The 112,515-nt window shown below is 51.4% G+C and overlaps 4 protein-coding genes across 8 annotated transcripts; 3 read left to right on the top strand and 1 right to left on the bottom strand.

Annotated features, from left to right (window-relative positions):
• Positions 1-2,237: 2,237 nt before the first annotated feature.
• Positions 2,238-49,824, top strand: AKT2 (AKT serine/threonine kinase 2). Of its 4 annotated transcripts, none has more exons than XM_012774586.2 (14): positions 2,238-2,409; positions 21,332-21,461; positions 29,012-29,140; positions 30,744-30,855; positions 37,953-38,106; positions 38,604-38,735; positions 40,653-40,718; positions 42,082-42,150; positions 42,876-42,998; positions 44,008-44,136; positions 44,241-44,455; positions 45,004-45,091; positions 45,212-45,314; positions 46,491-49,824. In XM_012774586.2, exons 2-14 carry the CDS (start codon positions 21,416-21,418, stop codon positions 46,568-46,570), a joined length of 1,446 nt encoding a protein of 481 aa, XP_012630040.1. In that variant the 5' UTR covers positions 2,238-2,409; positions 21,332-21,415; the 3' UTR covers positions 46,571-49,824. The 4 variants fall into 4 exon arrangements, with proteins under 4 accessions (XP_012630040.1, XP_012630041.1, XP_012630043.1 ...); XM_012774587.3 differs by lacking the exon at positions 2,238-2,409 and adding an exon at positions 18,182-18,368; XM_012774589.2 differs by lacking the exon at positions 2,238-2,409 and adding an exon at positions 20,331-20,517.
• Positions 49,825-54,970: 5,146 nt separating this feature from the next.
• CCNP (cyclin P) lies at positions 54,971-58,707 on the top strand. The gene is given in 7 exon segments (XM_020283280.2): positions 54,971-55,017; positions 55,019-55,253; positions 56,554-56,643; positions 56,719-56,874; positions 57,444-57,602; positions 57,671-57,822; positions 58,495-58,707. Coding segments are annotated over 7 exon segments (1,005 nt in total). The 3' UTR covers positions 58,661-58,707.
• Positions 58,708-61,166: 2,459 nt separating this feature from the next.
• TTC9B (tetratricopeptide repeat domain 9B) lies at positions 61,167-63,822 on the top strand. The gene is made up of 3 exons (XM_012774603.3): positions 61,167-61,590; positions 62,171-62,353; positions 63,613-63,822. Exons 1-3 carry the CDS (start codon positions 61,170-61,172, stop codon positions 63,714-63,716), a joined length of 708 nt encoding a protein of 235 aa, XP_012630057.1. The 5' UTR covers positions 61,167-61,169; the 3' UTR covers positions 63,717-63,822.
• Positions 63,823-63,961: 139 nt separating this feature from the next.
• On the bottom strand, positions 63,962-79,752 carry MAP3K10 (mitogen-activated protein kinase kinase kinase 10). 2 transcript variants are annotated; one of them, XM_012774602.3, is made up of 10 exons: positions 78,467-79,752; positions 74,738-74,918; positions 71,658-71,806; positions 71,017-71,192; positions 70,202-70,448; positions 68,626-68,742; positions 66,480-66,654; positions 66,296-66,408; positions 65,252-65,953; positions 63,962-64,565 (listed from the first exon to the last, which is right to left on the bottom strand). In XM_012774602.3, exons 1-10 carry the CDS (start codon positions 79,149-79,151, stop codon positions 64,243-64,245), a joined length of 2,868 nt encoding a protein of 955 aa, XP_012630056.2. In that variant the 5' UTR covers positions 79,152-79,752; the 3' UTR covers positions 63,962-64,242. The 2 variants fall into 2 exon arrangements, with proteins under 2 accessions (XP_012630056.2, XP_012630055.2); XM_012774601.2 differs by having other exon boundaries at positions 66,296-66,411; positions 78,467-79,750.
• Positions 79,753-112,515: the final 32,763 nt, after the last annotated feature.

The raw sequence follows: 112,515 nt of genomic DNA, 5'->3' as shown, positions 1-112,515 counted from the left end.
CGGCTAAGTTTTTTCTTTTTTCTGTTAGAGATAGGGTCTATGTTGCCTAGCCTGGTCTCAAACGCCTGGCCTCAAGCAATCCTCCCGCCTCAGCCTCCTGAGCTCCCTCAACTACCCTTGATGTTGAAATCGAGAGACTGAGGCTTCCAAAAGATAACAAGGCCGTTTGCCAAAGCAACAGAGAGCATAGAAGAAGTAGGGCCAATACTTTTCCATTTTCCAGCATGAAATGAGTTAAAAGCACACCCCTAACTTTTCCTGGGAACTTAAGCCCTTTAATGTACTGTTATACTTCCAAGATTATTGTGTAGATAGCAACAGCAGAGCATTGGTAGGAGTATGTTAAGCACAGAAATTGGCCTGTAACAATTGCTAAATAAATTCTATTAATACTGTTTTAATAGAATAAGGAAAGGCAGGCTCTGAGAAGTAAAGTTATTTTGACAAGGACACAGGAAAGGTGTGATTAGAACCTGGGTTTACCCATCTCCAAAGCCAGTGAGTGTTGTTTACCCCCTAGACCAGTGTTTTTCAAACTGCAAGGCACAGCCCATTTCTGGGTCAGAAGATGAGTTTAGCAGGGTTTCAGAATTGAAATAAAAAGAACGTTAAATATCAGAGTGCATCATGCATAACGGTAACTAGCATTTGCTGATAGTTTTATTTCACTGTACTTTACGTATACATATATGTGTAGTAAGTCTTACTACAGCCAGTTTGACAGCCATCAGCCCTACCACTGCCCCAAGGAGCATATAGGAGGTTCAGTGAGATCTAAGAGTGTTGTAATTCATCATGTGCCCTAGGAGGGGCAGGGATGCAAGGTAGCTCAGAGAGACCTTGGAAGTAGGGGGAACAGGCTGTGAGCTGTTCAGCAGAGACAGGAGTGAAGAGGGTAGATCACAGTAACCTTGAGTCTAGATTACAACAGAAGGGCTAATTCTTGAAACAAATATTCCCTGAGAGCCCAATCTGTGTTGGAACCTTTGCTGGGCAGTGTTGGGTACACAGTGACAACTGGGACAGTCTTGGTCTCTTCCCTTATGAGGCCTGTTATGGTGGGCGAGACAGACATGTAACCAGACAGTAATGGACTAAAATGATCAGGGCTGTGACGGGGAGGCATTGGTCAGTTATCAACAATGACTGATGGGGGAAGGCTGTGAAATAGGAATGCAAATAGATGAGTTCCAAGCTGGAAACCAATTAAATAAGGGCGAGTTCCAGCACTAGGTTTACCTCTGAGGAAAGTAAGGTCCAGCCCTCAGCAGGACTTGCCTGAAACACTTTCACAGACTGACATTTCTGGATTCAACTCCCCGCCAGGCATTTTTCTCACCCATGCATACTTGCCAAGCTATGTGGCATACTGGAACCCACATTCAGAAGGCAGCAATCCCCTCCCAACCAATCAGAGAGAGAAAGGACTAGGAGCCAGAAGTCTCAACAGCTGTCTTGTACACTAGCTAATATACCAGCCAGGATCTGTGCAAACCTCTTTTCTTGCAGGGCGATTTTAAGACCTTTATGAGTCCACGTTGCATCATAAAAAATTTATATCCCATATTCATTTGAATATACATGATGAGCAAGTGGCATTAATATCTTGAAATCACAGACTAATTGATAAAAACCGTTCCGTTTACATAAAATAGTCCAACAGCCCAGTGACGCAGCTATGAGTGTTTCCATTTTGCAGATGTGGACACAGAGGCAGAGAAAAGGGTCAAGCCTTCTGCCCACAGTCACCAGCAAGGAGGAAATTCAAACCTGGGGTTGTGTGGCTTCAGAACCTGAGCTCAACCGTGACGGACACATTGCTAAGGGAAACCCCTCCTAACTCCCGCTCCTGGGTCTTTAAGAGCCTTGGAACCGGGAGTAAAGGCTCGAGCGGAGTAAAACCAGATAAAAGCATTTGTAAATAAGAACCTGGGGCTGCTGGGAAACAATGACTGCGGCGAGCCTCTGGGGAAAGCAGGCGGCGGAGTCCACTGCGCCTGCGCAATCCTATTTTTCCGTCCCGCGCCAGAGCAAGGCCTGACGTCGGCCCTAAATTGCCTAATGTGCGCAGGCGCCCCGCTGTGAGCCCGCCTCCTAAGCTGCCCTGCGCTTGCGCTCTCGAGCTCTCCGAGTCCACCACTCGCTCTCTATACGTCAGTTCCTGTTTGTGGCAGGAGAAGGCGGTATTTCCGGCCAGAGGGTGGGAGGGGGCGGTGAGCGGGGGCTGGGGGGAGGGGGCGGGGGGGCCGCGCCGCGCGAGCCGTTGGGCCTGGCTTTGGGAAGGCGTCGCTGCCGCCGCGGCCGCCGCCGTAGCTGCCGCGAGGAGACACAAGGAGCGAGAGCGAGCGCAGCGTGGCAATGGGTGGGGGTAGAGCCCCGCCGGAGAGGCTGGGCGGCCGCCGGTGACAGGTGAGTGCGCCAGCGCGTGTCCCCGAACGCTCCCCCCCCGCGATGGTCGCGTCCGGGCCCCCCGCAGTGCCGCGATGGGCCGTACCACCGGTGTCCGCCGGGTGGGGACGGCGGACCTCGAGCCCCCCCTTCCGGAACTGAGTGGGGGTGGCTGAGCGGGGGCGGTGGGACCAGCCCTGAGGGGCCGGGGGCGGGGGCGGCGGGCCGTACCACTGAAGTGGCGGGGGGAGCATATCAAGTGTGCGAGGACCGAACCGCTGAGCACAGGCTCGAGCGTGTGCGAGCTGGGGGCTGAGCCGGAGGGGTTTGGGGACAGTCGTGCCTGGTGTGCGGGGGCTAAACCACTGAAGGGCCGCGCCGTATGAAGTGTAAAGGGCCGTACCTTTCTGGCGCTGTGTGGGCCGTTCCTATGGTGTATTTAGAGGGGTAGGGGCTTCTGGAGAGGGGGCTGTACCAAGTGTGGCTGGGGTAGGCTCTCTGGGTTATACCACCAAGGCGCTGGGGGGAGCCATCCTTACAGCGTAGAGGAGCGCTGTATCGGGAGGGCTGTGATGTTTGTTATCTTTGACGGACTGGGAGGGGGCGGGACAGCTTCCATGGGTGGTTAGGGGCGTATTTTGGGAATACTGTGATACCCAGTGATGAGGAGGGGCTTCTGCTTCCTGATCTGATGTATAGAGGTTTATGTTGAGCTCACCCTTTATTGAAACTTTAATGACTTGGTGCGTGTGGGGGGTGTCCCTGGGGTCTTTGAACCATGGGATTGCCTGTTTTTGACTCCAAAACCCTCCCTCTCTGATTATTTCGCCTTATTTTAAGGTGTGTACGGCACACTCTGAGAGAAAGGGTGCCTTAGAAGTCACTGAAGTTCTCTGAGCTTTATGCTCCATATTTGGAGGGGAAGAGGGTATTGGGCTTGGATTTGAGGAGCTGTGCTCCTGGACCAGCTTGACCAGGGTTGGGAGGAAGGAGTGTTTGCAGTGACCCCTCTTCCTTTGGGGCAAGGTGGGTGGGGACATCTTGAGCCTTAGGATTCTGAGGACCCCTTCCTCTCATTTGGAGACTTCTTGGGGCTCAGCAAGAGTCCTAGGCTGGAGTAATTAGGGCCTTCAGTGGGCTGCTTTTCCACCTTGTCCACTCTTTCCCTCTCAGAGAAGCAGCAGGAGTTCAGTCTGGACCTGACCTTGGCTGGCAGTGGGAATGAAGGGGCCAGGAACCAACACAGACCACTGCAGGCTCCTCCATCCCTGGCCACGAGGCTGTTTGTGTCTCCCGGTTACCAGCTCAGCCACACATCGTGTTTACACTCCCCACCAGGCAGTGACAGTTGGCCTCCCAGTGAAGCTGAGGGCTGTTTTCCCAGCTGTTCCTCTTTGCATAGGCCAAGGGGACTTGGAGCGGGGTACCTCTGGCCGAGCCCAGCCTGGGGAGGAAGGCTACGTTGAAGGGCTTGGGACAGTCATATCCTCCATGGATCTGGTTTCTCATTGTGGTTGCTGTACTGGTGCTTGGAGTAACCCCCCAGGTGTGTGTGGCCAGTGCCTCTGCTCCCTGAGCCAGATTGTGACCTTGGCTTGCCTTGTAGCCTTTGCCCTGGGTCTGGAGTTCCCGGAGGGCTGGCTGCAGTCCCTGATTGACCCAGCTGACCTGGGCTGGTGATGTGGTCAGAGGGGGCAGTGGTTGCCTCCCATCTGCAGCAGTGGCTTCCAAGCTCACTGGCTTCCATGGGTCATGTCTCCTGGAGAGAAAGGTCTCTGAGTCTGTGCGAGGCAGTGGTGGCTCTGTAGGGTTTTCCTCCCCTAGGGGGTTGGTCCTCTGGTCCTTTCCTTCTGCCAGGTTTTAGAGGGTTTGCCTGAGGGGGTTAACAACAGCAATAAAAACAATAATCACAAAAGTGATGGCTGACGTTCATTGAGTGCATTCTGTGGGCCATACACTGTTCAGAGTGCTTCACATAGATAAACTTGCCGCCTACTTGAGTTCTAGAGTGGTAGGTACTGTTGTTACCATCTCCTTTTTAGACGAGAAACCTGTGGTGCAGAGAGGCAAACTGTTTCCAGAGCTAGTGGATACCCAGTGCTTACTAAGCATTCACCAGGCATGTGACAGACCTTTTGTGTGCGTGACCTCCTAAGTCTCAAAATATACCTGTGGTTAGTCCTATTTTGTAGAGTCCTATGAGCTAGTTAGAAGTATGATACGGGTTTTACAAATGAGAAGACTGAGATACTTGCTGTCAATTGAAATGTTTTCCCCAAGGTCTCATAGCTGTAAGTGGTGGAGCTGTGATATGAGCCCTTGGCCTATCCTGGCCTCAGAGTGACCCTCTTGTCGACGAGTAACTGGAGCAGTGGCTTTTGTCTGTGAGCGTATACTCTGTGCCCAGCCCTGGGCTTGGGCCTTTATATGGGGTTTGTGTCCTTTTTGCAGAGTCAGAAATTGAGGCTCAGAGGAAGACCTGCTTTCCTTATCCCAGGTATTATCAGACCCTAGGGGACCAGGGTGGGGTTTGAACCTAGGTTAGTGAGCCCCTAGTGCCATGCAATCTTTGCTCACTAGGTCCCAGGGTAGAGTGGGTTTCTGTCACCTCTGCCCCATGCCCTGGGCATTTCCTTCCCTTCACCTTCGAGCCTGGGGCTGCCATGAGCACCTCTTCCTGCAGCCAGTCGCCTTTTCTTGGTCACTCCTCAGAGTTGAGCCAGGGCATCTGTTAACCCTGGGCAGGTGTGTGCTGGGAGCAGAAGACAGCAAGAGATCATGCGGGGAGTGATACAGCTACCAGGGACCCATGTCAGAGGCAGGATGGTGAAGTGGGTTCTGGTGCTTTCATGTTCTGGCTGTGTGACCTTGGGCCACCATGTTCACCTCTGTACAATGGTGTCAGAAGGGCACCCACCTCCAGCTATTGTGGGGATTGAAGGAATTAATCCAAGGGAAGCTCCTAGAATGGTGCCTGAGGCTGTGTAAGTCTCAGTTGATGGTCATGGTTATGTCATGGGACCAAGATATTCAGCCTCCCTCACCCCTGTCCTCTCATGAGTCCTCTCATGATCCAGCCCCTCTGCTGGGATCCAGGACTTCGATGTACTGATTTCCAGCCTCTGTAAAGAGCCACACTGAAGTAATTCAGAGCACAGGGTTCAAATCCAGCCCTGCCACCCTATGGTTGTGTGACCTTGAGCAGGCCCCTCAACCCTTCTGAGCTCGTTTTGTCATCTGTCACGGGGGTGATAATTCTCATTTGATAGGGCTGTTGTGACGGTTAGGTGGGCTGATTTGTGGAAAGCATTCACCACTGTGTGGCATAATAGGAGGCCTACTAAAAACATCTGGCTATTTAAGAAGAGTGTGGGACACATGGGGAGCCCTCCATATATCTTAGGAATTTGTAATTCTTTTAAAAATTTGTTTAATTTTTATTTTTTTAGAGACAGAGTCTCCCTCTGTTGCCCAGGCTGGAGTGCAGTGGTGTCAGCCTAGCTCACTGCAGCCTTGAACTCCTGGGCTCAAGCAATCCTCCTGAGTAGCTGGGACCACAGGTGTGTGCCACCACATGGCTAATTTTTTTCTTTTAATTTTTTATGTAGAGGTGGGGTCTCACTGTGTTGCCCATCCTGGTCTCAGATTGCTGGCCTCACGGCATCCTCCTGCCTCCCAGGTGCTGGGATTATAGGTGTGAACCATTGCGCCAGGTCTGGAATTCTTATTTCCGCTAGGACTTTGAAGGCCCTTGCCTTGCCGGTTTATAGAACCTTGTCAGAGAATGCCAGGAAGAGGGCAGGGCAGAAATGAGCATCTTCATTTTCCAGATGCAGAAACAGAGGAGGAAGACACACAACCAAGGAAAAACTGACCAGTGCGGCTCCCAGGCCCCCTCCTTCTCTCTGAGCCCCTCTAAGGTAGACATTCAAGATCCTTTTCGGATGTCAGGCTTTAAGCTTTATTTATTCTTCTGTGCATTTATTGCATCTCCACCATAACCCTGGGAGGGGAATGGCGGGAATGGTGGGTGTGGGTGGGGGAGTCGGCAGGAGCCGCACCGCGCAGGGCCAGGTAGGCCTGGGTGAGAGGTGTGGGTTGATCCTGAGGACATTGAGGAGCTGAGGATAGAGTTTCATTCCTCCACTGCCATTTATTGAGCACCTACTGTATGCCTGCCATTGCATCAGGTGCTGGGGATAGGACAGTGTACTCGTCAGAGTCCCCGCCTCGTGTAGCTAAGGGAGTCCCACCCGAAACATGGGCAGTGAATCCAGTCAGGTGACTGGCCGGGTGCTGCTTTAGAGGTGGCTGCGCGGAAGACCTCTGAGCTGATCCCGGTTTGGCAGGGTAAGGCAGTCATGTGGGATGTGATGAGAAGGAGCAGCCTCCCAGGTGGGGGGACCACGGTGCAAAGGTCCAGAGGGGGGCGCAGCTTGCTAGGTGCAGGGCGGGCTGCACAGAGGCCTGCGGGGTGAGGTCAGCGGCTGGGTCCTTCAGGGCCTGTAGACGGCAAGCGTGGCCTGGTCAGATTTAGGGTGTTGGAAGGTGACTACTTGCCGTGAGACATTCTCAGCCCTCTGCCTGGGGGTGGATAGATTGGGGTGCGCCGAGCAGGGAGTTTCACATGCCTCCCACTTCCCCTCGAGTAGAATCACTGCCTTACAACCAGCAAAGGCCCAGCGGTGGCCTCCCTTTTCTGTGGTTTTCGCGCCGTGTTCCCCAGAGCCTGTGGCTGTTACTTTTAGGGAGAGAGGCAGGGAGGCTCGATGGGCTGATTTTTCTGCCCACCCCTCCCCAGAGCAACCAGCTGGGCCAATGTCAAATGGCAATGCAGACCAGCAATCTTACCAGTAATACCTGGTAAAAACAGTACTTGCCGATTTTGCCTTCCACTCCACTTGTAGGTCTGAAGGCCTGTGACATTCCTGGCACTGCTTTAGAATTTGAAAGTCCAGACCTATGACAGGTGTCCAGCAAACAGACCTATGACAGGACGTCAGATTGTAGTTTGCCTTTTACAAAGGCAAAACTGAGGTCAGGGGAAAGAGTGTGGGGATGTTATTATATTTTATAATAGCTGGACAATCAGAGAGGGCCTCCCTGAGGAGGTGACATGTGAGCAGAGACTGGAGTGCCATGAAGGAGCCATGGGAGGACCTGGGTGCAGACTCTTCAGACCCGGGAGTCGTCTCGAGTCCCACTTTACGGTGGTGAGGACTGAGGCCCTGGAGAGCCTCTAACCGCTGCCAGGTCTCCCAGCCAGGAAGAGTAAGGGCTGCGCTCCGAATTGGGGCAGCCTGGTGCTGCTCAGAGTTCCCCCGAGCACCTTCGTGTTCGGCAGCCCCTGGTGAGGGTGACTTCCAGTCTCACCACAAGCCTCACCGCTAAGGCTCAGTGTAGTAACAGGAGCCCTGGCATCAGTTTTTCCGAGGCTTGTTCTGGGGCGTCTTCCTAGAAGGAGCAGAACCTCTCAGAGCAAACTTCCCGGGATCTCCAGAAGTCCCCCGAGATGGAGGGGATGGAAAGGAGTGTCTTTCAAAGTTGATCTCCAAGCCTCTGGAGGACCCAGGGACACCCCTCCCTGGGCCTCTCTTCCTCTTCCCAGAGCTCCGAGCTGAGGCCCTCGACCGCCAGGCCTCTGGGCTGCACGGTGGGGTGGTTCCGTGGCAGGCTCTTTTGGACAGCCAGCCAAGCGGCGAGAGGCCCAGCCGGGGGAGACAGCCTGGGAGCAGGACCAGGAGGGAGGGAGCGGGCGTGGGAGGGGCGCTGGGTGGGATCTTAGCCTGGCCCCCCTGGGGCAGGACCCACTGCTAACTCGGCACCCACGGCAAGGCTTGGGTGCTCTGGGTGCACCCAGCAAGGGACAGCAAGCCAGAGCTGGCCAAGAGGAGACTACATGTCAGAGGTCCCCACAGGAAGTTCCTCGAGCTCAGCCGTCCCGCCTGAGAAGCTCATCCGCAGATGTTGTTTCTAAGGGTGAGGCCAGAAATCCTAGCCTGTCTTGGTTTGCCACCTCGCGGGCCCTTTCCGCATGGACTAGGGGGGCTGCCGCTCCCTTGTTTCCCCCCCCCCCCAGCCTGGTTCCAAGTACATCGCCTGGTGGGGCATCGGTTTGCCTCATCCAGCCTGGACTGCTTGGTGACCCGGCGGTGGGGGACAGCCGACACGGTGAGAACCCTGCTCGTGGTGCTTCTCTTGGTCATGTGGAACCCTGGGGGCCTTATTTCCTCTCTCTGAGGTACAGTTTGCCCAGCTGAGAGTGGGAACGTTCCTGCTGAGTGGGTCAGTGGGGACGATTTGGGGAGCTGCTGTGTTAGAAAGCACAGGCCTCCTGAGAGCGTGTGACAGATTTGAGCCGGTGCTGCTGGAGATCGCCAGGCTGGGGTTGCCGGTCGGTCGCGGAGAGCAGAGAAGGGCTCTAGGGAGCTCGAGGGCCTGGGCTTGTGGGTTGGCAGAGTGGGTTCGAAGCTTGGGGCCTCGGGAGAGCGTGGTGGGGCCCGGCTGCCAGGAATGAGGATCGCACTCCCCGCTGAGTGCATATGACTCCTGTAAACCCGCATGGCATCCTGGGAGGCGGGCAGTGTTATCACCCTCACGTTGTAGGTAGGAAACTGAGGCATAGAAAGCTGCAGAGGGCGTCTTTATTGTGAGTGGCTGACAGAGCGGGCTCTGTGCCGGAATCTGCTCCAGAGTGTGAGGTGTCTGCTCGCGTTAGTCCTTGCCACAGCCTGGGAGCCGGTGTGGCTGTCGTCCCCATTGCACAGGTGGGGAAACAAAGGCACAGGGAGGTTATTGCATTTGCCCAAGTCAGTTACAGACATGAAATTTGAACCCAGCTCTATCTGGGGTTGGGTCTGTCTTTTTAAGACTGGCTCCTCTTCTGACTGCTACCGGGGTCGTTACTGTTGTCATAATGATTTCTTTCTTGCTTTCTCTCCTACACAGAGCTGGCACAAAGTAGGCCTCAGCCGTCCAGAGATGACTGCATTCAGTGCCTGCTCAGGAGTGGGGTGCGGCTGCCTCTCTCCACCTCTTGACACGGTGGCCTTGGCTCTTCCTTCCCCAGAGGTGGGAGGGTGGGGGACACTCCCCTCCCCACTGCCTTGGGTCCAGCCCTTAGCTGTTTTTGGTCATTTGTGTATTCCATTCTGTCACCAAATATTTATTGAATCACTACTGTGTGCCATGTTCTGGATGCCAGGGAAGGGCATCCAGTATATGGGAGGCAACAGTGAAATAGCGTTTGCCATGTGAGTGCTTGAGGGAGGGAACAGATCTAGCTGCCATGCGAGGCTGGGCAGGGCTACAGCACAAGTCAGGGCCTTGAGCTGGGAGAGACCTGGATGTGGTGGTGACAGAACAGGCCAGTGTCGCTGTAGTGTGGGGTGTGGGGTGGCAGGACCCAAGACCTGGGCTGTGGGGAGGAGCCAAGACTTTATCGTGGAGAGGAGGCCACAGGGGAGTTGGGGAGTCGGGGGCTTTAGAGGAGGGAGCTGGCTAGATTCAGGTGGCGGCAGGAGATGGAGAAGGGCAAGGAGCAGGCCAAATCCTGCTTTGGGGACAGGGTCCCCTGGAGCCCAGCTTCTCAAAGCTGGTGTTCTGAGGCCTTGAGGGTGAGAGGGGGTGTCCTTGGATTGTCTGGTTTTTTAGTTGTGTGTTTTCCTTTAGATGATATTTCTGGATGGTTCTTTTACAACCAAGGTTTCGGATGGCCCTTGGTTAGAGTTCGCCTTGTGTAATTGCTGCGTGTTTTCCCCAGCACTGGCCCTGTCTCCAGCTGTGCACAGAGCACATCTCATTGGGTTCCCGTGACAACCCAAAATGATCTTTCTAGACAACACGAGCATATGCTTGGCCAGATTGGTGTTAAGATCCCGTTTTACAGACAGAGAAGCTGAGGTTCAGAGAAGTGACTTGTGAAGCCTGGAAGGAATAGGGTCAGGATTTGAATTGACTCAAGGTGTGAATTTGGGCCTAGGAATTCTGCTCCGGCTCTGCGGGGTGAGCTGGGTTGGGGTGTGGGAGGGATGGTCGTAGCTGGGACCTTCTCCCAGCCAGGTTGGGGTGATCTGGCCCCTCTTGAGCTTGAGAGTCACCCTCTCCACTCCTGCCTTTAGACTCCTGGTGCTTACTTAGCAGGAGTTCCATAGAACCGTGCTCCAGTATGGTAGCTGCTGGCCACGTGTGGCTATTTAATTTCATTAAAATGAAAGTTGAGTCCTTCATTTGCACTAACCACAGTTCAGATGTTCAGTAACCACATTCCCATCTTTATGGAAAGTTCTGTGGGGTAGTTCTGCTCTAGATGTGGCTTACCTTCTGCACCCACTCACTGTGTGACCATGTGCATGCGACTTTCTCTGGGCCTCAGTTTCCTCATCTGAAGAATGGGGGTAGTAATTGCATCTACCTCATAGGATTGCTGTGAAGATTAACATGAATCTGCGCCTGGTACTTTGTGAGCTGCCACTAAGTATGAGCCGTGGTTGGACCCGCCTGTTTGCTTGTCGGTGCCCTAGGGATGAGGCGGGGACTCATGCCACTGGGCGCTGCCTCCCAGCTCCTGGTGCGGGAGGCATGAGGGAGGTGCCCTTCAGCCAGGCTGGAGGGGCCCTGCTCGGTGTGGCGTGCGTGTTGGGAAGGTAAGAGAGGCCCGTGGGGGTGGGAGGAGGAACTCAGGAGAAGCTGGCTGTTTTCCCTCTCGGGAGCAGAGGCAGAGGGAAGTGGAAGGGACTCAGGATGGTTGGAGTCCAGGCTCGGCTGTGTCCTAGCTGTCTGGCTGTGGGTATTCGCTGAATCCTTCCTCTCCTCAGTTTCCTTATCTGTCACATGCGGGTCTTTGTGATCCCCAAGTGAGACACATGGCGAGAGTGTCAAGCCAGAGTTCAGGACTTATTCTGGGGCCACCTCCTGGAGAAGAAGGCTGTGACACTCCCTCTCTCTTGCCTCATGCTCGCTGCACCCTGGCCCTGCTCTTCTCTGCCTGGGACGTTCCCCCCCAGGTCTCCACGGGGCTCGCTTGTCTGTTTCATGCTTTTGCTCGAATGCCACCACCTCAGTGAGCCTCTCTCTGACCGTCCTGTATGAAATCAGAAACCCTTGCTCCCCTTCCCATATACCAAATCCTCCATATGTTGACTTTCTCCATAACATCATTAACTTTGGATATACTGCATAATTTGCTTATTTATTTATTTTTATGTATTTATTTTTTTGAGACAGAGTTTCACTTTGTTGCCTAGGCTCTAGTGCCATGGCATCAGTCTAGCTCACAGCAACCTCAAACTCCTGGGCTGAAGCGATCCTCTTGCCTCAGCCTCCCGAGTAGCTGGGGCCACAGGCATGCACCACCATGCCTGGCCAATTTTTTCTATATATTTTTAGTTGTTCTGCTAATTTCTTTGTATTTTTAGTGGAGACGGGGTCTTGCTCTTGCTCAGGCTGGTCTCGAACTCCTGACCTTAAGTGATCCACCCACCTCAGCCTCCCAGAGTGCTAGGATTACAGGCATGAGCCACCGTGCCTGGCCATAATTTGCTTATTTATCTTGCTGCTGTCTCCCCGCGTCCCCCCATAAATTCCCCGACGGCAGGGAGTTCTGTTTTGGTTACTCCTGCATCCCTGGTGACTGGAGCAGTGCTGACACAGAGCCGGTGCCATATTTGTGGGACAAACGAATGGAGGATTTTTGGTTTCACCTTCACTTGGCGAAACGCTGAGCACAGATGTGGTGGCGCTCTTCACCACCCCCACCTGCGATTAATTAAAGCTCTGGGCCTGGCCTTTGCGGGGAGGAGTGGGAACATGGGTCTCCGACAGACTCTGTCCCTGCCTTGAGGAGCTCCCAGTCCAGTAGGAGAGGCAACATACCCAGATAGTGGTGTAGGTGGCCAGGCACAGTAGAGGTTAGTGAGGGCAAGGGAAGGCAAGGCTGAGCTCTGAGGGTCTGCCACTCCTGGGAGAGGGGACAGCTAGGGAGGCTTCCCTAAGGAATGGAGGATTTGGCAAGTAGTGGGTGAACAGTGCGCTAGCCAGGGGGAACAGCATGTGCAAAGGTCCTGGGGTGAGAGAGCAAGGAGTCATCAAGGGACCAGGAGAAGGGGAATTGTGTGTGTTGGTGAGCTGACCAATGAGGCAGGGGAGGGGCCAAGGCAGATGGGCCCTGGCAGCGTCCGTGAGGGCCTTGGACGTGATCCATGGGCACTGGGGAGGAGGTCCTGAGCAGGGGCGGGATGGGCTGAGAGGCGTGCTTGGAGAATCCTGCTGGCCGCAGCATGGAGCTCGTGGCGTGTCTGGAGGCCAAGGCCAGGCAGGTTAGACTATTTGATGTGATTTCATGGGTCCTGTGAGGGCCTGGGTGGCGTGAGGGAGAAGGTATGTTTCGGGGGTGGCAGGGAAGAGAAGGAAATCTGTTCTGGTGTTTATTCTTGTCCCAGTTTCTTTTGCAGCTTGCCCACGTCTTCATCCTGCCTCCAGTCCTACCTGCTCCAAGTAGACAGATGGGGCAAGTGAGGGGAGTGTGTGGTGTTTAAGGGGAAAAAAAAGTCTCTGTAATGCCAGCTTCTCACCAAGGAGGCGGAATAGGTAAAAATTCACAGATTCAGAAATACACAGTGTAGGAAGTGAAGTTCCCCATATCTCTACCCCTCCCCCCGGGAAACAATAACAACAACAATAATAATACCCAGTATGTGTTGAGCGGCTGATGTTTCAGGCTCTCTTCGAAGGACTTTGTGTGGATTAACTCATCAGATCCTCCCAACAGCCTTGGATGATGAGGAAACTGAGGAGAATAAAGGGAGAGTGACTTGCCCAGGGTCCCACAGTGAGTGGCAGAGCCAGGGTTGAAACTCTGGCATTTGGTCTACGACCTTACCACCCCGGACTCACACAGACTTGTCTGAGCTTGGCAGCTAAGTGGGATCGGGCCCGATGAGCACTCGGATGGGAAACTCTGGGTGTGGTTCCCGAGGCCACCTTGACTCCCACACTCATTCTTCTGCCTCCGTTAGCTCCTTGGCACATTTCCTTCTGATTTTTGTTTGCTCTATGCATGTGACATTTAAACACATACCTCCTCATGTCCTGAAGTCTAAGACACTGTGCTCTGTAAGATCTATTATTGGTCCCATAACTGCTTTTCTGAAAAGAATGCTCTAGATGAGTTTTATACATGGATCGTGAGGTGCATGTCAGTCTTACCATGTCAGCATGTGAAAAAATAAGCATATCCTAGAGTTGAGGTGATGCATGTACATGTTTGTGTTTCAGAAGAGGGATGACACTGCGAGCTCTGCTGTGCAGTGAGCGCTTGTCACTGAGTGCTGATGGTCTCGGCGTGGGCACAGCGAGGTGGTTTTTGTGCTCAGGATGGCTGCGTCGTGTTTTGTTATTTACTTATTTATGTTTTTTTGAGACAGAGTCTCACTCCGTTGCCCGGCTAGAGTGTCATGGCGTCAGCCTAGCTCACAGCAACCTCAAACTCCAGGGCTCACGCGATCCTCCTGCCTCAGCCTCCCGAGTAGCTGGGACTACAGGCATGCACCATCATGCTCGGCTAATTTTTTCTATATATTTTTAGTTGGCCAATTAATTTCCTTCTATTTTTAGTAGAGACGGGGTCTTGGTCTTGCTCAGGCTGGTTTTGAACTCTTGACCTTGAGCGATCCTCCCACCTCCACCTCCCAGAGTGCTAGGGTTACAGGCGTGAACCACCGTGCCCGGCCGTGTTTTGTTGTTAATAAGCACTGGACCCTCTCCACGGGCTGGGTGCTGTGCTAAGCCCTTCCCAGAATAGGCCTGTGATGGAAACACTGCTGTTGTTCCCATTGCACAGAGCAGCAAACTGAGGCTGGGAGGGAGGCTAGAAAGTGGGGGAGCAGGGACCAAACCCAGGTCTGCTTAACACAAAGGCCGTGTACAGTGTGTTGGTGTGGCCAGGCTGCCTGGGGCCGTGTCCCAGCTTTGTACTTGCTGAGTGAGTGATATGGGCAAGTCTTTCACTTCTGTGGCTCAGTGTCCTGATTAAAATAGAGATAGTAAAAGTGCCTACCCCAGAGGGTTGTGTGAGGGTTAAATTTGTATGTACAAAGCCCCTAAATGTACCTGGCGTTGCTTTGTGAGCACTGTTCTTTTTGATAGAGTCGTCATATTAACCATTATTACAGTACCAGACCCCTGTCATGGGCATTTAGGTTCCCTCATTACAGCAATAATACACTTGGAACATTGGTTCTTAACTGGGGATGGTCCCCCCCCCATTTGGTGACTCTTGAAGACATTTTTGATTGTCACAACGTGGGGAGGATGTTCTGTTGGCCTTAGTGAGTGGAGACCAGGATGCTGCTAAACCTCTTACAGGGCACAGAACGGTCCCCACAACAGGGATCATCCAGCCTAAATGTCACCAGTGCTGAGGCTGAGAATCCCCGCCTTAGAATCTCTGTGCCCTGACACCAGCATTTTCTGCAGAAGAAATTCCTCCAAGTGCATGTACGTTTTCCACTTTGTCGGCTTTACCAGAATGCCCTCCCACCACACCAGTGCACAGAGTGGTCAGTAGGAGGGGTGTTCCCTCCGCTCTGGCCCCGGTGCCTTTCCCTCCCAATTCCCACAGACAGACGCACTTGTCATCTTTGAGTTCATCTTCGGAGCAGGTCCTCCTCTGGGTGCTGTGCTAGGCCTGGATCAGAGGGCAGGTGACAGAGGCTCCTGAGGGGGTCGCTGTCACCACCTCAGCGATTCCCAGCAGTGCCAGGAAGGAGCCCCTACCCACTGTCTCCAGCTCCGGAAGACGCAGATCCCTGCCTTCCCACCTGCCACCCTTGTCCCATCTGTGCCGTCTGGCAGCGAAACCAGGTCAGTGAGAGGGGGCGAGAGAAAAAGGACTTAGCAAGTGGTGAGGAAAGGAATTCAGCTTATTTTGGGCCTGTTCTGGGCACGGGGCTTCACCCAATATGCATTCATTGTACAGATGACTTATTAAGTGCCTGCTGTATGCCCAGCATTGCATAAGGCTCTGGGGATACAGTAGTGACCAAGACAACCAAGAGTCACTGCCCTCACCGTGCTGACATTCAAGTGGGAGAGGTAGATAATAAATGGATATAGTAAACAAATGGTAGATGATAATATGGTAGATAATAATAAATAATATTAATAAATAAGAAATAATAATAAAATAGATAATAGATAATAAATGGTAGATAATAAACAAGCAAATATATACAATAATGGTGGTGGTGGTTAGTGCTTATAGAGAACAGTGATGGACATGGGGAGGTAGAGAGCGTGTGCTTTGTCTAGGAGGTTAGGAAGGCTTCTCAAAGAAAGTGACATGTGAGCAGAGGCTGAAGACAGTGGGGCAGGGCCGAGTGTCCACCTGAAGGAGCAGCGTGTACAAGGGCCCTGAGGTGGGGTGTCCTGGTGCCCGTCCAGGGAGCCGCCTGCGGCAGGCACCCCTGAAACAAAGTGCCTTTGGAGAATCAAAGGGGTCCGACGCAGGCCTCACAGGGGCCTGAGCCTGCTGTGACTCGGCTTTAAAAGGACTTCGGCTTTTACTCTGGGTGAGGGGACCCAGGAGGGTTTGAGCAGAGGAGGAATGGGATCTGACTCAGGTGGCCAGAGGGTCCCAGACTGGAGGGAGGGGCGTGGACCATACAACCCTCTCAAGTGGCAGGAACCTCACAGATGAGCAGCTTGAGGTTTGGAAGGACACGGCCCCTTCCCAAGGCTGTGCAGCTGGGACGAGGCAGTCACCTGAGCACCTCTCTCTGCTCCCTTCCCTGAGTGGCCAGTGCATGTAGATCAGCTCTCGTGGATCTGACACCAGCCCTGTAAGGTGAAGTTTCTCAGGGGCCTCTGTTTGGAAAACATTGAGAAATGAGACCCATGAGGCAGACAGATGGAAATAAAAATGTTTCAAAGAAATTTTAAAGTAATTTATTGTGGCGTGTTTGAGACATAAAGATAGCATTAGTCAATGATGTCCTTGTACTCAGCAGCTATTTAAGAAAACAAAACCTCACCAGTGTAGTCAGAGCTGCCCTGGGGACCCTGTTCCAGTCATGTCCCCTCCCAGCTGACCACTGAGTGTGGTGATCTTCATTCCCATTCAGCTTTCTTCCCTACCAGTTAGACACTCCCCAAAACTCCAGCCCCGCCCAGGCTGCAGGGCTGGAAGTGTGCCACCCTGCTCCCTCCTGGGATTCAGATCCCTCCTCTAGTGGGGTCACTGTGCAGATGGGAGTACTGAGGATGTCACTTGTTTGTGGGCACAAGATCAAAAAACAGAGCCTGGGGTCGATTAGATCCCCTGGACTCAAGATTCTTCCTGTTTACTTAGGTTGATGACCAGGCCTTCTTGGAGGGGAAATTGAGGCAGACTGGCCTTCCTGTGGAGGCAGGGGAGAGCCCTGCTTTGGGAGCCAGGAGGTCCAATTTTGGCTCCCTTGTGTCATCTGGACTTCCAAAGCCTGATTTTTTTTGTCATAAAATACAGAAAAATACATTAAACACATTTTATGTTGTACAGTGTAACAAATAACTGTCAGGCCAAAGCCCTGTGTAACCGCAGAAGAACATTGTCAGCTCCCAGGAGTCCTCCCCCCTCTGTTACTCCTAAGTGTAACCACTCTCCTGCCTTTGGGATATGTTTGCCTTGATTTTCTGCATAGCTTTACAACGAGAAAGGCACCCCAAACAAGTATCATAGTGTTGCCTGTTTCTAATTTGCTGTGCATGGACTCGTCCTTGGAGTATCGTGTGTGGCTTCTTTCACTCAGGATCACACTCTTACACTTCGTTCCTGTCGTTCTCTTGTGGGGGACGCCTGGTCTATTCCCATTTTGGGGGTTGCTGTGAATATTACCTGTGTGAATATTCTAGTAAATGTCTTTTTTGTTTTATTTCAAGGTATTATGGGGTACAAACGTTTTGGTTGCATAAATTGCTTTTGTAGTACATGTCTTTTCGTAAACAAATACACAACCTTCTCTTGGTAGACTGAGAGTCGCTGGGCCATAGTATAGGCATCTGTTGAGCTTTCATTCTTACTGCCAGTTTTCCACAGTGGTTGAGCTGTTTTGCACTCTCATCTGTAGGGAATACGAGTTCTGATTCCTTTATATCAGGCGTCCTCAAACTACGGCCCACGAGCCAAATGCGGCCTGCCGAGGACATTTATCTGGCCCGCCGGGTGTTTTTGCCACCCGCCGCTGCCTGTCCTGCTTAGCAGCCGACTCGTCCCGGGCCTACAGTGCGCGTGTGTGGAATGTGCGCCGCACTCTCCAACGGTCTCAGGGACAGTGAACTGGCCCCATTTAAAAAGTTTGAGGACCCCTGCTCTATATCCTTGTCGACACTTGGCGTTGTCAGTTTTTTAAATTTGAGCCACCCCGGTCGTTGGCTTTAATTCGCATTTTCCCACAGCCAGTGAGATTGAGCGTGTCCCTTGGTTGTTTGGGTGTCCTTTCCTGAGAGGCGCCCTCACTCTTCTCACCTCGCCTCCCGGGTGGCTCGCTCTGGTCAGCAGCTGCAGGTCTGGCCCCAGCCTTCAGGAGGTTCGGGCCCGGACACCTCAGGGAGCCGTGCGTGGTGGGGACGGGGCCCTGCAGGGACTCCCCCGTGGGTGTGCTGCCTGCAGGCAACTGCTGCCTGGGTTCGGGAGGCAGGTCTCTGTCCTCCTGCCGGGTGTCCTGTGTCGGCAGCTCCGCAGTGAGCAGGCCACCCTCTTGGCTGCAGTGCCCGGTATTTCATCACCGCTGGGCTGCGTCACAGACACCTCAGCTGAGGCGCCACCCTCAGTGGGAGGACGGGGCAGGATCCGGGCAGGACACAGGGGATCTTCCCGTTCCTCCCCCTGCTCTCGTCCAAGCCGCCTCGGACTTCTTAGTCGCTGGAAAGAGAATGTAAAAAGTGGCTCTGTTGTTCCTGGCAGTGGCCAGGGCCTCCACTACTTCTTGCCTGGGAGACCCCAGGTAAATGACTTCCCTTCTCTGAGTTTCTGTCCTCTCCTGGGCATGGTTGTGGACCCGCCGGTGGGGTGGCGGGAAGCATTCTGGAGAAACTCCACGGGGGCGCTGGCACCCTGCCCAAGGCCACCCAGCTGGTGAGGGCTCTCGGACTCTGGAACCCTGACCACTCTCGGCTACACCTGGCTGCCTTTGGTGTTTGCTAGGAGCCGGGCAGGAGGCCGGGCCCTCTGCCACGGTGAGTGCTTTAGTGCTGCCTGAGTCTGACCTGCTGCTGCTGAATCACAGGGGCTCTGACAGGTGAAGCCACTAGCCAGTGATGGCCGGGGGGGCTGAGATTGGGCCCTTGTGACTTTCCTTCCACATCCGCCCTTCCTTTGGACTCAGAGTTCTCCATCCCAGCCCTGTGGGAAGTATTCCGAACTGAGCTTGCGTTAGGGGAAAGTGTGGTATTGGGGGAGCAAGGGCTTCTCTAACCCCAGCTACACCCTGGAAGGCCTGAGTGTGCTCCCTGCCCACCCATCTCCTGGCTTCCCGTTCACCAAACTCCTTCCTGCCTCAGGGTCCTTGCATCCTCTGTTCCTCTGCTGGCAGTGCTATTCCTCGTGTGTCTACAAGGGTCACTCCCTTGGTTAATTCAGGTGTCTGCTCACATGTCCCCCCACCATATGGCTAACATGTCACCCCATCCCTGCTGTTCTCCCCCCCTTTGCTTTTCTTCTCCTTGCCTCTCTTCCACCTGACATTGATATGCATATCTCTGTGCTCTTCTGCCTCAGCTGCTGGATTGTGAGCTTCACAAAGGCAGGGGCAGTGTCTTTTGACGCTGTGTCACTAGCACTGTCTAGATCTTAGCATGTACCCAAAAAAGTTGATTGGTGGCAAGAATAGAGTCTGGAAGTGTTTGTGTGGCTGCGTCTGGTCCCGGGGTGGGGGTCTGTTGGGAACGCTGGTTTCGTTCGTTGCGTGCTTAGTAGATGGCCGACGCCGTGCTGGTCCGCTGATCAGTGTGGGTTGCGTGGGGAGGGTTGCCCTGGCGGTGCGCAGAGGGCACCCAGCGTAGCCTCTGAGGTCTGGAAGGCTTCCTGGAGGAAGAGGGAGAAGAATGCACAGCAGGTATAGGGCTGGAGGCCAGCGGGAAGGGCCTGGGCGACAAGCATGACACAGAGCCGGGTGGCGGGGGAGGAGGCTGGAGAGGTGCAGCAGTCAATGTCATGGTCATTAGCCTTTACTGAGGGCCCTCTAGGTGCGCCTCTTGGCTCGTGCAGGGCCTCCTCGGTGGCGGAAAGGACTTTGTTCTGTGTTCTGAGTGCACTGGGGAGCCATGGAAGGGTTTTGAGTGGGAGGGACAGGGTCAGGCTTGGATGGAGTGTGGGGGTTGAGAGCAGAGGCTGGGAGTCCAGGGAGGAGGCGGGACTGGAGGAGGTGGGAGAGGCACAGGAGCCGGCTGTGGGGACCGCGGGGCTGTGCAGGGTGGGTGAGCAGGAGGCAGAAGACGGGGTAAGGGGTCGTGTCCTGACAGGCCTTCGATGCCAAGCGAGGAGTTTGGCTTTTCTGCTGTGATAGTGGGGAGCCGTGACGGCGTTTTGAGGAGGGGAAGGACAGGGCCAGATCCGAGGGTCTAGCTGGTGAAAGGGGCTGGTGGGGTGGGAGAGTGGAGGGTAGGAGCCCAGGGAAGGGGTGCGGCAGGAGGGGGAGACACAGATGGTGGGGTATTGAAGGTCGAGGGCCTGGCAGTCAGTGTGTTCAGGGCGTGGGGTGCCGGTCACGCCTGCTGGTGGGAGCCCGTGTTGCTGCCCGCGGCCCCGCATCAGTGTCTTTGTGGTGCGTAGACCAGGTTGTGATTTCCCCGCCTCCTGTTTACTTCCCCATCCCTGTCCATCTTGTCTTTCCTCCCGCTTCCTCCCACTTACCTCCCTTCCTTCTGCCTGGGGCCTGGGCAGTCTGCCACTGTCACATGCCAGGCAGTAGTGTGTCCGGCCCAGCAGCTCCCCTGGGGCACGAGAGAAAGCTGATGCCCGTGGTGTCCCCAGAGCCAGCTGCCACTTCTCTGGGGCCACCGTAGCTCCTGACCTGCTGTCCGCAAATAACCCCGGGCTGGAAAGGCAAAAGGCGCCTTAGGCTCCGTGGCCCCTGGCCAGGCCCCAGGCTCCAGGTAAGGGCCCAGCTGGCGGCTGCCTCGTCCCTCCTCCCCTCTGCTCTGGGAACCTGAGACGGAAGCAGCGGCCTCGGCGTCTGTCAGTCTATCAGCTGTTGGTCCCTAAGGACAGAAGCGGAGGTCCCCGGAGGTCCTGGGGACGGGACCAGGCCCTTAAGAGAGCCCCCAGGACTGGCTCTAGGCTTCAGACGAGTGCATGCACAGTAGGTCTCTTTCTTGTTCAAGATCTTGGAGTATGAGACTTGTCTTTCCGCAGTCACTTGGTGGGGTAGGGGCAAGGAGGAAGCTGAGGCTGGGGGAGTAACATGGGATGGCATCACGGGGCGGGGTATGCTTGGTGTACTGAAGGTAGCAGGTTGGTGGCTCCCTGGTTTGGAAAGGAGACAGTGTGCGTATTTGTGTTGGGGGGGATAGGCAGATGCTGGTGGCTTTGAGCGCTCACTCAGGTGCCCAGGGCTGTCTGGTTCATCCTGGGTTACCTGGGAGTGACGCAGGGGGCAGGGCTTGCAGCCACCTTGGTGCCTGTCTAGTCTGGAGTGAAGGTGGGTGAAGGGGCTGCCTCTGCCCAGCATGGGTGCCCCAAGCGCAAGCCTGCCCTGCACATAGGCCAGGGAGTTCTGCCCCCCCAGATTGGGGTCCCTGGGGACGTGGCCACATCTCTCCCTGCAGACTGGGCCCCTGGGGCAGGGCTCTCCCCTACCCTGGGCAGAGCAGGTGAAGCTGCTGGAGGGCCTCAAAGCCTGGGTGTCCTCATGGAAGGGCTGGTATGGCATCCCCTCCCACTCTGACCAGGTCCTCTCTTGTCTTGCAGACTGTGCTCTGTCCACGGTGCCTCCTGCATGTCCTGCTGCCCTGAGCTGTCTCGAGTTAGGTGACAGCGTGTCACGCTGCCACCATGAATGAAGTGTCTGTCATCAAAGAAGGCTGGCTCCACAAGCGTGGTAAGGGGCCACTTTTGCCCACCAGATTGTGTGTTTCACCCTCCCACCCTGGCTCTGTCCCCGCCAGCTGGTGCCCTGAGCGACAGAGGTGCAGGGTTTTGCCAGCCTGCGGAGCCAGCATTCCGCAGCCCCCAGACTGGGAACTACTCACACGCCCATCTCATGGAACCCTCCAGCAGTAGCCTGGGCAGGGAGCTGGGGCTGAGCCTCCAGTCCCTGCTCGTCATCGTGAATTAGCCCACAGGCCAGGCCTGTGCTCTGCCCTACATTAGTGATCTCACTCGTAGCCCATTTTATAAATGCAGACACCGAGGCTCAGAGAGGGGAAGCCACTTATCTGAAGTAAGACAATGAGGCAATATTCAACATTCATTCATTCAGCAAACTTTCACTGTGTGTGGTGTGCCAGGGTGTCCCAGGCTCTGGGACACAGTGGTGCCCTCCTGGAGTTTACATTCTGGTGAGGAGTGGGGACAAACAATAAATAAGTGGACATATACTGTCAGGTGGTGATGTGAGACCCACTGGTGTTGGGCTTTAGGCCACGGAAATGGCCTTGGTTTTAACTCTCCAGGCCACAGCAAGCCCCAGGATATTGTGAGCCAGGCTGTGACCTGTCCCAGACAGCTGCCACAGGACGTAGGGAAAGGATGGGCGCGAGGCAGGGAGGGAGCCATCATAAATGGGGTGGCCAGGGAGGGCTTCACTGAGAAGGGGGTGTCTGAATAGAGACCTAAAGGAAGCAAAGGAGTGAGCCCCACGGTTGGCTGGGACAGTGAGTGACAGTTGTCTGAGGGGAAAGCGGGCCCGCTAGAAGAGGAGTAGGAGGCTGATGCGGCTGCCCTGCAGGGGTCAGGGCACGTGCCATTCATCCTGCCCTGTCCCCACCCACAGACACAGCGCGGTGATGAGGGACGGGGACCACTCCCCAGGACCAGGCCTTTCCATCAAACTGAGCAGAGGGACATGTTTCCTACTGTCCTTTTCAGGCAGGGGTGGCATTCAGGGCACCTCAGATTAGCCCCCAGACCGAGCTCTGAGTTGGGGGCTGCTGAGCGAGCTTTCTGAACCTTGGCAGATGTTAGACTTCTAACTCTGTCTCTGCTGCTTCTCTTGGCGTGACTGTAAGCAAGCTGTGTCACCTCACTTGAGCCTTGGCTTCACTGCTGCAAAAGTGGGTTAACTACCCAGACCTCTGGTGTTGCCAGCTCCACGAGGCATTTTCATGTGGCTTCTTCTCTGTGGTATCACCAGCATGTCGAAAACTTGTTGGCGTACAGTGGTCACTCAGCAAACGATTGTTGAGTGAATGATTGGGTAGTGTGTGCGTGTGTGCACGTACTAGGGTATGTCAGGGTCGTGGCCTCCTGTCCCTCAACCCGAGTTTGCCGAGGCTATAGCTCACTAGGCTGGGGTTCGAGGGTCCCTGGCTTGGGTGTAGAACTGTTGGAGGTGTGGGAGTTTTTCTCTGCTCTCTGCTCAGCTAATGGCATTGAATCGGTCTTGGCCCCGCTTAGGGTTTCAGTGTCTCCATTCAGACTCAAGGGGTCAGATGAGCTGGCCACAGGCCTGCTCCTGTCTGCAGGGGTGGCCTGGCAGGACACACCTGCCCCAGGTTTGCACCACACACACACACACACACACACACACACACGTGCACTCCTGGGCTTTCCCACTGCGTGTCATTCTCAGTAGTGGCTGGCAGAGATGGGCAAGGCAAGGTGGGCCCTGCTGACTGCCACTATTTTGGTACCTGCTGGTATAGTAGAATAACTGAGATTGGGTAATTTATAATGAACAGAAATTTCTCACAGTTCTGGAGGCAGGGAAGTGCAAGATCCAGGGGCCAGCATCTGGCGAGGGGCTCCTCGCTGCTTCATCTCATGGTGGAAGGGCAAGGGATGACTTGGGTGAAAGGGAAGAGGCCTTAAGGGGTGACTGAGCTTGTCCTTTTATAAGGAACTCTTTGCCACAATGATAGCTTTAATCCATTCATGAGAGTGGCACCTCCATGACCCAAACATCTCCCGTTAGGCCCCACTTCCCAACACTCTGCATTGGGGATCAAGTTTTTAACATACGAACTTTGGGGGACATATTCAAGCCGTAGTACCCCTTCCTCCTAGCATCTGACAACACCAGTTTACTTTCTATATGGATTTACCTGCTCTGGACATGTTGTGTAAATGGAATCATATAACATATGGCCTTTATGATTGGCTTTTTACTTTTAGAATACGTTTTTTTTTTTTTTTTTTTTGAGACAGAGTCTCGCTTTGTTGTCCAGGCTAGAGTGAGTGCCGTGGCGTCAGCCTAGCTCACAGCAACCTCAAACTCCTGGGCTCGAGTGATCCTTCCGCCTCAGCCTCCCGAGTAGCTAGGACTACAGGCATGCGCCACTATGCCCGGCTAATTTTTTATATATATATCAGTTGGCCAATTAATTTCTTTCTATTTATAGTAGAGACGGGGTCTCGCTCTTGCTCAGGCTGGTTTTGAACTCCTGACCTTGAGCAATCCGCCCGCCTCGGCCTCCCAAGAGCTAGGATTACAGGCGTGAGCCACAGCGCCCGGCCTAGAATACGTTTTTGTTTTTGTTTTTGAGACAGAGTCTTGCTTGCTTTGTTGCCCAGGCTAGAGTGAGTGCCGTGGCGTCAGCCTAGCTCACAGCAACCTCAAACTCCTGGGCTCAAGCGATCCTTCTGCCTCAGCCTCCCGAGTAGCTGGGACTACAGGCATGCGCCACCATGCCCGGCTAATTTTTTCTGTATATATTCATTGGCCAATTAATTTCTTTCTATTTATAGTAGAGATAGAGTCTCGCTCTTGCTCAGGCTGGTTTCCAACTCCTGACCTCGAGCAGTCCACCCGCCTTGGCTTCCCAGAGTGCTAGGATTACAGGCGTGAGCCATCGCGGCTGGCCTAGCATATGTTTTTGAGGTTCATTTATGTTGTAGCATGTGTCAGTACTTCATTCCTTTTTATGGATAAATAATTTGTGTGTAGATTCATCACATTTTGTTTATCTGTTCATCTGTTGGTGGACATTGGGGTTATTTCTACCTTTTGACTATTGTGAATAACTGTTACAAACAAAATGCACAATATGTTTGAGTACTTGCTTTCACTACTTTTGGGTATATGCCTGGGAATGGAATTGCTGAGTCATTATAGTCCAGCAGTCCCCAACCTTTTTGGCACCAGGGTCTGGTTCCATGGAAGACAATTTTCCACAGACCCCGGGGGTGGGGGGAGGGAAGGTTTCTAGATGATTCAAGTGCATTACGTTTATTGTGCAGTCAAACCTCTCTGCTAATGATCATCTGTATTTGCAGCCGCTCCCCAGCGCTGGCATCACCGCCTCAGCTCCACCTCAGATCACCAGGTATTAGAGTCTCATAAGGAATGCACAACCTAGGTTCCTCACACGCGCAGTTTACAGTAGGGGTCGCACTCCTAAAAGAATCTAGCCCTGCCACTGATTTGGCGGGAGGCAGAGCTTATGCAGTGACGTGAGCCAGGGGGAGCGGCTGTAAATGCACACGAAGCTTTGCTGGCTCGCCCACCGCTCACCTCCTCCTGTGCCGTTCAAAACAGGCCACAGACCGGTTCCAGTCTGTGGCCCGGGGGTTGGGGACTGCAGATATAGTCCATATTTATAACCTATATTTATAAGCTACAATATATTTAACTTTTTGAGGAAGCAGCTGTACCATTTTACATTCCCACCAGGAATATATGAAGGTTTTGATTTCTTCATATCCGTGCCAATGTGTTATTTTTCATTTCATTACAGCCATTCTCTGTGTGTGAAGTCATACCTCATTGTGGTTTATGATATGTACTTGCCTAATGACAAATGATTGTCTTTTCATGTGCTCATTGACTATTTGTATCTCTTTGGAGAAATCAGGCTGTTTGTCATTTTGTTGAGTTGTAAGAGTTCTGTATATATTCTGGATACAGGACTCCTGTCAGATATATGATTTGTATTTTCACCTATTCTGTATGCTCTTTTTTTTTTAAATTTTCTTGATAACATCCTTTTATGGACAAAGGTTCTTAATTTTGAATCCACTTTTTTTCTTTTGTTGCTTGCACTTTGGTGTCATCTAAGAATCTATTGCCCAATCCAGGAGAATGAAGATTTACTCCTATGTATTCTTCTAAGTTTTTTTTATAGTTTTAGCTCTTATGTTTAAGTCAATCTATTTTGAGTTAATAGCTATAGATAGTGGTATATACTGTGAAGTAGGGGGTCCAATTGCATTCTTTTTTTGAGACAGGGTCTTGCTCTGTTGCCCAGTCTGGAGTACAGTGGCCTGATCATAACTCAGTGTAATTTGAACTTCTGGGCTCAAGCGATCCTCCTTCCTCAGTCTCCCGAGTAGCTGGAGCTTCCACCACCGTGCTTGGCTAATTTTTTCTATTTTTAGTAGAGACAAGTTCTTGCTGTTGCTCAGGCTGGTCTCAAACTCCTGGCTCAAGTGATCCTCCTGCCTCAGCCTCCTGAGTAGGTGGGACTACAGGTACACACACTCGTGCCTGGCTAACTTTTAATTTTTTGTAGAGATAGGGTCTTGCTATGTTGCTCTGACCAGTCTCGAACTCCTGGCCTCAAGTTATCCTCCTTCCACGGCCTCCCAAAGCACTGAGATTATAGGGGTGAACTACTACACCTGGCCAAACTCCATTCTTTTGCATGTGGTTATCCAGCTGTCTCAGGGCCATTTGTTGAAGATATTATTCTTTCCCCCATTGAATGATCTTTGGCGCTTAGATTGTTGAAAATCAACTGGCCGTAGATGTTTGGGTTTATTCTTTGACTTTGAATTCTATCCCATTGGTCTCTATGTCTATCCTTTTATACCATACTGTTTTGATTACTGTAGCTTTGTAGTACGTTTTGGTATCAGAAAGTGTGAGTCTTTTAATTTTATTCTTCTTTTTCAATCTTGTTTTGGCTATCTGGGGCTCTTTGCAGTTCCATGTGAATCTGAGGATTAGCTTTTTTAGTTCTGAATAAAAGACTGCTGAAGTTTTGATAGGGATTGCATTAAATCTGTAGATTACTTTGGGTGGTATTGCCATCTTAACAGTTTTCCAGTTTTTGAATGTAGGGTGTCTTTGCATTTATTTAGGTCTTTAATTTCTTTCAGTAATGTTTTGTAATATACAAGCATTTCACCTCCTTGGTTAAATTTATTCCTAGGTATTTTATTCTTTTGGAGGCTATTATAAATGGAATTGTTTTCTTAATTTCCCTTTTGAATTGTTCATTGCTGGTGTATAGAAGGACAACCGATTTTTATGAGTTGATCTTGCTAAATTTATTATCTCTAGTAATTATTTTGTGGATTTAGTAATTACTAAATTACTAAATTTTTGTGATTTTCTAAATTTCTAAAGGGTTTTTTCTAAGTTCTTTGTGATCTTCTGAATACAGGATCATGTTATCTGAAAATAAGTAGTTTTACCCCTTTTTAACTTGGATGCCTATTCCAGTGTTAAATCACAGTGGTGAAAACACGCATCTTTGATTTTTAGGGGGAATGCTTTTGGTCTTTTACTATTGAGTATGATGTTAGTGAGGACTTTTCATCAATGCCCTTTATCATTTTGAGAAAGAAAACGTCTACTTTTAGTTTATTGTGCATTTTTATCATGAAAGAGAGTTGGATTTTGTTAAATGCTTTTTCTGCATCACTGAGATGATCATGTTGTGGTTTTTTTTTTGTTTGTTTTGTTTTTTAGTTCTATTAATGTACATTGATTGGTTTTTATATATTGAACCACCCTTGCATTCCTGGCATAAATTTTACTTGGTCGTGGTGTGTAATCCTTTCAGTATGCCGTGATTTTGGGGTTTTGCTAGTTTTTGAACCTTATATAAATGGAATCATTTAGTACTACCTTTGAAAACATTTAATAAGTCAAAACCTATAAGATACTTAAGATAGTGCCAGGCACAAAGTGCACTGTAGTGTCATCATCTTCTTTGTCATCATGAATTTACAAATATCCCTCTGAGAGGAAATACTCAGAGAAGTGAAGTGATTTATTGGAGGATGTGTTTCCCACACAAGAAAAGCAGCTCAGAGCCCACCTCCCTGCCATTTTGAGGCAAGGGCCTGGTGCACTCTTTGTTTGCACACTGGGTTAATGATAAAGACCATTTGTTAAGTGCCTGTGGTGTGCTAGCCCCTAAGCTTATGATTGCCATCTCTTTTCTTAACAGCCTTATTGAGGTATGTTATATACCATACGATTCAGCCATTTCAAGTGTACAATTCAATGGCTTTTAGTGTATTCAGAGTTAATGCAACCATCACCACAACCAATTTTAGGACATTTTTACTACCCTAAAAAAGAAACCCTGCTCTGGGTGTAGTCGCTCACACCTGTAATCCTAGCACTCTGGGAGGCCGAGGCAGGAGGATTGCTTGAGCTCAGGGGTTCAAGACCAGTCTGAGCAAAAGTGAGATCCCGTCTCTACTAAAAATAGAAAAAATTAGCTGGGCCCTGTAGTCCCAGCTACTCAGGAGGCTGAGGCAGGAGGATCACTTGAGCCCAGGAGTTTGATGTTGCTGTGAGCTAGGCCGCCATAGCACTCTAGCCTGGGTGATAGAGCCTGTCCCTCTTGGCCATCACCCTCTGGTTCCCTCATTCAGACCGACCCCTCCCCAGCCCTAGGCAACTACTCCTGGAAATTTTATATAAATTGAGTCATATATATTTCGAGGTCCTTTATGATTGGCTTCTTTCACTTAGTGTAAGTTTTGGTTCATCCACATTGTAGTTTGTATCAGTACTCCATTTCTTTTTGTGACTGATTAGTATTCCATTGTATGGATATGCCATGTTTTCTTTATCCATTCATTAGTTGATGGACATTGGGGTTGTTTCTACTTTTTGGCTATTGTGAATAATACTGCTATGGACATCTGTGTATAGATTTTTGTGTGAGTATGTTTCACCATCTCTGTTTAATTGTTAGCAGGTCTCTGAAGAGTGGGTTCTGTGTGTGTGTTTATGTGTAGAGTGCTTGGCTGTTCGTGGTCAGAACAATCGGAAGGGGTCAAGGGGTGCTCCGAGGGTGTGATAGCAGCTCCACCTTGCCTGGCACAGAACTGTTTTGACATTCGATCCACCTGCACAGTTGTATTGGTGAATACCAGCCTGTGGGATTTGGCCTTACAGGGCCACAGGACATGTGTGTTTGGAAGCCTGGGCCTCCCCTGGGACTAGGCCACGAGTTGGCAGGGATGGCTTGCTGCTGGCCACACGCTGAGGCAGCTGGTGCCCCAGGCACTGCCGCAGGCGCCTTCCTGCCAGCAATGACCTGTGGATCACTGGGGCTCAGCCCAGGACCCTAGCCTGCGTCAGCAAGGGCCACCTCAAGCGCTCCTCTGGGACTGGCATTCTCGTCCACCCTCCTCCCACTGTGGTGCCCCCTGTGAGTCACTGTTGTGCTCGGCTGCCTGCCTGCCGCCTGCCTGGGATACCACTCAACCTTGCCCTGACCTCTCTCCGTCCCCGCCTGCTTTTAGGTGAATACATCAAGACCTGGAGGCCCCGGTACTTCCTGCTGAAGAGTGACGGCTCCTTCATTGGGTATAAGGAGAGGCCCGAGGCCCCTGACCAGACCTTACCCCCCTTAAACAACTTTTCCGTAGCAGGTATGTCTTAGGGTGCGCACACTGGGGTTCCGGTGCTCCTACAATGGTGGGCAGGTCTCGGGCACGTGGGACTCGGTTATTGTTGCGCTTTGGGCCTGCTGCGGCACTGTTTACCCTCAGATGTGTTTTCTGCCCTTCCTGTGCTCGCCCTCCCTGTTAGCTGGGCCAGGCAGGGCTGTCCTGGTGGAGATAGAGGCGGGAGGGAGGGAGAGGCAGGGCATTTCCCCACTCCCCTGCTGGGCAGCTCTGTGGTTCCAGCTTGTGCCAAGAGCCTCCTCCCTCTGTCCTCTAACCTAGAGGTGTCATGGCTTCAGGCGGTGGCGCGGCTAGTCTCATGTCCTCTGTTCCCTCTATGATACCCGAAGTGATGCCTTCCAGCTGGACCCTAATCAATGAAAATTTCACAAGCCCAAAGCTCTTACGGGGGACTTGCAGAACACAGTCCTGCCCCCATCCCCTGCCCCTCTGCCACCTTCCTTCCTGCAGACCTGATCACTCACCATGTCCTTGTTCCTCCTGCCAAGAACATTGCAGAGGCATCCCTGTCTCCAGCGCCTTAGCCCAGACCACGTCCTCTCCCTTGCTTCTCTCGAATCCAGCCCCAGCCCCACTCTGCTCTGTGTAAAGCCTTTTCCCAGTTGCTCTCCTGTGTGCTGGTGACCCCAGCACACCTGTTACCAGCCCCACCTTCTCACCTGAGTTCCCAGCCTGTCCCCCGCAGCTCCTTGGACCTTTTCCCCTGGGTATCCTCTAGGTCTCTCATACCTGCTTAGTCCCAGACTGACCTTCAGGTTTCTCCTCCCTTCTCCCAACTTTCTATTCCCTGTCTCTGTCATAGGGGTGGCCCTGTCAACCCCCTAGTCCTTGGACCAGAGCCCTGGGCCTTGTCCTAGATGCCCTCCTCCCCACCGTGGCTTGTCTGCCTGCCCTTTCCTCCCCTCTCTGTGGCTTCACTCTGGTGTAGCCCCATCCTCTCTAGCTGGGTCCCTGCCTCCCTGGGCCTCCAGCTTCTAGTCTTACCCTCTACATGGCAGCCAGAGGGATGGTCTCAATCTGTCCATGTTCCTTCCTTATTTAAAAGCCTTCCATGGCTCCCTGCTGTCCTGAGGACAAAGTCCAGATTCCTCCTCTGCCTGTAGCTGGCACCAGCTCGCCTCTCCAGGCTTGTCTCTTACCGCTTCTCTCCTTGTGCTTGGAGCATAATTGCCCATCCCCTGGGCCCTCTCACCTCTGGGCTTCTGTACATGATGTATTCTCTGAGCTCCATTTTCCTTCAGGGCTTGGTTCAGGGTTGCTGCTTCCTCTGGGAAGCCCTCCCCGACCCCTGCGCTGGGTCAGGTGCTGGCCTCTGAGTTTCTGCACGCCTCTGGCCTCCCCCTCTGCAGCCTCGACTACTGAGTCATCACTGTCTGGTGGTCCAGCCCTTCCCCACACACACTGGACCTTAAGCCACGTGAGGGCAGGGCCAGGATTGTCTCAGTCCTAGAGTGCCCCAACACCATCCGGCATGGGGCTGAGCATGGAGGAGGGGGCTTGGGGAATGTGGGCTGCACCAGGCAGGGCTGCCCCTCACCCCCATGCTCTCCCCGGCCTCTATCTGCAGAATGCCAGCTCATGAAGACCGAGAGGCCGCGGCCCAACACCTTTGTCATACGCTGCCTGCAGTGGACTACAGTCATAGAGAGGACCTTCCATGTAGACTCTCCGGACGAGAGGTGAGTCTGGGCCTCTGTGTGGCTGCCCTTGGAGAGTGACCAGGGCTGGTGTGAGCAGAAGAGGTGGAGATGGACAGATGTCCTCACCTATGGGACCTCCATAGGAGTTTCTAGTCTGTAGCTGTTCTGTAGCCGGTCTCCCTTCAGCTGGAGCTGAGAAGAGCTGTGGTTCTTCATCTGAAGACCCTACTCTGTGTCCTTGGACTTGAGGGTCCACGGGGATCATGGGGCAGAGCTGTGTGACGATAACAGACTGCTGGGCCTGGCTCCAGGGCCTTGTGTTGCCCGGACATCTGCAGAGGGTCAGGTAGCTAGCCATGTTCTTAACAAGCACCTCTAGTGATTTTGAAGAAGGTGGTGCAGAGATTCAACTTGAAAAGATCAATTTCATCATCAGAAGAGATGAGCTAGACGCATCCATTAAAAAAAGTCAGCATAAGGAAGTGTCTAGTTAGAGGTTCACTCCTGCTTCTGCCTTATCCATCCGGCTCCCCGCACCCCAGTGTTCTTATGTGTCCTTGAAGAGCAGAGGTCTTTATGTCCTCTAGCCTTTTTTTTTTTCTTCCTTTTACACAAAAGATAGCATTGTACACACTATTCTGGACTTGGTTTTTTTGCTTGAGTGTATCTGGGGGAATCTTTCTGCCTTAGTATATGGAGAGCTGCTGCTGCTGCTTTGTTTTGCTTTTATTTACTTTTTTAAAAAGCTGGACATGTGTGTGTGTCCCAAAGTTTTAAGTTTGTTTATTTAGCAGTTTTTAATTCATGGTGACTTGGGTTGTGTGGCCTTGTGTTTTCAAACATTTGAGTTTTTACCAGTCTGAGCAGTGGTGGGAAATCACACCTCACGGTAGTGTTAACTGTTTTTCCTTTCTCTATGGATGTGTTTGATCCTCAAGAGCCATGCGAGTTTCCTTTTCCAAACACTCTGTTCATATCATTTGTCTATTTTTTCTATTGAGTAGTTGGTCTTTTTCTAATTTGTATTTGAAAGCTCTTTATATATTAGGAGCTTAGTTCCCCCGGTCCCCTTTTGTGGAGAGAGTCTCGCTCACTTGACCCAGCCTAGAGTGCAGTGGTGTCATCATAGCTCACTGCAGCCTCAAACTCCTGGGCTCAAGCGATCCTTTTGTCTCAGCCTCCCAAGTAGCTGGGACTACAATGCGCACCACCATGCCTGGCGAATTTTTCTGTTTTTGTAGAGATGAGGTCTCACTGTTGCTGAGGCTGGTCTCAAACTCCTGAGCTCAAGTGATCCTTCCGCCTCGGAAGCATCCTTCCACCTGTACTATAATTCTTATTGCATATCTTCCCATGGTTAAAAATGTACTTGCCCCACCAGAAGGAACAGAATTACCATGTCAAGCCTGCTGAGGTGTTACTCAGTTGAAAACTATGGACCAAAACATAGACTGCCAGAAAAAACACTCAAGACCAGTCGTTGCATAGGTCCTGCATGTTGGCGTGCTGGGTTTTGAAGAATGGATAGGAGTTGGCCATGGAGATAGGAAGGAGAAACGGTGAGGAAAAGGGACCAGCATTTGCAAAGGCCTGGAGGTGAAACAGCTTGTGCATTCCAGGGCCACAGAGGGTTCTGGGTCATCAGAAAATCAAGGGGTAAGGAGTGTCGGAAAGCGGGGAAGTAGAGGCACTTGAAGATGGAGACCTCAGCCAGGGCCTTGGACTCCAGATGGAGATTCTCATGGGGCCTGGCAGGTGCTTGATAAGTCGGGGTTTGTGGCAGGGTTGTTACAAGATTCAGGAGGATGATAGCAGGAAGCCCTTGACTCAGCAGTACCTGGCGCATGGTTGGCAAGCCCAGAAAAGGTGCATTGCGGAGCCAGGAAGGTGTTTGAGTGGGCAGGAGAGATGATCTAGTTTCTATTTTTGCAAGATAAGGTGCCCTTGAGTGGAGGGAAGAATCCTGTTACTGAGACTGTGGGGACTGGAGAGCCCCTACCTTCTTCCTTTTCTGAGCATCTGCTTCTGCAGCAGGAGAGAAGACTGCTGGGACTACTCTGAGAGACCAGATCCCACATTCCTGACCTTAACCCTGGAGGGGGTCATGAGCCAGAAACACAGCAAGCGGGAGGTATCCTCTGCTCTGCTCGTGGCTGATCCACGCTATCCTCACTGCCCCAGCCTACGTAGGCCTCGCATTGGTTGGTCACTCCTGAGCCTCGGAGGGACAAAAGGGTCGCAGGGCAGACGGGCGCCATGCTGGTGACTGGTCATTGTCTAGGTGCCACAAGCCCCCCTCACTAGGCTCCTGGTTGCCTCTCCTGCCTTCTCTAGGGCAGCCAGGGACCCTCCCTTCGCCATCTAGTCCACTGCCAGCGTGTTGATTCAAATGTAGAAAAGTTTAAAGAAGTATAATGAATGAACATCCAGGCACCCTGTACCAAAATTCAGCAGTCCAGCATTTGGCACGTTTGCTTCATCTGGCTATATTTTATGCTGACTCTTGACCATCTGTTCATACTTCATGGCACTTTACCCCTTAATGCAGCAGGCACCTCCTATGAACGAGGACTTGCTCCTGCAGAGTCGTGATATCCTTACCACACTGGAGATGATTATGTACTTACTAATATCTTCTCCACATCAAGGCCATACTTGAATTTCTCTGGATATCTTCAAAATGTTTTCAAACCAGTATTAATTCAAGGTACATGTTGTCTCTTTGGCCTGTTTTAATCTAGTTTAGCCCTTTGTTTCCACTCCATCCCAGACGTTGATTTTTTTTTTTGTATAAGCCAGGCTAGTTGTCTTACAGAACGTCCCGCATTCTGGCCTGTCATATTATTGCCTTTTGGCATTGTTTCCTTTGTTCTCCTGTGCCTGTATTTCCTTTAAAATGGAAGTGAGGTCTGGAGCAGGGTTGGCAAACTATAGCCCTACCTTCTGTTTTTATATTTATTGGAACATGACCATGTTCATTTATTTATGTGTTGTCTGTGGCTATAGGTGAGTAGTTGTGACAGAGACTGTGGCCCTAAAACCTAAAAAATTTACTGTGTGGCCCTTATACAGAAAAAGTTTATAGACCCTTGGTCTAGGCAAGCAGGAATGGTTAGTAGTGGCATCAGATTAGTATAATCCTTTTGATGTAAATCTTTCTCTGCTCAGAGCTCTGAGTGGCTTTTAGTCCCACTTGGAGTAAACTGCTATGCCATATCCTCAAGTCATTTCCCACTGCTGGTGCCCCCTGTCTGCGTCAGCCCACTGAGGCACAGGAAGGTCACATGACCTGCCTGGTGTTGCTTGCAGGAAGGGGTGGAGCCAGGATTCGTGCCCAGGCCATCGGTTCCAGAGTCCGTCCTCTCAGCCACCGTGTGGTCCCCAGTTGATGCGGGAGGCAGACGGGCTGGGGAGGTCGGGCCGCTGAGGCACCCACAGCTGCTATGCCCTGGAGCTGAGGCCCGGGCCTCGGGCTCTGGCCCTGAGCCTGTGCCCTGCCCTGTGCCCTACGTGGGTGAACATGGCTCCCTCACAAGTCCATCCCCTGGCCCTGGAGCCCAGGTGAGGAGGAGATGGTTCCCTCATGTTATTTTTCTGGTCACGTCTCTTGGTGGAGGGACGTGTTCTTGGGCGAGGCTGGAATGCCTGGGTTCATGTCCCTGGCCTCTGCGTGCTGGCTGCGTAAATGGGCAGATAGCAGCCTCTCTGTGCGTCAGTCTCCTCATTTACAGAATGAAGTCAATCGCAGCACCTCCTGCAGAGGGTTGTTGGGGGGATGGAAGGAGCTACTTCACAGGACGCACCATGGTGGCCGCCTCTGTTAATGGAAGGCGTTAGTGTTACTGCTGTTTAGTGGCAGGTCCCTATCCGATAGGTGGCCCAGGTCACAGCTCCTGAGGAGAGGCGTTCCTTACTTTGCTCCTGGGCTCGCTGACGTGGTGTTCATTAGTCCATGAAGCTTCCTGAGAGTGTCACTCCTTGATCCTCCTGGGTCTTGTCTGGGAATCCCGGCTGTGGCCTTCAGCAGCCTCTCTTGAGTCTGAGACAGGGAAAGGCGGCGTGGTGCCAAGGAGGAGTGGGCTGTGCGTGGGCGGGAGTCCCAGTTCCTCCCTGGCCCTGCTGTGTGACCGCCATAGGTGACTCCCCCGGAAATGCTGCCTCCCCGTCCACCGCTCTTGAGAATTACACGAGTTGGTGTCTGTGGAGCCGGCTGTTCAGTGCTGTTATTTTTCTAGTCATTTCTCTCAGCAGGGAAGGAGGCTGGTTTCCCCCTGGGCTCTCCTCTTGGAGGGTGGAAGGTACTTGAGCCCCAGCTCCCCTTTGCTCCAGACTCCATGCTGTGAACCCCTGAGGAGTACCCTGGGCACCCTGGACAGAGGCCCTTGCTTTTTCTCTGGAATTCTCAGTGCTGCAACCTCGCAACTTCAGTCTAGTTGGAACAGAACTGGAGGCTTTTCAGGCGGCTGTGGAGCCCCAGTTTCCCCTGGTCAACCTCCTGCATTGCCTGGGTTCCCACAGCTCCCTGCAGGGTGGGCGGCTTGAGCCAGGGTAGGCCCAGGCCCCTCCCCCTCCTGTCTTTAGCGCCTTCCATGAGTTGAGTCTCTCTGTGCCACCTGTGTGCATGTTCTGCATGGAGCCGCTCGCCGGCGTCTCAGCAGCCCTAGTCCACCAAGAAGGGGAGTAGGCCCAGAGGGCGAGGAGGCAGCGGAGTCCAGAGCCCGAGACCCGATCCGCATGCGGGGCAGTGCCTCAAGGCTGCTCTTGGCGCACGCAGTGTGGATGCACCATAGCTTGTGTGTTCTGGCTACTGTGTCCTCTCCACTTTCTTTGTAAACAAAGATGATACCACCCCATACATCTTAGTCTGCAACCTGCTTTCTACATATGACGGTCTCTCGAGGTCTTTATATATGAGAGATGTATATGGATTTTAATCACTGTATCTGTGATTCCCTCCCCCCCCCAATCTACCATCTTATGCTCAGATTGAACATTTTAAAATTCCTAAGAGGACAACTATGTCTGATAAAGCATGTCATGGGATGTGTTCCTACTCCATTTCTTGGGGTTTTTTTTGAAAACAGGAATATTAACGTAGGGATTGGGATTTAGGCTATAACTTGTTCCAAAGGGGTTATGGGTTAAAGCAAGTTGAGAAATGCTGGCCTGAGATGTTGGGTCATGAGGGGAAGAAGCCAGTACCGCTCTGCCTGGGCGTGCACCCGGCCTCGCCGTACACTGGCCCTGAGGCCACTCGGACTTGGGCTGCCTTACTTGTCATTACCCAAAAACCTGCCGAGTACCCACCAGGAGTACTGGGGCACACCATATTCAAAGCTTTCATGGGACAGACCCCAGACCCTGGACAGGAAGGAGCAGCGTCCCAGCACTTGATGTTAAGCATCTGTCTTACAAAGCATGATCTCCTCCTGTGAGTGAGGCCAGTTAGAGAAGCCAGAGCCTCCCCTGTGTTTACTGTGATCTCTGAGCTTCGTTGCTGCTTGGTTCAGCCAGCCACCGAGCTAAGCAAGAGCTGCCCTGACCATTGGCCCTGGGGAACACCACAGGCTTTTTATAATTCCAGCTACCAGGCTTGGAGCAACTGCTGTGTTTTTCTTGAGTTAGGTTTCTTTTTTTTGAGACAGAGTCTCGCTTTGTTGCCCAGGCTAGAGTGAGTGCCGTGGAGTCAGCCTAGCTCACAGCAACCTCAAACTCCTGGGCTCAAGCAATCCTTCTGCCTCAGCCTCCCGAATAGCTGGGACTATAGGCATGCGCCACCATGCCCAGCTAATTTTTTTTGTATATATATTAGTTGACCAATTGATTTCTTTCTATTTATAATAGAGATGGAGTCTCGCTCTTGCGCAGGCTGGTTTCGAACTCCTGACCTTGAGCAATCCACCCGCCTTGGCCTCCCAGAGTGCTAGGATTACAGGCGTGAGCCACCGAGCCAGGCCAGGTTTCTTAATCTGTGCCTCAGTTTCCTCCTTTGTAATGCAGGAGAAGGGGGTGGTTAATAATAGTGAGTGCCTGTTTTTAGCTCCCGTCTAAGCTGGCTGCACTTACTGTGGCTTATTTAAATCACTGGGATTTGGGGGGTTGCTGCTCACACTCTTTGGATTTTCTCATTCTTACTGAACATTTTCTTTTTCCCACTGGTCACTTGGCTGTTTTCTAGGCATAAGCCAGATACACAGGTGGTTAAAGCAATATACTGGTTCACAGTATATTGGGTTGAACTACCTGATTGCTGTATGGTGGGTCAAAAATGGGGAGATATGGATAATTTAGTGTCATTCAGCCTAATATTTTTCTTTCTGGTCTCTGATCATTTTCACTTACTAGAATAGTTTGCAAGTATCAAAAGAAGATTCTTTCCCAGCAAGTTTTAAATCATGAGCAGCAGAACTAGTTTATCCTTAAACTGGGCTCCCTTTTGCTGAGATCTGCTTCCTGCTCACCACCTTCTCTCTTCCACGTCCGTGGGCTGCCAGGACCTCTGGCCCTGCCATGCCCTCCCAGGAGACTGTCCCCTCTAGGGAGTCATGTCATTCAGCTCTTGCCTTGTAAGATCTTCAGCTGCTTTGGCTATTGAATGCTTACTTTTACTCTTGGTTTTGCTTTACAAGACATTGGTGACTTGTGAACTTGAGCTTTTCATTTGTTTTGGAGGAAATTCAGAGGGGCCTCCTTCACTGGAGGCTCAGGGTGGTGGCTTGTTTTCAAGAAGAAAGTGGTCTCCCCACATTGATCATTTCACTGCTGCCCGGTTTCAAGTGGCCCTCAGGCCAGTCCACTGCTAAGAAATCAATGCTCTCTCTTTGCATTCCACTCTTGCCCTCTCCTACCCATCACAACCAGAGGCCTGTGAAATTTCTTTCAGGTCCTGTCAGCTTTCCCTGTCTCAGACAGGACTCGCCAAAATGCCCGAAGGTCAAAATGCCCGAAGGTATTTGGTAGTTTGCTCAGGCATTGGAGGGGGCGGGGCTGTGGCTGGGCTGGGAGGAGGCACTCAGCCTTTCTAGCCCTGAGGCCCAGGACCCGTGGCTCCCCAGGACCCATGGCTCCCCAGGACTCATGGCTCCCCAGGACTCATGGCTCCTCAGGACTCATGGCTCATGTGTGCCGCCACACAGGGAGGAGTGGATGCGGGCCATCCAGATGGTCGCCAACAGCCTCAAGCAGCGGGGCCCGGGTGAGGACCCCATGGACTACAAGTGTGGCTCCCCTAGTGACTCTTCAACGGCAGAGGAGATGGAAGTGGCAGTCAGCAAGGCCCGGGCCAAAGTGGTAGGTGCTGGAGAAAGGGATGGCGGCTGTTAGTCCGATAGTCTCACCCCCTCCCCCGCCACCCCAACGCTGGCCCTGCCCCCCTTGGTTTCCATATAAAGTGCACAGGAATCCAGCTGAGAGATGTCTGCCCTGCGTGCTGGGGAGATTTCAGGGTGTTGATGCCCCAGGGGCTGCTCTGTGCCCATGGGGTGAGGGGCAGCCCTGGGGGTCCTGCTGCAGCTTCACCCTGGGAAGTCTCAAAGACCTGTGACCCCCATGTCAGGGCCCTGGGCTCAGCCCACCCAAGGCCCTGTGCCTGGGAGAGCCGCGGGGTGGGAGAGCCTTGGCCTGAAGGCCGCTTCAGAACAAACAGCCGCTGCCCAGAGCCTCCCTTCCTGCTCTAGCTGAGGCCATTTGGCAACAGTGTCTTTTGGTTTTCCTCTTTCTTTGTTAAAATTTCCTCCCATGGGCCACGTGCCAGGCGCTGACAGCCCCCCTGTTCCCGTGCCCCACAGACCATGAATGACTTCGACTATCTCAAACTCCTTGGCAAGGGAACCTTTGGCAAAGTCATCCTGGTGCGAGAGAAAGCCACTGGCCGCTACTACGCCATGAAGATCCTGCGGAAGGAGGTCATCATTGCCAAGGTGGGCGCTCCGAGGACTGCTGCTCGCCGGCGTCTTGGGGGGCCGTGGTCTGGAGCCGGACTGTGGTTAGCGGCTCTGGAGGGCTGGGACACTGACCCAGCCTTCTGCTGTAGTCTCACTCCCTGCCACAAATCCCATTCCCTTGCACTCAGTCCTGTAATTCCCTGGGCAGAAGGGGAGCCTTAGGCCCAGAGAGGAGTGGGCTGCCTGCTGAGCCCCCCACCCCACCCTCTGGGGGGTCTGGAGATACCCAAGGACAGAGTCTGCCTCGGGGCCTCCCCCACCCCCTCAGGCACTGTCAAGGCCTGAAAGGGGAGAGGTCCCTGTGGGAAGGCTGGGCCAAGAATGGAATTTTATTTTTTGCCCTTATTTAAAGTTTTTATAATGGAGGCTTCCAAACATACCAAATTTTGAAAAGAAAAATAAATGTAATGGGCTCCCATGAAGCCGTCATCTAGTTTCAGCAGTTACCAGCATGTAGCCAATCTTCATTAGATCTGCTCTCCCCTCCCTTTTTTGTTCTGGAGTTGTTTTATTTTATTAAGAGACTGTGTCTCTCACTCTGTCACCCAGGCTAGAGTGCCGTGGTGTCATCATAGCTCACAGCAACCTCAAACTCCTGGGTTTAAGTGATCCTTCTGCCTCAGCCTCCTGAGTACCTGGGCTAGAGGCATGTGCTGCCATGCCTGGTTAATTTTTTCTTTTTTGTAGAGGCAGAGTCTCACTCTTGTTCAGGCTGGTCTTGAACTCTTTTTTTTTTTTTTTTTTTTTGAGACAGAGTCTTGCTTTGTTGCCCAGGCTAGAGTGAGTGCTATATATATTAGTTGGCCAATTAACTTCTTTCTATTTATAGAAAGAAGAGAGATGGGGTCTAGAAAGAGATGGGGTCTTGCTCTTTCTCTGGCTGGTTTCGAACTCCTGACCTCGAGCAATCCGCTGCCTTGGCCTCCCAGAGGGTTAGGATTACAGGCCTTGGTCTTGAATTCTTGAGCTCAAGGGATCTTCTTGCCTCAGCCTCCTACAGTGCTTTAGGAGCGGACCACTGTGCCTGGCCTTAAATATGCATCTTAAAAACAGATGAAGATTTTAAAGAATATAATCAGATGGTGCTGTGATCAAACCCAACAAAATTAACTGTTAATTCCTGATGTTACTGATCCAAGGCAGGGTTTCTCAGCTCCGTAGTATCGACATCTTGTGCCAGGTCAATCTTTGTTGTGGGGACTGTCCTGTGCGCTGTAAGATGTTTAGCAGCATCCTTGGCTTCTGCCCACGAAAGCCAGTAGCAACCCCCCAGTTGTGACGATCAAAAGTAACATTATAGATTCTCAAATGTCCCCTGGGGCAAGTTTATCCCCAGGGGCCAGCGTCCACGCTGCGCTGCGGCAGGGTTTTTGGCTGCTCTCCTGGTGGTTCTGCCGTTCAGTCGGATATCAAACCTGAACCTGTGTTAGTGTCATCCGGAGGGCTAGTGAGACAGTGCTGGGCCCTCCCTGAGTTTCTGACTCAGTGGCTCTCGGGTGGGGCCCAAGAATTTGCATTTCTGCAAGTTCGCAGGCGGTGCTGATGCTGCAGTGTGGGGCCGCACCCCAGAACCGCTGCCGTCGGCCTAGAGCCTGGCTTAGTCCAGTTCCTTCTTTGGGCAAGGACATTTGACAAGGTGGTGTTTCCCATGTCCTGTGGCAGCACCTCAGGGGTCTCATAATGTGTGCTCGTCCCCGAGTTAGCCATGTGGGTTCAGGTGGTAGCAGCCTGACCCCCACATTGTGAGGTCCCATTGCCTTTGTGCCTTACCGTTTCGAGAGCGCCACTGAATGGGATCACGTTTCACCAAGACCTCGCTCCCCATCCCTCGGGTCGGCTGGAGTGGGCAGGCCTAGTGCTGCCCACCAGCCCCTCACCGTGCTCTGTCTGCAGGATGAAGTCGCCCACACGGTCACCGAGAGCCGAGTCCTCCAGAACACCAGGCACCCGTTCCTCACTGTGAGTCACACTCCCCTGCTCAGGCAGTCTGGGCCCTTTAGGCCAGCGCCTTGGACAGAGCTCAGGGAAAGAGCCTGAAACTGCTACCACAAAGCACAGGCTTGGCGTGGGCCAGGTGGGCAGGGCGCGGTGTTGCTGCGCCCCCACCTCTGCTGAACCAAGGCACTTCGGCTGGGGGCTGGCACCTTCTTCATAGATGGTGGATTCGTGTAAGCAGAGTGAAGATACACATTATCAGGTGGCCCTAGGGAAGTGTGGCTGCTCTCTGTGTGATTTAGGAGCACTTAGCCCAGGTGGTCCAAATGGGAACATTATTTGTTCTGCTTTTTTTTTTTTGAGACAGAGTCTCACTCTCTTGCCCGGGCTAGAGCGCCATGGCATCAGCCTAGCTCACAGCAACCTCAAACTCCTCGGCTCAAGCAATCCTTCTCCCTCACCCTCCTGAGTAGCTGGGACTACAGGCATGCGCCACCATGCCTGGCTAATTTTTTCTACGTATTTTTAGTTAGCCAATTAATTATTCTATTTTTAGTAGAGACAGGGTCTCAGTCTTGCTCAGGCAGGTTTTGAACTCCTGACCTTGAGCGATCGGCCCGCCTCGGCCTCCCAGAATGCAGGGATTATAGGCATGAACCACCACGCCTGGCCTGTTCTGTTTTAAGTTATAAAAGCAGAGGTGTTACCATTGCGTTGCTGATCAACTCAGGCTGAGTAGGTACCTCTCTGGGCTACGGTCTTCATCAGGGCCAGTGGTCAGCAGTTAAATGGAGTAGCTTTAGGCTGGCAGATGTGTCATTTGTGTAGCTCAGTTGCTGTCCAGGTGTCCTATTAAGTAACAGCACTTGTTCAGATCAAATCATACGAGGTACCTCAATGCGGAAGACAGAATAGTAGAGTTGTGAGCAGAGGGGTCACCCAAGGGGTCTCTGCGGAGCTCTCTGTAGGGCTCCATGATATGCAGTTTCATAACCGTTCATTGGCTGTGGCTCGCCCATCCTGTGTTTGGAGTTGGCTCCCAAGCCATTTCCTCTCCAGCCACAGCATACATCACTTGTATGCGTGTGCGAGTTTAACACATTTTACTATTAAAATGAGGTGGGGGGAAGTGAAACAGCTCTGGTTGCCCAGAACATACTTTCTCCCCTGGCTGTGCCTGGCGAAGGTAGAGGACAAGATGGTTCGGCACAGTGTCCCCTTTTCTGCCCTCAGAGCCAGGAGTCTGCTCACCTGCTCTCCGTCTGCCCGACTCCCTCGGGCCCAGGCCGGGCTGGGAGGGAAATGCAGAATTAGCAGCACCTCTGCCTCGGAGACTCGCAGAGCCCCCCTCCCTCCCACCCCTACCCTGGCCGCCTTCCTCCCGCAGGCTCTGAAGTATGCCTTCCAGACCCACGACCGCCTGTGCTTCGTGATGGAGTACGCCAACGGTGGCGAGGTGAGCCGCAGGGCATCCGGCCGTGCTTTCTAGGTGTGTCCTTCAGAGTGGGGGGCAAGGCAGAGAGGAGCTGGGGGGGTGGTGGGAGGCTTACTGTCACCTTGCCCTCCACCTGCCACCTCCGTGAGACAGGGACATCATCTCCATTTTGCAGCGGGGTAAGTGAGGCTCTGCGAGGCTAAGGGCTTGCGCAGGCGACACGGCTAGTGAGATGGGGCAGGGAGGTGTGGAGAGTGCTGTGGACGTGCTTGGCTGACGGTGCTTTGAAGGACGTTCTCAGAGGCTCCAGAGAAAGCATCTGAGTGTTGAAATCCACCAGCCCTCTTTCCCTGTTTCTCCCTGAAGCAGATAACTGATCTCAGCCACTCCCTGCGCTGAGTTCACACTCTGTCACCCGCTCGTCTCTGGCGCCCTTGTGCGCGCAGGCAGATGCAGCTGCCTGGATCGAGATCAGTTGTTTGCTTCATCTGTCCGATTTGGGCTCACCTGAGGCTTCCTGTCACTTGCTCAGGACTCGTGTTCCTCTTTGCTCCCTGTCTGGCCTGTCCGAGGCTGTCCCTCCATCATGCTGTTACTGGCACCGACTGGCGGGTCCTTGCCCTTCTCTACTCAGCGTCCCTCACTTGGTCCCTCCTGCTGGCACTTGCCGGTTCGTGGAGTAAGTGTCACTGCCTTCTCTCCTTCGGGCTGGGGGTCTGACTCCTCTCCCCACCCCTTTCTCGCAGCTGTTCTTCCACCTGTCCCGGGAGCGTGTCTTCACGGAGGAGCGGGCCCGGTTTTACGGCGCGGAGATCGTCTCAGCGCTGGAGTACTTGCACTCACGGGATGTGGTGTACCGCGACATCAAGGTTGGCGTGTGGCTGGGGCGAGGGGGACAGCAAACACAGAGGTTCCAGGCTGGCCCATGACACACACACGGGACCCGCACCAGGGAGGTCGGGATCGGGCCTCTGCCCTCATGTGCCGAGCTCCCCGCCTGCTCTCAGGGCCTCTGCGCCTCCCATGAGCACGCCCAAGCTGCTGGGGGGGGGAGCGTGTAAATTGGCACAAGCTCTAATTTGGAAGGTAATTTGACGATGTCCACCAAAGCTGAGTGCACAACAGAAACGGGGACATGTGTGCCCCTCACAGAGCGTATGCACAGGCTCAGAGGAGCACGTTCACGCTGGCCCAAACTGGAAGCAGCCCAGGGAGTGGGTGTGTTCACACGGGGGCTCCCGTGCAGCAGCTAGAGGACAAACTGCAGCTACACACATAGGTAGTATGGAGGGCAAAGCCAGAACAGACGAGGAACCCGGCTGTGCGTACATGTGGGTGGTGCAGTCCGTAAAGAAAAACGCGGGAGGAGTAGTGACTTCTCCGCGGGGAGCAGGCAGTAGCTGGGCGGGGCACATAGGGCTTCTGTGGTTACTGATGTTGTGTCTCGACCTGGTGGAGGTTTCACAAAGGCCCCCCTGAATTGCTCATTTATGTTTTATATTCTTATGCTCTTTCCTGGTGTATGTTTCACAATTAAAAGACAAAAAGCTTAGGAAAAACAGAGAAGAAAGCTAGTGCCCCTCACACCTGAATACAAGAAACTACAGCCCACAGTGAGGGTGGCAGGTGGGCGGGCCTGGCCCCGTCTCTCCCTGCCTGGTCGTTTTCCGGCTGGCCTAGGGCGTGGCTGGGCCGGGAGGTGTTGGGTTTGGCTCCCTGCAGACCTCAGAGGGTGAGGCCTTAGCGCTGCCCCGTGAGCGCCGTGCCCAGTCTGGCATGGGGAAATTGGTGTCCTGGATCCCCTGGCCTGCGGCTGCCACCCTGGGCCACAACCTTCTTGAGGGAGGCGTGCCCCTGATGTGTTGTCTTTTCCAACAGCTGGAAAACCTCATGCTGGACAAAGATGGCCACATCAAGATCACTGACTTTGGCCTGTGCAAAGAGGGCATCAGTGACGGGGCCACCATGAAAACCTTCTGTGGGACCCCGGAGTACCTGGCGCCTGAGGTGCTGGGGCTGGGGGTGCAGGAGCATGTGAGGCCACGGTGGAGGGGACCCTCCGAGGGCAGGACTGTGATTCCGCCTGGCCCCTCACTGCCCTCCTTCCGCAGGTGCTGGAGGACAACGACTACGGCCGGGCCGTGGACTGGTGGGGGCTGGGCGTGGTCATGTACGAGATGATGTGCGGCCGCCTGCCCTTCTACAACCAGGACCACGAGCGCCTCTTCGAGCTCATCCTCATGGAGGAGATCCGCTTCCCCCGCACGCTCAGCCCTGAGGCCAAGTCCCTGCTTGCCGGGCTGCTTAAGAAGGACCCTAAGCAGAGGTGAGGGCTGGTGTCTGCCCTGCCCTGCCCAGCACCGCAGCCTGGAGGGGTCAGCATCCTCCGGTGCACTCACTCGTGGGTTCCCGTCACGGTGTGTGTGTCCCCCACGCAGCCCCTGAAAATGCCCACGGCCGGCACTCAGCAGTCCTCGGGAGCCAGGCCCGTCCTCAGCACTCTCCCTGCACCACCTTGTTTCATGGGGACACTGAGGCCCAGGGCAGCCCTGTGCCTGGCCTGGGATCACCGACTGTACGTGGCAGAGCCGGGATGTGAACAGGCCTGCCGCCCAGCCTGCCCTCCCAACTCCCTTTCTGGTCTTGGGGTGCGGGCAGGCTGTGAGCCCCCAGGAGGTTGCAGTCTCCCCGGCCCTGACGCAGGCGCGAGGCTCAGGGTGTCCTTCTCTGTGAAGCAGTGGTTTGCGACCAAGACAGAATCGTTATAGGCCTCTCAGGGCCCACACGTCGCAGGCTAGGCCTGCCTGTGCCCAAAGCCTGCCCCCAGAACCTGGCTGCTCTGGGAGGTGGGTGCTGACAGCCGTCTCTGCCCAGGCTTGGCGGGGGGCCCAGCGATGCCAAGGAGGTCATGGAGCACAGGTTCTTCCTCAGCATCAACTGGCAGGACGTGGTACAGAAGAAGGTGAGCCCCCTGCCCCACTGCCTGCCCCCGACAGGGGCCTCCAAGGGCCTGCTCATGGGTGACCTTGGTCGAGGCCTCCTGTCCCTAGAGTCCCTGAGTCTGGGCTCCTCTCCTCCGTAGCTCCTGCCACCCTTCAAACCTCAGGTCACATCCGAGGTCGACACAAGGTACTTTGATGATGAATTCACTGCCCAGTCTATCACAATCACACCCCCGGACCGCTGTGAGTATCCAGGGCCCCCTTGCCTGGTGCGTGTGGCGGGTGGTAAAGGGCTGGGGTCTGCACTTGACCCAGTTCTCTAGGAGGAACCTTGAAGGCCACCCCTCTCCGTGTCTGGGCAGTTTGTCCTAAGATCTCCTTGCAGGGCCTTTTGCTGTGGGTCCTTGGACCCGGTGAGGCTCGCCAGGAGCCATTGGCTACAGTATACTCCAGAGCTCGGGGGGACTCTGGGCACCAGATGGCCTGGATCCCAGGGCTGGGTTGGTTCATTGACTTTACAGTCGTTTGAGTTCTTGCTCTGAACCTAGCCAAGGGCTGGGCTGTGCTGGAGACATAGCAGTGATGATGCCAGTCCTGGGCCCCGCCCTTGGGGAGCTCCCAGTCCAGGTGGGATGACTGACAGCCCGGAGCAGTCAGGGCTAGGATGTAGGAGCCCGGGACTAGGGAAGCCCAGAGGAAATGCCTGACCTGGCCTGCAGGTAGGGAGGGCTTCCTGGAGGAGGAAACGGACATGTCCACTGAGATGCATTCCTGGCAGAAGGAATGGCATGTGGGGTACCAGAAATGGGCGAGAGCATTGCACAGTCAAGGAACAGGCAGCAGTCAGGGGAGATGGGGGCGGGAAGAGGAAAGAGCATGATGGAGCCAGAGTGGGAGGGTTTTGGGGGCCCCTGGGAGGAGCGGGGACTTTTTGCATGGGGACCCATAGAAGCGTTTTGTGCAGAGAGAGACAGGGTTGCATCGGCTCTAGAAAGTCCCCCTGGCTGCATGTGGAAGGTGGATTGGAGGGGGTGAGGGTAGAGGCCAGGGCAGGGACTGGGCTGGAAGAGTCATGGCTAGGCCATGGCGGTGGCGTGGGCAGGGGAGCGAGGGGGTGAAGGTGGGATGCTCAGAAGGCCAAGTGACCGAGCTATGGGCCAGGGGGCAGAACGCAGGTAGCTTCACAGACAGGGCTGCCCAGGGCTCCGGCCCGAGGAGCGGGGCTTGGCTGAGAGGCCAGTCAGGAGGGAAGGGGAAGCTGCCTTCCCTGCCCCGACCTCGTGGGCAGCCCCCTTGGCTGGGGGTTCGTCCTGTGGTCCCACTGCAGTTCCTCCCGTGGCCGGTTCCCCAGGGAGTCTGGGCAGGGTGCCTGGTCCTCTGCAGGCCGGTCCTCCCCAATCTGCCTCCACCAACCCGCAGATGACAGCCTGGGCTCACTGGAGCTGGACCAGCGGACCCACTTCCCCCAGTTCTCCTACTCGGCCAGCATCCGCGAGTGAGCAGCCCTGCCGCCGCCACAGGACGCACGCATGGCTGCCATCCGCCACCGGGTGGCTTTTTTTTAACTTTTCATTTTGCGTTATTGGTTTGTGTCCCCATCCCTCGCCTCCTCACCCCCATTTCCAGTCTCTCTTCAGTCCTCTCCCAGCAGCCCTTGCCTCCAGCCTCACCTTTGTGCCCAGACTAGTGTGGGGAGACTCCCCACCTCCTGCCCCAGGACCGGGCTGTCGGGTGGACGGAGAGATTCAGGTTTTTAATCAACACAAGCCCCAGCGAGGGGCAGAGCATGCAGTGTGGAGCCCCGGGCCGCCTGCACTCTGGCCGGAGCACCACGCGGGCGGCCTGCCCACACGCCGCTGCTTCTGCACGGAGCCGCCCGACGCCTTTCGACGCCCAGCGGACAGTGGTGCTGCCTTCCGTGCCCTGTCGCCTCGGCTCGGAGCGGTGCAACCCCCCGGCCCCCTGTGGGGGCAGAAAAGCAATAATGTCCAGGGACGGGCAGGGGCCTTGGAAGCCATGGGATCAGGGGGCAGGGCTCCCTTGTGAATGGAGCCAGGTCCTTGGATCTGCATCGTGGGGACCCAGGAGGGACCCGGGGGGTGGGCACTGCCCCAAGCTGCTCTCCTGACCCCATGGATGAGGCAGGAGGGAGGCTGGCCTGCCCACCCTTCAGCCCGTGCCTTACCAGGGCTTCCAGCTGGCCTCACCTCCCGCTGGACCTGGGCCTGGCCCAGCCCCACCGGAGCATGCGGGCTGGGGTCGTCCCCTCCTCTGCCTGGGGGCGGAGGGGCACCAGCCCTGGCTGTTACACATCTCTCACCGAGACAGTATTGGGCCCACGGACTGGGGTGGGGGTGGGCGTCTCCGGTACGTGTTGAGTGGGCCTCCGAGAAGGGAGGCTCCTAGGCCAGCTCACCCCCTCCTCCCTCCAGGGCCCCACATTCTGCAGCCTTAAGGTGAACATGAGCGAGAGTCCGTGTCCGTGCAGTGGATACATACGTGTACATGCCTCGGACTGTGTGTCAGTGGGACACAGAGGCACGTGGTGTGTGTGTGAGTTGGGTGTGTGTGCGTGAGGGCAGCGTGTCCTCCAAGTGTGCATGGTGTGTGTGGGCTTGGGCCCCACCCTTGCCAGAGCACTTCATCCCATGGGGGGAGGGGTGCGGGCCTGGTGGGAGGGGCCCCACCTGGGAGCCCCTCGCTGCCCTCCCCCTCCCCCAGCATCTCTGGGTGTCTGGAATTTAGTTTCTGTGGTGTTGATCTCCCCACCCCACCTCCTGAACTAGGCAGTTCACAGAAAGGCATCATGGGGTGGGGTGGGGCTTGGTGTGGGCGGGTGGGGGGGTCTTTTTTCCTTTGTGTGTGTATGTTGTTTACCTGACAACTCTCCCCCGTCCCCACTGGCCTTTCCTTGTCCTTCGTATTTGTACGGTACAAGCAATAAAGACACTCGTTTCAGACCAGGGCCCAGCCTGCACTCGTGCCGGCCCGCCACCCTGGGCACCAGCTCCTCCCTGCTGCTGTGCTTCCCTTCACAGGTCCCCGGCCAGCCAGGAGGTGGGGACACGGTGGGGGCTGAGCAGGAGCACGGAGGTGGGAATGAGCTCAGGACTTGGGCCGCTGGGGGTGGGCGTGTGCGTGTGCAGGAGCCCAGGCTGCAGGGGCAGGAGGGTGGAGCTGGGCGCGAGGTGGGGGCAGCTGTGGGGCTGGGGAGGCTCCCGGCGCCTGGGGTCGGGTATGGCGGGCAAAGACCTTTCTGGGCCTTCAGATGCTACCTAGGCTAAAAGAGGCGGGGTGAAAGGACAGGGGTGGGAGGTCTGAGTGGCTCAGAACAAGGAGGGTGCGTGTGGTGTTGCTGAGTCCTGGAGCTGAGTGTGAGGAGGGGCGCATGTCGCGTGGACACCACGCCCTGGAGGGGCATTGCCCTTCTCTCTGTTTGCGCTGTAACTGGGAAGGCTCCTCGATTCCAGGACAAAGTCGCTGTGTTGGTGGTGTCAGCTGGGAGCACCTGGGCCCGCTCTCGGCTCTGGGAACTGACCCTCTGACAACAGTTCCCCCTTTTCCCTGGCTGTGCGCTGGGCCCTGCCGGCCGGGCGGTGGCTGAGCGGGAGCCCTCCCGTGCCCAGACCCAGGCGTCGGAGCTGCGCCCTGCTGCGCAGAGGGCCTGGCACAGGTGAAGTTCATTTCAGATTTTGCCAGAAGATATTAGGGCTTCACAACAATTGAGTCTTTGAGATTTTAAGTGAGTCAGATCTAACTTAGAAAAATCAGAGTTAGCTATGGCTAAGACTCCTGGTGTTTTTGTTGTTTGTTTCTTTCTAAGTTCACATGGACTTTATTATTAATTTAAGTACAAAAGTCTGCCCCAGTGGTCATAAAATAAACAGAGAAGCCTTTACTTTTCCCTCTAGTCCCAGCCTTCTTGATGTGCCCAACGAGAAGGTCCTTCTCACATGGCAGCAACCCGGATCCCCCAGGGTGGGGACATTCCTGCTACCTCATTCTCTCAGGGGCCGTCCAGCATTCCACGGGGGTGGGGGCCCACGATTCCGTCGGCTGCCCCTCTTCATTGAACACACGAGGGCTGTCTGGAAAGCGTCTGGCCAGTGCCGATGCATTTTCGTGTTACGTGGCTGGACGCTCTCTGGACAGCCCTCGTGTGTCCTTAGATGTGTTGGTGCTTGCTTCTGTCGAAGTTTTCCCAAAGAGGGAGTTTTAATAAAATTTTACCAATTAAATTTTGAGTGGATAATCACTTCTGCAATGTGCATTTTAAAAATGTCACAAGTTTGCGTGAAGAATGATATGTACATACTGTGCCATTTAAAAGAAACACAAAACAGAAAGAGTACAAGAAAGTTAAGTCAGAATCACTCCAGATTCCAGGGTGCTCATTTTGGTACCCGCGTTACCTCTCTGTGCAAATGGACACAGTGTCGTAAACAGGTTGTTCCCCTGCTCTTCTTTTCCCCTGCATGACCGTTTCCTCCTAGGTAATGCCAGCCCTGGGGTCTGTCCTGCCACGCTACTCCCATGCGCTGCCAACACACGTGTGTTAGTAGGACGTGTTGGGTGGCTGGTCAAGGCTCTCTTTCGGCTGCTCTGCATTTGGGCAGCACGTGCTTTCCAGTTGCTTCCCGGGGTTCCTCAGGGTGGATGCCCCTCAGCCGCCAGCTGCTCCCTGTTGACAGGAATTTCCTTGGTTTCATTGTTTTGCTGCATCCAACATGCTGTAATAAACCTTAATGACCCTCGAGACTGTCTTGTGCTTTTATATTTGTGGCCTACATCCCAGGATTTTTATACATGTCAGGTAGCTTTCCAGAAAAGAGTGGTGATTCCCATGTTTTAAATTTTGAGGCCCAGCGTGGTGGTCATGCCTGTAATCCTAGCATTCTGGGAGGCTGAGGCAGGAGGATCATTTGAGCTTAGGAGTTCAAGACCAGCAAGAGTGAGAGCCTATCTCTACTGAAAATAAAAAAAATTAGCCAGGTGTAATGGAGAGCACATGTAGTCCCAGCTACTTGGGAGGCTGAGAAGGGAGGATAGCTTGAGCCCAGGAATTTGAGGTTGCTATGAGCTAGGCTGACACCATGGCACTCTAGCCTGGGCAATAAGAGTGAGACTCTGTCTCTAAATAAATAACTACATATGTAAATAAATATGTAAATATATATAATAAATATAGATAAAATTGGAATAACGCAGGCTTGCAGAAAACTATCAAACTTTCAGAAATAGTATTGTACTAAGATTATTCTAGGGCTAGGGCAGGAAATATACACATGAACCTGGAGCATCTTGTAGTGCCTAAAAGTAAGGACTTGCTTTTAAAAAACACCCAGAACCTTCCATGGATGGTGTTATGTCCAAGGGACATAGGAGCCAATGGAAAAAGCTCCCAGTGGCCAAAGCTGGAAATAATTTGCACAATGAAAAAGCATAGCCTGGGTGTGGGTCTCATGCCTGTAATCCTAGCACTTTAGGAGGCTGAGGCAGGATGATTATTTGAGGCCAGGAGTTTGAGACCAACCTGGGCGACATATCAATACCCCATCTCTTAAAAACTAGCATTTACTCAAGTATGAAATAAATGAGTCAAGTGACAATTGGGAATAATAAATGTCCTAGACAAAATTATAAATAATTTCTGTAGACAGCCTTCAAGAAAGGAGCACATAACCCCTTACTCCTTAGGTGTGAGTAGCGACTCCAAAGAGCACAGTATGGGGAGGGGGAGAAAGTAATTTCAGGAGAGACCTGATGAACATGATGTCATCCATGTGATCAAGGTCAATGTCAACAATCGCGTCCACAGTGTGTACCTTTAATGCGATGTGACTAGAATGGTAGTAATTTACCTCTGGTTTGCCTCCCCAAAACACAACCCTCATCTAAGAGAAGACAGACATTAGACAAATCTCAGTTGAAGGGATGTCCTGTAAAACTGCCGTTCCCAACCCCGGGCTGAGGACTGGTACCGGTCCATGGCCTGGTGGGAGCCGGGCCACGCAGCAGGAGGTGAGCGGTGGGCGAGTGAGTGAAGCTTCCTCTGCACATCTGCTCCCCGTCGCTCCATCACCGCCTGGGCTCCACCTGCCGTCACATCAGCTGGGGCATTCGATTCCCATAGGAGCGCGAACCCTACTGTGAACTGCACAGGTGGGGGATCTAGGTCGTGCGCTCCTTAAGAGAATCTAATGCCTGATGATCTGAGGCGCTGATGCCAACACTGGGGAGCAGCTGCAAATACAGATTATCATTAGTGGAGAGGTTTGCACAGTAAATGTAATGCATCTGAATCATCCAGAAACCATCCTCTCCTCCATCCCTTGCCCCCAGGTCTGTGGAAGAAGTGTCTTCCATGAAACCCGTCCCTAGTGCCAAAAAGGCCAGGGACTGCTGCAAAATACCTGACGAGTAGTCATTAAAACTGTCAAAGTTATCAAAAGTAACAGTCTGAGAAAGTGGTACAGCCAAGAGAAGCCTAAGGAGACATAATGAATAAATGTAATGGGGTGTCCTGGAACAGAAAAAGGATATGAGGGGGAAAGTTGGGAAATCTGAATAAAGTATGGACTTCAGTTAATATATTGGGTCACCAAATGTACCGGGAAACGGAGCGGTGGGGTAGGTGGGAACTGTTTGTACTATCTTTGTGACTTTCTGTAAATCTACTCAAGAATAAAAAATTTCATGTAAAAGAATTACATAAAATACACACTTCACCTAGGCTCCTCGTAGCATTTTTTTAAATCGACAAAAATAGTATTTCAGCATTTTACTGTGTTTATCCCCTTTGTCGCTGCCACCTCTGAGTTTATGTATCAACTCTAAATTTAGCAGAAACATTCTCTTATATAACTGATAGAGTTATCAAAGGCAGGAAGTTGACGTTGAAGCAATGCTCTTCTCTATGGACGTTAATAAAATTTTAATAATGGTCATGCTTACTGTCCTTTATATATATATAAAAAAATTCCCAGCTCACAACTCAGTCCAGGCTGAGTCCGTTGGATTCAGTTGTCAGATTTGAAACTTACAGGGCAGTTATTTTGCAGAATGTCTCTTGACCGAGGTTGGTTGCCTCGTGTTTCCTTGGGATTATATTCAAGCTATTTCTGGCAGGAATTCCCAGAAGTGATGTGCCCTTCTCTGGGCGTCCTATCAGAAGGCACATGAGGATGATCTGTCCCATAACTGCTGATGACTTGGATCCCTTGGTTAAGGTGACGTCTGTCAAGCTTTCTCTACTATGAAGTTACTACTTTCCCTTTGTACTTTAGTTAATAAGCATTTTATGTTGAGACACTTTGTAAATACCCAGATTCTCACCAAATGTTCACCCACTAGTTTTAACATATGTTGATGTTTTTCGGACCAAATGATGCTGTCATGGTTGCCAATTATTTTCCACCATTCTTTCTACATTTATTGGTTAACGTTCCAAAGGTAAGAGCTTTTTCCTTCCCACCACCCCGGTTATATCACAATGAAATTTGTATTCTAGTTTTATTCAATCCTTTGTGACCACGACTGCCATCTTGATGCTCAGATTTTCCTAGATTTGGCCAATGGCTTCTGTGTCTGACTTGCCCTGCCATTGGAACACCTCCTTACTTTCTGCCACACAAAGATGTTTCAGATTTTGTACCTTCTTTTTTTTTTTTTAAATTTAACCTTGTTTTCTTTTATTGTTCTTGTTTTAAAATATGCGGTACAATATAATCTCTGTAGTCTAGGATATTAACTAGCAATTCAGTAGTCTGGATGTACAAATACATATCAAATTAAAATATCTCCCTATATAATATAGATATAAAATAAAATTTCAAACAAGATAATATATGGTTTCAATTAAAGTTTTGTTACTTGGCTTGATGAATGTTAGAAATCCTGAGGAAGGAGTCCTAACTCTGGCGCGGGTACAGATTAAGTTACCAGCTTCCATGATTGGTTCGTGCAAACTTGGGGACAAAAAACAAACGGGGAGGGATAGAGCTGATTCTTCTAGAATTCTGATTCAGAGTTACAACTTTCAAGTTTTTTTTTAATTTTTTTTTATTTTTTTACAGATTTTGTACCTTCTCTTGTATGACTGACCATGAAAGCCATTTTCTCTAAGTAGCCTTCATTCCTTTTGGTGAAGAATGGTCTGTAGAAGCCAAGGCCAGCGTGCCAGGTGTACTTGTCGCTCTTGGGGCGTCACTGCTCTCAGGCACTCTCAGTGGACTAAGCTAGGAAATAACAAGGATTGCATACACAGTGCTAATTCCTGTATATTCACCATGAGTTCACACAACTGTATCTCCAGTTCCATTGCAACACCACAAACTCCATTCTAACCCCCTGCCTGTGTTTGTACATCTATTCTCATGACAGTGCAAAACTTCACTTCCCTTGACTGCAATGTGTTTACTTATTTGCACATTCCTAGACTAGCTCAAATATTGCTGACTCACACCACTGTGAAACAAGAGTCTCCTAACTAGAATTCAGTATTTGTTTAAGGTTTTTTTTTTTTTTGCCTTTAGTTGATAGTGTGCAGTCAAAATACTGTGCTCCACAGTGACTTTGGTCAGTGCCTGCCTCCCCCACCCTTCCCACTGTGGTTGTGTTGTGTATTTGGAACATTTAGGCTCATTTCACATCTTGAAATGCAAAACTTTTTTTCCTATGGCAGTTTCCAACCCTCACAGTATAATGAACTTCCACATGTTGAAGCAGATTCCACATGAGGTCCCATGAGGCTGGTCTTTTCCAGGTGCCTACCAAAGTCCATGGGATATCTGCTGGTCCCCAAGGCAGGGACCACCTCCTCCCTCTCTCGTTTGCAGAGCAGGAACTGAGGCAAGGAGGGGCGGATAGAGGGCGATGCCAGCGGGGCTTCTCCAAGCCCGGGATCCGACCGAGCCCTCCCTTTTGGCCTTCAGGGTGGCTTAAGTAAGAACAGGACCAAAACCCTTCACTCACTCAGTCATTCAATTAACTCTGGTGTTTGCTCTGCGCCTGCCATGGGGATTCAAGGATGAATCAAGCCAGACCTTCCCTGGGGTAGTATAGGCCCAATAACCCTGTAGGGTATAGACCCAAATAACCCTGCTTGCATTCATTGGACAAATGTACTGAACACCCACTGTGAGCCAGGCACTGTCTGGACGCTAAGCTCACACCACAGACAAGACGCGCTGAACCCAGCCCTGCCCTTGGGAGAGGACACATACTATATTGAACGTATGCTGCATCTCTAACCAGGAAAAGGAGACTTGGGAGGGAAATTTGATCTCTGGGGGAAGAGCATTTCAGGTCCTCTGGCTTCATGTGGTGACAGACTGTAGGGGACAGAAAGGGGGGAGCGGTCAGGAGGCAGCTGCACTAGTCCGAGCTGATTGCTGATGGCCTGTTGGATCCCTGTGGCCGCGCTCGAGGGTGGCCTTGGTAAAGGCAGGAACCACAGGTGACTTGCTCACCCCCGAATACCCAGTGCACAGAACAGGGGTCTTCCTTAAATGTTGGTTAAATGAATTATAACTACCACGTCTTGAGCTTTTACTGTATCAGGCCCTGTGCTGGACACTTAAACAGAACCTTCGAAAATCCTCAGGACGACCCTGTTGGCTAAATTTTGAAATACTTCCCATTTTATGGTTGAGGAAAGTGAGGCTCAGAAGGGCTACTCCTGGGCAGCGGGATGAGGATCTGACCCCAGCTGCCCGGCCTCAGAGGGCTTGAAGAGGGCAGCGTGAGCCTGCCTCGCCTTCGCCTTCGCCTCTGCACCTGCCCGAGCGAGGCGAGCGCAGTGCGCATGCGCCCGGGCGCATTTAAAGCGCCGCCGCAGGCGCCCCTCTCCACCTGACAGTGGTTGGTGCTTGGCTTCGCCGGCGACGCCAGCCTGCAGGATGCCGGTGAGAGGCGGGAGCCAGGGGCCCACCTCTCGGCTCGGCCCCTCTCCGGCGCTGACCCCCGGGGCCCTCTCCCTTGCAGAGCCCCGCCGCCTCTCCCGATGCAGAGCCTCCGGGCGCCCCAGTCCCCGACGGCGTCCCTGCGGCCTCGAGTGTCTCCCCGGGACGCCTGGAGAGGCCCCCGGGGCCGTGCGCGCCCACAGGGCTGGCCGAGGCGCTGAGCGCGCTGGGGCTGGAGGGAGAGCGCGAGTACGCTGGGGACATCTTCGCCGAAGTCATGGTGAGCCGACCCGCCGGCCGCTGGCAACATCGCCCCCACCCCTGGAGGGCAGCCGGGGGTTCGAGCCTCGGGTGGCTCACCCGCCCTGCACCCGCCCGGCGGGCACCTCCCGACTCCCAGCTCGCCAGCAGCCTGTCCCCTCTCTCCTCGCTGGACGGTCAGCGCCCCCACCCCACCTTCTACGCTTTTTGGGGGGTTGTTTCTCAGTTACCCGCAGTTCCTACCGCTCGGAATACCCGTCCCCGCCGTCCCCAGGTGGTTTGCACCTTCCTCTGGTGTTTCATAGTCCCTCGTGCTCGGTCCTCACTTAGCGGTTGGTTCCATGTTTCCGAGCGCGCTCTCGGCCCCGCAGGCGCCGGGTCCCCGTTCCGCGGAGACAGACGGGCGAGTCCCGCCGTCATTACAGAAGGGCCACAAAGGACCCAAACGCAGGCCACGCTCGTCGTCAGACACCTGCAGAGACAGGTTCTGCCGGGGAGACCCTGACGGGAGGAGTTTATTTAACAAACCGTCTTGCGAGTGTGTCTCCTGGGCCAGGGTCTCTGTGGGAACAGAGAGACACCTGTGGCCTGGGCGGAAGTCCCCGGCCTTCTGGCACTGGCAGCCCGGAGGCCACACAGACGACATGGCCAGGGAAACGCCAGGCATCTTGGGAGTGGAAGGGCTGTGGGCGAAATGCAGGACCGGGAGAGAGGGATGGGGTGGAGGAAGGAAAGATAGGACAGTCAGGGAAGTTTTAGCCGAGACTTGAGTGACAAAGCAATTCGAGAAGCTGGGGAAGGACCGCTTCAGGTAGAGGGGACAGTAAGTGCAAAGGGCCTGGGGCAGGCATGGGCTTGGCGAGGCTGGGGGCCGGAGGAAGGCTGACGTGGCTGGAGTGCAGGTTGTGGGGGAAGCGGGCTGTTGGAGCAGGTGCGGGGACTTGGAGGCAATTAGGATTTTCTCCTAAGGGTCCTGGGAGCTGGGTGGATGGTTTAAGCTGGGGACTTCCTTGGTCAGATTGTTTTTTTTGCAAAGGCCCTTCTAGGCGCTCTGAGGGGCATGGGTTGAGAGTTGGTGGCCACGAGTGGAGTCTGGGAACCGAGGCTGGAGATGCCCAGGAGGCCAACGGCCGCGGGGGCTATAGACTGGACAGTGGGTAGGGAGGTGTCCAGAGCAAAGGCCAGGGTTCCAGATGGCGACGTGGAGGAAGAGCCCATTTGGAGGCCAGTTTGGTTGCGGCACCTGCGTCGCCGGGAGGGAGGCTGCTGCACCCCGAGGCACAGGTGTGGAGAGTGAGGCCATCCCTGCCCACCCCCAGGTGTGCCGCGCTCTGCCCCAGCGGGCCCTGCCCCGCACTGTGACCCCGGAGATGCGCGCGCTGGTGGTCGACTGGCTGGTCCAGGTGCATGTACGTACCGGGAGCCTGCGGGCGGGCGGGGCGGCCCCATCGCTGGCCCTGGTGGTCACCCGTGCCCTTCCCCAGGAGTACCTGGGCCTGGCGGGGGACACGCTCTATCTGGCAGTGCACCTGCTCGATTCCTACCTAAGGGCGGGCCGGGCGCGCCTCCGCCGCCTGCAGCTGCTGGGCGTGGCTTGCCTGTTCCTAGCGTGCAAAGTGGAGGAGTGCGTGCTTCCCGAGGTGCGTCTGCGGTGGCGTTCGGGAGGGTGGAGACCTTTCCCCCGGCGCTGAGTAAATGCCTGTAGCGTGCTGAGCACCGTGCCGAGCGCTCTACTGACTTGGGGAATCCCGGCCTGTCTGTGTGAGGGAGGGGCTGCCCACGTGTCCCTTTAACAGAGGGGACTGAGGCCCAGAGAGAGGGAGACATTTGCCCCAAATCAAGCAGTTGGGACTTGGACTGAGTCTTGAATAGTTATAGTTAATGTGCACGAACTCGGTGCCTTGACAACTGCCTGGTGAAGGGAGTAGTGTCTCGGTTTTAGGGGGGAGGGGGAAACTGAGGCAGAGAGCTTCAGTGAATGTCCCATGTCACACAGTGAGTAAATGGTGGAGCCTGAACTGGAACCAGGTCTTTCTGACTCTGAAGCCTGTGCTCTCCACGCCTTCCAGACACAAGTAAATGGCCCCATTTTACAGACCAGGAAACTGAGGTCCGAACTTGGACTGAACTGATGGCAGGCGTTCCAGGGCAGGGAGTAAAGAGCCAGGATCCAAGGCTCCTCCACCGCCCCTCCACCCCCCATCTGCAGCCCTCCGCCCTCTGCCTCCTGAGCGCCGGCTCCTTTTCTCGGGCCGAGCTGCTGCGTGCCGAGCGCCGCATCCTGAGCCGCTTGGACTTCCGGCTGCACCATCCCGGCCCCCTGCTGTGCCTGCGGCTGCTGGCCGCGCTGGCGGGGAGCGGCCCCCAGGTACGCGAGGGTGGGCGTGGCCGGCGGGGCGGGGGCGTGGCCTGGCGTTCACCACGCCCCCTCGGCAGGTGGTGATACTCGCCACCTACTTCCTGGAGCTGTCCTTGCTGGAGGCCGAGGCTGCGGGATGGGAGCCGGGGCGTCGCGCAGCTGCGGCTCTGAGCCTGGCGCAGCGCGTGCTCTTCGGCGCGGGATCCAGGCCCCTGCCGGCCTTTTACAGGTGTGGCTTGGGTGGAGGGCTTGTCATAGGGTCTCCGGGGCCCTCCCCTTCTCGTCACCGTCTCGGAGAACGAGCGGCAATTACCTGGGGAGGAGGCGGCACTCAGCCTTGACTTTTCAGGGGGTGGGAGAGAATGGGGTGTCTGCCTAGCCCGGAGGACCCCACTTGCTTTTCTCTGCGGGGTGTTCGAGAGAATGGAGGTGCTTTTCCAGGTTTGGGGACCCTTAACCTTGCCTCAGGGCGGGAGATGCTCTGCCTTCCAGGCTTGAGATAAAGGGTCTCCCACTCTCTGAGTCTGTCCGCTCTGTATCTGGGCGCGGATGCGGTGGCCCTTTAGCCGCCAGCGTCGTCAGCCGTGCCGCGGGGTGGCAGGGTGAGTCGGTTTTCCTCCCAGCCTGTGCCCCCAGGGCAGGGTGGACGCCCGCCCATCCTCAGTCCCACTCCTCCTTCCTCTCGGGTGCCGGCCCCACTCTAGCGCAGCTCTGCGCGGAGACTCGGGCGTCTCCCCTCCTCGGTGTCCCCATTCACTCTAGTTGAGGGTGGCACCACGTGTTCGACCTCCAGAGGGCACCTGGGCAGCCCCCAGGACCTACAGCGACGCGTCCACGCAGCCTCAACCCAGGATAGGTCATCTGCACCCCCTGCCTCAGTTTCCCCACCTCCCCGCTGCAGCCCCGAGGAGCTGCGCCCCCTCGAGCCGTGCATGGCCCGCGCCGCGCTCCGAGGCCCCGCGCCCGGCCGCGCCGCCGTCTTCCTCAAGTACGCGCGGCCCCCGCGCCACCGCGCCAGCCTCGCCGCCGCCCGCCTGCTCCGCCGCCCCCGGCCTGCGCCTCGGTGACGGCCGCGACCCGGCCACGCGCGCAAAACACAACCGCCCTCAGTGTCTGTCCGTCTCTCACCTCAATAAAAGAGTTTCTTTTATTCTGAGCGCTCTCGGCCCTTATTGGTCTCATTCTCTCTCCCTCTCGCTTTCCATTGGTTGTTCCTAGGTCTCTCTTCCTTCTGATTGGATATTCTCACCGCGTCCCTTAACGGTTGCTGGGGGATGAAGTGCAAATTCTAAACTCCTCCACGAGGGGGCACCAGCGGACTTTCCCAAGCGCCGCTCAGCTGCGTTCAACTGGGATCCCCTCGTGGCTGGGAAGAAACTGCAAAAGGAGGGGGATCGTGGGGAACTGAGAATGTCCGCTCCGCTCGTGAACAATGCTACCTCGATGGTCGACTGACTTTCAGATTTTACTCAAGCAAAGCTGATGAAAACCTGCAATTCCATAAACACCTCTGTTTAAGTCAACTAATTCAATTTCTTTGTGGTTGTACAAGTCCACATCACATATGCTGGCTTGTGACAGTCATCGGTTAGTAATAGTACAAGTCCTTGATAGTAAGGGCTCGGTCAATGGGGTCTGATTTACATAACCTCTGAAGTGCCCCAGTGTTGAGGGGGATAATTAGTAGATAGTGATAGTACTGACCTCATAGTGGTGTGGTGAGGATGTGAGTTACAATATACATAAAACTTGAGGACAATGCCTGGCACCTAGTAGATGTTGCAAACGTGCATCCTAGTTGGACTGTGAATTAGGTACCCTTGTCCTCTGCTTCTGTGCCCCAGGACCTAGCCATTTACTTGGTCAGAAAACATTTGTTACGAATCAAAGGATTTCCATGTTTTGAATGAAAAACACACATCTGAAGTGGAGTAAGGTGCATACACTGCTCAAGAATTCAAGGTCAGGAATTTTAGACTCCTAATTGAGACTGGATTTGGGGGCACAGAGAGGAAGCTGTTTCCACTCCTGAGGTTGGAGCCCAGGGATCGGGGAGAAACTCATTCAGCAAAAACATTTTACAGCGAAGTACAATAAGAGATGGAGGCAGATGCTGCTGTTTGTTGGATTGGAAAGTGCTGAGTTCAGGCTCCGTTCAGCCTGTTGGATGGGACCTCTGGGGGGAGCATGTGCGGGGGTTGGGGAGATAGAGATACAGGTGCTTGGGGATGGGGCCCAAGCTAGTGTCTTGAGGGAGGGGGAAGGAATGATCGTACATAAGGCTATTCGCTAATTTATTCAATGGCTATTTATGCATGCTGACTCCGAGCCAGGCATTTGTGAAGCACATAACCCAGAGTCTAATGGAAGATGAGAAACACCAGTTGTTAATTTCCCATTACTGTAGAGACCCTGTGCTAAGTGCTTTACCTGCATAATATTATTCAGTCCCTACAACCACTCTGAGCTGAACGTGCCTGTCATCCTCATGCCACACGGAGGAAGTCAAAGTGGAGGAAGATCGAGGAATTGGCCAAGGTCCCATAGCTATGTAGGCGGCTAAAGAGGATTGAAAGGCAATCACCTCAATCGCCCTGTCTTCTCTGGAAAACCTCCCCCAGGCTTCCTCTCTTGAACACTTTAATTATTGTGCTGCTTGCCTTGGGCTGTCGCTGACTGGGGACCTGTCTGCCTTCTTGCTGGGTTTCCCTCTAGATGGTGAGTTGGATGAGGGCAAGAAGCAGATCTCTCTGGTTCATAGAGGGTATCTGCTCCAGGAGGCTTTGTCGCTTCAGCCCAGGACAGGCACCTTCTCTGGGCCCTCACAGCCTGTTGTACCCCCTCATCCTGGCCGACCCCTTTGCACGTCCCTGGCCCATCCCAGTCCTGTCCCTTCTGCCCGAGCTCCCCAGGCTAGCCCACTCAGGGCTGTCACTGTCTGGACCAGGGACCCAGTGCGGGTAGGGTCTGAAGGGCTCTCGTCACCCAGCTCATGTCCCAGCATCACCCAGCACAGAGATGCACAGAAAAGACATCAGTGAATATCTATTGCATAAATAAACAAATGAATCCCAACGTTGATATTATCGTTCCCCGTTAGCGATGAGGAGACAGAGTTCTTGGTGATATAAGTGAGCTGGTCAAGTCACACAACTAGTGAGAAAATAAGCAGGGATTTGAATCTGGGCAGCTTGAGTCTAGATCCGTGTTCTTACCCAATACGCCAACTGGCTAGTGGGCTGAAAGCCAACTTGCTGCGAGGTTGGCATCTTCCTGCTTTTTTTTCCCCCGGGCTCATCCTTTCCTTCTAGAAATCCTTGGGAGCTCTGGGTTTGGGGAAGAGAGCAGGCAGGAGGGAGGGGAGGGTGAACGGAACGGGCAGGAGAGAAGCCGACTGAAGAAGGGGCACTTGGGCTCATTTGAAGGGGAGCGCGGGGAAAGTCTTGAGGGGTTTCTCTAGACCCATAGGGGGCAGCGGAGTCGGCTGCCGGAGGTGCGGGGGCGGAGAAAGGGTGGGGACCGGCCCCGCGGGGGGCGATGCGGTAGCTGCGGCGGCGGCGGCAGGAGTTTCCCACAATGCAGCGCGGCGCGCTGTCCCCGGTGCTGATGCTCAGCGCTGCCCCGGAGCCTCCGCCGCGCCCGCCTCCCGCCCTCTCCCCGCCGGGCCCGGGCCCGAGCCCCCGCCATGGCTCCGCTCGCCCGGGGCCGGCGCCAGAGCCGTCGGGGGGCCTGGGCGCGGCGCTCGACAGCAGCCTGCGGGCTGCCGTGGCGTTCAAGGCGGAGGGCCAGCGCTGCTACCGGGAGAAGAAGTTCCGGGAAGCCATCGGCAAGTACCACCGCGCGCTGCTGCAGCTGAAGGCGGCGCAGGGGGCCCGCCCTGGCGGCCTGCCCGCCCCCGCCCCCGGGCCCCCCAGCAGCCCCGGGCCGGCGCGCCTCAGCGAGGAGCAGCGGCGCCTGGTGGAGAGCACGGAGGTGGAGTGTTACGACTCGCTCACGGGTATGCAGCCGTCGGGGGCGCAGAGGGCATGTGTGTGGGGCGGGCGGGGAGGGGCGACGACGAGCCTTGGGGACGCGGAGGGGTGCGGAGTCTGGAGGCTGGGGGGTCCAGGGCTGTGGCCTGTGGAGGGAGACCTCAGGACTTGATCAGGTAAGGGTGGGGGTAGGGCAGTCACAGGGGGCTCTGGCAGGAGGGAGCTGGGATGCGGGAAATGGCTTTGGGCTGGGTCTCCAGGGCCCCACCTCCCCCGAGTCATTCTTTCCACCCCCTGCCACACGCAAACCTAAGGGGAGAAAGGTCCACCCTAAAGGGGCCACTCGAGGCCCCGTCCCTCGCCTCTGCGAGTTCCCTTAATATTCTCGTCTAATCGCCCAAGAGCTCTTGTCTGTGCCTTTTGCGCCCTCTAGCGGCGGCGCAGATTGGGTCTACCTTGATGGGCCACCGGATTGGCGCCCCCTGGTGGCCTGAGCAATCCCTCAGGCCGGGTTCCCTGCAGCCCGGGGGCCGGGCGCCTCCAGGCCAGGTGGGCTCTGGGAGGGCCGGCTGGCTGTGACAGTGTCGTCCCCCGGCGCCCCCGCAGCTTGCCTGCTGCAGTCGGAGCTGGTGAACTATGAACGCGTGCGCGAGTACTGCCTCAAGGTGCTGGAGAAGCAGCAGGGCAACTTCAAGGCCACCTACCGCGCTGGCATTGCCTTCTACCACCTGGGCGACTATGCGCGTGCGCTGCGCTACCTGCAGGAGGCCCGCAGCCGGGAGCCCACAGGTGAGGGGCGGGGCGGGGCCGGGGAGGGGGCTAGAGCGGAGGGAACGAGGGCAGGAGGATCAGAGCAGAGCAGTAGAGTGCACCTCCGGCAGAGCTGCCTGGAGGGAGGGCTGTGCGTTCACCGACGTCCCCCGCCTCTCCATCCACCTGCTCCTTACACACCCATTTGTCCACTCGCCCACCATCCATTCAGCCACCCCTTCACCGGCCACCGAAACATCCATTCATCCGTCCGCCCGCTGACGTTTACCCACCCACTTCTCTTCTACTGCAATTGATCCATCCTGACGCCTCCCATTCACCTGCTCAGCCACCTCCCTGTGCACGCACCCACTGTCATCTCCATTATCCCTCCCCCAATACACACTCATCCCTCCACTCACTAACCAGCCTATTCACACACTCACTGATTCATTCACCTTTTCCATCACCCACTCATCCACCCAGGTTGGGCAATGCCAGGAATTTAGCGGGGTGTGTGGTTAGCAGCCCCGGAGACTGTTCCTTGTCCTCTGGGAGATCACAGGTAGGGTGTGCGCGCGTGCGCACGCAGGCAGGGAGACACACCAGTTTTGCGTTAAGCGCTAATGAGGACTGGGCGTGGTGGCTCACACCTGTAATCCTAGCACTCAGGGAGGTCGAGGTGGGAGGATCCTTGGAGGTCAGGAGTTGGAGACCAGCCTGAGCAAGAGCGAGACCCCGTCTCTACTGAAATACAAAAGATTAGTGGGGTGTGGTGGTGTCTGCAGTCCCAGCTACTCTGGAGGCTGAGGCAGGAGGATCGCTTGAGCCCAAGAATTTGAGGCTGCAGTGAGCTATAATGACGCCACTGCACTCTAGCCAGGAGGACAGAGTGAGACTGTCACAAACAAAAAACAAACAAACAAACAGAACTACGGAGGAGGGAAGAGGGATCACAGCAGGTGCATGACTCGGGGTTACGAGCAAGGGGGCAAGATTAGCTTTCCCGGCGAGTGGTTTGGAGAACAGACAGCTCACAGACGACACTGGCGAATGCGCAGAAGTGCGACAGGGCCTCTGTGAAGGGGCGTTCCTGGCAGAGGGCGTAGCAGACAGAAGCTCGGAGGTGCGCAGTGTCTGTGCCCCGCTGCCTGTGGCTGGGCTTGTGGGGAGGCCGTGGCAGTGCTGGCTGTGAGGGCACCCACTGGAGGCTGGGGGACGGGTGTGTGCTGAGGTGGTGCAGATGTCACCTGCCGCCTCAGGACACCCAGATAATGCCCTGCCCACCTCCCCTGCAGACACCAATGTCCTCCGCTACATCCAGCTGACTCAGCTGAAGATGAGCCGCTGCAGCCTCCAGCGGGAAGACAGCGGGGCCGGGGCCCGGGACGTGGTTGGCTGAGGCCAGCCTGGGGGACGTGGCTCCCCCACTCCCTCCCGCACATGTACCTTCCCCTCACTCGTGTGTTCGCTGGTAAAACACTTGTCACTGGTGACCATGACCTCTGTGTGGCATTCTTGTGGGGACCAGGGAGGGGATCTTAGAAACCCAGGGAGGCCCAGGGAGGGTGCGTGGGGTGGGAAGTGTCCCCTGGGGATGGTCCAGCACGAGGGCCTGGGCCAGGGAAGACACGGAGCGAAACTGAGTAGGGGGCAGGGGTTACCTTTAATGCTGCATTTTGTGCCAAATCCCCCACATGCCCTGTCCCTGAGTATCCCTGCCCACCCTTCCCCCAGTGCAGGGCGGGCACAGGGCTCCACCCCCTGGGGTACAAAGGAATAAATTAAGTGTCCCCCCACCCCCCTTCCCCAATAAATAGCATTGCGTATCCTGCCCAGGGCCTCCCCCGCCTTGTGGCACGGCGGGCTGGGGTGGGGCCTGGGGCGCTACATTCATGGCTGCCCAGGCGGGCGGTGGCGGGCAGGCCTCAGTGGGGGCCGTGGACCCCACACAGGGGCACGGTGCTGTCCTGGCTCTGCCCCTCCATGTCCATGTCGAGCAGCGTGGGCTGCGTGCCGCCGGGCCCGGGGCTGTCGGGCGTGTCCGGCCCGCTGGGCGGCGAGATGCTGAGCGTCCGGCCGAACGAGACCAGCTTCCAGGGGTCCAGGCGGGGTCGACTGGCGGCCGGCCGGGGTCTGGGGGCGAAGGTCAGGGTGGTGGGGCGGCCCGGGAAGTGGGGGGGCCGGCGGCGCGCTGGGAACAGGGCCTGGGGGTCGGGCAGGCGGGGGAAGTCCAGGGCGTCTCGAGGGCCTGGGGAAAGAGGTTCGGCTCAGGTGAGTGGGGTGGGCACAGCGCGGCGTTTAAGGAGACTTAGGCGGGATTTCCACTTTCCCTTGAGAAATCCACGGACCTTGCGGGCCCACTTGCCACAAGGCGACAGCCACCTGCGGCGGGCAGGGCCCGACCTCCGCTTAGGTCCCCACCACTCCCACCTGGGTGGGCTCCGGGCAGAGATTTTGGGCTTTGGAGCCAGTTTCTTGGCAGCCCCTGGAGCCAAGGCTGAGTCCCCCTGACCCCCCTACACTGCGCTGGGGTGGCGTGGACAGACCTAGGAGTGACCTCAGGCATGCCGCTCTGACTGGCAGCTCACCACACAGGTGGGCATTAACTACAGTGACAACTGTAAAACAGCGGCACGGCGCTGGACGGGGCACTTAGTATCTCCCGCCATTGCAGTCGCCCTTGCCGTTGCTGGTAAACGCACAGGGAACGGCGCCCAGCGTGCGAGGTAAGGGCGAGCCATGTCGTATCGTTCCCGTTGTTAAAGCCGCCTGCCCGGCCCTTGTAGGCCCGTCTGCCACCCCTGAGTCATCCTGTGTCGTCGCCTGGGGGCCCACAATGCTTCCACGAGGGAGGGGACGCAGACCCTCCCTCCTACAGCCCCTATAGGAGGGGCTGTCCCTGCGACCTGGAAGGGCTCCGGGCGCCTCACTCACCAGACCCGTGGCCCGTGGGCTCGGGCGGTCGCCGCTGCCCCAGCGCCCCGTCCGACGGCGTCCGCCGGTGCCCACGGCTCACTGGGCGGGCGGCGGTGACGTGCGTGGGCGTGAGCGACTGGCGGGGGTCCTTCTTGAAGCTCTCCAGCTCCAGGTCCACCAGCGGGTTGGCGCTGGGCGAGGGCAGGGACACGGGCGGGGGCGGGGAGGGCGGCGGGGAGGGCGCGGCCGGCGCGGCCTCGTCGCTGTCGGAGCGCAGCAGTGAGCGCGTGGAGTTGCAGTCGGACACGGACGACAGCGACACGACGGTGGCCGAGGGCGCCAGGCCCGGGCCGGGGGCCGCGTCGTCGCGGCGGCCGGGGTTGCGCGCGGGCGGGCTCAGGCCCCGCGGGAAGCGGCCGGCGCGGGGGAAGAAGAAGCCGTCGAGCCAGCGCCGCTGCTCCTCGCTGTCCGCCGCGCGCGCCTCCGCCACGTCGGCGCCCAGGCCCACGGCGCCCAGCAGCGTGGCGCAGCCCAGCAGCGCGAGGTCGCAGCGCCGGCGGGCGCCGTGTCCCGGCCGGGCGGGGGGCGCGGCTGGCGCCGGCTCCCAGGGCGCCCGCGCCCCCGGGGAGGGCTCGGTGGGCAGTGGCACCGTGAGGTAGGACGGGGTCGTGTAGGGGGAGGGGGGCATGCTGCTGCCTCCGTCCGCCTCCGCGAACTCCTCTGCAACCGGAGAGGGCGTCACCTGAGTGCGCGGCTGGCTCCCGGGCCCGCGAGTACTTGGTGGCAAGGGACAGCCCCCAGTGACCCTCCAGCGGCAAGACCTCCATGTCCCACTAAGCACCGTTCTCGAATTTTTCTCCCCCAGTAGCTCAGGGAGAGGTGTCCTTGCTTGTGGGAATGAGCCCCCCACCCCAGGGACCTGCTGTGCCTCCTGCCACTGGCCAGCCAATCCTGTCCCCTGCCCCCAGCCCTGGGGAACGGCTCACCCCTGGGTCCCGGGTTAAGCTCCCCTTGGCCAGGGAAGGTCCCCTCCCCTCCTCCCAAGTGCCCCTGCCCTCTTACCCATCTCGTTGAGGCTGGCAAAGCCAGGGGCCATGGGTGTGTGTTTGGGGGACTTGCCCAGGTTGGGGGCGCTGGATGACCACTGTTTGCTTCCTTCCCCGAGCGTCTTCAGCCTGCTGGGGGTTCCAAGAGATTGGTCTGGGGCGGGCGCAGGGCGCGCGGCGGCCCCGCAGCTGCGCCTCACCTCTCCTCGCCGCTGGCCCGCTCCTTGTTCAGGGTGGAGCTGGGCCCCCACGTCCGGCCTTTCTTCTTGCCCCCAACCAGCTCTTCCTTCTTCGGGGGTGCACTGCGGCCCCATGTCCCGCTGCCACCGCTGCTGCTGCCACTACTGCCACTGCCGCCACAGTCCACGGGGGTCACTGGGTCAAGGGAAGCCACCTGGTTACTGGGTCCTGGAGACTCTGTCCCCACCTCAGATCCCCCCTCTGCCTGGACGTCCAGGGGATCTTTCTAACCCCATTCATGACCTTCCCCGCTATAAGTCCTCCCATAGCTCCCCATTGCTGTCAGGACAAAGTCCCCGCTCCTCGGCCTGGCATTTGAGGCCCTTCATAAGCCATTCCCCGGCCCGGCGCGGTGGCTCACGCCTGTAATCCTAGTACTCTGGGAGGCTGAGGTGGGCGGATTGCTCGAGGTCAGGAGTTCAAAACCAGCCTGAGCGAGACCCCATCTCTACCAAAAATAGAAAGAAATTAATCGACCAACTAAAACTACATAGAAAAAATTAGCCGGGCATGGTGGCACATGCCTGTAGTCCCAGCTACTTGGGAGGCTGAGGCAGGAGGATCAATTGAGCCCAGGAGTTTGAGGTTGCTGTGAGCTAGGCTGATGCCACGACACTCACGATAGCCTGGGCAACAAAGGGAGACTCTGTCTCAAAAAAAAAAAAATAAAAATAAAAAATAAATAAATAAATAAGCCATTCCCTGCCAGTGTTCTTGGCCTCATCCGCCCCACATGGCCTAACCCTTTGCAGTGCATTCTGGGTGGCTGTGCGTCCTCAGCCTCCAGCTCTGGGTCATTAGATCCCCGGAGTGGCAGCTGCTCTTCTCTGCGCCTGCCACACTTTGAACGTACCCAGCACTTGTAATAGTACTTGCTGCTCTGCTGCACCGGCCTCCTGGCCAGGTATACAGCAGGTGGCCAAGCAGAAGCGTGTAGGGGGCTGTGCGTGGGGGAGGGCTGGGGCCGGCGATGGGATGGGACAGATTCAGGAGTCAGCTTTGCAAACTCGGAGGGCTGTGCTTCTGCCATGCAGCTCTGGCTGTGGCCACCTCTCCCTTCTGAGTCCCCTGGTCCAGCCCCCACCGTCTCAGCGGTCGCCCCACCTTTACTGCTCACAGCAGCCAGCGGGAAAAGGTGGATTAGATCTGCCCTGCTCACAACCCTCCTGGGGCTCCCCCATGGTATTGAAAAAATCCGGATTCCTTACCCTGGCTCACAAGGATCTGCCCCTATGGACCCTTTGACCACAAAACCTACGCTCCCCCCCCAATTCACTCACTCCCGCTAAGCAGGCTAATTAGCACGCCACGCTCCTGCCACCTCCAGGCTCTTGCCTTTCTGTTTCCTCTGCCAGGGTCACTCTTCCCTGGGTCTTGGCATGTCTCACTGCTTCTTACCATGAGGGTCCCTGCTCAAACCTCACCTCCGGAGACAGGCTTTCCCGATGTAAAATAACAACCCTTCTGTGACGGTTAATTTTACTCGTCAACTTGACTGGGCTAAGAGACGCCCAGATAGCTGGCGTTTCTGGAAGAGACGAGCATTTGGATGGGCCGGGGGAGCAGAGGACTGGCCCTCACCAGGGTGGGCAGGCCTCATCCAATCCGTTGAGGGCCCAAACAGAACACAAAGACAGATGAAGGGGGAATTGGCAGCGTGGGCTCGGGGATCTGTCATGTCCTAAAACCGGATGTCAGTGCTCCTGCTTCCCAGGCCTTTGGACTTGGACTGGAACCACATCACCAGGTTTCCTGAGCCCCCAGTGTGCAGGCAGCCAACAGTGGGACTTCTAGCCTCCACAGTCACATGAGCCCCTCCGTCATAATAAATCTCTTTCTGTTGATTCTGTTTCTCTGGGGAATCCTACCGACACCTTCTCTTCCATTCCCTTCCCTGAGTTCCTCTACAGCACTGACCACTACTGGAAACGCTCCTGCTCACTGACTTGCTTCCTTGTTTCCTGCCTGTTTCCCTCCATGAGAATGAGGGGAGGGGCCTCGCCTGTCTTGCTCCCTGTTCCCCTGGCTTGGTGCCAGGTGTGCGCTCAAAGACGTTTGTTGACTGACTGACTGACCGGGCTGGTCAGGGCCTGGGGAGATACTCACGGCGGATGGCCCTCAGCCGGGGGATGATGCTGGGGCTTGCAGGGGGGCTGGCCCCATCGGATCCTTTCCGCTTGTCCAGAGTTGGAGAGGCCTGGACTGTGATCTTATGCTCGAAGCCTGCAAGAAGGGAGAGAGGTTTTCTAAGCAAACGGTTCCACAGGTAACCAAAGGGCAGCTGCTTTTGTAGAAGTATAGGGGGAGGGGGAGAATGGGACACCACCATCTTTTATTGCTTAATGCAGTGGTTCTCAAAGTGTTCCCAGTCCAGTACCATTCCCAACAGCTGGAAACCTCTGGGAAATGGAATGCAAATTCTGGCTCCTGCTTAACAAGCACGAGAGCCCTCAGTGACCAGGGGTCTAGGCCTGAGTGTCCAGTACAGTCGCCACCAACTCCAAGTGGCAACTGAACACGTGGAATGCGGCTCCTGCGACTGAGGTTTAGCCTCTGTTTATTCAATTGTCGTCACGGTAATTTAAGTTTAAATTTAAAACTCAGATACTCCATTTGGTTACTGGAAACATTTAAGCATGTTTGGAACCACTTGGGCATGTGTATCTGCTTTTTGAACTCTAAATTTTATGAAATCTAAATGCAGCTCAAAAATGTTTGATGAAAATGTACTGCCCAGAGTGAGATGTGGGTAAAACATAAAATATACACTGGATTTCAAAGATTTAATATGGAAAAAAAAAAGAGGTAAAATAAAATTAATGCCTCCTGTTTCCTTTTCCTTTTTTTAAACAATGCTTACTAGAAAATTTAAAATTCTATGCATAGCCTGTGTTATATTCCCACTGGCCAGCACTGCTCTGTGGCTCGTGACAGCACAGAGGAAGATGACGAGACATTGTGTGCCTCCTGACCCATGAACATATTTACTTAGGGGGTAGTCTTGGCAAAAAAAAAAAAAAAATCAAACCTGAACCCGAATGTGATTAAGCCTTGAGATCTAACCATTAGGTTGATCCATATTAAACTTCTGTTTTTGTAGGTCAAAAAGGGACAAAGGCCGGGTGCAGTGGCTCACACCTGTAATCCTAAGCACTCTGGGAGGCCGAGGCGGGCGGATTGCTCGAGGTCAGGAGTTCGAAACCAGCCTGAGCAAGAGCGAGACCCCGTCTCTACTATAAATAGAAAGAAATTAATTGGCTAACTAATATATATAGAAAAAATTAGCCGGGCATGGTGGTGCATGCCTGTAGTCCCAGCTACTCGGGAGGCTGAGGCAGGAGGATCCCTTGAGCCCAGGAGTTGGAGGTTGCTGTGAGCTAGGCTGACGCCATGGCACTCACTCTAGCCTGGGCAACAAAGTGAGACTGTCTCAAAAAAAAAGGAAAAAAAAAAGGGACGAAGACAGCACAGTTTAACCCACTAGCAATGGACAGGAACTTCAGGGGACAGAGGAACGAGGTCATTGACACCAGAGGGAGGCAAGCAGCAAATTCCAGACTTTGGGAAACTGCACGGGACTGACCACGCGGTCCCTCCACACATTATTGGCAACGGGGGGAGCAAGGCAGATTAAAGGAAGAGACAGGCCCCTGGGCTGGGGACGCTCGCTCGCGGCAGATACCCGAGGGCAGGCTGATGTGGCTGCCGCCTTCGCGCAGCTTGAGCAGGCGGCTGCGCTTGAAGTTGCCCTTGCGCTTGCGGACCCGGGGCTTCTCCTGGCTCAGCTGGCACATGAGCAGATGCAGCTCCCGCTCCACGATGTCCATCTCGCGCTCGGCCAGCTCCTGCTCCCGCCGCCGCAGCTGCTCCTCCTGGCAGCGCTGCTCCTGCGCCGCCCGCAGCAGCTCCTCCTCGCGGCTGCGCAGCTCCTGCGGAGGAGACGCCTGGCTGGGGGCGGGGCGGCCCGGGCGCTCGGCCGCGGCGCCTGGCACGAGGGCCCCCTGCTGGGGGGCACGCTGGGGTCGCCGCCCAACTCACTCTCCACCAGCCAAGCTGGGTGCAGGGCAGGAGACCGTGGCAGCCAAAGAAAGGGCGCCTTCCCTTTCTTCCCTTTTCTAACTCTTCAATTTGGAAAACTTCAAACATCCACAAAAAGCAGAACGGTGCAGCCCTACGTAGCCAGCATCCAACCGTCAGCAATGATCTACACTTTGCCAATCCTGTATCCCTGCCCTTTCCTCTCACCCTCTCTTCTTTTCTGCTGTCGTGTTTTAAAGCCAAGCCCAGACATCATGCAATATCACCTGTAAGTACTTCAGTACAAGGTGCCTTTTTCTTATTAATCCACCAACAGGAGGCTGTCCTTTCTTAATATGCAAGAAAGGCTCCCTTGATCCTGTATGGACCCAAAGGCTGGGGTTCAGGGACTCTGAGCAGCCCGAGGCAGCAGAACTCAGGGAACCTGCTCCGTCTGGCCCTCCTCGCCCCTGCCTTCACCTTCTCCTTGGTCCGAAGGTCATCAAACATGTGCTGAATCTCCAGCTTCCAGTCTTCCTGCAGCGAATGGAAAGACTCCAGCGGCATTTGGAACAGGGCTGACTGTTCGATGACTTCAAGCTGCTTCAAAATGCTGCCGAAATCTGGCCGCCCGTGGGGGTCTGGGTCCCAGCACTCTGGGGTGAGAGGGGAAGGACAGTGGTGGGGGATAAGGGTGTCATCGGTCACGCTCTGGGGCATCAGCCTGCTCGGAGGAGGGTAGGATTTCTGGGGACTGTGGACAAAGTTTCTATGGAGCTGAGGGGAAGGAATTCGAGGCCAAGCTCCTGGCCAATGTTTCACTCAGGGAAACGCCGAGGGAACCCAGGCACCTGCTCCCTGCCGAGGGGCTGGTGGCAGAGTCGAGCATCAGGGAGGAATCCCGGGGCCAGGGAGTCCTAGCGGGTCGTCTGGTGAGAACAGGGGTCTGGGGCGGGAGCATGGAGCCGGCTCTGGGGGAGGCTGTCCACAGTCCCACGGGTCTGGTCCCCTCCGTCTCGTTCCTGGGCCCACTGGCATGGATGGGTGTGCAGGGCAGAGGCCTGGCCCCAGGGCCCCGCCACTCCAAGCTGGGCCTACCCTCTCCATGGGGCCCGGCTCACCCTCCAGCAGGCGGGCAAAGGGCTCCGGGCACGTGGAGGGGATGGGCAGCGTCAGCTTGTTCATAGCCACGCCATACGCCACGGCCAAGGCGTCGATCTCGCGGTAGGGGACCTCCCCGGTCAGCAGCTCCCAGAGCAGCACCCCGAAGCTGCAGGTGGGGGAGAGGCAGGGGTGAGGCTGCAGCCCACCCCAATCCTCACCTGTACCCCAGCCCTGCCCTCGGTGTGGCCCCATGGTGGGCCACCCTCACCGTGACAGCTCCAGCCCTGGCCAACAAGGCCACAGAACCTCACCTGGCCTCTACGGGCCTGTTATCAAATAGATGGATGAGCTGGGCTCCCTGCTGTCTCTCCTTTGCTCTGCCTCTGTTTCCCCGCCCGTGCCTGGAAACCTTCCATGGGTTTCCCAGGCCCGCCGGGCAAATCCACCCTTCTCGGCCTCAGCTCTAAATGCTCTCTCCCATTCCAACCCCAGCTTCATCTTGCAGCCACACTGCACTGAACAAGCCCTGTCCCTCCTAACCTCTGGACTTTGCACATGCTGTTCCCTTTGTTGAGAACACTCTTCCCTATGTGTAACTATCTGTCCTTCAAGTCTCAACTCAGGTTGCCCCCTCGGCCAGGAAGCCTTCTTTGATTCCACAGCCTCCAAAGCCAGTTAGAGGCCCCTGCCCACGGGACACACGGCACTTACCTCTAAAACCAAGTTAACACTATTTAACATTTACAAAGCACTCGCTGCAGGCCAGCCACTGTGCTAGGCACTCTTGGCAATTCTCCCAACAGCCCTGCAAGGCAGAAGGCATCGGTATGACCTCCGTTTTATCCACTGAGCAGCTGCAGGCTCAGAGAGGTTAAGCTGCTTGTCCAAGGTCACACAGCTCGCGAGTGCTGGAGCCGCACTCAGACTCAGGTCTGCCTGAGGCTTGTGACAGTGCCCTGAGCGGCTACACCATAGCAGAGCATGCATCACTGTGCTACGGTCACCTGGTGTCCCTCTTCCCCAGTAAACTGCGCATCCTCCTGCATCCTGAGCCACATGCAGTTGATCCCTGTTCCCTCCCAATATCCACTCGTGCATTCATTCAACATACACTCATTAAGTGCCACTGTGTACCAGGCCCTGTTCCAGGCGCCGGAACGAGATAGATGCAACCACTGCCCTCATGCAGCTGACGGCCTCCCCTTCCTCCTCAGCGACAGCACTGGTGAATCTGAGCTGCGGACACACTGCCTGCACTGATTTCCCATCCTTCTTTGCAGCCGAGCGTGCCCATATGGCCCATGGGATGCAGGAGGGTGTGCAGTGGGCAACTACCTTCCAGGAAGTGTCCTTAAAAAGCAGGGGTACCCCTTTCCTCTCTTCTCCTTCCTACTGGTTGGAATGTTGCACGTAAAAGCTGGAGCTTAAGCAGCCATTCTGGGTCATGAAGCAAACTTGGAAATGGAGGCCACACAAGGTGGAGATAAAGAATAGTGGTTTTTAGTTGGAGGTGGCATGATGCTCCCCCCTCTCCTATGTCCCTGGAAACCTGCAGGGATGTTTTGATTGTCGTAATGACTAGGAAGTGTTACTGACATTTGGTGGCTGGGAGCCATGGATATTTAGTGTCCTGAGAAGTAGGGGACAGTACCACACAAGGAAGAGTTATCCTGCCTGATGTCAACAACACCCCAATAGAGGAACCCCAACACAGAGGGAGCCTGAGTCCCTGACATCGAAGGTACCATATCAATCCAGACTTCAACTTCAGTCTTGTTTTTATTTTGGGCTTTGTCTTCCTTGCAGCTAAAATACGGGCTCTAATAAATGTCTGGTACTGTAAATGAATGCCTGATCAGGAGCCAGCTGGAACTGCTCCCAAAGAGCTGCTGAGTCTCAGGTTGAGCCGGAGACTTCCTGTCTGATACGTCCCTGCCCTAAGCCCATCAATTTGCTGCTCGGACAGTCTGGAGCCTCAGCTAGGGACTGATGGGAACAGTAAATGGGGAGACCAGGGCTTCAAACAGAAAGCTCTGGGTTGAGAAGTTTCCTGGGCACCATCAACTCTCCCTGGTGACAGCAACGGTCTGGTCCTGGGCATTGGCCTTTTCCACCTAACAGCCCAGGGAGCTTTTAAAATGCTACCTCAGATCGAGTCATTCCTAAATGCCCCTAATGGCTTCCTGCTTTGCTTAGAATGAAACATGGGGTGGGTCCCTTCCCCACAGGGCCTTCCCCGCGCCCTCTCCCCCAGCACTGCCCACCTCTACAGCCACACGGGCCCACCACTGTTTCTGGAACATACTATGCTCGCTCGCACCTCACTACCTCCTTTGCTGAGGCTGCTCCTTCTGCCTGGGAAGCTCCTTTCCCCACCCTTCCTTCCCACGGCGGCCTCCTTTGTGTCATTCAGAACTCAGCCAAAGTGTCAGTTCTCAGAAAAGCCTTCCCGAAGTCACCCCAGCCCTCAAAGTGTCTTCCCGGCCACCTCCTAGCAGCTCTTATACAGTCATGGCTTTTCTGTTGCACTTACTATCTTTTAAAAATTACTTTACAATTTTCTTAACTTAAAAACAGATTCTCTTTTTTAATCCACACCTTTGGAATTAGAGGAAAAACAGAAAAAAAAAAAAAAACCCAACAGATTTTTTTTTTAAAAGAAAAGCTTCTTGTGTATTTATTTATTTACTATCCCTGAGGCTAGGGACCGTGTCTAATTTTGCTCACTGCTGCGGGCCTAGAACCCAGCGCACCTGGACGAGTGAATGAACGAATGCCTGCAAAGGCCTCGATTTCCTGTTTGACAAACGGGGGTGGTGTGCCGGCTGGTGTCTGAGGGCCGACATCCACGTGCTATCTCTGTATCTCATGGATTTTTTATTCTAATCCAAGTCGCTCCTCAGTTGCCACTTCTGCTCGAAGGGCAGGTGGCTCTTTTGGCGCTTGTCTGGTGGCCTGACCTTGCCCGTGGGCCCCTGTGCCAGGCGCAGATCCTGGCTTCTGGGGAGGAAACCCTCCCTTCCACTTCTCCCTCCCCTCGTCCGCCCTCTCTCCCTCCCTCCCTGGAAGCCACCATCCCGGCCCAGCGTTTCGGCACCTCCAGACATCGCTGCTTTTGGAGAACAGGGACAGACGGATAACCTCCGGGGCCATCCAGGCGTAGGTCCCTGCGGCGCTCATCTTGGTGGTCTTGTGCCACTCTCGCGCGAGGCCAAAGTCTGTGATCTTGAGCACCGTGTCTGCGAGGTTGTGGTTCTCAATGGCCTCCAGGATAAGGACTGTGGGGCAGGAAGAGAGGTGTGTCACCCCAGGCCTGCTGGGTGTGGCAAGCGCCCTGGCCCTGTGCCTCAGCTAGAATCTGCTTGTTCTCTCCTTTCACTGCCTCAAGCTGTCCCGCCCTGGGGCAGATCCTTTCCCGGAGCTGGAACAGCTGAGTCCTTCTGCCACGGTCTCCACCAGGGAGCGGGAAGCTTCGCATGGGTCATTGGCCTCCCTGATTCCAGCTTGGGCTCGGGGTGATCAAGTGACTCATCAAGAACCAATGGCCAAGGCCTTGGTCCTCCTTGGTCCAGGCCTTGAATTTCCAACTCCCCCTGGAAGTGGGACCCGTAAGCCATGAGCAGAGGGGATGAATGTGGTTTCCCTTTTGTCTCTGTCACCCTGAGGTATACCACAGCCAGGAGTCCCAATTCTACTCCTTCCTGCGCCCACATTCTTTAGCACGTGGCTTTGCGGTTCTTCCCAATGAAGAGGCAGAGTGTGTTTCCCCATCTGATCTAGGTTGGCCGAATGACTTTGGCCAAGGCTGGGGTACACGAGACAGAGTGCCAGTGTCAAGCCTGGGCCTCACGTGTCTGCTTAACCTCTCGCACTCCCGCTGTCACCATCGCAGCATGCCTTGGCTAACCTGCCGGCCCAGGAAGATGACGGCTACCTGCAGCCCCTCCAGCTCAGCCCCGCCTAAATCAGTTCACCTTCCCGGTGGCCTGCAAATGCACGAGCGGTACTAAACGACTGTTGCTTTAAGACGCCAAGTTTTGGGGGTGGTTTGTTACACAGCATGATTGTGAACAGAATCTGACTGATACATTCCCCGAGCATGTTGAATGATTCCAGCTACTTGCTGCCTAGGGTTATCACTGACAAAGATTAGGTCACACAAATGGTAATCTTGTCCATCCTTAAAGTCTGGCTTCAGTGCCACCTCCTCCTGGGAGCTTCCTGTGACTTCCCAGCCTGTGACTCCACTTCCTCGGAAGCTTTCCCTTCTTAGGCCTCCCCCTGTGACAGGGGGAATACCTCATGGTCTTATACTTTACTTCTGCAGCTCTCAGGCTGGGCCTAAATCAGTCCCCTTTTATTTTTATTTTTATTTTTTTTGAGACAGAGTCTCGCTTTGTTGCCCAGGCTAGAGTGAGTGCCGTGGCGTCAGCCTAGCTCACAGCAACCTCAAACTCCTGGGCTCAAGCAATCCTCCTGCCTCAGCCTCCCGAGTAGCTGGGGCTACAGGCATGCGCCACCATGCCCGGCTAATTTTTTATATATATATCAGTTGGCCAATTAATTTCTTTCTATTTATAGTAGAGACGGGGTCTCGCTCTTGCTCAGGCTGGTTTTGAACTCCTGACCTCGAGCAATCCGCCCGCCTCGGCCTCCCAGAGAGCTAGGATTACAGGCGTGAGCCACCGCGCCCGGCCTCCTTTTAAAAATCTGTATCTGATCACATCACCTCCTGCTGAAAAGCCTCTAATGGCTTTCGCCACATGAATAAAATATCCAAAGTCCTTGCCACGACCCCAAGGTCCTATGTGACCTGGCCCCTGTCTACCTTTGTGATCTGATTTCTTTTCACTTCAGCCTCAGCTGCCCGTCTGGTCCCCTTGCTGTTTCTCCTACAAGGCACGTCCATTCCCATCTCAGGATGTTTGCCCTGCTGCTCCCCCTTCCCAAGATCTTTTTTTTTTTGAGACAAGGTCTTGCTTTGTTGCCCAGGCTAGAGTCCCATGGCGTCATCATAGCTCACTGCAACCTCCAACTGCTAGGCTGAAGCGATCCTCCTGCATGGGCCTCCCGAGTAGCTGGGACTACAGGTGCGCACCACCGCGCCCAGCTAATTTTTCTATTTTTCATAGAGACGGGGTCTCACTCTTGCCCAGGCCTCTTTCCCCAGATCTTTGTAAGGCTCAGTCTTTTTTGTGCAGGTCTCTGCTCAAATGTTGCCTTCCCAGACTGCCCGATCTACAGAGCTTCCTCTGTCCCACCCTTCATCCGCCTTATGTCATTGAGAGCCCCTGATACTCTCTGAAATTCTGCTATGTATCTATCTATCTGTCAATCATCTATTCCTGTCCACTGGAATACAAGTGTCACAAGGCAGGGGGAGGGCATGAGCACCACTAGAGGCAGGGACAACCTGTGTCTGTCTTGCACATCCACCAGGCCTGGCACAGGCCAGGCATGTCGCCGGCACTTGGTAGCTATCTGTTGAGCATAGGCATGTCAGGCTTAGAAGGCAAGGAAGACCCAGCCCCTCTGTTGCAGCGGCTTACAACTGTTGTTGGCAGGTGCATAGCAACACACCTATAAAACTTAGTGGGATGGATTCAACACATTTCAAGCTGTAGAAGTGACAGCAGTCAGGAGTGGAGGAGATGTGAGCATCGCGGGCAAAGGGGGAATCCTCACATTTCTAGATTTCCCGGGTTGGGTGAAAACGGTGTGAGGGCATGGAGCATGTTGTCCTCATCCACAGTCGATCCCCCTCACAAATGTAAGAATGACTGAATGAATGAAGAAATGAAAGAGAGTGGGTGCAGAACAAGACTGGGAGAGCCAGGAAGGTGAGGTTCCCCCCTCTGTTCTATCCCTAGGACAGGGTCTAGCACACAGCATTCTGGAAACATCCGTGGCATGAATGAATACAATTTCTAGTTTGTGAGGACCATCAGGGCAGGAACAATGGCTGTCTTGGTTCTTGTTGGGCTCCTACCTAATACGTGCTCAATTAATATTTGCTGACACCACAAGAAGCTCCCCGATCTAGATACGAGTCCCTGGCAACCTTCCCATCTACCTGGCTCCATTATTTATTCAACCAACCAATCAACTTTTGAGAACCTGTCAGGCAGCCTGGAAGCTTTTACATAAGCCACATCCATTCCATTCCTCCCTCATCTTTTCTGATTTGCCTTGGCCAGCTGGGCCAAGGCCTAGGAGGACTCCAGGAAGTGGGTCCCAGCTTGGGGCGATTCTACCCCCCAGGGACATCTGGCAATGCCTAGAGACATTTTGGTTGTCATAGCTGAGGACAGGGGGTGGAGAATGCTAACAGCATCTAGTGGGTAGAGGCCAAGGACGCCGCTAAACGACGTACAATGCACAGGACAGCCCCTACGACAATGATCTGGCCTCAAATGTCAATAGTACCGGGGGTGAGAGACCCTGACTCCAGGCAGGCGAGGTTCTTTTTACCTCTGCCAGGTGGACTCTGCCATCATAGCTGGACGCTGAATGCTGTGCAGGCAGGCACGGCACCTGTCCTGTCCTGGCAGGGAACGCAGGGCCTGTTACAGTGTTCATGGGTACATGTTTATTGCTCGACTGTGACTCTGTAGCTTGGGAGCCAATTAGGTCCTTCAACCTTTCTGAGCCTCCTTTTCTTCCCTTAAATCCTGCAGGGCCTGCCTCGCCTGGCCCTGAAGGTATACTGCGCCCCTTCTTGCTCCAGGCAGTGTCATCTGGTGTCCCCTCACCCTGTTTCCCATCACCTAGGCTTGGCCTCTCGAGGTTCTACGGAAGGAAGTTTTGGGGCGAGCACACCACTTACTGTTGATGGACTTGAGGTCCCGGTGGATGATGGGCACAGGGGCATCATTGTGTAGGTAGTTCATGCCCCGGGCCACCTGCACAGCCCAGTTGACCAGCACGTGAGGGGGCACCCGGCGACCGGCCAGCACCCTGCTCAGTGCGCCCCCGCGGGCGTACTCCATCACCAGGCAGAGGTGCGGCGGGGTGAGGCAGGCGCCCCTGAGGGCAATGATGTTGGGGTGCTGAAGGGCTCCAAAGAGCCGGGCCTCCTGGCACACCTGCTCCGCCGTTACTGCCGGGTCCCGCTCAGGGTCCAGGCGGGCGGCCTTGACCGCCACCTCCTCGCCGCGCCACAGGGCCCGATAGACCTTGCCGAAGCCCCCCACACCGATGATCTCCTCCAGCTCCAGCTCGTGGAAGGGGATCTCTTGAGGCAGCTGGAAGCCCACGGGTGCGGCAGGGGTGCTGGGGGCCACGTAGTTGCTGGGGAAGACGCCCACGCGGCCGCTGGGTAGCTGCCCGGTCCACCAGCCCTCGTCGCCGGACACGGCACAGTCCTGGGAGAGCACCTGGACGCGGTCACCCCTCCGCAGGGTCAGCTCCTCGTCGCCCGCCGCCTCGTAGTCGAACACGGCGGTCCACACGGGCCCCGCGGGGGTCGCGCCCCACTCCTTGGCCGCCGCCCCCTCCTCCTCCTCCTCCATGGGGGAGGGGCCGGGGCTGCGGGAGGCCGGCTCACGCGGGCTGCCCGCGGGCTGCAGAGGGCGGGCCCCGGCGGCCAGGGTGGAGGGCAGTCCCCGCGGGCTCTGGGGCCCTCCTGGGGGCCATGGCTGGGGGGCCCTCCGCAGGAGCAAGAAAGAAACCCCTTGAAGAAAAAGGCAGGGATGTCTCCCGTGACTCGGTCGTCCAGGCGGGGCGGGGTGGGAGCGGGCGGCAGGTTCACCTGTCCCCTCCCGATGTCGCGGCGCTAGGAGGCTCTGGCCGCGAGGCTCCCCGACTCCTGCCGGGGCCCGCCGGCGGGGGACGAGGGCGAGGGCAGCAGGCAGTCCCCGTTCCCCGCGCCTCTCACCCCGCGCAGCTCCACCGGCGGCCCCCGGCTCCGCATCCCGGGCTCCGGCCGCCGGGCCGGGCGGGGGTGGCGGGGCCCTGGGGCGGCCGCCCCGGGCCGGGGTGGCGCGCCCCTCGGTCTCCTCACGAGCGGGGCGGTCGGGCGGCCCCCATTCTCGGCACCGGGCTCCCGGTCGGCCCCAGCCCCTGCCCCCGCCCGCGCCGCTTCCCGGGGCCGCCGGCGGGGCCCGAGTGACGTGGGCCGCCGCCGCCGCGCGGTGCCGCCTGGGAGTTGTAGTCTCCGGCCGCCCGGCCTCGGGGCCAGTCCCCCGCCCGCAGCCCCCAGCGCCCTGCTGCCAGCCTCGGGCCGCACTGGGGACCCCGCGTGGCCGAGGGAGCCTTCAGGGGAGATAAGCCCGGCCTCGGACCCCCACTCGGGGCGCAGTGTGCCGGGCACCTGGAGGAGGGAACCGGAGCTCCTCACAGACCCGGCGGGGGCTGCAGCCCAGGGTGGGGTGGCCGCAACGGACGCGCTTAGCAAAGTGGAAAGTAGGAGCTGCGTGAGCAACGGTTACTGTCCGGAGCCGCGGACCCGGCCGGGACCAGGTCCCTGCGGCCGGACGGCCCCTCGGGGCCGCGACGCGAGGTGCACGCCGGGAAATGTAGTCCGCCCTCGGACTACACGCCGGGCTTGGGGAGCCAGTGGGCGGCTCCAGCTAGCTAGGGGGCCAGGCTGGTGGCGGGCCTCGGCGGGGTAGACGGGGCTAGGAGATGTGCCTGCCGTTCCTGGGGATGTCACAGGCACGCCTGCTTTCCCCACCAGCTCCGGGTTCCTCTGCCTCCGCGGTCCGCACTCTTGAGAATCCCCTCGCCCCATAACACGAGTTCCAGTCTTGGGGAGTTTAATGTGAATCTTGTGCTAAGCGCTCTGCACACATGGTATCATCAAGTCTTCGCAAAGAGCCCCATCGTACAGATGACACAGAAGTGAAGTCACCCGTCCAGGGTTACAGAACTGTAAATGGCAAAGCAAGAGTCAAAGGCAGGTTAAAAAATGAACACCATGATTTTTGAGACACTGCCTTTCCATGTAAAGAATGAGGAAACTGAGTCCTGCAGAGGTTCGGTGACTTGCTCACGATCTCTAAGCGTGTAGGAGGCAAAATTCTGGGTCTTTTCAATTGGCCTCTGGGGATCGGAGGGAGAAGAGAACTCTGAGGGGCTCTGGTGCCCAAACTCCAGAGAACTGCCCTGGGAGGTGGCTCTACTCTCCGAGGGAAGTGGTCACCTGGTCTCCTGGCTTCCGAGCAGGGACGCTCAGGACCTGTCACAGATGCTTGTTGGAAGAGAGGTCCTGCTTCATTCTGAGTCCAGGCGTTTCCGCTACAACCTGATATAATATGTTCTTGAAAATCTGGAGTTCTTCAAATCGGTGCACTAAAAATAACAAGACTTTATGGGAAAAATAGAGTTAAGGACAGATTGCTCAAAATGTATGCAACTTTATTATTTTATTTTATTTTTTTGAGAAACAGTCTCTTTCCATTGCCCAGGGTAGAGTGCAGTGGCGTCATCATAGCTCAGTGCAACCTCAAACTCCTGGGCTCAAGCGATCCTCCTGCCTCAGCCTCTTGAGTAACTGGAACTACAGGCACTGTGCCACGATGCCCGGATAATTTTTCTATTTTTAGTAGAGAATGGGGGGTCTTGCTCTTGTTCAGGTTGGTCTGGAACTCCTGAGCTCAAGCGATCCTCCCGTCTTGGCCTCCTAGAGTGTGAGGATTCCAGCCAGATAACAGATTTATTCACTGATTCATCCCATAGTTATTGCCTTTATTCAGAGAACCCTGAAGGACTTGCAATATCCTAAAACCAAGGAATGTCTCTGTTATGGGCTGAATTGTGCCCATCCCCCAATTCCTATGTTGGAGCCCTCCCCCCCAGGACCCCAGAGTGGGGCTGTGTTTGGAGACTAGGCTGTTAAAGAGGTGATTAAGTTGAAGGAAGGTTGTTAGGGTGGGTCCTATTCTAATCTGACCAGTGTCCTTACTAGGAGATTTGGACACCCAGAGGGGACACCAGGGATGTGCAGGCACAGACTGCAAAGACACGGCGAGAAGGTGCTGTCCCCAAGCCCTGGAGGGAGGCCCAGGAAGAAAACAAACCTGCTGGCACTTTGATCTTGGACTTTCAGGCCTCCAGAACTGTGAGAAAATAAAGGAATTTCTGTTGCTCAAGCCACCCAGTGGCTTTGCTTTGCTGTGGTGGCCTGAGCAGACGAATCCAGCCTCCAGAGCTGTAACTGCAGACACTATTTTAGCTTCTAGCCCAGAGGGAGGAACTCTGATCGACTCCGAGGAGGGGGCCTTTGCAAAGCTGTTCGCATCACACCCAAAGCACAGCCCGGCTTGGCAGGCGGACTTAGCTCGCGCAGGCCTAGCACGCGTCTCGCAGATACGGCACTGTGTTTCTTCTCACTGGGTGTCATTTCTGAGGGTTTCAAGCCCTTCCCCTTAGGAGTGAGCCTACGGACAGGCACCATCCCCGTGAGGCTCCCGGCTCTTGCAGGCGGCTTGGCTTAGAGGACCCGTGGGCGGGTCAGACTGTGCTGCGAAGGGGGTGGGGGAGGGCTGAGAGCAGGAGTTAGGGACGGGGAGAGCCGCGCGGTCTCAAGTGTGAAGCCAGCTTCTTTTCACCAGGCACCCGCGATCAAGTCACTTTAGGAGGTCTAGAAACAGGCGGGAAATGCAGGAAGGGAATGATGTCAGGCGAGTTGAGGGCCGACAGTGACTCAGGAGTGGCGCAGGTGTCCCCGCTGCCAGCTCTGTTCTGCCTCTTTATGTAAGACAGGGCTCCCATCTGAACGTGACTCCCCCGCCCTCCAGCATTTATATGTTAAAGCCTAACAATCTATTAGAAGGGGGGGCCTTTGGGAAGTGATTAGGTCAGGAGGGCTCTCAGAACTCTCAGGAATGGGGTTAGTGGCCTTATTAAAGCTGCCCTGCCCTTTTACCATCCGCCGCCAGATCTGCTCCTACCTTGATCTTGGACTTCCCGGCTCCAGTACTATGAACAATACATTTCTATTGTTTATAAATTATCCAGCCAGCTATTTTGTTATAGCAACCCAAGTAGACTAAGACAACCAGGGAGCTTATTTAATCATTATTAGTAATTACTAATAACCATGACATCTATTAATCAATTATTAACCATCTATTAATCAATATTAACTATCTGTTCATTATTATTCATTGCATCTATGAACCATGTCAACCTAAATAAAAAACAGAGAGAGGCTCTCTTAAAGAAGATGATGTTTATTTGGGACCAGAGCATTGCAGTGGGAATCCTCAAGACATAGTAAGCTACGTGCACACTCAAGGAGGTACAGGAAGATAAAGGTCTTTAAAGGTAAAATGAAGAGGGTGACATAATTGCTTTGAGATAATTATCCTTGCCTACAAGGATCAATAACAAGGGTGACACCACTCCAAGGTTGGACAGGCAGTTGCTGGGCAGATGATGTCCTTGCCGAAGTATTTTTTGTGTAAGGTCACGATGGCCTTTGTGCAAGGCTGTGGTTTTTGCAGAGTCTTTTGTGACAGTTTTTGTGATCAGGACACGGGCGTGAGAACCCTCCCTTCATGGCCTTCCCTGGCCCTATTCATCAGGATTTTTTTTTTTAACACTAGTGACTCTATTTTGGCTCTGACAACTTTCACAACCATTATTATTTCCTTTCCCTGGCCTTCTTGTATGACACATTGACTCTCTCATTGAAAAAAATATTTGCTGGGTGCAATGGCTGCATTGGGTGCGTGGCGTGCTGGAGACTTAAAGTCTGGGTACATTGGTGGCGCCAATGCCCGGGTTGCGCCTAGGAGGGGCGGCAGAGGGCGCTGTGGGGACAGGGGACCGGAAAGAACCAGCGGAGGGAAGAGGAGTGGGGGGAGGGTAGCTCTAGCACGGTGGTGAAGTCCCTAGCAGGGGTCCTCAAACTTTTTAAACAGGGGGCCAGGTCACTGTCCCTCAGACGGCTGGAGGGCCGTTGGAGAGTGCGGGGCACATTCCACGCATGCGCACTGTGGGCCGGGGCGAGTGGGCTGCTAAGCAGGACAGGCAGCGGTGGCAAAAACACCTGGCGGCCGCATGTGGCCTGCGGGCCATAGTTTGAGGACCCCTGCGCCTAACGTAACTGAGTGCCAGTACAGGACACTGGAGAAGGCCGAGTGGCTGGCGGGAACGGGACAGCGGCAGAGCTTTCTAGGAAAGGTTGAGGATTTTAGACGCTCTCCTGAAGGAAATGGGAAACCATGGAAGGGTTTTCAGGCGGGGAGTGACTTGATCCACCCTGTGCATTGGGTAGATCGCGAGATAACTGCAGGAGGGAGCGCTTGGCAGGCCCCTGCAGGAGCAGTTCAGGCGAGAAGTGATGGCGGCTTGGCAGAGGGTGGCTCTGGTGGCGACCGAGAGAAGTGACAGGTTTAGAATCTCCAGGACATGCTAAGGGATCTGACATGGGAGTATGGAGAAGGGAGAGCTTGAGTGTGACGCCCAGGTTTCTACGGAAACAGTGGCGAGCAAGGGGGACGAGGATGGGATGTCGCCCTAGGAGGCCTTTTGGGGGAAGCGGCACAGCCCAGGGCCACAGGCCTCCGAGCTTAACGACAACGGGAACGGAGGAGAAATAGTGAGCATACCTGCAACCGGTCGGTGCTGGGGTGCCAAGCTGCGGCAGATGGCGCACAGTATCTGCCCTTCCTCCCGGAGGACACCAGTGACAGCAGACCTGACCGTCCGACTCGCTTTAGCCAACTACGTGTGAGCACTAGCAACGTGCACCGCAGCTGAGCCGAAGCTTCAGGAGCCGGTTCGAGGCTGTCCATGTCTCTCTTCCCTCTGCCAGGAGATCGGAGGCCACCCCGTCAGTCTTGGTCCACGAGGGAAGACGTGGGACAGAGCCCGGCCGACCCACGTTGGACACGGGGCACGGGTGGGTCTACACTGTTGTGGGAACCACTGAGATCCGGGCTCATTGGAGCACGCGTGTCCTCCTCCAGGCTTGGGGTGTTTGGCGAGCTGGGGAATGATCAGTTAGGGTTGTGGAATGATCTTCTGGGAATAGGCTGGTTTTAGTTATGGTAGGAGTTTGGAGGGGAAGGTTTACAGGTTTGGGAAGGGTGGCAGAGGCAGGAAGTGGGGAAAGCAAAAGACAACGGTGAGCATTATGTTGGGGATGAGAGAAACTAAGATGACTAGAGGGGCTTGTATTTTGGTGGGGGGAGGGGTCAAGGAAAACAAAGCAAGGAAACGCAATAAATTTGGCTGCGTGCGATACCACATTTGCTATGGAAAGCAGCCTCCCAGTCCCCCCATTCTCTCATCTCACTCTCTGAATTTTCGCCATCATTCTTGTTAAAATCGGTTTGCTCTTCAATAGTTGATGTCTTGCTCATAGAATCCGGTGTCCATGCTGCAAAAAATCTTGCCTGAGTGCCAAGCACAGGGGGCCAGCCATTTGGGAAATGAATAGGTCCATGAACCCTGTGAAGCCACCCCTGTCTGTCCCAGTCTCTCCCGTCCCTACAGGGTGACACTCATGAGTCTTTGATCTTAGGCTTGACTCTTGGCTCTCAGTGACTCTCACCAAGTTTCCGGATCTCTTTGACCTTGGTTTCTTTAGCTTTAAAATGGGATGATGATAGTTATTTAAATCTTAGGGCTGTTCTAAAAATTAAATGAGATGGTTTATGTAAAGGACTCAGCATACTGAACAACTATCCAGTCCCTTGCCTCCTGTTTGGTCCTAATTTTAGTAATGACATCTGTGCTGACGCCCAGCGCAGAATAATAACCGCGCCACTCCTCTCAACTGGAACTCCACGAGTTTCTTCTCGCCCCCAACCTACTGGAACGGAAAAGGGATTTGTCCAAAGATCTGCAAGGCAGATTGAGGACCCAGTCTAGAGCTTTCCTCACTATACCAGAGAAGGAAATGGATCTCTCAGCTCTCAAGGAATGGAACTCAAAAACATATCCAGGCCAGGCAAGGTAGCTCATGCCTGTAATCCTAGCACTCTGGAGGCTGAGGTGGGAGGATCGTTTAAGCTCAGGAGTTCGAGAACAGCCTAAGCAAGAGCGAGACTCCATCTCTACTAAAAAAAAATGTAGAAAGAAATTACCTGGGCAACTAAAAATATATACAAAAAATTAGCTGGGCATAGTGGCACATGCCTGTAGTCCCAGCTACTTGGGAGGCTGAGGCAGGAGGATTGCTTGAGCCCAGGAATTTGAGGTTGCTGTGAGCTAGGCTGATGCCATGGCACTCTACTCATGGCAACAGAGTGAGACTCTGTCTCAAAAAAACCCCAAAAAACTATTTGTTAATTTTAAAGTTAATGAACCTTTTAATGACTTTGTTGTATCTGCTTTTTGTTGGAAAGCATTTGAATATTTGGTTGTAGCAAGGAGGTCCGCAGTTTCAGGTGATCCCCTAGATGGGCATCAGTCTTTTGTGATCTTAAGGGCGTCTTGATTTGGGTTAGGTAGGAGAATGTAGATTCGAAGCAATACGTGGTTGAAAGACGAGAAAACATTTTTCAGGCATGTTGCCAAAGGCGTGGGTATTCTACTGCATTTTTCCGTATTTCAATTGGATCTTTCTTAGTATCAAACAATGACTTTAAAATGTCATCTACTGAGAGCTCAATCAATTCCATCTGTAGGTCTTTAGGTGTCTTGGTGATATGAACTAGATGAGGCTGAAATGCTAATTTGAGTGTGATGTCATGATTCTCAAAGTCACTGAACCTTTCATTGTATTCTCCAATCAATAGGTCTGTAGTAGCTGCACATTTTTCAGATGATTCACATATATCATCCTGCTCATCCATGACCTTTGCTAACTGGGAAAAATGTTCATCCAAAATTTCCCGGAAGAAGTATTTTGAAAACAGATAACTTCTTTGAAGTGCTTGGATTTTTTGCCACATATCATATATAGACTTAGGTTTACCTTGCAAAGAAATATTCAATTTGTTTTGATCTGATATGATATCCCACAGAAATGCTGCACTTCTATTAGAAATCTTCTTTCAATAATTCATATTGCTGGGCCGGGCGCTGTGGCTCACGCCTGTAATCCTAGCTCTTGGGAGGCCGAGGCGGGCGGATTGCTCAAGGTCAGGAGTTCAAAACCAGCCTGAGCAAGAGCGAGACCCCGTCTCTACTACAAATAGAAAGAAATTAATTGGCCAACTGATATATATATAAAAAATTAGCCGGGCATGGTGGCGCATGCCTGTAGTCCCAGCTACCCGGGAGGCTGAGGCAGAAGGATCACTCGAGCCCAGGAGATTGAGGTTGCTGTGAGCTAGGCTGACGCCACGGCACTCACTCTAGCCTGGGCAACAAAGCGAGACTCTGTCTCAAAAAAAAAAAATAAAAAAATAATTCATATTGCTGATTCTGTTCTTCATAAAATTTAACTTTTTTTTTTTGTTTTTTTTCTTTTGAGACAGAGTCTCGCTTTGTTGCCCAGGCTAGGTTGAGTGCCGTGGCGTCAGCCTAGCTCACAGCAACCTCAAACTCCTGGGCTCAAGCGATCCTCCTGCCTCAGCCTCCCGAGTAGCTGGGACTACAGGCATGCGCCACCATGCCCGGCTAATTTTTTCTATATATATTAGCTAGCCAATTAATTTCTTTCTATTTATAGTAGAGACGGGGTCTTGCTCTTGCTCAGGCTGATTTCGAACTCCTGACCTCGAGCAATCCGCCTGCCTCAGCCTCCCAGAGTGCTAGGATTACAGGCGTGAGCCACCATGCCCAGCCTAACTATCTGTTCTTGCAGAGATAAAATTTTGGCTAACACCTGTCTCTGCAATAGTCAACCCACTTTAGAATGATACAGTAAATGCACACTGAATACCTCATCATTCAACTTTAGCATGATGGTGCTGTGTTGCATTTGCACAAATATAATTAATAATACTTATAACTTGTTGCAAAGTGTCACTTAAAATAGTAGCTTTAGCACAGAGATGTTGCTGATATAAGATACAAAGAAAAGAAATGACAGCATCTGGATCTGTCAATACCTTTTTTTTAATCTGTGAAATAAACCCTTCATCTTTTCCTGTCATGGAAAACATAGACAGTGCACCATCTGTACATACACTCACTAAATTTACCAAATTCAGTCCAATTTCATGACATTTATCTTGAAAGTTGTTGAAGATATCTATTCCCTGTGTTCTGTTCGCAAGAATGTCCAAAGTGAGTAACTCTTCACAGCAAAGAAAATCTCCCGTTATGACCCAAATGAAGTATAAAACCTGAGCCGAGCCAGTAGTATCAGTTGATTCATCTAAAGTGATCAAATAACGTATGTGTTCTTTTGAAGTATTGCATGAAGTTGTTAAGTTGAAGCCTAATTCATGCTGCCAATCAGTTATGGTTCTCCTTAAAAGAGGCAGTTGTTTGTACTTCGAAACGTTATCAGGGTCTAAGCATCCTACACCTTTGACAACGCATTTTTTTTCACAATTTCTATATCATTGAATGGCTTTCCTTTTTCCCCAAATATATAAGCTACTTTATAAGTTGCTTCAGTGGCATTATTTCCAGGTCTTATTGCTGCTTGAAAGAATTGTCTTTGCTTTTGCTTTTCATCCTTTAATTTCTGCAATATAAACTTTTCCACCTCTCCCTCTAATTTAAAATATTTGTGGTCTTTATCAGTGTTATAATGCTGATGAGCATTGAATTTCTTTAATGTTGATATTGCAGTATCACAAAGCGAGTAAATCATCTACAGCAGAAACAAGATAATATTACAATTCCCAATCCTCATTAAAAAATCAGTGACAGGATGGCCTTGCTAATAAACTAACAGAAAAAAAAATAAACAGAAAAAAAGGGAGAAAATTCACAGCATGTAATTGACCCTTTGAAGGGAAAGATCACAGCCTCTTGTTTAATTAACGACCTGTGTGTGGCCTCTAAGAGTTTTGTTTTCACATCACTTGGAAAGAACTGAGCAGATAGAAGGAGTGTGTTGCTTCCTTAGTTCCTGCCAGACCAGATGAGTTGCTGATGGGTTACTGAGAAATCAGCCTCATAGAGAAGAGGAAAAAAATATAGGAGAGAACGGACACATCCTGTTTCTCAGATGCTTTTGCTATCAATTAGGAGCAATCAATATTTTTCCTTCTCTTTGTCCCCATAAAAGCCCCAAACCCCTTATCCTCCTGGCTGACACTTCTTCCTTTCCTCCTTTCCTTTCCTTTCCTTTCCTTTCCTTTCCTTTCCTTTCCTTTCCTTTCCTTTCCTTTCCTTTCCTTTCCTTTCCTTTCCTTTCCTTTCCTTTCCTTTCCTTTCCTTCCTTCCTTCTCTCTCTCTCTCTCTCTCTCTCTCTCTCTCTCTCTCTCTCTCTCTCTCTCTTTCTTTCGCCAAGCCCTTCCCTCAGGCTCAGGGAAAGTAAAATAAACTCTGCTGCTTTCTATACTAATCTTTGTGTTGAGAATTCTTTCTCATCCTGTACTATGAGTCCCCACCCTAACCATCTGTGCTCTTCCTTCAGCAATCTCTTGGTCTTCTTTGACATGAGGGGCTGTTAAGCAGACAGAATTTAAAAATACTGTTGAGCTGCGCAACTATTCACAAATTCTATTTCAAACAGAAACACAGTGCACCGTTGTCAAAAGCTGATAACAGACCGGCGCACTCGACCCCCATAAACTCTCACCAACCAGCCTTGTGCGGTAGTGGCACCAGTCAGGCGGGGGAAGTTAGAATTAAATCATGAGCATAGAAACTGTCCATTTAGCCCTTATGGGTTACTAATGTTCTAATTGTGCCGGTCAATCTGGGAGGATTATTTCATTGAAATTGATTTTATTCTTTAGTATTTTAAATAAGTTCATTTTAAAAAGAAAATAAAAATATAAAAGACAAACAAAATGTATTACTAAAAATAAAAGGATTTTGCTCTGTAAAATTTATATTCAGTCAAAAGGCCAAACTTAAGGACCTAGAAGGCCACATGTCCCCCACCCATGTTCTAGCCTCTAGGACTGGGGGACAATGCATTTCTGTTGTTGAGGCCAACCCAGTCTGTGGTACTTGCTTACAGCAGTGCCAGCAAACTGACACATCAGCTCAGGTGCATTTGTAGCAAGGTGACATCTGTCACCCATTTACTGCTCCTTCTTCCTTGTCTCATTCCTTGCCCAGGAGGTGCTGGGGGAGGGCCTGACACCTTCTCCTTTTATAATAAAGTGAGCCTGCCCCACAGGGCTTTACAGGCAAGTGCTTGTTTTTTTGCTAGATCATTGTAGTCACCAACCATATCACTCTCTTTCATCCTTAAACCAACATCACGAAGTTAGTGCCATTTACCACACTTTGAAGAAAATAACTCAAACAGCTCATATTTATGTTCTGTCTAAAGTTTCAAGCACTGTGCCCTGAACCTAAAATTTCATCCCCTCATTTTATGCTCAAAGTAATGGATGAGGCCAGGTGCGGTGGCTCACGCCTGTAATCCTAGCACTCTGGGAGGCCGAGGTGGGCGGATTGCTCGAGGTCAGGAGTTCGAAACCAGCCTGAGCAAGAGAGAGATCCCGTCTCTACTATAAATAGGAAGAAATTCATTGGCTAACTGATATATATAGAAAAAATTAGCTGGGCATGGTGGCACATGCCTGTAGTCCCAGCTACTCAGGAGGCTGAGGCAGGAGGATAGCTTGAGCCCAGGAGTTTGAGGTTGCTGTGAGCTAGGCTGATGCCACGGCACTCACTCTAGCCTGGGCAACAAAGTGAGACTCTGCCTAAAAACAAAACATAACAAAACAAAAACACACAAAGTAGTGGATGAGCTAGGTACTGTTACTACCGTCCCTATTCTTAGGAAAGGAGCTCAGGCTGGTGAGTTCAATCATGTGCTCAGGGTTAGACAACAGGCAACTGTCTAACCAAGCAGTGACTACAGTGCCCACCGGGAACCATGACACCCCGAGACAGACTCAGGTAGCCATTAACTTGAACAAAGTTGCATAGGAATTGGCTGGGGCTGGATTTGAACTCATTCTTTGTTTCATCTTTATAAAGATAAAACTGACAAATTAAAAAATGTATATATTTAAGATACACAATGTCATTTTTAAATATACACATACATTGTGAAATGATTACCATGATCAACTTAATGAACACATCCATCTCCTGACATTGTTACCTTTTTGTGTATGTGATGAGACTACTTAAGACCTCCTCGGGTTGGGCGTAGTGGCTCGTGCCTATAATCCTAGCACTCTGGGAGGCCAAGGCAGGAGGATCGCTCAAGGTCAGGAGTTTGAAACCAGCCTGAGCGAGACCCCGTCTCTACTAAAAATAGAAAGAAATTAATTGGCCAACTAAACATATATATATATATAATGAGCCGGGCATGGTGGCGCATGCCTGTGGTCCCAGCTACTCGGGAGGCTGAGGCAGGAGGATCGCTTGAGTCCAGGAGTTTGAGGTTGCTGTGAGCTAGGCTGATGCCACGGCACTCACTCTAGCCTGGGCAACAAAGTGAGACTCTGTCTCAAAAAAAAAAAAACACACACAAAAAAAGACCTCCCTTAGCAAATTTCAAGTGTACGATGCAGTATTACTAACTACAGTGGTCATGTTGCACAGGAGGAAGGTCTGTAGAACTTACTCATCTTATAGCTGCAAGTTTGTATCCTTTGGCCAATATCTCCCCCTTCCCCCCACTGTCCCCAGTACCTGGGAGCCACCCTTCTGCTCTCTGTGTGAGCTCAGCTTTATCAAAAGTGATTTATATTCATTCAACAAATGTAGGGTAAGTGTCTACTGTAGGAAAAATATTGTGATAAAAGCATGGAGTCCATAGAAAAAGTCACACTTTCTGACCCAAAGGAGGTTTAGCATAGTGGAAAGACACTCATGGAAACAGTTATAATCCAACCCTTTGGAGGGAGGTATTGAATTCAACAGGATCCCATAAAGAACACAGAATTTGCATCAGAAGTCTCCATGAAGGAATTCATGTAGCAGAAAAATCAAACAAGACTTCTCAGGAATCACCTGATTTAAAAAAAAATGTAGTGGTAGAAACAGGGGGTAAAAAAAGCAAAATCACTCTGTTAATCAGATAACCACACAAGCCTTTTGATTTAAGAAAAAGCTTAGTAAAACACTGCAGCATCATTTATATCACCTGATCAACTTTTCTAAACCATCTCTAATTTTTAAACCCACCACTGCTTTTCATTTAAGGAATTCATCTAAAGCTGTTTCGAGCCTTAAAAAGAATTCGAGTATAAATATCTTTAACAGGAAAGAAAAACTAACACGTTCCATTAGCACTGGGAGTGTTATCTCTTTTTTTCCCCCCCTTGGGTGTCAGAAACTCGAGAACAGTAAATACTGTGTAATTCAAAAATACATATGCCTGGCGATTTTCTTCAAAATCGGTCTTAAAATCCAGCTAACATTGAACTGATTGGAAGCTAACTTCCATTCTTAAAGCGGAAGCACATATTCTGACCTGATTTTTCTTCTAAAAAAAGGGGTTTCTGTGCTTTTCACCCTGAGAAGGGAATAGTATGTTCAAAGCATAGACACTTGAGAATAACGATTTACTTTAGGAAAAGATATATATATATTTCTGGAACATAAAGTTCTGCAGAGAAGGCGAGACTGGGTTGTAAGTGAAGATAAATTTGAGACACATTTTATGTTGCATTAAAAAGTTGAAACTTCACCCGGATTGGCTGGTAGGCAACGACTGAAAAATGTTTGGCTAGGGTCTGAAATGATCATTTTTACCTATTTATAAAGCTTGTCTTGGTAGCAGCCCAGAGGATGGATTGGAGCAGACCAGGAAGATCTGAAGGAGTCATTATCAGTTATGAAGTTACTGTCTCTCAGCTCCAAACCACCCTCCTCTCCTCTGCTTTGTGACGCTGGGGCTGAGAAGCCACATTTCTGCTTTGCCAGATGGTTCTATGTTAGGCTTGGCAAGCGCATTTGCTAGGAGATCGTAGAAGTAGGGTAATCAACGTGTCCCAGTTTGCCCAGAACTTTCCCAGTTTTAGCACTGAAAGTTCTGCATCCTGGGAACCCCTTCCGGGGGTGCTGGTCACCTTAAGCAGAAGGGATTTGCTCCTTCCTGTCTGTCTGCTGTTCTGGGCGTTTCTCCAGCAACACTTCTTCCCTCTGGTGGCTGTAGCCCCAGCTGAATCCAGTTTTTGCTCTTCACTTGCAAAACCAGCTGAATCAGAAACATCAGTGCCTTTTCATCCAAATCTGTGTCTCAGTTTACTTATCTTTAAAATGGGGTTTGATAATTTCACCAATTCACATACATGGATTGGTTGATTCAACACCATTCCAACCCCCTTCACGCTTGGCTCCCTGTAATGTAGGGATTGAAAAGCCTCCTTTGCAGTTACGCGCGGGCTTGTTTCTGTATTCTCACTGAAGCCACGTAAATGGAAGTGTTTGCATAATTTCCAGTAAGTCATGTTGCAAGGGAGATGTAGTGCCCTCCTTTCTTCCTTGCTTTTGTTGCCTGGAATTTAGATGTGATGTCTTGAGCTCATGCAACTGTCTTGGGCTGTGAGGCAATGTGCTAAGTGTAACAGACAGCAAGTAGAGGTTCAGGCCATTGGACTTCCTGGTCCTGGGCTTTTTATCTTTGGCAACAGCCCTAATGAGATACAATTCACACCCCTTTAAAGTATACAGTTAAATAGTTTTAATATATTTCTAGAGTTGTGTAACCATTACCACAATCAATTCCAGAACCTTTTCCAATCTGCTTTCCATCTCTGTAGATGTGCCCATTTTGGACATTTCATTTAAATAGAATCATACAGTGTGTGGTGGTCTTTTGTGTTTTCTTCTTTTCCTTAGAATAACATTTTTGAGGCTCATCCACGTACCACAGATCAGTGAAGTACACAGATCAGTACTTCACTCCTTTTTATTCCATTGTATGGTTGTACCACATTTTAGTGATTCATCAGTTGATGGGTTTTGGGCTGGTTCCACTTTTTGGCCATTATGAATAATGCTGTTGTGAGTAATTTGTGTGTAAGTTTATGCACCCCTGGGACTTTTGTTTTTAATCAGAGAAAATAAGCCTATCTCTGATTTCAGCCACTGGTGTCCATTTTTTCCTCTGTTATATGCCAGACAACCTATTTCTAATTTAAGAACATCCCTGAAAACGCAGCTCTGATGAAAAGAACAGTGCATGAATAGCTCTGAGTCAGAGCCTGGCACACAATGAGTACTATGAAAATGGGGGTGTGATGACTATTAGTAGTTGTATTTATTCCCTGAAACATCCTTATAGCAGTATTTTTTTAATGATTATAATAAAAGTAACTCATGCTTGTTGAAAATTTGGAAGCTACACACCAAAAAAAAAAAAAAAAAAAAAAAAAAAACCAAACCAAACCAAACCAAAACAAAAAACACCAAAACCACTCACGTGGAAATTGGGAATTACTGATAATTCCATTCCTACTGGGGTCAATTTAGTACGTCCAGGAAAACTGAGAAAGGCATGTGATGGGAAATATCCCGGCATCCACAGAGCTGTGGTGCTGGTTTCTCGCCCGGGCCGTGTTTCTCACCGAGAGGATGCAGACAGCGTCCCCGTGCAGCGGTCCTCCCCGGAGCACACCTGCCGGGGAAGGTGCAAGGCGTGGGCTTCCTGCAGCGGAGAGCAGCGATTCCCGCGGGAAGGAGGGAACCAGGCAGGAGCGCCCTCCCTTGCCGAGCGCGCCACCTTCCGGGCTGGAGTCTCATTGCACCACTCCAAGCTTCCCTGGCTCCAAAGGCGCTGACGGACGGGCAGAAGGACAGAGGTGTGCAATTCTTCCACACCCCCGCAGGGCTCTATCAAGTCCCGTTCTGGTCACTAAGGGTGTCCTACCAGTACCAGGAAGCCCTGTAGAAGCCAGTCTCACCAGGGCAAGACCTAGACCCAATACAACGTCCTCCCAAGCTTGGCCCCTTGGAGGAGTCCACTGTTTCTCAACAACTAGGTCTGAGCGATTTCACATCTGGAAGGCTCCAGGGTTTCAGGAAGTGTGGCAAAGAAATGTGTGCATATCTAAACTATACGGAGAGATACAGGAATCCGACTGGACATGCTTCCTCAGGTTTTTATTTATATTTAAAAAAATCAGGGTGAGGTGGGGGGACGTTGCCTTAAAGTATGGTCGTATAGGTTGTGCACTGCGCAGATTTGCTTGGCCCAGGTGGCAGACAGAGGCTGAAATGCAGCCTGTGACCTTTCAGTAGCCACAGGTCCTGTAGAACAGCCAGTAGAATAAAACAAGACCATGCTTTGAGGCTGGGGTAGGCTGAATAGCAGCCTCCAAACTTTCTATGTCCTAAAACCTGGAATGTGTGAATGTTACCTTCTATGGAAAAACTGACCCGAAGGTGTGATTAAGTTAACGATCTCGAGGTGGGGAGATTCTCCCTGATTACTGGTCCTTACAAGAGGGGGCTCAGGAGAAGTCAGTCAGAGGGATGGCAATGTGTGATGGAAGCAGAGATTAGAGGGTGGAGGATTGAAGATGGAGGAAGGGGCCATAAGCCAAGGCATGCAGGTGGCCATTGGAAGCTGAAAAAGACAAGGATGTGGGCTCTTTCCTCAGCGCCTCCACGAGGAATCAGCCCTGCAGCCCACTCAACTTTAGCCTCGTGAGGCTGATTTCTGGCTTGTGACCTCCAGATCTGTGAGAAGGGAAATGCATGTTGCTTTAACCATGGCGTTTGTGGTGCTTTGTCATGGAAGCCATAGAAACTGGTACAGAGGTGCTGCTTAACCCCTTCCGCGCTTGGGTTTCCCAGCATGGCCACTCAAGATGAAGGGCTTGGGTCTGAGACGAGCTTCCCTGGTCCTCGTGGCTGGATGAAGCTCAAGGTAATAGTGACATCAAAGCATCAATAGCATTGCCCTGTTCTAAGTGTCTTATGCTCCAGGCTGGAGTGCAGTGGCATGATCATAGCTCACTGCAGCCTCCAACTCCTGAGCTCAAATGATCCTCCTGCCTCAGCCTCCTGAGTAGCTGGGACTACTGTCCTGTGCCACCCACGCCCGGCTAATTTCTTTCTTTTTTTAGAGACGGAGGTCTCACTGTGTTGTCCAGGCTGGTCTCAAACTCCTGGGCTCACGCGATCCTTCCAGCTGCAGGGACTACACCACACCTGGTTTCTAAGTGTCTTAGTCCTGTTAAGGCAGTCTGTTCTCACGGCAGCCTCTATGAAGTAGGCATTGTCATGTCGCAGTTTTATGGGTGTGGTAATAGAATCACAGAGAGGTTAAGTTATTTGATCAAGATCAGACAGCTAGTAAGTCAGGGAGCCAGGATTTGAGTCTAGATCATCCGGACTTGTAATCAGTCTATTCCTTGGTGCTAACGTTTGCTACCGTATGAAATTCTCCACCTTTGATGTCACCGTTATCTTGTAAGTGGTGAGAAAATCGCACCTTTTAGAAACTCACAAAATGTTGGTGTGTCATATGGCGAATGATTTTCTTCTTGACCTAAGCCTGCATCTCAGGAAGTTAGAAGAAGGAAAGTTTTCTGCGGAGGATCCATGTAACTTTCAGGAAATGCTGCACGTGGTTTCACAGCTACTATAAGGCCTGTAAAAACAAAAATATATTCAAATTATTTAACATGACAGAGGTATTTATCAAGACGTCTGGTGCATTTCTTATCAAAGGGTGTCCTGACTCTGTTGACCAGCACGCCTCATTTAAAATGAAGAAAACAAAACCGAAAAGCCCCAGCTTCCAAATCCATACAATTATTTCTATGTTTTTGATTCTGTGATGGTGGCGATTTTTTTTCCCCAAAGAAGCATAGACCTCCTTATTTTGGGATGCTTTTCCCACAAGAAGAGGTTGCTTCTCACTTATCAGGTATTAACTGATATAATACAGATCTTTCCTTTGAAAAACTAAGTACTGCATTCCTTTTTAAAAAAAAAAAAAACCAGGAAGATCTTAAAATAGGAATTCCTGAAATTCAGTGAAAACACAGATTGTGTTATTTTAAGGCAAACTCCTTGTAACCACGTCGGAGTCAAGAAATAGAATTTTCCAGCCACTCAGTAAGCCTGTCCCGGTGCCAGTCTGAATCCCTTCCTGCCACTAAAATTAACCAGTCGCTTGGCTATAAGTCGCTCTTATAGTCATCACCTCTATGTTTCTCTATAGTAATGATTGTCTATGTGTGCATCCCTATTTTAGTCTTTTTGTTTATTTATTTATTCATTTATTTATTTTAAGAGATGCAGTCTTTCTCTGTTGCCCAGGCTGGAGTGCAATGGCATGACCACAGCTCACTGTGACCTCAAATGCCTGGGCTCAGGTGATCCTCCCCCCTCAGCCTCCTGAGTAGCTGAGACTCCAGGCGTGTGCCACCAGTCTACAGGCCAGGCTCATTTTTAAAGTTTTTTTGTAGAGATTTGGGTCCCCCTATGGCTCAGGCTAGTCTTGAACTCCTGGCCTCTAGCAATACTTTCGCCTCAGCCTCCCAAAGTGCTGGGATTATAGGCTTGAGCCATCACACCCCACCTAGTCTTGCCCTTTAAAACTTTTTTTTTTTTTTTTTTTTTTGAGACAGAGTCTCACTTTGTTGCCCAGGCTAGAGTGAGTGCCGTGGCGTCAGCCTAGCTCACAGCAACCTCAAACTCCTGGGCTCAAGCGATCCTTCTGTCTCAGCCTCCCAAGTAGCTGGGACTACAGGCATGCGCCACCATGCCCGGCTAATTTTTTCTATATATTAGTTGGCCAATTAGTTTCTTTCTATTTATAGTAGAGACGGGGTCTCGCTCTTGCTCAGGCTGGTTTCGAACTCCCGACCTCGAGCAATCCGCCCGCCTCGGCCTCCCAGAGAGCTAGGATTACAGGCGTGAGCCACCGCGCCCGGCCCCTTTAAAACTTTTAATATGTTATTATATCTCTTTTTTCTTATTCAGAAAATATTACATCTTAGTGATATTAATATATTTTTGCTTTATCCAAATATACGTGTGCATATATAAAATTTTTAAATATCAATAGCAATATTACTACTCACAGTATGATCACTTACATATAATTTAAGATTTTCTTTTTTTTTTTTTTTGAGACAGAGTCTCATTTTGTTGCCCAGGCTAGAGTGAGTGCCGTGGCGTCAGCCTGGCTCACAGCAACCTCAATCTCCGGGGCTCAGCGATCCTCCTGCCTCAGCCTCCCGAGTAGCTGGGACTACAGGCATGCGCCACCATGCCCGGCTAATTTTTTGTATATATATTTTTAGTTGGTCAATTAATTTATTTCTATTTTTGGTAGAGACGGGGTCTCGCTCAGGCTGGTTTCGAACTCCTGACCTTGAGCAATCCGCCCGCCTCGGCCTCCCAAAGTGCTAGGATTACAGGCGTGAGCCGCCACGCCTGGCAAGATTTTCTTATTGGTGCTTTTTTCCCCATTAGAATATATCCCATTAGGGATTTATGTCAAATTAATACATCTTAAATTACTTACAAACATTGTTCTGTGGGCTATTGAACCCCAATATTAAAAATTGTTTTGAAATTCTGTTTACTTGGAAACATCAACAAATGAATGTATGTATTCATTTTCCTCCTTTTTGCACAAAAGGTTACATATACTATTCACACCAAGTTTGCAGCTTGGTTTTTTTACTTAACTATGTCTTGTACGTCACTACGAAAGAGTGTACATGCACGCACACGCATCTTTTATATATATGTATATAGTCCTAGTATATTTTATTTATTTTTACAGCTGTACAGCACTCTATTTTTGTAAATGTAGCATAGTTGATTTAGCCAGCACCCTATAGATGGCCATTTCAATAGTTTTCAGGTTTTTTGCCATTACAAATAGGGCTTCGATGAAGAGGCATATTCACAAGGAGTTTCATATTTCTGTCTGTCTTTGGGTAGAATCCTAGAAGTAGGATTGCTGGGTCAAAGGGCACATTTGCTAAATATTGCCAAATTTTCTCTATGGATGTTTCGTCTTTTTACATTCTACTGGCAAGACGCAAGAGTTCCTGTTTCCTCACAGCATGGCCAACAGAGTTTTGCTAAACATTTGGATTTTTGCTAATCTGATAGGTGAGAAATAGGATCTCAGGATAGTTTTAATTTGCATTTCTTTTATTATGAATGAGGATGAGCATATTTTTATATATTTAGGAGACATTTACATTTCTTCCTTCCTTTATTTATTTTCTTTTCTTTCTCCTTCCTTTGTTTGTTCCTTCCTTTCTTCTTTCCAAGGGAAAGGGTCTCACTCTGTCGCCAAGGCTGGGGTGCAGAGGTGAGATTATAGCTCACTGCAGCCCTGTACTCCTGAGCTCAAGGTGATCTTCCTGTCTTAGCCTCCCAAGTAGCTAGGAGTACTGGTGCAGGCCACCATGCCTGGCTAATTTTTAAAAAGTTTTTATAGAGAGGAGGTCTCTCTATGTTTCCCAGGCTGGTCTCTAACTCCTGGCCTCAAATGATCCTCCTGCCTTGGCCTCCAAAAGTGCTGGGATTATATGTGTGAGCCACCATCCCTGGCCTACATTTCTTTTTTATGCAAACTCTGTTCATATATATTTCCCACTTTTAATAGGTTTCTTGGTCTTTTTTCCCTTAATTTTTATTTATTTATTTTCTTTTTTTTTCCTTCTCACTTGTTATGATTTCCCTTAATTTTTAGAAGCTCTTCATATTTTAGGGATCTTAACCTTTTGTCTTCTGTGTTATAAGTGGTAAATATTTTTCTCATTTTGTCATCTGTAGTTTTTAGTTTGTGTACGGTGGGTTTAATTTTTGGACATGCAAAAGGTTTTCATTTTTTTATTTGACCATTTAACAAAATTTTCTTTCGTGGCTTCTGGATCTTGATTAATAGTTGAAAATTTTACACTACTCTAATGCCATAAGGGAACTTCACCAGTGTTTTATCATTTGTGAGGTTGTGGTTTTTTAATTCAGACCTTTGATATTCTTAGGATTTAATCTGGTAGATGGTGTGAGAAATGGATTCAAGATTTTCTTTTTTTCACACGGTTATCTAGTTGTTCCAACACTACGAAATTAGTAACTTCTCTAAAGCCCCTTCCTAAATTAGAACCTATTATCTGATCATGTAATACATTTCCATAAGCAATTATTTCTGTTTCTGGGTTTTCTAATCTTTTTCTCCATCTCTCTGCTCATTCGTGCACCAATAACACATTGTTCCATATTGTTTTTAATATCTGGTACCGCAGCAGTGGTGGCTGTTGTTGCTACTTCTTTTTATTTTTTTCCCCTTATATACTTTTTTGTCCTTCTAAATCAATCTTATAATCAAGTTGCTTAGAAACAAACCCTTGATGGAAATTGTGCTGGGATCCAGACAGGTTTGTAAACTCAAAGGCAATTGACTTGGTGTTTGTTGACAGCTTCGTTTCCGTCCTCGGAACCCACGCGCCCCCTAGTGTCCACTGTGCGCAACAACATTTCCCTCGATTTCGGCAAGAAAATCCAGCTGCTCAAAGCAATAAACATTTATCATCCCGCTTCCTTTTTGTGGATCAGGTATTTGAGAGAAGCTTATCCATATGCTTCTGGCTCGAAGACTTCGGCCAGGCCTCCAGTCGTCAGAACGCTTTAATGGCACTGGAGAACTCCCTTCCAAGGTGGCTCGCTCACACTCTGGAAGACAGTGCTCGCTGTTGGTGGGGGGACCCCAATTCTGCAGCATGCGACCCTCTCCCTGCTCCTCACGACGTGGTCTGGCTTCCCCCAGAGCAAGTGCACCCAGAGAGAGTGATGTGGAATGCTAGATAATTTTAGACTTGCAGAAAAAGTGCCGATAGTACAGACAGTTCCCATTTCTCTCTCTCTCTCTAATATAAATACCATAGTACAACTATCAAAAGCCTTTACCCTTTTCCACTCCACTGTGTGCCTGGAGTCTGGTCTGTATAGACTACACCGGTGGACGCACCTCCTGGCCTCCACTGAGGTGGGAGGGGACCCAGGAGGGGATCAGAGCATGCATTGTGTTTATTTCTCCATCCTTCTGTCCCAGGAGGGGCAATGGCTGTAAATGTTGCTAGCTTCAAATAGTGTGCTGTCCCCTGTTGGCTTCCCTTAACCCTGCCCATGCATTTTTGTAGACCCTTGATTGCTTGATTGATTGTTTTAAAGACTTGGGGTCTTGCTCTGCTGCCCAGGCTGGAGTGCAGTGGCACAATCATAGCTCATTGCAACATCAAACCCCGGGGCTCAAATGATCCTCCCACCTCTGCCTTACAAGTAGCTAGGACTACAGGCATGCGCCACCACACCCAGCTAATTTTTATATTTTTTGTAGAGACTGGGTCTCATTTTGTTGCCCAGGCTGGTCTCAAACTCCTGGCCTCAAGTGATCCTCCTGTCTCAGTCTCACAAATTGCTGGGATTATAGGCATGACCCTACCTGGCCTCTTTATTAAATTATTATCCATTTCCCCATTTGGAGGTACATCTAAGTTTTGTCAAAATTCTTACCAATGGAAACACCAATACAACTCAAAATAAATGTTCATTCTTTTAAAAATGTATTAATCTGAAAAGCATTTATGAATATATTTATACAGAAAATGTTGGATCATGGCAATGGAGAATACTTCTCTCATAGTTCTCAATATATATTTCTTATCAAAGCACCTGGGATATATTAATCACTTAATTGCATGCATAAGGACTTTGATGCTTAGAAGTGATCTTTTTTGGTTCTGTAACATTTCAAGATTGTTTCTATGCTTCTATATCATATTCACTTTTAATAATAGCTTTATCGAGATGTGATTAACATAACATACAGTTCACCCTTTTATCAAAGTGTACAATCCAGTAGTTTTTAGTACATTCATAGGTTAATGCAACCATCATCACCATCTAAATTTAGAACAGTATAATCACCCAGGGAAAAAATTTCAGTCTTTCACCATTGAATATGATATTAGCTGTGGTCATGATTTTTATCATGTTGAGGAAGTTCCTTTGTATTCTTAATTTATTGAATATTTTGTCATGAAAGAGTGTTGGATTTTGTCGAATATCAATTAATATGATCATGGGATTTGTTTTTCCTTCATTCTATTATTAACGTGGTGTATTACATTGACTGATATTTGTGTATGGAACAACTCTTGCTTGCTGGCTATAAACTGCACTGGGTCATGGTGCATAGTCATTTTAATATGCTATTTGCTTTACTAATATTTTGTTGAGGATATTTACATCTACCTTCATAAGAGATGTTGGCTTATAGTTTTCTTTTCTTTTAGTGCCTGTGTCTGGCTGTGGTATCAGCTTAATGCTGACCTCAGAGAATGAATTAGGTGGTGCACACTCTTCTTCAATTTTTGAGTGTTTAAGAAAAGTTGGTTTTAATTCTTCTTTAAATGTTAGGTAGATGGCCGGGCGCGGTGGCTCACGCCTGTAATCCTAGCTCTCTGGGAGGCCGAGGCGGGCGGATTGCTCGAGGTCAGGAGTTCGAAACCAGCCTGAGCAAGAGCGAGACCCCGTCTCTACTATAAATAGAAAGAAATTAATTGGCCAACTAATATATACAAAAAATTAGCCGGGCATGGTGGCACATGCCTGTAGTCCCAGCTACTTGGGAGGCTGAGGCAGGAGGATCCCTTGAGCCCAGGAGTCTGAGGTTGCTGTGAACTAGGCTGACGCCACGGCACTCACTCTAGCCTGGGCAACAAAGCGAGACTCTGTCTCAAAAAAAAAAAAAAAAAAAAAATCACTTGATTAAATGTTAGGTAGAATTCCCCAATGAACCCATCTGGTCCTAAGATTTTCTTTTGGGGGCTTAAAAACTTTTTAAAAAATTGATTCAATCTCCTTACTAGTTATTGGTCTATTTAGATTTTCTATTTCTTCTTGTATCAGTTTTGGTAGAATGTACGTTTTTAGGAATTTGTTTTATGTAGGTTATTCAGTTTGTTGGTGTACAAATGTTCATAATATTCTCTTATAATCGTTTTCTTCTCTATAAAATCAGTAGTAACGTCAGACAAATGATACATTTTGTATTTATTTGCATCGTGTGATGTTTTTGTGTAGTAAAAATTGAACATTACATATTAAAAATTGAAAGATAAAAATAATTCAATTTTTATGAGCCTCAGTGTGGCTTTTGGATCTGTGCCTTTATATTTTTCATCAAACTTGGAAAATTACCAGCCATCATTCTTTCTGAGATATATATACATACATATTTTTTTTCTCCTTTTCCTTCTGGGATTCTAATAAGGGATATAATAAGCCCTCTTAATAGTATTTCACAGGTAAATGAAGCTCTGATCCTTTTTTTAAATTCCATACTTTATATTTTTATTTTGCTCCATTTAAAAAATTGTGTATATTTAAGGTATACAGCATGATTTTTTTTTTTTTTTTTTGAGACAGAGTCTCACTTTGTTGCCCAGGCTAGAGTGAGTGCCGTGGGGTCAGCCTGGCTCACAGCAACCTCAATCTCCTGGGCTCAGCGATCCTCCTGCCTCAGCCTCCCGAGTAGCTGGGACTACAGGCATGCGCCACCATGCCCGGCTAATTTTTTGTATATATATTTTTAGTTGGTCAATTAATTTCTTTCTATTTTTGGTAGAGACGAGGTCTTGCTCAGGCTGGTTTCGAACTCCTGACCTTGAGCGATCCGCCTGCCTCGGCCTCCCAGAGTGCTAGGATTACAGGCGTGAGCCACCGCGCCCGGCCTTACAGCATGACTTTTGATAGATACACACACACACACACACACACACACACACACACACACACACACACAGTGAACTGATCACTACAGTCAAGTTAATTCAAATAGCCATCTATTTACATAGTTACCATATTTTTGTGGTGAGTACAGTTAAGACTTACTCTCTTAGTAAATTTTAAGCATACAATACCAGTATTATTAACAATAGTCCCTGTGCTGAACATCACATCTCTAGAACTTAGTAATCCTACATAAATTCAACTCTGTACGCTTTGACCTACATCTCCCAGTCCCTCCTCCCTGCCAAGCCCACCTCTGGTAACTGTCATTCGACTCTGCTCTTATGACTTGACTTGCTTAGATTCCACATATAAGTGAGATCATGCAGTATTTGTCTTTCTTTACTTATTTCACTTTGCATAATGTCTTCTAGGTTCATCCATGTTGTCGCAAATGGAAGCATTTCCTTCCTTTTTAAAAGCGGAATATTGTTTTATTATATATGTATATTGTACATATATATTTATCTCACAATTTCTTTATGCATTTATCTGCCAACACACACTTAGATTGTTTTCATATCTTGGCTATTGTGAGGAATATTGCAATGAACGTGGGAGTGCAGATATCTCTCTGAGCTATTGATTTCATTTCCTTTGGATATATACTCAGAAATGGGATTGCTAGATCTAAGGTAGCTCTATTTTTAATTTTTTGAGGAATCTCCATACTGTTTTCCATAATGGCCAATTTGCAATCTCATTAACAGTGTGCAAGAGTTTCTTTTCTACACATCCTGTCCAATAGTTGTTATATTTTGTTTTATGATAATAATTCCTTTTTGGATAGTTTCTATTGCGATTCCTTCTAATTCACTGATCTTTTCTTATCTACTGTATAATCTATTGCTAATCCCATCCAGTGATTAAAATTTTTTTATAAATATGTATTAGTCTGTTTTTCTTGGCTAACTTTTCTCCTGCTTATGAGTCCTCTTTTTCTGATTTCTTGGCATGTCTAGTACTTTTTCAATGGATGATGGACATTGTCAGTTTTACTCTGTTGAGTGCCTGGATTTTGTTTATTTGATTTTGTTGAGTGCCTGGATTTTGTTTTATTTGAAAAAGGAGGCTTTGTTATGATATGCAGTCAATTTACTTGTGGTTCAGTCTCATCCTTTCATTGTTTGCATTTAGGCTTTGTTAGGGTGGATTAAGAGTAGTCTTTTCTGTAGGGATGTTTGGCTCAACTATTTAATACCCAGACATAACTCCTCTGGTGCCTCTACTGAATGCCCTGAGTGACCAAGGAGGTCTCTCCTTTTTGCTGGTCATGCAGCTCAATTGTCCAGTGTTGAGCTCTGATAACTGTTTAGGTCACACTTTCCTGGTTTTTTAATGCTTAGCCTTGTGGAGTTTCACCCTATGCATGCCCAACTTAGTATTCAGTGAAGACTCTAGGAGGTCCCTATGTGGATTTTTTTTCACCTCTTTTTCTGCACAGCTCCGTAGTGTCTCTTATTCATTGGCTTTTGGGCCATTTTATATACTCTTAGTTTTCTGTCCTGCCCATTCATTCCAACCTTTCTTTCTTTCTCTCTTTAGTGTTTTGTTTTTTGTGTTTTTTTTTTGTCAATCCTTTCAGTCTCTTTCAGTATCTGTGATTCCTTTCTTATTGTTGTCACATGATTCTGACCTGGAAAAACCTCAGTACTAATTGAATCTAGTGTCCATTTTTCCTTTATAGCGACACTATGGAAGTTTTGTGCTACTGAATACACAACTAGGTAGCTTGGTGTTGGCCATACATATTTCTTGGGCAATAGCCTGAACTCCTGCTGTGATTCTGCCCAGCTGATCTCATCTGTCTCATCTTTCAACTCTTTCTACCGTTATTCACTGCTGTACTTTTAAATATTCTAAAAAAAAAATATTCTCAATTACCCTCAAGTCCTTATGCTTCTCTACTGCTTCTTAGAGAAGTTGAAGCCATCTGTCGAGAAACCCCTGTATTTCCTTCCACAATTCACATTAATCCTTACTCTCTGCCCATTCTTTTTTCCTACGTTTATGTTAAATGGATGATATATTCCTCTTTAAAATTAACGTTGATTGCTTTACCTATGCCATGGATCATACTTTTTAAAAACTAATAATGAACCTTGATCTGATGAGTTTTAAAATATTTTTTTACCATCATTCAGCTCTTACACATCAGTATTTAAACTCTCCCTTCACCCTGTGAAGTTCTGGTTACCCTTTACAATTTTTATTGAGTGAGTGGTCTCACTCCCACACACTCTTGGTCCCACCATACAGACTCAGCTCATCCATTTCACCTTTTATAATGGGGTCCTAAGTCTACACTGGCTACCTTATTCATATAACCCACACTGCCCTTAGAAGGACCTTTTTTTCTACCAAATCTTCACTAGGTGGAATTCATTAGGTACTTAGGGACGCAAGAATTCTTTTGTAGGAAATATATCCTTCAGAGTTTTTTGGAATATAGGCAAGGTCATGTGTTCATTCTCTAATCCCTTATTTTTTTAGTCCTCACAATTCTTTGACCTCATCCCTGTAGGGAGTGCGGAAAACTCTTTCTTCCAGCTGCCTCTGACAGCATCTTGGGGTATTCTCTATAAACACTCATAATTAATTTAGATAAGTTAATTATGCTGAGAAAAAAATGCTTAGAGATTTCTTGGAGTCACTTGTCATTGAAGTTAGAGGTGACATAATAATCACAGCTCTAGAGAGAGATGAGGTCAAGGAAACAAAACCTATAACTAAGGGTTCAGCTTCCTCTCTCATCCCTAATCTGCTAGACATCCTGAAACAGAGGTTACCTGGGTGAGTGCAGATTCATTTCACACATAGAAATTGTCTGGGAAAGAAAAGTGGTGGATATTCAGAAATGGAGTTGCCAGTCCAACTTTATATTTCCTAAATTGGTTACCTGTCTCTCTAGTCCTTTACGATTTATGGACCATAATGCTTTTCCATGAGAACATTCTAGAGTCATGATAGAGCGCATTTTGGCTGTGAAGGGATGTTCTCTGATCGTGACTCAGAGTTTCTTTTTCTTACTCATTCGCCTTCAGTGCCTCCTTGTTTCTTTCCCTATATTAGTTCTATCTGAATTTTCACTTCTGTTCTTTTATTTGCTCTTAATCTGAGATTCTTTAAGCATGCTGTCAAGATTAATTCAATGTAAAACAGGGAAACTTATAGGCCTGGTGCACAAACTATCTTAAGTAAAAAGTCAGTGTCTTTTGTTTCCAAAAGACACAAAATGTTAGTGTCTTTTGTTTCCAAAAGACACTATCTTATTTGAGTGAGACTGTACTTGGGCAATTTATTTATGCTGAAAACTTTCGTGCATGCACGAATTTGCAGGCATTGTCTGGAACTTCATTAGAATTGATGCACCAGGAAATTACATGTTGTTATAGATTCCTATCTTCAAATCAAAATAATACCCCCTGGAATAAATATGCCAGGCTCAATTATGGAAGCAGGCATATTTACTAGTGAATATTCTCACAGCTGGGCCCTCACTTGCAAAGCACACTTGGGTCTGAAAGTTAGATTTTGAGGTGTGATACTGATCCTACAATCAGACACCTGATATAGACCCTACCTCCTGCTGTACGCTCCAGGGGGCCATAAGAAGCCCAAAAGCAAATATGACAGATCAAGGCAGTGGCTAGCACAGGTCAATGCTGACAAGGCTTTAATGATTTAATGAAATCTCACTACACCTCAGAGTACATGGGCCTTGCAGAGGGAGGCAGGCATCTCCATACTTTTGCTCAAGCCCAGAGTGCATCTGGGCCTCATCGCCGGCCAATGGCCAGCAGCACCTCTGCTGCTATTCCTGTTTGTACGTCGTAGGTGGTTCCTGCTCTTTCTGAATTTTTTTTTTTTTGCCCTGAAATTTGTAAGATTTGATCTGCCAGTCAACTTAATACTTCCCAAATCATTCACCAGTTTTTCTAGTTCCTTATACTAGTTTTCTCATTTGTTGAATTTCCTATTTATAATTTTTCTGGACATTTTGTTTTGAACCATTGATATGTTTGATTATTCTTCATTTGCACCACACACTTTAATTGCTGTGTTAAATTTTAGGAAATTAGGGAGGTTAATCTAATTTTGTTTAAGACGGCTTGGTTTCTGTTTGAAATTTCCGTTTGAAATTTTTGATAAAAAAGTGGGAAAATGACTTGGATTTTCTTGTGCAATGTAGTCAAAATTTGTTGCACATTGTCTAGTTCCCCCCAAGTTCTCTTGTGTTTTTGATGGATATTGAATTGAATCTATAGATTAATTTGAGGAAATTTCAAGTCTTGATAACACATTATGTCTCCCCATCCAAGAATGTGGAATTTCATTCCATTCATTCAAGATTTGTCTTCTACTATTTTGTTTTTCACTTTTATATGTTTAGCTCATTACTGTTCTAGTTTACCCTTAAGATTTTCAAAGTGTTTATACACCGTGTATTCTTTTATTTTGCAATTTGTATTATACTTGGGGAAATTACTATCTCATTACTGCTAAACTATTTTAGTTGATTCTTTGAATGCAACATAAAAATCATCTAAGTTTCAAAGCTGGATAATTTTCCTGCCATTTTATTGACCAAGTCAGAAAAATAGTGAATCATTGTGGTGCCTATGGTCACGTTAGTCTTTTTTTTCCCCAATGAAATGAGGTTACTTCCAGTGTTCATTCTCATGTCAATCATGTGTATTTCTTGAATATATATTTGATAATATTGTTTTATTAAGATATACTACTGGCTGGGTGTGGTGGCTCATGCCTGTAATCCTAGCACTCTGGGAGGCCGAGGTGGGTGGATTTCTCAAGGTCAGGAGTTCAAAACCAGCCTGAGCAAGAGAGAGACCCCGTCTTTACTGAAAAATAGAAAGAAATTAATTGTCCAACTAAAAATATATAGAAAAAATTAGGCAGGCAATGTGGTGCATGCCTGTAGTCCCAGCTACTCAGGAGGCTGAGGCAGGAGGATTGCTTGAGCCCAGGAGTTTGAGGTTGCCATGAGCAAGGCTGATGCCACGGCACTCTAGCCTGGGCAACAGAGTGAGACTCTGTCTCAAAAAAAAAAAAAAAGGACATACTGCTTAATTCAGCTTGCGTTCTTGATATAAAATTTGTATTGAATTATAGAAACATAATGTCTGACAAAACAAAGAGTATTTGATAGAATCAAATACAAGAGAAGACACTGAACATCTGTTTCTCAAGAAGGCCAAGCTTTTACACAAACAAAAACAAGACTCCCAGACTAAGTAAGGGTATGTAGTTCTGAATAACACATTTAGAGAGTTTAATACATTAAGTATTTTTCACTATTAAGTAGGGAATCTGCATTCCATATTAAGAAATCTGTTAATGTAAAGGACATATTGAAATAATTTCTGACATAGAAATAAAAACTCCATTCAGTTGTTCATTTATTTATGTATTATATATTTACTGACTGATTACTAATAATCTATTGTTCTAGACCCTGGATATAGATTAAGGTGGACAAGAACCTTGCCTTCATGGGAGGAATTTCTATTGTCGTCCTTCAACAGAAATAAATAATCCAAGCCAGGTGCGGTGGCTCACGCTTGTAACCCCAGCACTTTTGGGAGGCCAAGGTGGGAGGAGCGCTTGAGGCCAGGAGTGCCCAGCCTGGGCAATATCATGGGACTCTGTCTCTACAAAATATAATAATAAAACAGATAATCCAATAAGATAAATTCAGTTGTTATAATAGGTACCAAAAGAGATATATTAGGTGATAAAGAAAAAAACCCTTCACAGATGGGATTTTTATGGGTGACAATAGAATAAGGTTCCCAGAAAGGAAATTTTATTTATTTATTTAGAGAAAGAGTCTCACTTTGTTGCCCAGGCTAGCATGAATGCCGTGGCATCAGCCTAGCTCACAGAAACCTCAATCTCCTGGGCTCAAACTATCCTACTGCCTCAGCCTCCCGAGTAGCTGAGACTACAGGCATGCGCCACCATGCCTGGCTAATTTTTTGTATGTATATTTTTAGTTGGTCAATTAAGTTCTTTCTATTTTTAATAGAGACGGGGTCTCGCTCAGGCTGGTTTTGAACTCCTGACCTCGAGCAATCTGCCTACCTCAGCCTCCCAGAGTGCTAGGATTACAGGTGTGAGCCACTGCGCCCAGCCCAGAAAGGAAATTTCAAAGGAATCACAGTCAAAACTGTATTTCATTTGACTTACATAAACTCATGTGTTCCTTTTGTTTTTCTCAAGCTTCCTGGATCTGAGCAAAATCATCATACCTCTGTCACCGAGCGATGATTTCTATTGAAGCAGCAATGGGTATGATCATCCTCATACAGACTGGAACGGGGATTGTGGGGAATTCTTTACTCCTTGGTCTTTATATCTGTTCTCTTTTCAGGAGACACAAATTGAGACCATTAGAGCAAATAGTCAACCATCTTGCATTAGCCAATACATTGATCCTTTTTTGTGGAGGAATCCCTCAGACAATGGCAGCCTTTGGTTTGCAGTATTTCCTGGATGATGTTGGATGTAAACTTGTCTTTTATTGTCACAGAGTGGCCTGGGGAAATTCTCTCAGCACCACCTGTCTTTTAGGTGGCTTCCAGGCCTTAAGTATCAATCCCACAAACGCCAGATGGATAGCACTCAAATTCAAATCCCCAAAGTATATTAATTCTCCCTGTATCATAAGCTGGATATTTCATTTGCTGATAAATATCATTGTTCCTATGAGAATTACTGGCCAAAAGAATAGCAGAAATATCACCGTGAAATCAAATTTTAGATACTGTTTTCGTCTATTTATGGATGTAATTGCAGAATCAACGTGGTCAGTTATTTTCTCTTTTATTGACGTTATTTGTTTGGGAATCATGGTATGGGCCAGTGGATTCATGATATTTTTCCTTCACAGGCACAAACAGCAAGCCCGATACATTCACAGCACTAGACAATCCTCCCAAATGTCCCCAGAGACCAGAGCCACAAAATCTATCCTGATGCTTGTGAGCACTTTTGTCTTATTTTATTCTTTCGCTTCTGCTCTTGAAACTTGTCATTATCTTTTTGACGATCTACACTCACGGCTTGTGGAGACCGGTGCATTTATAACATCTTCTTTTCCAACCTTAAGCCCCTTTTTGCTCTTAAAAAGTGACACCCATCTCTCCAGCCTCTGCTCTTCCTGCTGAGGAAATTGGAGAACTCACCCAGTTGCAGATACTACTGCACAGTACTCATTCATCCATTCATTGCACACTGTGAAGTACCTTCTCGGCATCACACCTATTTTAGATACAGAAGTGAACAGGAAGGAAACTACTACAATAAAGACCGGGGGGAATCCAGACATCGAGCGAACAATGACACAATAATGATACAGTTGCAGTTACACAGGTTGCTGCAATGAGCAGCTCAGGGTGGCTTGTTTCAGGACCACGGACAGCTCCCTCTTGTTAACCGTAATTTATAGGAGGCCCTTAGTTTGGACCAAGCTCCCGCACAAGGCCCAAAGGACCAAGTGACAATGGAGTCGCTCATGCTGAAGTTTCACACCACCAAGCCCAAACTAGGTTGTTTATCTGACTTTCCAAGAAATCAGCGGGGAGGGAGATAATAACCAAATCCCCAAACAGGCTAGTTTTTTAGTCAGCATGACTAAATCCCCTCTGCTTTAACCTTTAAAAGGAAAGTAACTTCGAAACAGCCAATCCGCTTTTTGTTCTCCGTGTCTGCCTTTATTAGCTCTTTTCAGTCTAGTATGACACTAGCCTCCTCTGCTCTGATCATCTGAACACTCGTTCTATTTTTGTAGCACAAAGTGCAACAAAGTTGCCCAATTCTAGAATCACAAATAAAAGCCAATTAATATCTTTAAACTATATTTGTTGTAATTTTGTCTTTTGACACCTTTGTATCTGCATCTTAGGCTGCTCTCTGAATATTTTAGAGGAGTTTACCGGCCGTAGCAGGTGCTTTTGGCAAATGGAAAAGCACGTCTGAACACCATTTGCAGAAAGGAACACGGGACAAACAGAGCTGGAAGAAATCCCATGTGTCTTGCGTGCCAGTAACAAGAGAATTAGGTGTGAGCTGACGTTACTGAGTTAAGGTGGAATGACAATTTGCCAGGTTTTACAGATTATATTAGGAATTTGTACCACAAATCCCAACAGTAATTTCAGGCAATTTAAGGATTTTATCAAGGAGTTAGGGGGCATTACGAAAATTATGTAGTTTGGCTAACAATTATGAGCATAGTTTTTTGGATTGGAAAGAATTAGGAGATGTTGCAAGTAAACTAGTTTAGAGGGGACGATGACCCCTGATAAAGGTGATGGAAATTAGCATGAAGAGGAGCAGATGGACTTGAGAAATAATTCCTTTCTAAAGAAGTATGCACCCAACTTGGCAATTGTTTCATAAATAATTGTTTGAGAAAGGCTGGTATGGACAAAGACTCACAAGTCTCTCACTTGAGCAGCTGGATTGGTCCTGATTTTGTGTGTTTTTTGATACTGAGAAGGTGGGGAAGCTATAGTTTGGGTATAAGGATATTGCACACTCTATGTAGCACATAGGGTTAGTTACATCTCTAAGCTACCTATGTTCTACATGTGACTAGTAACATGTCACACACATATGTATGGGTAGAGCTCAGATGGAAGGTTTGCTTTGAAAATATCCATTTGGCTTTCAACAACGTACAGTGGTAATAAGAGCTGTGAAAGCTGTCAAGATAAAAATGGATTCACTAGTGTTAAGAACTGTTCATTCTTTTCTGGCAATAGAGCCAGGGAAGGCTGGGAAGAGTGGGTTCTCATGCTTGTATACCTGATCCCTAAAAATTACTACAAAAGGCTATATACACCACAACTTTGCACACAGGCCATCCTAACCTTACACAAAAAATACTTCTGCAAGAACATCTGCCCAGCAACTGCCTGTCCAACCTCAAACTGGTGTCACCCTTGTTATTGATCTTTGTAGGCAAGGATAATTATTTCAAAACAATTAAGTAATCCTCCTAATTTTTTTTCCCTTTGAAACCTTTGTCTTCCTTTACCTCCCTGAACATAAACATAGTTTATTATGGCATGCATCTTCCCACTGCAATGCTCTGTTCCAAAATAAACATCTTTTCTTTTAGATAGCCTC

Source organism: Microcebus murinus, chromosome 16 (genome assembly GCF_040939455.1).
Source record: "Microcebus murinus isolate Inina chromosome 16, M.murinus_Inina_mat1.0, whole genome shotgun sequence".
NCBI lineage: Eukaryota > Metazoa > Chordata > Mammalia > Primates > Cheirogaleidae > Microcebus > Microcebus murinus.
The sequence above is the reverse complement of the archived record's forward strand: the minus strand, read 5'-3'. Positions and strand labels throughout refer to the sequence as shown.

What these genes read in the sequence shown, in the direction of transcription:
- TTC9B (XM_012774603.3), top strand. Translation starts at nt 61,170, where the DNA reads ATGCAGCGCGGCGCGCTGTCCCCGGTGCTGATGCTCAGCGCTGCCCCG. An exon ending in GTGTTACGACTCGCTCACGG is followed by an intron (nt 61,591 to 62,170) that starts GTATGCAGCCGT and finishes GCGCCCCCGCAG; the next exon opens with CTTGCCTGCTGCAGTCGGAG. An exon ending in CCGCAGCCGGGAGCCCACAG is followed by an intron (nt 62,354 to 63,612) that starts GTGAGGGGCGGG and finishes CCTCCCCTGCAG; the next exon opens with ACACCAATGTCCTCCGCTAC.
- AKT2 (XM_012774586.2), top strand. Translation starts at nt 21,416, where the DNA reads ATGAATGAAGTGTCTGTCATCAAAGAAGGCTGGCTCCACAAGCGTG. An exon ending in AAACAACTTTTCCGTAGCAG is followed by an intron (nt 29,141 to 30,743) that starts GTATGTCTTAGG and finishes CTCTATCTGCAG; the next exon opens with AATGCCAGCTCATGAAGACC. An exon ending in CGGAGTACCTGGCGCCTGAG is followed by an intron (nt 44,137 to 44,240) that starts GTGCTGGGGCTG and finishes CTCCTTCCGCAG; the next exon opens with GTGCTGGAGGACAACGACTA.
- MAP3K10 (XM_012774601.2), bottom strand. Translation starts at nt 79,151, where the DNA reads ATGGAGGAGGAGGAGGAGGGGGCGGCGGCCAAGGAGTGGGGCGCGACC. An exon ending in CCACATCAGCCTGCCCTCGG is followed by an intron (nt 68,743 to 70,201) that starts GTATCTGCCGCG and finishes CCCTTCTTGCAG; the next exon opens with GCTTCGAGCATAAGATCACA. An exon ending in GCCCACGGGCCACGGGTCTG is followed by an intron (nt 64,566 to 65,251) that starts GTGAGTGAGGCG and finishes CTCTTTCCCCAG; the next exon opens with GCCCTCGAGACGCCCTGGAC.